The sequence below is a fragment of the Mytilus californianus genome, unplaced genomic scaffold (assembly GCF_021869535.1).
Source record: "Mytilus californianus isolate M0D057914Y unplaced genomic scaffold, xbMytCali1.0.p SCAF_19, whole genome shotgun sequence".
In the NCBI taxonomy this organism is placed as follows: domain Eukaryota; kingdom Metazoa; phylum Mollusca; class Bivalvia; order Mytilida; family Mytilidae; genus Mytilus; species Mytilus californianus.
This window is the reverse complement of record NW_026262667.1, coordinates 7,094,364-7,238,542: the sequence shown is the minus strand read 5'-3', so window position 1 is coordinate 7,238,542 and position 144,179 is coordinate 7,094,364. Positions and strand designations below refer to the sequence as shown.

At 32.8% G+C, this 144,179-nt stretch overlaps 1 protein-coding gene and 3 long non-coding RNA genes across 6 annotated transcripts; 1 reads left to right on the top strand and 3 right to left on the bottom strand.

Annotated features, from left to right (window-relative positions):
• Window positions 1–5,650: 5,650 nt before the first annotated feature.
• LOC127727189 (uncharacterized) lies at window positions 5,651–14,681 on the bottom strand. Its single transcript, XR_007993822.1, has 2 exons — window positions 14,498–14,681; window positions 5,651–7,054 (listed from the first exon to the last, which is right to left on the bottom strand). It is a non-coding gene; the product is annotated as an uncharacterized LOC127727189 (long non-coding RNA).
• Window position 14,682: 1 nt separating this feature from the next.
• Window positions 14,683–19,218, bottom strand: LOC127727188 (uncharacterized). The gene is made up of 4 exons (XR_007993821.1): window positions 19,122–19,218; window positions 18,663–18,938; window positions 15,662–15,809; window positions 14,683–14,764 (listed from the first exon to the last, which is right to left on the bottom strand). It is a non-coding gene; the product is annotated as an uncharacterized LOC127727188 (long non-coding RNA).
• Window positions 19,219–75,689: 56,471 nt separating this feature from the next.
• On the bottom strand, window positions 75,690–91,634 carry LOC127727187 (GATA-binding factor 2-like). Of its 3 annotated transcripts, none has more exons than XM_052234634.1 (7): window positions 91,548–91,634; window positions 88,794–89,152; window positions 85,873–86,334; window positions 84,524–84,589; window positions 83,472–83,617; window positions 80,512–80,637; window positions 75,690–77,299 (listed from the first exon to the last, which is right to left on the bottom strand). In XM_052234634.1, the coding sequence occupies exons 2-7, from the start codon at window positions 89,008–89,010 to the stop codon at window positions 76,922–76,924; spliced, it is 1,395 nt and encodes a 464-aa protein (XP_052090594.1). In that variant the 5' UTR covers window positions 89,011–89,152; window positions 91,548–91,634; the 3' UTR covers window positions 75,690–76,921. The 3 variants fall into 3 exon arrangements, with proteins under 3 accessions (XP_052090594.1, XP_052090593.1, XP_052090595.1); XM_052234633.1 differs by lacking the exon at window positions 91,548–91,634 and adding an exon at window positions 89,480–89,662; XM_052234635.1 differs by lacking the exons at window positions 84,524–84,589; window positions 91,548–91,634 and adding an exon at window positions 89,480–89,662.
• Window positions 91,635–123,390: 31,756 nt separating this feature from the next.
• On the top strand, window positions 123,391–128,642 carry LOC127726962 (uncharacterized). The gene is made up of 2 exons (XR_007993733.1): window positions 123,391–123,980; window positions 127,767–128,642. It is a non-coding gene; the product is annotated as an uncharacterized LOC127726962 (long non-coding RNA).
• The last annotated feature ends 15,537 nt before the right edge of the window (window positions 128,643–144,179 follow it).

Genomic DNA, 144,179 nt, shown 5'->3' with positions numbered 1-144,179 from the left:
GTCCTAAGTCAGGAACCTGATGTTCAGTGGTTGTCGTTTGTTGATGTGGTTCATCAGTGTTTCTCGTTTCTCGTTTTTTTATATAGATTAGACCTCTGGTTTTCCTGTGTGAATGGTTTTAAACTAGTCAATTTAGGGACCCTTTATAGCTAGCTGTTCGGTGTGAGCCAAGGCTCCGTATTGAAGGCCGTATTTTGACCTATAATGATTTACTTTTACAAATTGTGAACTGGATGGAGAGTTGTCTCATTTGCACTCATACCACATCTTATATCTATCAATAAATATTTCGAATAACATATATCCTTCATCAGTATGATATAAAATTAATCTTATCAATCTATGCAGATTTTTCTAAAACATTTTTAAACGCAATACAATTTGAAATCCGAAACACACTTGTATAATTCTAAAATTTTTCTATGAAATAACCCAGTTATAACATGTTCATAAATTGTACAACTTCTAAATCATACAATTTAAAAAAAAATATATACCGCTCGCTTCACTTGTAAAGCACTCGCCTAAAAAAAAACTCATTTTCAAGAAATATATAAAAGCAAAAAAAAATTCGCTCGCTTGGAGCTTTTGTCCGAGGAACTATTAATCAAATTGGTGTGGCTTGATCACTGTGCATGCATCACGACGTAGCAACTGGATTTGATATGATTACAGTGCACACAACACGGAGTAACTAAAGGATATGATATGATTACCGTGCCCGCAACACGGAGTAACAAGTTCAACTTAAATATCATCGAGATCCTATGATTGTAGAAATATCTTGTTCCCTGAAGTTAATGGATGTTAGAACAGCTATAGATTCAACTGATTTACTCATGCACTTAATCAGAAAAAATACATGCATATGCTAACATTAAATGAAACTGTTTTTAAAAGTTGTTCAACCATTTTAAGCTTTATTCAAAGTTTGTTACAATATCTCTCCTCATTGTTTTGATGTATGTTATAAAGTCCAGCCGCTGAATGTAACGAATAGTGTTTCATCCACTGAGTCAACTCATATCGTAAAATACATTGGAATAATTTGATCGACTGAATCATTGTTCTATTAATTGGTCAAATATGCAGTATGGCTTTGTGTGGTCTTCTTTCCTTGATAAAAATGTTGAAATTAATGAAAAATGAGGCACTGTCATAACAACTACACCATTACCAGACATACACTGGTCAGATTTCTCGTGGTAATATGTGCTTCAGTAGGGTAACATGGTACCTTTATTTTGTTGTGGTTAGACATTACTATTTGTCTAAACACTTACGACTCTTATTCCGTAATCAAACTTAACTTAACTTAACTAAACTTAACACGGAGTAAGAAAGGATATGATATGATTACCGTTCGCACAACATCGAGATAAAAGGATATGATATGATTACCGTGCACACAACACGGGGTATTAAAATGATATGATATGATAACCGTTTGCACAACATCGAGATAAAAGGATATGATATGATTACCGTTCGCACAACGTCGAGTATCAAAAGGATATGATATGATTACCGTTCGCACAACGTCAAGTTTTAAAAGGATATGATATGATAATCGTTCGCACAACATCGAGATAAAAGGATACGGTATGATTACCGTGCAAACAACACGGAGTATTAAAAGAATATGATATGATTACCGTTCGCACAACTTCGTGTAACAAAAGGATATGATATGATTACCGTTCGCACAACATCAAGATAAAAGGATATGGAATGAATATCGTGCACACAACACGGAGTATTAAAATGATATGATATGATTACCGTTCGCACAACATCGAGTAACAAAAGGATATGGAATGAATATCGTGCACACAACACGGAGTATTAAAATGATATGATATGATTACCGTTCGCACAACATCGAGTAACAAAAGGATATGATATGATTACTGTGTCCACAACACGTAATAACAAAAGATATGATATGGTTACAGTGCACACAAAATGTTTTTTTTTCCAATTTGGTACTCTAAAGACCAAATGTTTTGAAGTCTAAAATTTGAAAACATTTAAACAAAACGGATTTATAAACAGAATGTTAAGAATTCAACATGTTAGCAGCTCAGAAAAAAGTAAATAAATAAGCTTCAGTACAATTACTTACTTTTATTAACATACAATTTACATTGAAATCATTTCAATACCTATGCACTGTGTACTAGTCAGATGCTATCAGATGGTATCCTCAGGAACCCTCCAGGATTAATATTCCACCACAGCATTACCCACCGAGTGGTAGTAAAAACATATTGGATGTCTGTGCTTTTAGTAAAATATAAATGCTTCAACAAATATCAAATAGACACTGACCTTTATTAAATTTATGCAAATATTGATAAGACAGACAAATTAATTCATACATTAACATGAAATTTACAAAATCAAATCAACAATTTTAGCATTATCAGTACATTTTTTTTTCTGGAATTATGAATGCAGCTTAAATGTAAACAAAGAGGTTTTCAATAAATTGTGTTCTCCTTACCTGAAGTTCAACTTACATAGACTTCGTAAAATACATAGGAAGGTTGATTGATTGACTGTTGGTAGGTTTTTTGTCATTCATTTACAAATATTTCATCATGAAAATTAGAAATGTGGTATGATTGATAAAGAGACAAATATGAACCATATAGACGAAGACAAGGATGTAAAAAAGGGGGAAGATATCAATGGGGTAACTGAAACCATTAGTTTATAGTTATAACACACCATGGTAAAAGAATTGACGAAAAATCAAACAAAAGCCCACTATATACTACACAGACATCTTTATTGATCGAGAAACACGAATCTCATACAAAAAAAACGGATTTGAACTAAGATGCTCTGGAAAGGTCAACCGTTTCTTCTCCACCAGTGACACTCGTTGTGTTACCATTGTTGAAATCCGCTGATAAGTCATATTAATAATAAGAAATCACACAATAGCGTATTGGTAAATTTCTCTTTTCTCAACAGTAGATATAATCAAAGTGCATATACCATCGGCCCTGTAAACTATCTAACCAGAAAATTTTGATTGAATGTGAAAGTTTTTGCTGAAATGATTCTCAAGGACAAAGAATACAAAACACTTGTACCAGAAGAACCAAAACAGGCATTGAAAAAAACTGACAAAATACTAGTAAACCACTTTAAACGAAGCACATGAAACATGAACCCCTTATAACAAAACTAGAATGAGTCAGGTGCTCCGGAAGGGTAAACAACTCCTGCTTCTCAAACATTCAAACAATTCAATGCTACAGAGGACGAGAAAAATGTAAACAATAAATCAGTAAGGCAGTTTCTGTATTATGGGTTTCCGGGATGAAGAACAGTCAGCCTTGACTGCAACTTGAAGAGAGATACTGGGCAAAACATTTCCATTGAAAGCGGTCACTTACGGACATGAAAAAGAGTTGTTACAGGGGAGTTTTAACTTGCAGACAGCGTGACATTCTCTTAACAAGAGGCATCGTCTCCTGTTGTATAATCGTGTGATTTTTTGTTTGTTTGTTGAGCTTTATAATCTTCAATTTTATGGTGTCTCATCTAATTATACCAGTAGAGAATCTAATTATACATTTGAATATATAGAGAAAGATTAAGATACAAGTTTGGTCCAGTTAAAGAATGAAACAACTAAAACACTAATTAAACAATCGTCTGTTATTCTATAGTGCAACATTGTTATATTTATTCATCAAATGTAACTCATATTTAATATTCAATCGGCTCCGGGTAACATTTTAGAGAATTCTACTAATGACGAAATACATCTTGAGGTCAAAAGGAAGTTTGGCTCCGTGTGGTCATCCGTCCTGTATAAACAATGTTAAAATTTATGAAACATGAGGAACTGTCATAACAACTACACCATTACCAGACATACATTGGTCAGTTTTCTCCTGGTAATATGTGCCCCAGTAGGGTAACATGGTACCTTTACTTTGTTGTGGTTAGACATTACTATTTGTATAAACACTTACGACTTTAAGTCTATCAAAATCACTTCACTGTTGTATGTACAATACAGACACATGACTCTGGATACAGTTCACATCAAAAACAAGAAATGTAATTGATAATGGGATAATGGTTTTTTATTTCAACTTTCTATCAATCACTTTTTCTAAGTACTGTTTTTGAACATTACTCGTGTTTATAGTGTGAATCTTTATAGTAAAAATGTGTATCAAATCAAATAAAGGGGGTTTTACAACACACACACATATATATATATATAAATTGGTAGAGATGGAAGTTAGCTATTGCTTACTGATTCTGCTTTTGAATATATTTCAATTCAGAGGATTAATTGTTTGTAAGACTTTCCATTAAACTATATTTTGATTAACCCGTGTCAAAGAGGAAGAACTGCATCTTCTTTCACTGTATTTGATACCTAAATAATACAATTCTATATGACTGTCATACAAGTGAGAGGTTTAGCTAGCTATAAAACCATAATTTTATCAACAATCAAAGCCTACTCTAGAGGTGGCGTGAATCAGATGTTGATACTAAAAAATTCCAAAGATCTGTTAAGAGTACATACAATCTGCGAGAGGCGAAAGATACCAAAGGGATATCCAAACTCATAAGTCGAAAATAAGCTGACAACGCCATGCATGGCCAAAAAGAAAAAGACCAACAGACAAACAACTGTGCACAACACACAACATAGAAAACTAAAGACTGAGCAACATGAACCCCACCAAAACCGAGAGTGATCTCAGGTGCTCCGAAAAGGTAAGCATACCCTGCTCCTAAGACATAGTATTAAAACATTTGACTTTTCTACCCTTTTCACAAGTATTCTCCGTTACAAACTAAAAGACAAATTAAAAGAATTGATCCTGTTTTTTCCATAAAACAAATGGCCAACGTAGATACAAATATTTTGTTTTAGGGAGGGATTTTTATATCAAATAGATTCGCGCTATGTTTGAACATTTGTAAACTACTGTTGCCTCTTATTTCCATCAGAGATTGCCAGAGTTGGTCTAATCAGAGATTGCCAGAGTGCGTCTCATCAGAGATTGCCAGAGTTGGTCTCATCGGAGATTGCCAGAGTGGTTCTCATCGGAGATTGCCAGAGTGGTTCTCATCGGAGATTGCCAGAGTGGTTCTCATCAGAGACAGCCAGAGTGGCTCTCATCAGAGATTGCCAGAGTGGTTCTCATTAGAGATTGCCAGAGTGGCTCTCATCAGAGATTGCAAAAGTGAATCTCAAAACAATATCCACCAATGCTATGTGAAGAGATAACAAAGTGCCGGTTTGATCATAAGTTGATATTGATGAAAGTACTAAATATTGAATAAAATCAGTGCATGAAATAATGTACTTATTGAGGACTAATAGTGCATCAGCTGCTAGATGGCTTTTGAATGATACGTATCTTAATTGCATTGTACCATCGGGAAGATACATTTTGTTTATTCGATGTTTATTCCTCAATTTGTTTAGTACATATAGGTTATGCAGTTTGTGCAAACTTCTTGTTCAACATATGACATTTCGAGTCTTCAAAATTATCTTTTGTACTTTGCAAGGCTTTCCTTTAAAATATTTGCTTTACATTTACTACCATAAGTTCTTACTTTGTTGTGCTCAAAGTTATAAATGCACAAATACTGAATATAGACGAATGACTAGCTTTATTCTCATTGACAAACAGTGCATAGTAGTGAGAACTTCATTCTCGAGTGTGTTTAATCTATCCGTATTTGGCACAACTTGGATTTTTCGGTTTTTTAATGCTCTGCAACTTTGTTTTTCGGTTGACCTTCCAACTTCGAGGGCTAATGAGTCTTATATAGAAGAAAGACGCGTATGGCGTACCAAATTATATGTTTGGTTTAAAATGAATAATTATGTTTTGATTCAGAATATAGGGAGAAACAAATGTATTCTAATTCAATTCATTCCATATATTTGTATTAGCTTTTTATGGGGGAGGGGGGACTATACAAAAACAATGCACATTATAAGACGTTATGGGTTTTACGGTCCTTTGTAAAGAAAATTTTGTAAGATACCAGGACATGTGTTGAACTATAGATTTTTTGATGGGCAGAACAAATTTTTTGATGGGCAGAACAAATAGATTTACAAAACAAATAGAGGAAAATTTACCAGTGATATTTTGGCAATTGCTACAAGCCCCCTTTAATCAAATAGTTTTTAATAAAACATATCTAACTTTCAAAAGTTTTGGTTATAACTTTTTCTCGACGAAAGTTAGTCCAGAACAGGTCGTCATACTGCAATAAATATGGTTTCTTTGATATTAAACGGTTAGCATACACACAAGAAAAATATCTCAAACTGATCGTTGTTAACAGCTAGGTTTTTCGTTATCGTTTTTATCATTATTTTCTTTATTACATTTATTTTTTAAACAATTTTAAGAAAAAAACATTTAAACGTCTAAAATCTCATGCAACTGAAGAGATGTTAGCGTTGATCTTTTCGGTAGGAAATTGCTACATCTATAAAATAATTATCTTTAAGACAATCAGTGTAAATCTATTTTAAATTGCAGTATAAAATGTCAAATCATCATTTAAAAAACACTAAAATATCATGTAAAATATGCGATTTTGTATATAATTATATAATTACTGTGCGTAATAAAATTAATTATGCGCATAAAATACTGGCATACATACGATACTATGAAAGTCAGATCGGAAATAGCTAATACTACGTTAAAGGGGGACTATTCTTTGTATAAACACAATTGTTGATATAGCGATGGTGACGTTTAGTGTCGTTTTCTACAGACTTGCTGCCGACGAAACTGTTTGTTAAACATTTTACATCTGTCTCGGATGTCTTTATTCTTTTGTATTATTCAAAATAACAAAATGAAGGCAGTTCACGTATTTCCCTAGTACTTTGTTTCCATGCAATTTCTGTCACTTTAAACACATCCAACAGGACCACCTTCAAGTAAGCTGCTTTTTCTTTTCATTCTTGAATTGAGAATCTGTCTTGGTCGATTTAGTGCGTCTATCATCACACAAATACTTTTTACAACTACTGAAATTAGAAGCAAATTCTCTTGATTTGGCTAAAGTGAAAACTGTCGTTTCAAATTTCGAATAATTTTTCACACTTGGTGTATCATTAACAATCGTCACAACTCCACTTCTTTACAACAACTTGAAAAATGACATCGTAAATTAAATTAATATAAAAGAATTTTCATAGCGGTTTCATAAATTGTAGTTTTTATGGGTAAAAATTATAATTTCGAATTCAAAGAGAATATCTCTGTTAGCGCGTGCGCACATTGAGCACATTAAAATGGTGATTTTAAATTTAACTATAGTGAACACAAATTAGGTAGTACTCGAGACGTAAAGAATCAATGAAAAAAAATTGATACATAAACAATAATATGAATGAAATCGTCTTTCAATATGACAAGGCATTATTTTCTGGTTGACAACCGGAGAGTTAGTACATTGTTCGGTCTTATACCTTACCAGTCGCTTTTTAACTTTTGTCGTATAATTACAGTTCACAAATGAGGAAATAATTATGATTATAATAAAAAAATGTTTAACGGACTGTCTCCAATAATTTATTTGGTAAGTAGATGTTATTTTTTCCAGCAAAGCTTAATTGAAAAATAGCTCTCATTAAGTCACTTGTGTTTGCTTGCAACAGCATCAAGCCCTCACGGGTATTCAATGGAAAGATCGAATGTGTACTTAGGAAATTATCCCAGGTAAGCGTAATTGTCTGTATTTATCGTAAAGGGTTATATTTCAGCTCAATAAATTGAAGTAACGTTTTAAAACGGGAAAAGAAAGCAATCTATGATTCGACTAAACACGGAAATGTGGATCATTAAAGATGCCTCTGCTGTTTAAACTCTAGTCAACAATCCACCGTGCTAAAATAATGCATTCACTTTTGAATATTGAAAATTGACAAACTTCATTTAAATTGTTTATTTCTATATCATTGTTTGAGTATCTTAAGCTATAAACGGAACCTCCTGGTCAAAGGTCGTTAATAGTTAATTTTAGTGGGTTGTTGTTCTAAAGCTACCTCCAGGTCAAAGAGCTTTGATGATGAAAACATAATGACTTTTGAACCATTTCAACTTTCACTAAGTCCCATTAATGTTAAACTAAACGGTAGGGTTTCAGTAAGGTTTGACCGACCCCATAAATGAATTTTATAATGAAGGACGGTCCATTTAATATTAGAAAAAAAAAGTCTGTAAATTATTTAAAAAATATTTTATTACTTCACAACTTCATTGTATAATATATTTTAGTTGATAATATTTGTTAAGTATTACTTGAAACAAAATTTCACTGAGAACAAGGTACAGAGAAAATCCTAAGATTTTTTAAAATTAATTTAAAGAATTAGGACTTTTCATAGAAAATATTCACTATCGAGGTAAAGATAAATTAACATATTTTCAAACTTTTCTTATAAAGAAAACAAACATCCACAATATTCAAATTTCTTCGATTTTACAACAAAATAATCAACAACAAAATAAAACCATACACTTAAATCTTAAGACTGAAAAAAATAGTATCAAATAATTAAAGAAGCACAAGATTTTATCTGCCTTGTAGAAAGACATGTTTAAGTAGTTAAAATGATAAGTTAGTAACAGAAAGCACGAGTCTGTTCATCACTTCCTTTATTTTACTGATGATAATCAAACTACTTAATATTTGATATAAAACCAATGCAAACGGATTACCACAGGTTTACTTCACATTTTTCAAAATTTTATGACTAGAATGAAAAGTTTTCTCTTGATGAATGTCAAGATAAAAGATTAGTATATGATACAAACTTGAAATATCTTGGTGATCTTAATCACATTAATGTGTATACCTATCCTTTTATACCGTTATTCCTCCTACATTCAAAATAGAAGACAAAATGTCCGAAAAACATGTTGATATTTATATATAAAACATGTTGATATATAAAATATAATTTTTATATTCCTGAACTCATTTTGTTTTGATTTTAATATTCAATGTTCAGTTTTTTTAATGTTTCCCATGTGAGTTTGATATAAATTTTAGCTTTGAAAATATGTTTTTTAATCCGTTTAATGTATAGTGTTGGTTCTAATGTCGTACGGTGTAGACACTGCATACTAAAACTGTCTTCATTATTCACGTGACATCGATTCGTGTAGAATTTACTTCGACCTTCACGTAAAATGATAATGGATGTACTTTTTAATAAATATAATATTTTTTCAATGATGCGTTTTATGTATATTTTCAGGTGAAAACTCGTACTGGGTACAGTGAAGCTGAACAGTAATAAACATCGTTCGTATCCTGTTGTCAACAATCGAAATAAAAAAATAATTAAAAAAAAATAATAATCATTACTTCCATTTAAATAAATTATCTAAATATTTCACAAGAAGTAGGACGCATTTTGTATTTTGTACTTTCCTATCTGTTGAAAGAAATTACATCCACATACATGTATATATCATTTTTTATATTTCAATATAAATTTATACAATATGCAGTCACAATACTGGCAATATAGTTCCTTACTGTATTATTCCATGGCATTATTTTTTCAGTATTATTTTTATTCTGATTCCCTATGATTAGTTCTGTAAGTCATTCTGTAAGCATATGGACTTCGTCTATCATAATGAATTGGTATGGTGTATACTGAATGGAATATTTGATAACATGATTGTGACCCATTCATCTTGAAACGCTTTATAAAAGGCATACTTTCGGTCTGTCAATCACATTTTATTTGTTATAATCTTTGGATTATCTAGATCCATCAAGAGTCAAGGAAAATGATTTAAACCACGAAAAATCATCAGTTTAAAAGATAAATATTTAATTGAACCTGTGATTTATTAAAGGTTGAATATATATATATATACACGTTGTTGGAATCTTATCTAATCGAGTCTGATTGAAAACCTTGTTTTTAAAACTCCGAGCAAATCGTCTCATTGATGAATGTGTGTTTTGTTTTTATTATTCTCGACAAGCGAAGATATTATCTGGTTTAAAGTCATTTAGTGAATGTTACTGTATGTTAATGGTGTCTTGTGCTACTGTGCCCTAGGATGAAATCTGACTTTTGATGTGGTCCATTAGAGCAAACGTTCTATGCATGAACTACTATAGAGAGTTAAAATATACCCGGTAGCAAATACACAGAATATCTAACAAAACACAGGTGACAGACGTACAGTTAATTGACAACTACTATAACTTACTACTTTTTTCTCATATTGACTGTCTATCATAGAACAAATTATTTTTAACAAGTGGAAAATGTTAATCAACATGTTTTCACATACATTTTTCAAATGCAAATAATCCCATTACATTGCCGCTTATGATAGCAATTGTCCATGTACCTGTATACATGTTGGTACTTCACAATCCTAGCTATTTGTCCATGTACCTGTATACATGTTGGTACTTCACAATCCTAGCTATTTGTCCATGTACCTGTATACATGTTGGTACTTCACAATCCTAGCTATTTGTGATTCTTCTTTTTCTGATATCTTATTATTCATATATAGATAGAACATACAGAGTTGCGAAAGGCCAATCAGAAAGGTATAATACTCAGGTTCTCAGGAAGGGCATGCAGTTCGAGTGTGAAAAGTACATGTGCTAATATTCAACCGTGCATCTTGACGGGTTTATTTTTTTCTTTCTATTTGTATTCCATAACTGAAAGCTGCATCTTTTTTGATGCATCAGGACATTTGAATTTTTCTAACATACTTTATCGAAAATAAACTTTCACTCAGTCAATCTTAAAATAACGAGTTAGAAATAACGAAACAGTATTAACACTATAAAAAATATTTGTATTTGTATGACTATATTTTATACATTTCCTTTAAAGTCATGTCGTCACATAATATATAATGACAAATGAATACGAAATTCAGTTTAATGTAGAATATAGTCTTTGCAAAACCAAATTTTGAATATTTTTCATATTCTTATGATCTCTCTAATGTTAATTTGAAGTTCATTTCGAAATTATATGAAAACAATAATGCAATCAGATATAGGCCGCCATATGTAAACCTTCTAGGTGTACTAACAATGTACGACAAGCGTGATGAATTGAGTTTTAAAGTATTCAAATTCCCATTTCTTGGATTATAATTATTTATAAATTTCGTATTCGTTTCCCTATTTTACTGCATATACCTTCCTGGATAGACATGGAATGGTGTCTTAGCAGCTTCTCCGTCAGGATTATATTCAGACTATCGGGTGCTGGTCCACCATAAAGTTTTAAATAAAATCTCTAATAAGTTGGTTCATCTTTAATGTGGAATATATAATTGCCTTTACGAAACATAAATTTGATTATTTTTCCTATTCTCATATAAATGTAAAAGCAGAAAATCCAAATATATAAAGGACATAATTGGAAATTCAACTGTCATTATAATTTGTATGAAAAATTAAAAAAAAAATATAATGTTGTCTTTCTTTTCAGAAGCCGTGCTTTGTTTGATTGTAAATAGATGCCTTCACAGTGTCTTTTATGTTTTTATACTGCGCTTTCGATAACCGTTTTGATATTCCCTTTAATAATCTTCCAGTCAGACTGGTTTAGTTCTGCGTAAGTTGAATAACAAGTTTACACAATGCGTTTAAATACATTAACGGGTTAACGAAATTTAGTGTGCAATCACAATTGCTAGAATTTTACTAGAACACGTATATAATCACAGTAAATTCTTGAGAAAAAAAATTAAAAAAACAATAACATTGTATTTATAATTGATTCTGTCAATGTCATATAAAGCATATACCATAATATGATATTTTCTGTTTTTTGTTAAGAACTATTGTTGATATCAGATAGTCAGCTATTCATATTATTAATCTGATACTTTTCTTACCATCTGATACAACACTTGATTACATAACTCTTTGTGTATTTTTAAGCTGCAGAACATATTATAACAGTAAAATGATACGAGGTTCACAACCACAGGGAAAGTCAAGGAGACACAACCACGGGGTAAACGTCAGGGAGACACAACCACGGGATAAACGTCAAGGAGACACGACCACGCGGCAAAACTCTGGGAGACACAACCACGGGATAAACGTCAAGGAGACACGTACAACAACGGGATAAACGTTAAGGAGACACAACCAAGTGGTAAAAGTCGGGGGGACACAACCAGGAGGGAAAGTCAAGGAGACAAAGCAGCAAGGTAAACGTTAAGAGACACAACCACGAGGGAAACGTCAAGAAGACAAAACAGCAAGATAAACATCAAGGAGAAAACACCATGAGGAAAACATCAAGGAGACACAACCCTGAGGTAAAAGTCGGGATTCAAAAACACGAGGTAAACGCCAAGGATAAAAAAAGCAAGAACAATCAATCAGTTTATCATATAGACCTTGACTTTATCAAGAACTTAATATACTAGAAGACACTGTCGTGTAATATTTTTACCTGATCTACTGACATTTTAAAAGAAAAATACTATGCAAATAATTTACAAAAGAGATCCATGCAATAGAACATTGATATGTTGAAGAGAAACTGACCAAGCCATGACAAAAACGACGAAAAGACAAACAAGTCTCCAAAACCATACATAAAAAAAAACTGCATGAGCAAAACAAACCCCACCAAAACCATACATAAAAAAACACTGCATGAGCAAAACAAACCCCACCAAAACCATACATAAAAAACACTGCATGAGCAAAACAAACCCCACCAAAACCATACATAAAAAACACTGCATGAGCAAAACAAACCCCACCAAAACCATACATAAAAAACACTGCATGAGCAAAATTTACAAACCCCACCAAAATCAAAGGGTGATATCATGTGCTCTGAATTGGGTACTCCCTTTTTCTGTAAAGAGCCTACCACCAGATTTAGTTTTTTTTTGTATATTACATCCCAGGCTATAGGTATTCAAGGCCTCAAATACTTCGTTTTTCATATTGCATTTTGTGAATTTTATGGCACAGCTTATTTCATTTTACCGGTTCTCTAACAGCTTTAAAGGGGCAAATAAGCAGAGACATGTTTGCTTATTCACTAGCAAGTGAAGCTTAAGAAATTAGTTAAATTATATCCTAAATTTGAACAGAAACTAAGGATCAGTGAACTAAAAATCAAATAAATATCAGGTCTATTATTATATATAGAAGTAACATGTCTATTATAATATATAGACGTAACATGTCTGCTATTATATATAGAAGCAACATGTCTTTTATAATATATAGAAGCAAGTCTTATTCAGCATAAAACCAAAGGAATTTGTTATATTGCTTTATTTCCATTACAACTTGTTTGAAACACAGAGAGGTCAGAGAGTCCAAATTAAGATATTGTGGTTACATTAATGAACAAAGTAAAATATACATGAAAAAGAATACGTTTTTGCGATAATTAGTTGGTACAAATCAATTCATCAACTTTCTATTCTCGCGAGAGTTTCTACAACATATTTGATCGACAAATATTATTCTCATTGTTCTAAGAGACTGTAAAACTGTTTTGCGCTAGCGTTTTACTCAAATATTAATGATATAAACATAATTTTGAAATGTAAAATAAAAACTTAATCATTGATAATAGTTTGAAGCTGTTAAGTAATTGCAATTAAAAACGTCAGATCTATTATTTTTCGTATGCAAAGCTGAATGTTCCATTTGGACATTAATACATATAAAAAAAGTGAAACAAAACATGAAAACATGAAAACATGAAAATATGAAAATATGAATAATGAAGAGACAATATGAATCATGTATGGCAAAACAAAGGTTTTAAGAGTCATATTGAGTATAAAGACCTACAGTAAAATAGAAATACAAAAACTATAGAGCATGAATAAAATGTAAGCTTTCATCACGCATAAAGATGTTCTATCACTGATCAACGTTCGATGATTAGGTTGAGTGTATATATCCCATCGAACTTGAAACAAAGGATGCTGCAGATATATAGTAAGATCTTATTCGATACCTTAACTTAATCCAAAAAATTGACACTGAGGGTTGGAAAAACTAACCTTCACGATAGAAGATATATTATTTCCCCGTTAATGATTTGCCTTTTTTTATGTAGCAACGTTCCACTAGCACCTGCAAATGGAACATATATATCCCAGTTGATACAATATTCAAGGGCTTATCTTTCATATCAGGATTTCCTTGATAGAGGATTGCTTCGAAGAAGGATGTTGAACCAAGTGTACTCAATGGTTAAATTGAAGTTTTGTTTTTGAAAGTTATTTTATATGGAAGCCATCATGAATTGGTTGGTCGTTATTAAATATATGTGTTACAAAAGACAACAGATTTATTCCATTTTTCATATCAATAATTCCATCCTCATTTCCTCATTAATCATAAACTAATGCGACTTATCAGTGAGCATCAAGTCAGGTGAACAGAATCTGAAAGAATGATTTCTACTCACCTGCAAGGTCATAAGATAGAGGTCAAAGGTCCATCTTATGTTGAAATGTACATATAAAATATATCGCACTTCTTAAAAGTTACCATCCAAAATTTTCATTTTTAAATGAGTATGCGTCAACAAGGAATTCCTTTGAAGACAAAACACACTTAGTAACAGCGACAACCACTGAAGGAGCTCCTGGTTGTGTTAACACATAAACATTCAAAACGGTTTAACTACTTTTTAGTATTCAACCATTCCCTGTTATCTCGATTGGTGGGAAATCTAAAAAAAAAGATAAATACAAGAGAACACCCACAACACGAATAAATCCAGAGGCTGTCCAGCGAGGAAAATATCATAAATATATAATTAATAGGGATCCCTTGCTTAGAGAGTAAGGAGACAGTCTCTTTTGTGAATTTTGATTGTTTGAAATATTGTTAACAGACTTGAAAGCTATAATCTTAAACAAATAAAAATTAAAGAACAGTTTTAGCAATTATTTTCGCATAAATACACCATGCAACACTATTGTTCTTGGTGATCCAGAAAAGCACTTCGAATGCAGAAAATTTGATTTGTATCTCACCATTCTTCCTCATTATAAAACAAGTACTTCACATTAGAAAAAGTCTTCCTCATTATAAAACAAGTACTACACATTAGAAAAAGTCTTCCTCATTATAAAACAAGTACTACACATTAGAAAAAGTCTTCCTCATTATAAAACAAGTACTACACATTAGAAAAAGAGCTACTGAATATATAACAAAATGTTATCATATAAAGGGCCAAATAGGGGAACATATTACAAGTAAAACACAAGCAGGATAAAGAAAACATTATGTATAATAGTACACAGACAGCCAGTTGCCATTTGACATGCTTGTAATTGACATACCGTATTGTCCATAATACAACTTAGACTGCGTTTTCAAATAAAATCTTTCGTCAAACATTTTCTGTTGTCACATGAAACTAATCAAAATACATTTAGTTTTTAATGTGGAATTATCTTTGCTACCGAGCAGACAAATCAAAACATCTAAAAACCCATAATTTATATTTTATAAAAATCAATGTTAAAATGCTTTAAAACAGCGATGACGTAGTTTGTAATGGAGACGTGGTCTGTTCAATATCACAAAAATACAAGCCATAATGATAAATGTAATATACCAAAGTTATGTCAACTGCCATGGCTTTCTGTCAGTAGCTGAAGACTGTCAAAAATGTTTTACACAATGATAAGGATCTGCAGGAGATTATCTAACGTCGTGAGAACCAGGAACCACTATCTCGCCTTATCTTTACTGCTAAAGTGCACCTGAAAAATGATTTAAAATGAAATATTTTGACGATCTGTTTAAGATTCTACTTTGGCATTATGTATTTATGAATAATAATATATGTTTATTGAGATATACAATATCATTAGTAGTAATAAAAAATGAAATCACATGTACTGCTGAATCAGAATAAACTTTGGCTCATACTTATATTCAATCCAGAATTATTAATACTGATGAGTATAAAACCGAAAATGTCAAATAATTGCTGGTATCGTCATTTCTAAATTTGACCAGCATGGACATACATTTCTGTTTTTTATCGGAGTTTTGATAAGGTAAATTCTTAGGATAGCAAGACTAAATATTAACTGGCATTGATGTTGGCAATAAAAAGAAGTGTCTACCACTTAAAATTTAATCGTTTTCATACTAAAGCTACACCGACCTGGTAAAATACTATACTGCACGTTCGATATCACGTGATGTGATATTGCTTAATCCAATTAATGGTCAAATGTAGGAGTGATAACACCAGAAACATTTATAGTCTCGGGTTTAGAGATAGTTCCACGACAAGATTTTTGTAAAACTACCACATGCCTATGATTCTTCATCAAGTAAAACACGTCTATTACTCATACGAAGACTTCAAACAGAATGGTGCACCTGTTTTCAATGACCAGAGAAGTGCCATCCTTAAATTAATAGTATTTTTTCTCACTTCAGACCCAAACATATCAAAATATATACATTAAATATCATAAATATTAATATTATCATAAAATAAAGTATATATTAGAAACATCAGATTTATCTGCACTGTAATTTCAAGTTGAATTGGGCCCTTGAGGCACACGCTGATCATATGTAAAGATATCTTTACGACAAAGAGAGAGGGAACTAGTTATATTTTGTTATATTTGTTTTTTCATGGCGGTAATTAAAACGATTTGCATAAAAAGGACGACAAACGGACAATATATATGCAGTTATTATTTTTTTTTGTGTGTTGTAATTTGAGATAAAATCTCAAAGCAGTTATCCGACGATAATCTTAACTTTTCACGATATTTCATATATTTTCATACATTTGACGTAACGTTAGCATTGCAAATTTTGTACAGTTCTGTCATATATAATTTCAAAACATCTGAGAGTTACCAGCATAAAAAGGCTTTTTTATAGTCTATATATAGAGAGAGAGAGAGAATAGTCAATAGTCTAGAAGTTTATCAGTGTTCTTTTTATTTTTTATTTTGTTATATTTCAATAATATATTTTGGCCAAAGGTTGTAAAAAGTATTTGGGGTGGGGAAAACACTTTTGAAAATATGGGACATTGCATTACCCGATTCCTACGCCCCAACATGAACAATAATTCTGCAACTATTCTGTTAAAAAAAAAAATTCTTTTTTTCAAAACAAAATCTTTTAAAAATTCATTCTAATCAAAGGATTTTTTTCTTGGTAAATTCAGCAATCATCTTTCAGTAGTTGAAATTTGTTAAACTATAACAAAACATGTTGCATAACTTTTCACGGTGGTCGGTGGTTTATTTTGATGGATTATTAATCATATATATGCGATTCGCTTATTTTTATTGATTTCTTCGTCGAATTACATGAAATATATATATGAAATTGTCTACATATAAAGATATTTACACAACGATGCAGTTGAACAAACTTCAAATGGCTTCTCTATCAAAAGACGATATCATTGGATAGGGGTCATTCATTTCTGTATTCTTCAAATTTTATACCGTTTTTTCTCTATTCTTTATTTATTTTGATCATTATTCTTTATTCTTTATGTTTAGCATCACATTATTCTCTATTCTTTATCTTTTTGGTCCATTTTTCTTTATTTTTTATTTTTTGCCCTTTATTCTGCACAATTTGCCCATTATTCTCTACTCAGTAAACCATATCCAGACCCTCCCCTATCTCAGCTGCAGTCAGTTTTAAATAAGTATGGGCAGTAGTGTAACAAGTTCTAATCTGGGGTCTTCGCCATATATTACAAGTATATATATACTTATTTTTGTGTGCACACCATTAGTTTTTATATGTATCTTACAGAGTGGTGAATATACATTAAAACCATGCATACAGGAGAGTTGTCTCATTTGCAATCATACCACATCTTCTTTTCATATATAAAATTACCAAAACTGTATAAAACCCTTGATACTGTCGAACATTGCCACTTAAGTTGGCTGTTGTCATCTTCATGTAAAGTAAGGATTCTCCGTTCCTTTTATTCTATTGTGAAAGGTGTACTTATAGTGGCAATATTTATAACATTTTCTTTTTCAGTAAAAAATATCCCGTTAACATCGAAAATGAATAGGCCCAGAGTGTATTGCTACTTATTTCATGCATAATTATAAACATTACCATCTTATACAGATATATATATAACTGTGAAATGGTCGATATTGCTATAGTTCAGTATATTGCTATATGACTAAAGTGCCATCTTGTGCATGTATTTATTCTAACTGCTTTGATCTTCACAAGTTGTTACCAGCAACACCGTATCGATATGTATATGAACAAGCTGCTTTATTTATCTTTAGAGTAGGACATCCTACTATGTATTCAGCATCTCTATGTAATATCATGATCTAAATTTTAACTTAGTTCCTAGAGAAGGATTCGGTTCTAAAGGTCCTTGAAAGTTTATCATGGTCTTGAACCGATCTGCCTTCAGCTTAATAATTTCGTTTCGATCGAAAATTATTCAAACGTTTATATCGTCTGTCAGCACATTCATACATGGTTTCTATCTTTCATATCTTAAAATGAAAACTCCATTAAGCAGGATTAAGTAATGCACACATTTAATAACCGAATAAATTATATTGTTACTTATAAAGATATACCTTAGATAAGATGATGCGGCATGATATAGGTGATGTATCGTAGGAATTAGCGGATAAATACAACAATTATAGCTTATCTAGATCATTCGTCTTCATAATCATCAGGCTTTGTCCATCTCATTTCCATTTCTTGCCCTTTTTGATAATGCACCATCAATATCACATTTTGATGACAATATCCATGTGCAGAATAAACTGGTGTTTATATCAACAACAGATAACATGCTGACAGGAAAAGGAACAAAGTTTGTTCTAACCAACTGACAGTTTTATATTCTGCAAAAAGTAGTAAAAAAAATCAAAAACAAAACAAAATGAAAACTCGAGAAAAAACGCAACTATTGAAAAAGAATTCAGGGGACTTGAAATAAAACTATGTAACTTTGTATATTGCAATGAGTTAATTTATGACCGTCTATGATATATCGTCAACACATATGAAACAAACTTCTTGCTTACCTTTTCAAGTAAAATATGATAATTTAACATTAAAACTTGCACTTTTTACATCGTTTAGCCGAGAAAAAAGCACCAGTAAAACTATTGAAACCATATAGTATATCTAATATTGAAATAGTGCGAAAACATATACACAAAAGCTCTTATTATAGTATATAGTTTTATTGCTTTAGATTTATTCATCGAAGAAGCAAACGGAACTGTTAAAATGACATATATGAACCTTAAAACTCATTTAAGAGTTTAAATGAAATGTTAATAAGTGTTTCTTTGGTGTCTATTTCACTTTTAATATTTATAGTACCTTTGTATATTAAAGGGCCTTTTTTATTTTTTTGATTAAATATGATCTGGGCGTTCGGGAACCTGACGCCGAGTTGATGTATATTGGTCTACTAAGGGATTCATCATGTTTATGGACTGAGATGTTTATATGTCATAATGCTTCTCGGACAATAACATCTTCGATGAAGTATAGGAAACGCATTGCCAACCACCCGGAACAACTGGCGCCCGACCACCACTTTACTTAAAATAGTCTGCGTTTAACAACTAGGGAACAACTTAAATTACCATTTTATTAACTCCAAAATTTCCCTAAATGCACATAAATTAAGCAAAACCTCGGCACGGAAAATAAATTGCTTATATTACCATATTAAAATTGATCCTTATATTGTTATAGGACAATGTAACTGACTCAATCGGTCGTAAGAACTCTGCTCTAGTAGAAATCATTATGATAATTATTTTAGATCATAATTCACTTTCTGTACAAAAACATCATTATAGGAGCGTAAAGCTAAATAACAATGTGTTTACTCTATTTTTGATATTTTACTGTATATTTACTATATATTTATTTCGTGGCAGGTGCTTAAAATACTATCATGTCGCCATTTTGTCGTCATTACCAATTCATTCCAATAAAATATTTCATTCATAAATTAGTGCCGTTTATTTTCCGTCCTTTATACATTCAGAAACGTTTACAACAGATCGGAAAAAAAATATGCTTAAAAATGTTTAATTTGCATGATTGAGTTGTACGTTAAATGCCATATGTGGTCAAATATTTCCATTTCTACATGTTTATCATATCAAAGTGATAAGTGATCTTTCTGCACTAAGTGTCCAGTATATATAAACCTGTTCATTTTAGCAATAAAATTAACATAATTATGAATGTTTTAGGGGTTAAATAAAGGCTCTCGTTATACTTCTTCCACATGTGAACAGTGCAATCTTATGATTTGCCATAAATATCTTTATGACGGCTACCCAACAACTCAGTATTGAATGCCAATTTCAAACATCTATGAACAAGCTGCATACTTATATATGTATTATTGTTATACGGCTATTTTTTTAATATTGCATTTCGAGTATGTATAAAGTGTAATAATGATATCGAAATCATTCTTTGACAATGTTTTCAATTTAATATATACTATTACAAATGTTTTGCATTTTGTATATACACACTTTGAGTATTGGAGTGCTATTTGTTCTGTTCTGTTCTGTTCTGTTTTGTTTTGTTTGTTTGTTATTGGTTTTTGGTTGATATGTTCGGGGGGGTTTTTTCGAGGGTAAGGGTGGTCTGATGTTTTTGTTTTCAGCGTATTCATGATAAAATTTTATTTTGGTTAAAACACGTCCTCCGACGCAAAGTACGAAAAATTTGCAATATTTAGTATTCAACAGTAATATGTAGCCCTGAAAAACATTTTTAGTTTATGGAAGTTGTTAAAAAATGTTCATAATGTGTTTAAAGTGTATATTATAGACTCTTTAAATTTCAAATTCCAGGCAACCACGTGAGTGAAACAAATACAGGAGAAATTAATTGGACCTACTACCCCCTTTGATGTATTTTATCACATAATGAAATGTACCTTATTTTTTATGTTGTTATATAACGATGCCTTTAAAATAAACCATTTAAAAAATTAACTTCTAGCACACACACACAGACCGAATTGTTTGAAGAGAAAGAGAAATGTCAAACATGTCTCCACCATATGTTTCTAGACTTTCACGCATCCGAGTACACTCAATTTAATCATTTTAATTTATCAATATCATTGAATCAACAAATATCGACAAAAACAATAGAAGTTAAGGTTGTGATTTGATCAAGATAACTTTTGAACATAATAGAAGACAGGTCAAGGTTCACATCTGCTAAGGTTACATTCTCTTTACACTACCGTCCATATTTGTCAATGGCCGCCAATATTTCACACGTCATAAGTTGACGATAAATACTAACTATTACTGATCGAATCCTTTATTATGATTGATGTCGTATTGGCGATAGATAAGTTTAATAGCTGTATAATTATTTCAATACCAATCAGTAATGGAATAATAATAAAGCGATATTGGTATGACCATAAACTCGGCATCTCTGCTGCTAGTCTGACGTTTATGGATCTTTTGATTAAGTTATGTTAACTCTGGCTTTTAGTTTAACTCTGGAGAAGTTTGCATATACTCTTTGGCCTGAAGATATTGTTTGTAAATTTTGAGATGCATCCAAAATAACTTTACGTAAAACCAACCAAAAGGTTGATTGAATTGATTTCTCCCTATGAACTGACCGTCAATTTCGTTTCTTCGATGACAAAATATGAGAGATTTAGATTATTCCATTATACTAAAACTATAGATAGAACAATGAAGACTTTAACACATAAAGAATTTACAGTTAGAAGAACACGAAGCATTTTTATTTTAGCATACAAAATGCTGACAATTTACATTAACAATGTTGAGTTAGTCAGTTTAACGTTACCGTTTTATGTTATAAAAAGGTGTTGAACATAAAACAAACAAAAACCTGCAAATCAATTGTGTGCATATAAATATTTCATGAGCTTTGATGCACATACTAAAAGCATTCTTCGCCACCTAGTTTCTGTCGCAGCCGTTCACCAGCAATGACATTTATACGATATTTAGTGAGCATGCATGGAGGTGAAATTCAAGAAAACTGTATGCAAAAGATATAAAATTGGAATAAAACATGAATATTGTTTTCAAATGTCAATAAACCGTGGGTCAGTTGTTCACACATTTCAAGAATGTTGGGTAATCTCATCGCATCTGGTAGCGTTATTTTAATCCGCGATTATAACGAGAAAGATATCTCTCTTCAGTATGTACTAAATGGATTTAAAGATAAAAGTTAAAACATTTTTTGCAAATTGAAGAAGCAAAAATATATGTAGAGGAGGTTGTAATTGTCAGGGCGGACAGTGTTGGGTATACTAAACTGAAGATAAGGATCAGAATTGATTGGAACGGTGATAAGCTGATGTAATGTTGATACAAATTCGTGGTGTGTGTCAAAATTTGATATGTTTATCATTCTTAAAAGCACACGGTGGGGTACTGCTTTCTGTTCCTGGTCTGAGAAAACATAATTTATGTAAGAACTTCATTATCAACAAGCATTTGACTTTTTTTAGCAAGATTATATTATGACTTCAGTAAATATTGTGTGCCATTCACCTCACATTGATTATTGTTGCTGTTTTATGTTAGAAATTGTGAAAGCTTTAAGACAACAAAAACAAAACACAATACTAACAAGGGTCGGTATTCTATCGGTACAACGCCGTCATCCAACATTCAACAGATAAGCTTTTTATAAATTAACACGAGAAATAGTGGTTTAAACTTTGATATATAATAAGAACAAAAGTTTCACATTCGTCAATGAGGCAGCAACCAAACGACACAAAACAATAAAAGACAACTTGAGGCCATTTTGTGCAATTTATCTGTTAAAAATCAAAGCTAAATCTGTAAAAAAATATTCACTTGTTTGCACTTTTTATGTTTTGAATAACAAAAATATGTAGAGGCATAATTCTCCAAACTTCATAAATTTCCAATATTAATATTTCATATAAAGGACACATACAGTACAGTTACTTTACGAATTCGGTTAATAAAGGAACCATGTACCATGTAATATTATAAAGACAACTTTTACAACTGTATTTAACTTTTAATCTGATTTTCAAATCTTTTATTCTCGAATACTTGAGAAAGTGGTCACATCTTTTATATCACATTATTTTCAAGATTATTATATTTTTTTTATCAAATGTATTAACTTAATTAACTTATAACTACTCAATATATGTTATAATATTACATTTTCTAATCAGTACATCTCAGATTTTCCATATTAGTAAAGATTTGTTAGATCATATCAGAAAGATCGCTCCGCTTGTTGAAAATATATCTTGATCTTTTATATGTTTTTGTCAAGGTTTATTCAGTAAATCATAGCAAGCTTTTAAACACCTTGCTTTATATCATAACTTAACTATCTTCTCTAGATATCACTGATTTGATGCATACAAGCACACTGAATAAGAAAGGCCTCATTTACTTTCTAATGTGTGTACTTTTGTATACGTAAAATAAATTAGCTAAGTGTAAACCTTGACGATTGATACATACCATAATCTTTGCCGCTATAAAGACCTTGTTCTTTACAAACGCGATAACATGCTTCGTTATATTCTACTCTCCATAGCTGATATATTGGTTAAAAAACCTTAAACCTTTCTACATAGTACTCACTATCGCATCTGTGATACTATTCTAAAATGACGTCATTTACACACAAAAAATGATAAAAATAATAAATCGTGATAATAATAAAAAAAAAATGATGTCAACAACTGTATTAATACCATGGATTCACAAATTCAATATCTTTAAAGTTTTTAAACCATTAAAAACTATTGAAGATGCATTAAAAAAATGTCTAAGCAAATCAGTTTATTTCTCCCTGTTCATAAATCCATAAAACTCATTTACAACTTTTCTTGATTGTACTTTCTTACCTTGAGCAAAACCTTTTGGTGAGGTTCGTGTTGCTCAGTCTTTAGTGTTGCTCAGTCTTTAGTGTTGCTCAGTCATTAGTGTTGCTCAGTCTTTAGTGTTGCTCAGTCTTGTTGCTCAGTCATTAGTGTTGCTCAGTCTTTAGTGTTGCTCAGTCTTTAATGTTACTCTGTCTTTAGTGTTACTCAGTCTATAGTGTTGCTCAGTCTTTAGTGTTGCTCAGTCTTTAGTGTTACTCAGTCTTTAGTGTTACTCGGTCTTTAGTGTTACTCAGTCTTTAGTTTTCTATATACTAAGTGTTTTGTGGACTTGTTTTTCTATTTGTTGTCTTTCGTTTTTTGCCATTGCGTTGTCAGTTTCTCTTCGACTTATCGGTATCTTCCGCCCTTTTTTGAATAACAAGAATGATAATAATAATTTTTTTATTTAAAGTTGGTAACTCAATTAAAACTTATTTTCATTGGAGCCTTAAACAAGATACTTGCATACAGTACACATCCAACAGCAAAAATAAAACATACCTTTAAAATCAATCCATACATTAAAACACAACATACATAGATATAAATCATTCATACATACAAACATACATACATAACAATAGCAATTATAATTAAAGTTTGCATGTCATATAAAACAAAAGTGATATCATTTGATATTATTAAACTCATATTGTATTTCCAAGAAAACGATTGTAAGCCTTGTTGTCACTGTCAAAATTTTCCATCAAAAACTCTGTCAAAGAGAAATTTAAACAAGAAAACTTGGTCAAAGTCATCTGTTGTTGCAATCAATTAGTACACATTCAATGGATTTATTGTAATGACGTCATAAACAGTCTGAGAAACGCATGACCTTGTGCAATGCCAAAATATAAGTACAATTTGGAGTTTAGTATGGCGTTCATTATCACTAAACTAGTATATATATTTGTTTAGGGGCCAGCTGAAGGACGCCTCCGGGTGCGGCCCCGGGAATTTCTCGCTGCATTGAAGACCTGTTGGTGACCTTCTGCTGTTGTCTGTTCTATGGTCGGGTTGTTGTCTCTTTGACACATTCCCCATTTCCATTCTCAATTTTATATAGAATGTATAAGATAATGAGTACTCGTACAGGCAAACTTCCTATCCAAATCTTAGTACGTATATACGAAATAAATTACTTAAAAGCTTTATTTAATTTGTCGTAACGAAAATCCTGACCTAATAATTTACCAGTTATATATAAAATAAGTTCATTGAAATCTAAAACACAGACGCGGCGAACAAGTTGTAAAATATGAACAGCGTAGGAAGGGGCCAAAGGAATATCACCGTCCAAAAAGGGAAAATTAACAATAGATGACAAAAATCGTCTCTTTGTTTGCTAAGGTCAAGTGTTAAATATATCATACATATTTATGAAGACAATGTTAAATATATCATACATATTTGTGAAGACAGTGTTAAATATATCATACATATTTATGAAGACAATATTATATATATATCATACATATTTATGAAGACAAAACATAAGAAAACACTTAAGATAGGTTTAACAAAAGCCTGGATAAAAGTTACTTGTATAAAGACCTAGTTATGAAAATTAACTCGTTACATTTTTTGTGTTAAGATCTGCACACCTGGAATTGCGGTGGCCTATTTAAACATCCAGCATAGCCAAACGGTCTCCACAAGCACATCACGGGACTTACTGACGATCGTGAATAAAAAGTCATGCCACAAAAACCTAAAGAAGGGGGCTGTATAGAAAACCGGATATTTGACTTTTCTTGCGATTATCTGAAAATAATTTGTTGTTGCTGCAAAAAAAGTGGAATGATAGCAATATCTGGTCAAATATCTTGAGAACTCAACGACCTAAGCACTTTTTGACAAACAGCAAATTAGAAGCAAATTAAAAACATGAACCATAATTAAAAATGAAACACTTATAAATGATATATGCTGTGCAGCTGAGAAAAATAAAAGGAAATCTTTCTGAATGTTGTCGAAATTTAAGATTGATTTTACAAAGAATTGAACATCTATCATCGGAACAAACGAAAGTCTCGTAGAGAATTTGGCAAAGAAGCGTGCATAGCATGTCTAAATGATTGATCTCTGGCGAGATTGTGCGAGACTTCGTGTGAAGTCGCGACGGTAGAAATGACAGACACTCCACGTGATATCAAGCCAAGCATTTGAATGGCGTTCACATGTGTCCATAATAACTTTAATGTTAATATTTGATAAATAGCAATTGAAAAATGGAATTGTACATGGTTGTCAACCAAGAAAAACAAACATGTCATTTATAAATTTGTTTTATATCAGAAGCATTTTTACCAGATGTAGTCAAGACTCTCCTCACTGACATACTGAACTTTTTTAAGGCCATACTGAAATAAATTCATAGATATATATAATCAGCGGTACTACACTACGTCGGTAAATTCGGTTATTATGCTTTTCTTCGTTAATTTTTTGATTGAATACTATTATCATTGGTCATGTAGCTATTCAACCGTTTTGGTTTTTATACATCCTTGGCTTTCAAATATTCGGTTTTAAGCGTTCCTGATGAAGAAAAATCTAGAAAAGCGCCTCGGACGCATGACATTGATAATGTGTTGTTTTCATTTTTTACTAATAAATGACATAATTTGCACTCTTGACTGTAAATAGTCATTATATGCAGTGTTCATCTAAATGAGATATGAGTAACACATTTAAATCACATTAACGTCTTCGGAAAAAAAAACTGACATCATATAACACTATATCTTCATGTTGTTGCTTACAGCTAAATATTAAGCAGCCGCCAATTCATCTAAACGATACAACATTTTTTTTAGATTCGCAATTTTTCCGTAAATAGTCAAAGTGTGAGGACCAAAGAAAATATGTTTGAATGCTGTGGTGAAGTTGTGATTATATCCGAGTACCTATATAAGTGGGAGATAGTAATATTTAGCTTTGAAAGGCAATCAGTGAAAAGTTGCTTGTATTCCTTTTGCTTCTTGAGTCGGAGGAAATAAGTACAGTCATATATTTCGTTATCTGGATTGCACCAAATGCCACCAAAAAAAAATCTGTATATTTTCCATATACACATTTTTCTCACCACTGCATGCAAACCGAATACACACCAGTCTATTAATCACTTTCTCAAAGTTTTTTTCCTATAATATATCACGAGTTATCAACAGGTGACATACATTTGATTTACACCATTTTTACTAAGTGACAAGGACATACGATGTCTGTTTCTAAGTAAAAATCTGAATTTTAAGGTGTAAGCAACCCGTGTTTTAAAGATTTGAAAACGATTCAGAGACAACATGATTTAAACAAAGTTATGTTAATAAAAACTGAAACAATGGAAACAAAATTTCCATTAGAATTCTAACACCATTTATATTGTCCATTTAGAAATTTAGAAATTATCAAGAAACTAAGGTTTCAATTCACACAGGCAAAGTTGACCTTAGATAGATTTGGCTATTATTTTTATGTCCTTTTTGGTCATATAGATCCCCAACTGTTTCGGTCTTATAAATCCTTTGCTTTTAAATATTTGGCTTTGAGCTTTCTTGATGAAGGTAAATCCAGAGAAGCGCTTTGATTTCTGTTATGACAATAAATTCTGTAAAATTTTCATTTCCTCCAATTGCTGTTAAAGTCGACATTTACTTCATAATGTTTTAAACACAGAGGCATGCAATTGTGAAATTTTATATAACTCGCTACGCTCAGCGATTTTTCTACCAATATGGACAATTATTCCCCTTTTCTCAAACCCTGGATCCACCCTTGCTGATAGGGTATTGTTAAATATCCTTATAATATGTATACATACTCATGAGCATATTTCTTAGTTTCGCGATTCCACCATGAGATACAGTTTTACACCTAAAATGATACCAGCTGTAATAAAACAGGCATTAATTACAAAAAGCATAATCTGTTCGATTGAAGCCGACTGTTATTAATTTTGTGTAATTTGTAACTAACAATTATGCGTGTTTTCTTTAAACGTTTCGGTTGTTCACTTGATTTTCAAGTAGGAAAGGGCAAAAGAGGTAAAGTATACGTGGATGATGATTTGAAAGCTTTTAAGTTTCCTATTAACAAGATGTTGATTTAAGACGTTATCAGTTTTTCTGCAAGGCATTCTACATTTGTAAAACTCTCAAATACAATTAGCATAAAATAACACATTAATAGTGCGACTTTTTACTACTTCAACGGCCTGCGACGACAGTTTACTGTCATAATTAACACAAGTAATAACATTTGTCAACTATACCCTTTATTACGGAAATTTAATAGAGCATATATTTTTTGTCAAAAAAGGCTAAAAAAGCATTAATATATACCCGTACCATGCGACTATTTATGAATGAAAACCATGATAAAAATCAGCTATATATATTTATACCCTTCTCCTATATAATGCAATTTATTTGATGAAGTGTATCATAGCTCTGATTTTATTAAAATGTCACATGAATATTTATAATAGTATACCAGATAGTCTGATAGTATATACTTTACATTTCAACAGTCAATTAGCATTCTTAATGAAACATTTATAGATATAGGGGTGGGGGTTATACATATGTTTAGAAATATAAGCCATGCACTAAATGGAGAAAAGTAAACAAAATAAACTTAATAAATACAGTATTGTGGGGAGGGGTGTTGTCCATAATATCACTGCTATAAGGAGACAGACAATAACCCCGTTAATATTGAAATCTGTAGTGCGTCGTGTATTCATTTCATTTCTCGTTTTTACCAATAAAGTAAGAGCAATACTATATACTTCATCAAATAAATTGCATAAGGAGAAGTGTATAAATTTAGCCGAATTTTATTCCTGTCCGTAATATATAAACTGATATAATTATAAAGAGAGAGAGAGACAGACATACTATTTTTTTTAATAATTTTAAATGTTTATATTGCATTATAAAAATTGTAAATGTCTAGTAGTTCTGTTCTGGGACAAATCTGAGATTCAGATTTCTCTGTAGCATAGAGAAATCGCTAAAAGAAAAAAGAAAAAACAATATTAATAAATATTATTTCTTTTTTTTTTTTTGGGGGGGGGGGGGGGGGGGATATTTTGTTCATATAATTTATCTATTAGAATATAGAGACCATAACCATTGCAAACTATCACGTGTATATCAAACAATACAGTTCTCTGGCTATGTGTTAATTCTGAGTTACATTTATTGTTGTCACTCAAGTGAATTGTTAATTTTCGAATATACATTGTTTTGCATGAAAACGCTGAGAAGATATTAATCCTGAAATTTGTAGTCTTAGTACCAAAGTACTTTCTGGAAAGAAAAAACAAAAAAGTTGGTATCGTGACAAGATAATTCAAAGGCATTAGGTCATGCATATATATTGACATACAATCATACAAAGTGCATTTATTATCAAACTAGCATAGTTTCTTGAATCTGATTCAAATCTTTCCAAGAGAAAACTTTTCTATTTGCATTTCTGTTTAAATATTTACAACATTATAACTATCGTTAACCAATTAACAAGAATTGATTGATATAAGGTTATTTTCACCACGGATTTTGTTTAATGCATTGGAAGTTATATAGCGTAGTTAAGTGAATCGTTCATAACGACCCATTTCTGTGAATTAAAGCACATAAAACCAGCAATGAGGAACGTTTTAAAGGATTACATATACAGAATTATAAGATTTTTTCCCTTTAAAAACATTAACTTGATTAAGAAGAACTCAATTATTCATATGAGAAAACCCCCAAGATATTTTGCACTATACACGTCTTGTCGTTTAATAGCAAGTCTCTAAAACTCTGTAAAAGATATCTTAAAATCAAACTAGTATCATATAAACATTATAATATAAGGAGATGTTGTATGATTTCCAATGAGAAGTATCATATAAACATTATAATATAATGAGATGTTGTATGATTTCCAATGAGAAGTATCATATAAACATTATAATATAATGAGATGTTGTATGATTTCCAATGAGAAGTATCATATAAACATTATAATATAAGGAGATTTTGTATGATTTCCAATGAGAAGTATCATATAAACATTATAATATAATGAGATGTTGTATGATTTCCAATGAGAAGTATCATATAAACATTATAATATAAGGAGATGTTGTATGATTTCCAATGAGAAGTATCATATAAACATTATAATATAATGAGATGTTGTATGATTTCCAATGAGAAGTATCATATAAACATTATAATATAAGGAGATTTTGTATGATTTCCAATGAGAAGTATCATATAAACATTATAATATAAGGAGATGTTGTATGATTTCCAATGAGAAGTATCATATAAACATTATAATATAAGGAGATGTTGTATGATTTCCAATGAGAAGTATCATATAAACATTATAATATAATGAGATGTTGTATGATTTCCAATGAGAAAACTACCAATAAAGACAGGGATATATCAGTTAGTGCCAAAAATGCGTCCTTTTGCGCAAAAGATACATTTGAGCCAAAAATCGGTCCTTTTGCACCAAAGCTACATTTGCGCCAATGCTAGATTTGCGCCACTATAGTTTTCAAAATACTTAGTATCATTTGCGTCAAAAATAAGGTATACGATTGGGCCAATTAAGTCATTTAAAGTGCTTATATGAATCTATTTTTAAGTATACAAACAAAATTTAAAACTATTTACAATCAGACAACATAATTATAAAAGATTAAATGATTTTTTGTTGGTTACTTAACGTCCAGTGGTAATAAATATATAAGACTGAAATTTGTAGACACATACGATATATCTACGGCTCTTCCTGTATAATTCTGATATTTTTCAACTGCAAATGTTTCATTTTCTGCGTTATGTCTCCTCTAACTGCTGCTGCATTAGTACTGCACAATTTAATGTAGGTAGTGGCTTGCAGTTGCACGATATTGTACAAACATATATTGACGCGATTAATAAACGAAACAGTTCCTGGTCTCTGGTCCATTATAAGTACGTCATTGGTGGAAAGTTTCTGGTCTCTGGTTCATTACTAGTACGTCATTGGTGGACACACAGTTCCTGGTCTCTGGTCCGTTATTAGTACGTCATTAGTGGAAAGTTTCTGGTCGCTGGTCAATTATTAGTACGTCATTGGTGGAAAGTTTCTGGTCTCTGGTCCATTATTAGAACGTCATTGGTGGACAGTTTCTGGTCTCTGGACCATTATTAGTACGTCATTGGTGGAAAGTTTCTGGTCTGTTGTCCATTTTTAGTACGTCATTGGTGGAAAGTTTCTAGGCTCTGGTCCATTACTAGTACGTCATTGGTGGACACACAGTTCCTGGTCTCTGGTCCATTATAAGTACGTCATTGGTGGAAAGTTTCTGGTCTCTGTTCTATTATTAGTACGTCATTGGTGGACACACAGTTCCTGGTCTCTGGTCCGTTATTAGTACGTCATTAGTGGAGAGTTTCTGGTCGCTGGTCCATTATTAGTACGTCATTGGTGGAAAGTTTCTGGTCTCTGGTCTATTACTAGTACGTCATTGGTGGACAGTTTCTGGTCGCTGGTCCATTATTAGTACGTCATTGGTGGAAAGTTTCTAGTCTCTGGTCCATTATTAGTACGTCATTGGTGGAAAGTTTCTGGTCTCTGTTCCATTATTAGAACGTCATTGGTGGACAGTTTCTGGTCTCTGGTCTATTATTAGTACGTCATTGGTGGAAAGTTTCTGGTCTCTTGTCCATTATTAGGACGACATTTGTGGAAAGTTTCTGGGCTCTGGTCCTTTATTAGTACATCATTGGTGGACACACGGTTCCTGGTCTCTGGTCCATTATAAGTACGCCATTGGTGGAAAGTTTCTGGTCTCGGGTCCATTACTAGTACGTCATTGGTGGACACACAGTTCCTGGTCTCTGGTCCATTATAAGTACGTCATTGGTGGAAAGTTTCTGGTCTCGGGTCCATTTTTAGTACGTCATTCGTGGAAAGTTTCTGGTCTCTGGTCCATTACTAGTACGTCATTGGTGGACACACAGTTCCTGGTCTCTGGTCCATTATAAGTACGTCATTGGTGGTAAGTTTCTGGTCTCTGATCCATTATTAGTACGTCATTGGTGGACAGTTTCTGGTCTCTGGTCCATTATTAGTACGTCATTGGTGGATAGTTTCTGGTCTCTGATCCATTATTAGTACGTCTTTGGTGGAATGTTTCTGGTCTCTGGTCCATTATTAGTACGTCATTGCTGGAAAGTTTCTGGTCTCTGATCCATTATTAGTACGTCATTGGTGGACAGTTTCTGGTCTCTGGTCCATTTCTAGTACGTCATTGGTGGAAAGTTTCTGGTCTCTGTTCCATTATTAGTACGTCATTGGTGGAAAGTTTCTGGTCTCTTGTCCATTATTAGTACGTCATTGGTGGAAAGTTTCTGGGCTCTGGTCCATTACTAGTACGTCATTGGTGGACACACAGTTCCTGGTCTCTGGTCCATTATAAGTACGTCATTGGTGGAAAGTTTCTGGTCTCTGTTCTATTATTAGTACGTCATTGGTGGACACACAGTTTCTGGTCTCTGGTCCGTTATTAGTACGTCATTAGTGGAGAGTTTCTGGTCTCTGGTCCATTACTAGCACGTCATTGGTGGAAAGTTTCTGGTCGCTGGTCCATAACTAGAACGTCATTGTCGGACACACAGTTCCTGGTCTCTAGTCCATTATTAGTACGTCATTGGTGGAACGTTTCTGGTCTCTGGTCCATTACTAGTACGTCATTGGTGGACAGTTTCTGGTCTCTTGTCCATTATTAGTACGTCATTGGTGGAAAGTTTCTGGGCTCTGGTCCATTACTAGTACGTCATTGGTGGACACACAGTTCCTGGTCTCTGGTCCATTATAAGTACGTCATTGGTGGAAAGTTTCTCGTCTCTGGTCCATTATTAGTACGTCATTGGTGGACAGTTTCTGGTCTCTGGTCCATTATTAGTACGTCATTGGTTGACAGTTTATGGTCTCTGATCCATTATTAGTACGTCTTTGGTGGAAAGTTTCTGGTCTCTGGTCAATTATTAGTACGTCATTGGTGGAAAGTTTCTGGTCGCTGGTCCATTATTAGTACGTCATTGTTGGACAGTTTCTGGTCTCTGGTCCATTTCTAGTACGTCATTGGTGGAAAGTTTCTGGTCTCTGTTCTATTATTAGTACGTCATTGGTGGAGAGTTTCTGGTCTCTGGTCCATTACTAGCACGTCATTGGTGGAAAATTTCTGGTCTCTGGTCCATTACTAGTACGTCATTGGTGGACAGTTTCTGGTCTCTGGTCCATTATTAGTACGTCATTGGTGGACAGTTTCTGGTCTCTGGTCCATTATTAGTACGTCATTTGTGGACAGTTTATGGTCTCTGATCCATTATTAGTACGTCTTTGGTGGAAAGTTTCTGGTCTCTGGTCAATTATTAGTACGTCATTGGTGGAAAGTTTCTGGTCGCTGGTCCATTATTAGTACGTCATTGGTGGACAGTTTCTGGTCTCTGGTCCATTTCTAGTACGTCATTGGTGGAAAGTTTCTGGTCTCTGTTCTATTATTAGTACGTCATTGGTGGAAAGTTTCTGGTCTCTGGTCCATTACTAGCACGTCATTGGTGGAAAATTTCTGGTCTCTGGTCCATTACTAGTACGTCATTGGTGGACACACAGTTCCTGGTCTCCGGTCCATTATTAGAACGTCATTGGTGGAAAGTTTCTGGTCTCTGGTCCATTACTAGTACGTCATTGGTGGACACACAGTTCCTGGTCTCTGGTCCATTATAAGTACGTCATTGGTGGAAAGATTCTGATCGCTGGTCCATTATTAGTACGTCATTGGTGGACAGTTTCTGGTCTCTGGTCCATTTCTAGTACGTCATTGGTGGACAGTTTCTGGTCGCTGGTCCATTATCAGTACGTCATTGGTGGAAAGTTTTTGGTCTCTGGTCCATTATTAGTACGTCATTGGTGGAAAGTTTCTGGTCTCTGTTCCATTATTAGAACGTCATTGGTGGACAGTGTTTGGTCTCTTGTCTTTTATTAGTACGTTATCTGTGGACAGTTTCTGGTCTACGATCCATTATAAGTACGTCATTGGTGAACAGTTTCTGGTCTCTGATCCATTATTAGTACGTCATTGGTGGACAGTTTCTGGTCGCTGGTCCATTATTAGTACGTCAGTGGTTGAAAGTTTCTGGTATCTGTTCTATTATTAGAACGTCATTGGTGGACAGTTTCTGGTCTCTGGTCCATTATTAGTACGTCATTGGTGGACAGTTTCTGGTCTCTGGTCCATTATTAGTACGTCATTGGTGGACAGTTTATGGTCTCTGATCCATTATTAGTACGTCTTTGGTGGAAAGTTTCTGGTCTCTGGTCAATTATTAGTACGTCATTGGTGGAAAGTTTCTGGTCGCTGGTCCATTATTAGTACGTCATTGTTGGACAGTTTCTGGTCTCTGGTCCATTTCTAGTACGTCATTGGTGGAAAGTTTCTGGTCTCTGTTCTATTATTAGTACGTCATTGGTGGAGAGTTTCTGGTCTCTGGTCCATTACTAGCACGTCATTGGTGGAAAATTTCTGGTCTCTGGTCCATTACTAGTACGTCATTGGTGGACAGTTTCTGGTCTCTGGTCCATTATTAGTACGTCATTGGTGGACAGTTTCTGGTCTCTGGTCCATTATTAGTACGTCATTTGTGGACAGTTTATGGTCTCTGATCCATTATTAGTACGTCTTTGGTGGAAAGTTTCTGGTCTCTGGTCAATTATTAGTACGTCATTGGTGGAAAGTTTCTGGTCGCTGGTCCATTATTAGTACGTCATTGGTGGACAGTTTCTGGTCTCTGGTCCATTTCTAGTACGTCATTGGTGGAAAGTTTCTGGTCTCTGTTCTATTATTAGTACGTCATTGGTGGAAAGTTTCTGGTCTCTGGTCCATTACTAGCACGTCATTGGTGGAAAATTTCTGGTCTCTGGTCCATTACTAGTACGTCATTGGTGGACACACAGTTCCTGGTCTCCGGTCCATTATTAGAACGTCATTGGTGGAAAGTTTCTGGTCTCTGGTCCATTACTAGTACGTCATTGGTGGACACACAGTTCCTGGTCTCTGGTCCATTATAAGTACGTCATTGGTGGAAAGATTCTGATCGCTGGTCCATTATTAGTACGTCATTGGTGGACAGTTTCTGGTCTCTGGTCCATTTCTAGTACGTCATTGGTGGACAGTTTCTGGTCGCTGGTCCATTATCAGTACGTCATTGGTGGAAAGTTTTTGGTCTCTGGTCCATTATTAGTACGTCATTGGTGGAGAGTTTCTGGTCTCTGTTCCATTATTAGAACGTCATTGGTGGACAGTGTTTGGTCTCTTGTCTTTTATTAGTACGTTATCTGTGGACAGTTTCTGGTCTACGATCCATTATAAGTACGTCATTGGTGAACAGTTTCTGGTCTCTGATCCATTATTAGTACGTCATTGGTGGACAGTTTCTGGTCGCTGGTCCATTATTAGTACGTCAGTGGTTGAAAGTTTCTGGTATCTGTACTATTATTAGAACGTCATTGGTGGACAGTTTCTGGTCTCTGGTCCATTATTAGTACGTCATTGGTGGACAGTTTCTGGTCTCTGGTCCATTATTAGTACGTCATTGGTGGACAGTTTCTGGTCTCTGGTCCATTAGTAGTACGTCATTGGTGGAAAGTTTCTGATCTCTGGTCCATTATGAGTACGTCATTGGTGGAAAGACGGCATTGTCATCAACATATGTGGATAAAATATAATCAGTAAAGGGTTCTATACTTTCTTATAATGTTGGCATATTTTAATTGCAACAAAAGTCCCATTTGTTCCATATTTTTTTTTCTATGGTACCGTAATTTATAAAGGATTATTATGTGCGCTAAATATAGTTTAGTACATGTAAACTGGGGCAAATGATTTCCGTAAATTGGCACAAAAGGACTGCAGCCTAAAGACAAAGGGACATAGATGTGACATAGTCTTTTCGCTTATATTGAACAACTTTACAATATTCTAAATTCTTCGCTGGTTTTTACCTTTCCCGAAAGCTGTTTATTATTATTATCATTATCATTAATTAACAAACTTCTGGATTCTCATTGGTGGAATTCAATTATGAAGACAAAAGATGAGGATCAAATTCAGTACTTTACATTTTATAGATTAAATCGACAGAAATCATTTAATTTTACAATTGTATTACCAAAATAAGTTAAATTTTCTATTTGAGAAATTCAACGCATCTTTCAACTGGTAAAATAGTTTAGCCATAAAATGTCATGAACAAGTGATATCGTGACGTCATGGATATTGCGATATGAACAAGGCGACTTTTATATTTTTGTGGAGAAAAATTGTTTCTTTATGAAATGTTTACACTTTCACGATTTTATCGTTAAATTGGTTTTGCAATTTTTCATCTGCAATCAAAAACAATCTTTAGAATTACTATAAACCTACCCACTCAACTGAGATTGTGTGAATCATCTATGGATTCTAATTATATTAAAGATCTATTATACATTCAACTAAGGTCCCCCTCCTCTTGCAATAGTATTACAACATTCGACTTCTTCGCCCTTTTATATATTCATTTTAAAGTTAGAGACAGCTAGATTAAAAGAATTGGTCCAACTCTGAAAAATTAAAAAAAGAGAATGTCAAGCATATATATACAAATATAAATATATTACGAAAGGACAGAGGAACTCATTCATTGTAAAATATTACCTTATTGTAGTAAATATACGATGCATTGTATTTGGTTTGTTTTCTGACGAGCTTTTCGATAGACATATAGGTCTTAATCCTATAAGGCATTCCTATGGGACTCCGTTCCTCTATTCCCAAATAGTTTCCTTTATTCGTATGATGCAGACTGCTGAAGAAGAATGAAAAGAATTTTTTTTTCAACATAACATGTTCTATACAATAAAGATAGGCCTTTCAATAAATTCAACATGACATGTTCTATACAATAAAGATAGGCCTTTCATTCAAATGTTTGTGACTACGTTAACTAATTGATGGCATCTATTTCTATGAACTTGAAATTAAAAACACGACAGACGAACAGAAAGGATTTAGTCATGGTATATGTTACAGCTTAGTATTCAGTAGTATAAGTATACTATACGTCTACGTCATCTGGTCTCTGGTGGAGAGTTGTCTCATTGATAATCATATACATGTACAGTTTTGACTTTTCTACTCTTTACACTACACTTCCACACAATCTTATCAAACAAAAACTTGACTATTTAATTAAATGGTCGTTTGATAAATCTGAATGCAGATATATTTGCTGCAACTCATTTAAAGCCTTCTTCTCTAATGAGAAAGGTAAATATGCTAGATATTCTTACTGGAGGTGTGATGAGATGATTGAAGCTGTTAATTTTCTCCTTGATAATACTTATGTACGTTTCGGCAGCAAAGTTTATCGACAGCTTGTAGGTATTCCTATGGGCACTAATTGCGCCCTTTTAATAGCAGACTTGTTTTTGTACTGTTATGAATCACAGTTTATGACCAAACTCAGTAAAGACCCGTCTAAATTGCATTTAATTGATAAATTCAACAACACTTACCGTTATCTTGATGATATTTTTTCGTTAAATAATCAAGAATTTTCTCAATATACTGCCGAAATTTACCCAAAGGAACTTACTTTAAATAAATCAAATTTAAACGGTAACAACTGTCCTTTCCTAGATTTAGATATTTCGGTTTTACAGGGGAAATCAACACTAAAATTTACGACAAAAGGGACGATTTTTCGTTCCCTATTGTTAATTTTCCCTTTTTGGATGGTGATGTTCCTTTGGCACCATCTTACGGTGTTTATAGTTCACAACTCGTTCGCTATGCCCGTGTCTGTTGTGACGTTTTTTATTTTAACGAACGTAATCTATGTATTACTGGTAAATTATTAAGCCAGGGAATTCGTTACCACAAATTACTTAAAACCTTTACTATATTCTTCCACAGATATAAAGATTTGGTTTTGAATAAAATTGAGAATGGAAATGGGGAATGTGTCAAAGAGACAACAACCCGACCATAGAGCAGACAACAGCCGAAGGCCACCAATGGGTCTGCAATGCAGCGAGAAACTCCCGCACCCGGAGGCGTCCTTCAGCTGGCCCCTAAACAAATATGTATACTAGTTCAGTGATAATGGACGTCATACTAAACTCCAAATTATACACAAGAAACTAAAATTAAAAATGATACAAGACTAACAAAGGCCAGAGGCTCCTGACTTGGGACAGGCGCAAAAATGCGGCGGGGTTAAACATGTTTTTTGAGATCTCAACCCTCCCCCTATACCTCTAGCCAATGTAGAAAAAACAAACGTACAACAGTACGCACATTAAAACTCAGTTTAAAAGAAGTCCTAGTCCGATGTCAGAATAGGAAACAAAAGAAAATAAACAAAATGACAATAATACATAAATAACAACAGACTACTAGCAGTTACTGACATGCCAGCTCCAGACCTCAATTAAACTGATTGAAAGATTATGCCTTCATCATATGAATATCAGGCACAATCCCTCCTGTTAGGGGTTTAGTATTATACCGTCATAAAATATATGAGAAGAACATAACCCGTGTCATGCCAACAACTGGTTTTAGAATAAATATGTTTAATTCCGATGCAAAGACCCTATAAGTGAATCAATATTAAAGCCAAAATATGCAATCTTTAAAGACCTGACAACAGTATCGTAACTATATTCCTTCTTAATAAGTCTGTTTACAGGTTTTGTTAGCTTTTGAGGTGAATACTGACATTTTTGTGCTTTGTAAAGAATATTACCATAAAAGATTGGATGTGAAATACCCGAACGTATAAGATGTCTGCATGTTGAGTTATATTTACGAATGATGTCCTTATACCGATGATAAAATTTAGTAAATGTTTTGACTAGTTTATGATATCGAAAACCCTGGTATAATAATTTTTCAGTAATATATAAATTTCTCTCGCTAAAATCTAATACGTTGTTACATACACGAGCGAATCGTACAAGTTGAGATATAAATACACCAGAAGATGGTGACAAGGGAACGTCACCATCTAAAAATGGATAATTAACGATAGGAAATGAAAAATCATCTCTTTTATCATAAATTTTTGTATTAAGCTTTCCGTTAATGATATAGATATCAAGATCGAGGAAAGGACAGTGGTCATTGTTAGTATTAGCTTTATTTAAAGTAAGTTCAACAGGATAAATTTCTTTAGTATACATACTGAAGTTGTCATTATTTAGAGCCAATATATCATCCAAATATCTAAAAGTATTGTTAAATTTTTGTATCAGATGTTGTTTCGATGGGTCTTTGCTGATTTTAGTCATAAATTGTAACTCATAACAATACAAAAACAGGTCCGCAATAAGTGGTGCACAGTTAGTCCCCATTGGAATTCCGATAACTTGACGATATACGGAATCTCCAAAGCGAACAAAAATGTTATCAAGTAAAATTCTAGGGCAGATATAGTATCAAAGCATGTCCAATTGACATAGCTCTTTTGTTTGTTGCTACTAAAAAATGACCTAAAAGAGTTTGAACATATGTATTCGCATTCCGACTTTTTAAATGCCCATTTAAGTAGGTGTGTGAATTTTTTCTTAATAAGAATATGAGGTAAAGTGGTATATAGGGTAGAAAAATCAAAACTTTGAACAGATTCAAAATCACCAATATATGCATGCAATTTATCAAGTACTTCCAACGAGTTTTTGACACTCCAAAAGTAGTTAATTCCACTATTTTCAAAGGCCTTATTTGAACAATTTATTATCAGGTTTTTGATTGTACCAAGTGTACTAGTAAGTAGAATAGACAATTTAGTAGTGGAACAATGACTTGAAGACGAAATAAATCTATATTTGTAAGGTGATTTGTGTAGCTTCGGAAGCCAGTACATAGTTGGGACTTTCATTGTATTTCGTTCTGCTTGTAAAGAAGTAGCTAATAGTTTATGTTTGTTACAGATATCGTTTTCTGAAAATGAAGTCAGTTGGAATGTTGGTGAATTCGTGATTTCCTTTTGCAGAACCTCAATGTAAAATTTACGTCAAACTATAATGATATTATTAGCAGCTTTATCAGCCGGGACAAAAACAAATTCCTTGGCTAGTTCTTTTAGTTTATGTTTGATACGAAAGATAGAATTTTTATGGTTGTTGTTAAGAGTAAAATGTTCTTTAAAATGTTGTATACGTATATCAACTATCTTCATTACTGAATTAAAAAAAGAGTCCAAAGATTTTTTGTCAGCTTTTTGCCGTTTTATCCATTTCAAACAGTAAGAACGAAGTGAGTCGTGGATGATATTACGACACTCATTCCAATTAATAATTGACGGGGGACGATATTTAGGTCCTTTACTGAGGAATGATTTTAACTCTCGGTCGCGAACGATGTTAAGGTCTCCTGTTATAACATGGGAAATGGGGCCATAAGTGTATTCGGAATTACTACAATTACATGACGGAGGTGTATTTTCACTGATATTTACATCTTTACAGACTTGGCTATAATTAAACACAAATTTTCGGGTAGATTTCTTGTAAATATAACAAATAAGAGGGAGTTCAGTATTATCAAAATATCCAAGAATTTGTTCTTTAACAGAATGGTCGTTAAAAATACCGGCAATATTTACAAAATATTGAAGTTTGATTTTGTTATCAGTAAATTAAAAGCAAACTAAATATTATTGTTATATACATATACACATTCATGGATCTACAATCTGTCGATACCTGTATCTTGGCATTGCACAAGGTCATGTTTTTCTCTGACTGTTTATGACGTCTTTACACTAAATCCATTGGATGTTGGATGTGTACGGATTGATAATTTAGTCTTAGATGCATGATTTTTTTTTATTAGTTGTTAGTGGCTTTGAACTAGCTTTCAGTAACTGCGAGTACTCTCAGATCTGTACTTAGTGTCTTTTTGTTGTTTGGATGTACAAGTACCCGGCCACGTCCACTTGTATTTGTAGTATTTGTATTTTTATCCATCTGATGAGTTAAGACTCTTTCAACTGATTTTTATAGTTCGTTCCTATGTTGTACTGTTACACCACTGTCCCAGGTTAGGGGGAGAGTTGGGATCCCGCTAACATGTTTAACCCCGCCACATTCTGTATGTATGTGCCTGTCCAAAGTCAGGAGCCTGTAATTCAGTGGTTGTCGTTTGTTTATGTGTTACATATTTGTTTTTCGTTCATTTTCTGTACATAAATTAGGCCGTTAGTTTTCTCGTTTGAATTGTTTTACATTGTCATTTCGGGACCTTTTATAGCTGACTGTGCGGTATGGGCTTTGCTCATTGTTGAAGGCCGTACGGTGACCTATAGTTGTTAATTTCTGTGTCATTTGGTCTCTTGTGGAGAGTTGTCTCATTGGCAATCATACCACATCTTCTTTTTTATATGTACAACTGATTTGTTGTGGTGCTGTAACAGTAAAGTATATCATAAATCTCTTTGTTTATATCTTCACGTCCAGACATTAATTTTATGATTAATTCCTGCATTGGTTTCAGATTTGTTTTTCTTTTTGTTGGTTTTGTTTGTTGTTGGGTTAATGTTTCATTGATGTACTGCCAACATCTTTAATTTATTCAAATTACAACACATGCAGACAAGAGAACTATCCATGGCAACACTGTGACTACTGTAGAATTTATACCTACTAGTAGTTATATAGCTGAAAAATTCTGCCTACTTCCAAAAAGAAATGCTATGACTTATTTTCGTCCATGTAGACACAGACACGCTTCAGTTTTCGGACTTCTGTGATTTTTTCTCGTATAGATCTTATTTCTAGATTCAAAAGATATCATTACCGTTATGCGGTAATTCTAGCACTCAAAATATATTGCTGCTTCCGTCTTCAAAAGGATTATTATATTTTTATTTGTATAATCTTTCAATCCGTATATATTGTAGATTTTCTATCTTATATCACAGGAAAATATGATATCGTCGATATATTGATGATACTTTTTAGTGTATAAAATTTCAAAATAAAAACAAAAAAGTCTACCTGGAATTGAAGATGTTTTCACTCGTCTATTCAAAGCTTAAATATAATTTTTTGCTAGTGATTTTTTCAGTGCTCATTCTATGTTCTCACATTAATTTCTTTGTGGACAAAAACAGTATTTTTAGATTATTACATCTGTTCAATATTTCATTTACGTCTCATCGTATGCTTACAAACATACAATAAAATCATAATATCAGATTTTTCATATAAGATTTATCATCAACCCTAGGTCCAGATATCAGCCCTATCGACCAAGGGCAGATAATACAGGCCCTGTTATCATAATATTATTGTTATTGACTGAAGCATATGCTAAATCAATGTACGTCACTCTCCAAAGCGTTATCCCATATCACCACTTTATGACGTCATTTGCAGTTGACCTGGATTAATAATTCGGTAAACTTAGAAATCATCGGACACAGAAATATTGAGTATTTATTTATATATTCAATTCTAAAGATTGGTGCAACGATACAGATAAGAGATATTCGAAAAAAGATGAAATAGTTTTGTATAGAAATTATTACATATAACATATTTCGGAACAACGAATGGCCTTCTTCAGTATCGGTCTTTTTTCACATGAAAGATATAAGTAGAAATGAGAAAAGAACTTGAATTCAGTACTGTTTGTACTGTTGGTGAAGAATATATAGTTCCTTTATCCAGAATCTTTTCCGACCTACCCGTTGATAGTGTAATAACGACTGCCAAACTAAATTTATAAATGTAAATTCGTGAAATTTATAGGAGTAACTATAACTGATTATCTTCTTCAAAGTCACGTGATAACATCAAAACATAAAAAAACTGCTATAGTTTATATTGCAAATTACAACAGTACATAAATAGATAACTAATTCATACTCAAATGTTGAAAGTACCAGAAAGTTTTATTATTTAGCTTGATGTTGTTTTTATAATATTTTTTGGGAAATTCGTTGGATAGCATTACATCATGTGTGAATTCCTTTCATTTCAGTTGCAAATTTTTGGCTCAAGAAAAATACAAGAATTGAAAATTGAATACACTAAGAAATTATAATAACATGCATTCAAATTTTATTCCTTGAGATGCAGATTGCTGATCCGAGGGAAAAAGACATAGTAAAAAATACATAGCAAAAATCACTGGGGTAAAACCAAATTTACATTAGGGCACATCAACGTCCAATTTAATGGTTAGTGAACGAGATGATGTTTTGTTGTGGTTTATATTTACAGCATAGATTCCTTTTGATCAAACAGCAGTTATGTTCTCTTGGTGGCAACACATTTCGGTGGGTGACGGTCGAAACGGAGATAAGATCAACTTGGCTAGGCAGGAAAATGATATTAGTTTGCTTATGAATATTTTCTACTGACAGCCGATGTTTAGCAATCGTATGATAGTAGTCGCTTAATGACAAATCGCATATTTATATACTATTAATGATGCGGTCTTTTCACTTTGCTGGACGCCATGTCTACATTTTGGAAAGAGATTAATTAAAAAGGTATCATTTTATGTTGTGTACGACACAAGACATCAATGGCAATGATTATAGACCGTGTATCAAAGTAAAAATGTTAACTGGCTTTTTATTGGGAGTGAAAACTTTTAGATTTCTTAATTACAGACCGATTGTCATTCCGATGGGGTATAAACGTCCGACAGTATACCCATGATTTCTTCCTTTATTGCTGACCGCTCTTTTGTATTTTAGTCAACAAAATGCAATTAAGGTAACAACTTCATAAAGTAAACAATTTATAGAAAGTGTAATATTAAAACAAAAAAGTCTTCTTCATGTAAATCCATGGTGCAATTGCACGTAAATATCTAATTTTTTAAAAAAATAGTTATGATTCTTGAAACATGATAATTTATGTTTTTTTAGAAAGTATATATAGTAGGGACAACGTGTCTTATATCATTATCTATTGAAAATTTTCAGTACAGATTGAAAGCCACTATACTTTCAAATTTTATATTTTTTTCTTAATAAATATTGGGACTTCGGTCTGTTACTTTGAATTGGCCTAACAACATCAGTAGGTATATATGCATGCATGTTAAGGCATGCAAGTATCAACGTATTTTTTCTAGGATTTATAAAATCTAAGTTTATTGAACAGCTGGAGTGACTTTTCTATATATGCAATTTGACAATTTTATAAACAGAAAGGAATACTATAGGATATGCATGAAAGAATGCAAACGAGAGAATGACACAATAAATTTGTTCAAAGGTTTTGCATTTTTGGCTTTCCAAACTATTGGTCTCGAGCTTACCTAATGTCAATACGTGTTGTGTGTACTTGAATCCATCATCCTTAAAATGCTACAATATCCAAGTAATATACAATTTAGAATCATAGATTGATATGGAATAGATAAGTCATGAACATCCTTTATATACAAAAAAAAATAAAGACTTTTATTTCTACAAAAGCATAAAAATGAACACGATGTTATTGTTATATTTATTTTATTCATTTCGTTGCGAAGTAAATAGAACTTTCTACTTTTAAAATTTGTGAAAATCACGTTTGGTGTATAAATTAATTTTACGTACAAATCAAACTAATGCATACGATTGACAAATTTTAACTAGGTCTTATGCGTGACAAGATATCATTTACATATCTAAATCAAAATAGAATACGTTATAATGTAATAATTTGTTTTCTTGATATCCTATTAAAAGATTTAAATGTTACTAACTTTTTAAAACTAAGCTATATGATTCCCTGATAACATTGTGAATTGAAATAGCCCTATAGATTGCAAAATATGGACACCCTCCAATCCATCTTTATCCGTCGGGTTGTTCTTTTTCAGTCAGTATCGTTGAGTTTTGAATTTTGTCTGAGTAAACATGTTTGAAATGATCGGTTTGAAATTTAATTGAAGTTAACAGGGTAACAATCGCAGGTAAACATGTCACACTATATTCTTGAATGCATTATTTTGACTCCAAGCCGACCAGTCTTTGTTCTCATTCTATCAGATACCAATTTTCAATTAAGTCTTTGGTTTGACCCGGCTTCTGCCCAATAAAGTTTTCGTACATAAAAAGTGAAACGTTTAAAATTTGTTTGCAAAAATGCATCGTATATTGAATATATATAAATTCACTGCCGTTATCAACGAAGTAGCAATAACTGCAGATTAACACAATATAACTATGCATGCCCAATCTTAATAATATTTCCAGAATATTGGGCACTTGCAGCTTTCGGAAAATTATAAAAGTTGTAGAAAATAAGTTTGCTCTAGTATATTATAGAAAAGATTTTCTTAATCTAGGTTAACAGCGTCAGTTAGACCAATAATTGACTGGACCAATTCACTATTATTTTATCAAAAGTTCCATACTATTTTTTGTAATGTACTTTTCACTGTTTGCCTAAAACATGTAGAAAGTAATAAAACAAAGATGATACCTATTAAGGGTACCAAAACATATGTCGAAGAGAGACAGAACGAACGTTTTTAATTTTTATTTTACACATATCAGTCAATATGCGAAAATTTTGTCATGCGTCATATTTAGGATTATTTGATAAATACAGCGTCTCCAATCATTGTCATTTGTATGCCCCCGCTACTCACATCCGTCCTTCTAAAATCAAAAAAAGTTTTTCCGGATTTTTCCATTATATCTGTAGATTGATCTGATTGATAACTTTTTGTATAATGATGACTTACAGTTCGAGAATGCGTTTCGTTCTATATAGTTGGCAGACTTTTCGTGGTGTTACGGCCCTTTGACTTTCACAAAAATTATACTTGTCTTGACGATGTTGTAATGCTTATTTAGAAAGGACAGGATATGGGGTATCCATCCATGATACAAATTCAGTACATGCACAGCAAAAAACACAAAAAGCAAAGGAACAGCGCTTTTATTGTTGTTTTCTTAGCTGCATATCTACTGCTGCTTTTGATTCATTAATATATTTAATGATGATTTACAGATCGGGTGTGCTTTTCGTTAAGGTTGACTGACATTTCGCAGTATTTAAGTTTAAATTTTATATTTCTGTTATTTCAACATATAAAACTCTTGACCGTCATTTTTTTTCTCTCAATAATTCATATGTAATTGTCCAGACTTAAAAACAAATGAAAAACAGCAATATACATGAAAAACTTCTTAGTTTAACAAATGTTGTCCTTGGAGCAACACTATAAACCAATGAACACAGTGTTGCCAGTGTATGCTCCTATTATAGTTATCACTTACCCGGCCTTATACATACGTTATTTCCTGACAAGTTATCTAACATATATCTGGATGTGCCCCGTGGTTGTCTAAATGTTTGTATTGTTTTTAGCACGCTTCAGTGTGATTGTCGGGCTAAATTATGAAAGTAAATGTTTGATTTCTTTGCCAGATTTATTTTATTGATATTACTCCATGGCTTTGTTCTTCAATTCACTGTTGAGGCGTGATCGTTAGTTTGCCACCGGTGTTTGGGGCCGTCTTAAACTTGCAGTGAGGTAGGAGATTTGCCTCCGTGTTGAAGGCCTCACTGTGACATTGAAATCGAGAACACAAATAAAAGCACTTTTCCTTTGCTTTTTGTGTTATTTGCTGTGCATGTACTGATTTTGTGTCATCGATGGTTATATCCCATATCCTTTCTTTTCTATAATAGAGACGTGTAGTGCTTTTTTTGTCAGATTTGCTTAGACAAATTGAATGAAGGTCTAAAAAGTATCGTCCATTGAATACCAGCATAGGAATAGATCTTTATAGCAGCCGCCATAAATTCAATGCTATAGTTCCCCAACATTGAACTTCCTAGACAATATTACTTTCAGAGAACTATATTTGTGATTCCTTTATAATCAAATCCTGTGTGATAGAGAAGTCCACTTAATGTTATAAATGTTTTGAAGGAGAAGCGGAAGTAACCAAAGGGATAGTCAAACTCATAAGTCGAAAAGCAACTGACAATGTCATGACAAAAAAAAAACGAAACACGACCTAAAGACGAACAACAGCATACAAAATACAACACAGAAATATGAAGACTGAGCAACACAAATCTTTTCATTCGATCAGTTCCAACTATTTTCAGACAATAGACTGTATGTTCAATTTAACAGAAAGGGGAAATTAAGAGAAAGAAGGGGATATTAATCACTTGGCTGATCCATGCAAGAAAACGCTTCGTTATCAAGCCGCAGATTCTACATTTAATTTGCAGATAAAGAAAAAACCTTGAAAGCAAATTTCTATTTGTCCTAAAATCAAATAATAAAGAATAATGTTATTTTTTTATAGAAGATATTGATCGAAAACGAAGCGAGGTATTTTATTTCAAAACTGATGATTTGAAGGATAAATAAATAATGATTTTTGAAATGATACCTGAAATGATATCAGATTTGAGGAATCTGTGATCAGTCCATATGGATTATTATCTGATCCGTATGTTCATATCTGTCACCATGTAAACTTCTGAAATATGAAACTGATTGCTCATCAATTTCACGTTTGGTCAACGTAAAGTATAGGTGTCGCTCTAAGTGTTTTATTGTTTGATTCAATGTAGAAATTATGATTTAGATGATGCTACAAAGATAGTTTTAACATTTTCTTACAGCTCCCACCGGTTCCATGAAATGACGGAAGTTGTTCTTAATTAAATTCTAATGAAGGAAAATGTTTTACTTTACAGCGTATTAGGAAAAGTTCATAAAAAGAAATGTTATACTTCTGTACATCACTTCATACAATAGAAACCAGACAAGGTAAAGCATATCTCGATCTCAGATACACATGACAAGGTAAAGCATATCTCTATCTCAGATACACACGACAAGGTAAAGCATATCTCTATCTCAGATACACACGACAAGGTAAAGCATATCTCTATCTCAGATACACACGACAAGGTAAGGCATATCTCTATCTCAGATACACACGACAAGGTAAAGCATATCTCTATCTCAGGTACACACGACAAGGTAAAACTTATCTCTATCTCAGATACACAAGACAAGGAGTATAAGATGCATTTTACAAAGACGTCAGCGCTTTGAGACTGGCATGACGATTGCTTGTTTTTGATAATTCTACCGAGTAATATTTTCAGGTACTTAGGATAATGTAATTTTACTCCTTCAAATTATCTTTGAATCGCAAAAATAAACCATTGCCAATATATCTTTGCTAAACCTTTAAAAACGCATACAGGCCGAATTAAGCATATGATCTGTAAATGAGATTGGGTATCTCTAACCACTCAGATATTTCACATAAAGTTTCGTTATTATGATTGTTTGCATTTGTTTTACAAGTGTCAAAATGAATGTATGGTAAGATTCGTAAATAACAAAATACACGACATCGTGCATACACATAATTTTTAGTCTTCAGTTTAGATTTGAAGAATCAGTGATCAGACTATATTGATTACTGATCCGTTATGGTTTGAAGAATCAGTGATCAGTCGATATTGATTACTGATCCGTTATGGTTTGAAGAATCAGTGATCAGTCGATATTGATTACTGATCCGTTATGGTTTGTAGAATCAGCGATCTGTCGATATTGATTACTGATCAGTTACGGTCATATGTCACCATATAAATTTCTATAATATGAAACTGATTGCTCATCAATGTTATGTTGGATCAACATAAAAGTTCAAAGCTATGTTTAGGTATCAATCGATTAAATAAAGATGAGCTAATACAAGTTAACATACACGAAAAGAAAGGCGAAAATTACCAAAAGGATACTCAAACTCTGAAGACGAAAACAAACTGGAAATGTCATAACAAAAAACGAAAAGCGACAAACAACAGTAAACAAAACACATCATAGAAAACTTAAGACTGAACAACATGAACAGTTTCTATACAGTGTAATCTTAAATGTATATCATAGATCTTACTACTGGGCTGGTGATATCCTCGGGGAGGAACCTCCACCAGTAGTTGTATCGACTCAGTGGTTGTAAATAAACTCATCATAGGTACCAAAAGCAGCAGAGGACGAATATTTTGAAAATGAATATATGCAGCTGAATGATTTAGACTATGAGTGCATTGTGTTTTATTGTAAAAAAACGATTTATTATGAAGCAAAAGGAATTCTTTAATAAATATTGTTATTCTGTATATTCTGACAGTACATTCATTCGAAACATGGACATATTATATATATGAAGCACAAAAATAAATTCCTTTTTTTTATACGAGAAAAAAACAACGAAATTTATGTTTTATAAAACAAAACAAGAAATCTCGATTCAATAAATCTGAGAAACATTTAAATGTTATAAATTTTAATCCTGGTATATATAATGAGTTTATTTACAACCAATGGGTCGATGCCATTGTTGGTGGAGGTTTCTGCTCCGAGGATATCACCGGCCCAGTAGTCAGCACTTCTGTGTTTACATGAATTATCATTGAACTGATACTAATTATAAATTAACTGTTTACAAAACTTTTAACTCTTCTAAATACTAAGGATTTTCTACCCCAGGAATAGATTACCTTAGCTGTATAAGGCAAAACCTTTCGAAATTTTGGGTCATCAATGCTCTTCAACTTAGACTTTATTTGGCCTTTTTAACTTTATTAATTCACGCGTCACTAATGAGTTTCTGTAGACGAAACGCGTGTCTGGCGTACAAAATTTTGATCCTGGTATCGATGATGAGTTTATTCCACGGATTTTACAGAAGCGGCTTTTATTAGGATAATGTTGTTCGCCTGCATAAAAACATGAAGGGTTTACTGCTTAGGGTACAAAAATATGGTCACCTGCACGGAATGTCCCCACCTGGCAGTAAAACCCAGTCTTAAGAGGGGCGGGGCATTCATTTTACTTTGGGGATATTTAAATCAGCAGACACGTTCGATCGGAATGGGGACGTTACATATAGTGAAGAAAGAGTTCTACGCTCTTTGCACGTTATAAACACAAACTCACAACAACTCTCAGATGTGGACTGGCAAAATCTATGTCCCTATCCAACATACCCTCATTTTGAAATGACAGTCCAACTTTCCCGCCAATCACCTCGGTCGAGTAATACCTTGCAGATCTGACCTATTGATTGCTTTGTTTATAAGTTCTCGTCCTGAACATACATGCAATATTTACCACTGGTCGTTAAACAAACAAAAATCAATCAGTCATCAACCACAACCATATTTAACAGAAAATTAAGTTTTCTTTTTTTTTTCCTTCTTTTTTTGTGTTTGTTAGTTTGAGCAGCAACGACATTGCATTTTAAAGGAACATTGCCGGTTTCAGACACCTTAACCACAATCCCGTCCACTTTTCTTCAAATGTGACCTACCGAATAAGACTTATAACCTGGTTTGTATTAACATGAGCAAGACGACGGGTGTCACATGCGAAGCAGGATCTGCTTACCCTTCCGGATCACCTGAAACTACCCCCTTTGTTTGTGGGGTTGTTGTTGCTCAGTCTTTAGTTTTCTATGTTGAGTTTTGTGTACCGTTTTTTGTCTTTTCGTCGCTTTTTCTTCTTTTTTTGCCATGGTATTGTCAGTTTGATTTCAATATATAAGTTTGAATATCCCTTTATTATCTTTTGCCTCTCTTAAAAACATTAGATATCTTTTTTTAAGAAAAAATTAAACATGCACCATTGAGAAACAATCATATGATTCAAACAAATGTTCCAAATGAAACAATAATTTTCATCCAAATATTAAAATCAAATCGGGGTTCTTAGTAACTCTCCTTCGTAAATAAAAACTAAATGGCTCGCATAATTGACAAGACGGACTATGTCTTTTTTTATTATTTTGGTGATGTATTATATAATGTGTTATTTTGTTTTCATGTATGCCATCAACACCATTGGGGTATGATAGTGCATTATTTTCAATAAAATAAATAAATTAAATATCAAACAATTTGATTTGGCGCAGTCTTACGGGACTACAATGTATTTACGTCAAATTTGTATAAAAATTACATTGAAAATCGTTTAAATAATTTAGAAAATATTATTCCAGCATGTAAAATGATTGTAAACACTGTTTCATCTGCAGATGATGTTGCACTTATGAGTTATAATCAACGCAACCTATCTTTGTTGTCACTATGTTTACTACAAGCACAAAAGAGCACAGTCATCACAGTCGACACCAACTAATATAAAAATAGAGAATAGAGAAATATAAGTTACTGCAAAAGCTCCCTTGTCGACATGCTTACAAAAACTGGCAAGTTAAGTTGTGGACTACACAGAACCGAGATCCTTGGTAATAGAAAAGGATGTTATTAACTGCCAACTGTTTAGTCCATTTTTGGTAATATCCTTTTGGCGTGGCTCGGTACTTATGCATCCCGCCATTGTGTTATTGTGCTGTTGTCATTTTTTGTATTTTGTCTTTCATTTTTGCTTATGTGCTTTGTCTATATGCCATTTTGTTTTTCTATGTTGACACATTTGTTTGTTTGTTTTTATAGTGATTAAGATTATAACACTGTAGACTGCTGTACCCCTATTTTTGACATATTCATCTATTATGTCTGTTTGTTTTGTTCACACATTGTTGTCAATATAATGGAATTTTATGCGACTGGAATACAAGTGAGAGGTTTAGCTAGCTATAAAACCAGGTTTACTCCACCATTTTCTATATTAAGGAAATGCCTGTTCCAAGTCAGCAATATGACAGTTGTTTTCAATTCGTTTGAGCTTTTGATTTTGCCATTTGATAAGGGACTTTCCGATTTGAATTTTCCTTGGTGTTTGGTATTTTTGTTATTTTACTTTATTCTAAAAGATTATTTCATTTGCTTTCTTGGAAATGCAGAGGCTGTCGAAATAACTTGAGTCGGCGGACGAATATTTACCAATAATGTATATGATTTATTTAATACCGCTAAGTATGCAATAATAGTGTTTTATAGCAGAAATGTTGTATTTGCATTTTTCTTCTTCTAATTAAAGTTTGACACTTATTTGAAGATAGGGAAAAACATTCTAGAATGTATTTTTTTCTGTACTAATGCATTTTTTTTCTATTTTTAAAACTTAATAATGACGTGGTATTTGTTTTGATGACGTAATTTAGTCAAATTATTTACTATTTAATTTGTAAGATGTACTTAAAATACACAAACTATTTTTTATTTTGCTTCTCTAACTTTTGGTCTCGAGTGTACCGGATCAGATTTATTTCATGCAGAAACATGTTTCTACAAAGTGAGTCAACTCTGTTGGGGCAGGGTAATATAAGAAACTACCTTTGGGCCTCTCATATATAGGGAGTTGTTGCAAGGGTTCTTTTACGTGTAGTAAGCCGGACACTCCCCACATGAGGCTTCGGAGTTAACTTGCGTCAAAGATATGTTGATTAATAACATAGAATCCAGTCATCTTCACTTCTATTCTATAAAATTATTCCTGATGAAAATTTAATGATTATGCTATCATCTAATGATTGCAGTTTCTATCAGCAAAAAGGACATGTATATAGGACAAAACCCAAAGGACTAAAAAGTAAAAATTAGTCACCTGGAATTCTCAAATTCAGAGTAAAACCCATGGTAAAGAGGGGGTTCAATTGGCTGTATAGAATGTATAAATACTCATCCACGTTCTGTCATCAATCGAAATTTTTCTTTCAACTAGACTATAACTGTTTGAGTGTCTGGAATGCCTCAGATCATGTGACGCTCGAGACCAAAGCCGGAAGACCAAAAGTTAAGAAAAGCAAAGCTAAATATATAAAACAGAAACTAGCTATAAAGATAGCAACGAAACAAGATTTTTTCATACTGCCTCCAGACAGTCCTTTGGATTTCGTCAAGTGCATCTTATTTTTTGTTGCTTGATAGTGCAGATATTAAATTTTCATTAAGAATGGTTTTAAAATGAACTCTAAAATTAATAGGAAATAAGAAGACAAGATGTTTTGATTGTAGCCAAATTTTAAAATAAATACTTCTGATTAGCAAGGATGCAATCATGTCATGATATCCGCCTTATATAAGTGGGGGCTATGTTACATTCACCTTGTCCGTCTGCCATTCGTGGCCATATTTTATGTTGATGTCTCTTACCTTTGGTGGCCGGTTAAGGCTATTTCGCGTTTTCGCCTTTTCGCCTTTCATATTCTACAGGGTGAAGACGCGAAATGGTTTTGCTTCTCGTTTTCGCGTTTTCGACCTCGCGTTTTAGCAATTTCACCTTTTCGCCTTTTCGCGATTTCGCCTTTTCGTGATTTCGCGATTACGCCTTTTCGCGATTTCGTGTTTTCGCGATTTCATCTCGGAAGTAATCTGCTCGAGCATGCGTATGTTTTTTGATTTGTTCATTTAATATCAGGTAATTATACTTTTAATTTTAAGTATATGAATGTGATGAATTTGAAATATGGTATCAATAATGCAAGACCCAGGAGATAAAGAAATAACTAATGAAAGAAAGAAAGAAAGAAAGAAAGAAAGAAAGAAAGAAAGAAAGAAAGAAAATTCTTTATTTAGAGAGAGTAACTCATTCCGAGTACACCAAATTTTCATAAGAATACAACTTCCCACAGTATCATATCATAGCATACATTCATATTATACTCATGTATTGAGCTGAAAACACTAAGAGCGATAAAATATAAAAGTAATTATCTAGAAGTAAAATATAATACTGTTTGAATTCAACTACAGCTTTAGATTTCGCGTTTTCGCCCTATAGAATATGAAGGCGAAAACGCGAAATGGCCTTAACCGGAAACCATATATACCTGAGAAAGCTTATTGCAAAATTAAAATGATTACAGTGCAGTATTTCTTCTAAAATGAAAAAGAGGGTTTGCTATTTTGCGATATTTATGAAATTGGCATTTGTAATAAGTCTATGCTCAATATAAGAAACGGGAAAAGATCGCGATATTGAAGGTAAAACATTTCAAAACAAAAATAAAATTATTACTTATAGTCTGCATACTATCACATTCGTGAACAGATTTCCCTAATCGAAAGTTTTATATGATTTTTCATAATATTTGTTCACAGGGTTTTAAAAACAATTGGAATTCTTTCCCATCAGTATATTTCTGGCAACTCGAGACTAGGCTGATTATAAAACAGAAATTCTCAAGGCAGTAATTTTAGCTGTAATTGACAAATACATATCTTCTGACAGAATTCCTAATTAAATAATCTACAACAGTCATTAAACTTATAACTTTACAAATCTTTCTCCCCGCCTCACTTGGGAAAGTAGTTAATATCCTATAACAACTGCTGGTTCGCCAAAGAGACGCAGTTGCTATGCCAGGAGAAATTAACATTTCACTTTGACATCAAACTGTAAACGACACGGTGAGAAATACAACAAACATGTGTTCTGTAAACATGGAAATATGTCCGCTAGAATCAAGTCATGTTTTACACGTCAAATAAAAAATATGTGGGTGATTATTAGGGTAAATAAATGTATTGAAGGTGGTTTCTTAAATTCTCAGCATTAGAATCAAAAGTTCAAAGGGTATGAATGTATGTTAAAAAATGGTTCAGAAGGTTTAGCCTTTCCTTTCAACAGTCTTTGTTTGTATCATGGGCGGGCTAGAACATTTGAACTTTAATGTGTGTAACACTAAAAAAAGACATAATTATTCCCCACTCCTTACCTGCTATGGTCATGCCATTAATTTTACGTCATCTATTCAGTAAAACCGACTCCCCTCAAGGTATTGTAGATCAAAGAAACAAAACCAGAGGAAAAAGGTTGCTAACGAATGATCTATCGTTCCATATATTTATTTGCAACTGACAAAAAATTAACCACCTGTTGTAAGGAATTTTTATTCGCAAAATTAGGACCCCAGGAGGGCATATATATGATAGAACATAAAAAATATGATTTGAAACATTTGCATAGCAATATTTATACGAATATATAGATATGCATGCATAACAATATTTTGTAGATATTGATTCAAGACATCTAAAACATTATATATATATATATATATATATAGTCATTGCCGTATACATTCCGTTTTCTTAAAAAACTAACATTAACGTTTCAAATTAACTTTAGCTTAAAGAGGGGCGAAATATACCAGAGGGGTATTCAAACTGACAAGTCGAAAACAAACTGACAATGCCATGGCAAACAACGAAAAACAACAAAAAGACATACAACAGAACACAAAATAGAACATAGAAAACTAAAGACTGAGCAGCACGAACCCCACCAAAAAACTCGGGGTGATCTCAAGCGCTACTGAAGTTAAGTAGATCCTGCTTAATATGTGGCACTCGTCGGGCTGCTCATGTAAGTACAAACCCGGTGATAATCTTATTAGTTAGGTTACATTCGAGGAAAAGAGTACGGGATTTTGGTTACGACAATTGGAACATATCCGTCGTCATCTGTGAAACAGATATTCCATAACGGACAACCAACTAGTGATGGCATCCGTGAAAGTATCGATGGGATGATGTCAACTTCACCACTTGGTATTCTCGATTTAAAAGCTTCCCTGTAAGCATCAACACTCTATCAAGGAAATCATGATGGGAAATGCAAGCTACTCTGTATGCATGCAGGCAGTGCTGGAATGTTGTTACATAGAAATGGGAAGTTCACAATTGGGAAGCTGACTTTTGTCGTAAATTTTTGTTCTCAATCCACCCTTATTGTCAATTTTTAATTGTTAGTCAAGATATGGGGTGACTTAACTCTATCTGGTGTATCCTTTATTTTAAGTTCGATAAAGTAGATGCGTTCAACGTAGTCACCAGTAAAGTGTACTAATTGCAACTAATATATATGCATGCAGATGGCACCAACGGTTGTTCACTACAAGGAAAATCCCTTCTTATATAAGTAATACAGATACAAGTCAGTTGAAGGCTGTATGTTTACCTCTTGATGTCTTTTAGGTATCCGGGGCAACGTATATTAAACCTTAATAGGATAACAGAAATTATCACACATAGTGGACTGGACAACATACCAACCACAAACTCCCCCGAAACAATGAAAATATCTGAACTTATATTATAGTCCGGTGTAATTCATCGTTTGAATTTTTGCTAACATGTGTTAGACTATTTCAACTTTAGAATAAAGGAATAAGTCGACAATTAGAAGGGATGAAGTCGTTTCCGATAGGAATGCCGTTTGTCTTTAGAAAAAGGGATCAAGTCGTTTCCGATAGGAATGCCGTTTGTCTTTAGAAAAAGGGATGAAGTCGTTTCCGATAGGAATGCCGTTTGTCTTTAGAAAAAACATGTCCTCCAAACGTAAAAAAATGTTGTTAATAAAAACAAAATCAAGAATCTCGATGATGTCAGTTTCAGAGAATTTTTTTTTTAATCATAGTGGGTTTTTTTACAAAGCATAATTCATTCCTTCTTAGCACAGGATATTTGTATCCACGTTGGCAATTCTTTATTGGATTAATTATTTCAATGCGTCTTTAAGATGAGAATGAGGAATACTTGTGTAAAGGGTATAAAGAATTCATATTTTTTTTTATAATATTGCAAGAGGAAAGATAATTGATTGTTTGTATTCTAACAGATCTTTGTAATTTTTTAGTATCATATTCTAGTTCTAGATTCACACCGCCTCTAGAGAAGGTAGTTTCATAATAGCTCTGGAGCCCGACTTTGATTGCTGATAAAAAGTAGATGTTAGTAATTTATTTGGAAAGAGGTTTTATGGAGCATTTGGCAGACCCAGCAAAATAAAGTTTTTTTGTATGTAAACTTATGTATGTTTATGCCCCCGCCACTAAAAGTTGGGGGCATATTGTTTTACCCCTGTCCGTCCGTCCGTCCCATTACGGGTATATAGTTATTCCAGATAACTCCTCCTATAGTTTGAATGCTAGGAAGTTTTCACTTTGCTGGCTGTTTGTACATATATTGAAGGTATGGATGTGTTATTTGCTCTTTTGGAAGTTAGTTTAACTTCGTCATTTTTGATGTATATACTTGCATAAGAGGTGCATAGCGTTTCCGGATATCTCCCCCTACAGTGAACCATAGACCTTTGTGCTTCTATGCTCACCTTTGTGTATTTTAAAATAACACTTTACATCTGGGGGGGCATCATTTGTATCTCAAAGAAAGTCCTACATTAACTTTGTTATAATACAGTTACTTCAGAGTGGAGTGAGGCGGCATCACTTTGTCTAGTTTTGTATCTGTAGTACAGTAAAGCAAGATTCAGTTTTTTCATTGGTTCAAATGGAACATATATCAGACCTATGATTGTTAATTTTTCATAGGTTCAATTGGAACATATATCAGACCTATGATTGTTAATAATTTCCTCTGGTAAGCGTCGTGTATAAATTGACTTTTAAAGAAAACTGTCAATTAACCTTATTTCTTTATCATGTAGTCTATGTCATGTGGGTATGACAAGTTTTAGCAACATTTTGTTTTTTTTGGAGATAGATTGAGCATGAGTATTGATAGACCCATTCAGATTTTAATTATAATTGAAAGCAACGATTTCACAGCCTTAACCTTCGGTATCTACGTCTTCTTTTTCACGTTTAGCCCATTGCCTGGAATAATCCTGGACTCGGACATATTTGTATTATTATTTTAAGTTGTGTTTCCAATTTATGGATTTGAACTCATAGTATTTAGGCCCTTTGTTAAACACATTTCGCAGAAGTATTGTGAACAAGGTTAAGGTCACCAGTAATAACGTTCCCAGCCGGATTATATATGAAAAGCGAAACAGAAGGTGTAAATTGAAGTTACATGCCAATAATGAGATCCTGCAATACACGTTTGTCGCAATATAGGTTTGGCATATAGGTATTTAACCTATACCTTTAACTTATACAAATCAGTTGGAAGAAGCATGTTTTTTTTTTACTTCGTATACTAGTGCTTCATCAATTTATTAATAAAAAAGGATTGCAAAACTGGTGTTTATAATAAGAAATTTTTTAAAAGCTTGCATATATGAACAAATGCTCCTTATATAATGTTTACATTGACATAGTACACAGACTGACTTCTTTTCCCTCGCCAAAATTGCTAAAAATTGACAACTAATATCGACCTTTACCTGATATAACACAAAAGTTTACACAACAACAACACATGCAATAACTAGATAAACTATAAGATGGGCACGAAAAGATAAAAACATGTCAACAAAATATGACAAAAGCAAAACATACTTACAAAGTCTTGAAAAACAATGATCTGCAACACGACAAACACTGTACAAGCCATAATTTTAAGCCTCAATGTGTGAAAAAAAAAAATGCATTTAAACAAAACAAGCATTCATAATCACAAATATACAGAAAGGGGAAAACACCTAATATTAAACAAAAACGAAAAGTAACGTACTGCAGAATAAAAAAAAAGTGGCAAGTTATAAATAGTGTGAAAATCTTCAGTGGGGGTCACGATGCAACAGTACATCAACATAATATATAGAAACTTAAGTCGAATAGTAGTGCATTCCACGTCATACATACGCAAGCCAATTAACTAAAAGTCAGTGAAAAGAGGGCTGAACTCATGATAAATGGTTTATAACTCATGATAACAGATAAAATAGTGGCGGACAGGAAGATGTAAAACAAGCAAAAGATTAGATAGAAATGTTCTGGATATAAATAAAAAATCTAAAATTTATGATATTTTTTTCGATATTTTCATTTTTCATTTATATGTAAAGGAAGTTATGTGGTATAAACGAATGAGACAGCTACGCAATGACAAAATAAAAAAAAAACATATAGAAATTATTTAAATGTATCCAGTGAGCGCAATTATACAGCAGCAGCAGAAACAACAAATAAGGAACAACACAAGGTTTCCCATGACAACAATGACACAACAGAAACAACAAATAGTGAACAACACAAGTTCTCCAATAACAACAATTACACAACAGAAACCACAAATGCAGAACATCATAAGATCTCCAATGACAGCAATATCATAACGGAAACAACTAACAGAGAACAACATAAGGTATTCAATGACACAACAAAACAACAAATAAAAAACAACACAAGGTCTCCAATGACAATAATAACACAAAAGAAACAACAAATACAGAACAACATAAGGTCTCCAATGACAGTAATATCACAACGGAAACAACAAATACAGAACAACACAAGGTCTCCAATGACAATAATAACACAAAAGAAACAACAAATACAGAACAACATAAGGTCTCCAATGACAGTAATATCACAACGGAAACAACAAATAAAGAACAACATAAGGTCTCTATAATGGCAGCAATAAAACAACAGAAACAACAAATATAGAACAATATAAGGTCTTCAATAACAGCAATAACACAACAGAAACAACAAATAGAGCACAACATAAGGTCTCAAATGATAGAAATAACATGACAGAAACAACAAATAGAGAATATAAGGTCTCCAATAACAGCAATATCATAACGGGAACAACAAATAGAGAACAACATAAGGTATTCAATGATAACAATGACACAACAAAACAACAAAACAACAAATAAAGAACAACACAAGGTCTCCAATGACAATAATAACACAAAAGAAACAACAAATACAGAACACCAAATGGTCTCCAGTGACACCAATAACACGACAGAAATGACTGAGATTAACATAGGTCTCCAATGACACCAATTACACAACACTAAGTATCAAATACAGATTATCATAAGGTCTCCAATGATAGACAAGTTTCCCTAACAATTAATCGTTTATTTCCTTGCAATGAAACAAGAAGTTTCAATATAAGACTTACATAACCTTCACTCCTCCCAAACGAAGTTAAACTTGTGTGTAGGCTTTTGCCTTCAGTCTTGAACTCTAACAAATGACAAATGAACGGACAAACAAAAAGACTGGACTGTAAGCAACCATAAGAGAGAGCACAATAATAGCATTTGTACAGTGAATATTTATAAAAGAGTTAGGGAAATTGGCCCTACCTCTTTTAAGTACACGACTCAGCCACATCATACCAGACATCTGAGGTTGGCTTAATATAACTTGAGTCACTTGAAAATTATAAACAATTAAGCATTCCAAAAAGTGCGAGTCGAGTAATTTTTGAAAACACATTTTATTTTCGAAATCAAATGAAGTAAAGTTTACTTTTACATAACATAGAAGAAAAAAATTGATGATATATATGCATGATTAATAGTTTAGTCCAATAAATAATAAGAATATCTTAATTGAATGCCAGTATGAAAATACGAAAAAAGTACATTTTGTTTTACATTATTCTTTGAAAAAAAAGCGAATTAAGGAGATAAATCAACACAACATAAAGAAACAGAAGAGTCTGCGCATCACACGAAAGTGCACGTGACTCCAACTAATATCTTATCCTCATTAAAGGTGATCTATTACATTGACCGTCATGCAATATCGTCTGCTGAATAAATAATAAATAAAACGTGGTGATAATTTTATGAAATTTAATAGCATTTGAAATAATTATATTTTACTTCGTCAATCTATTTGTTTTTTTATCAAATGAAAGAATATAAATGTTAAGCCACACGTTACAAAACACATTTCTTTTTTTTTTAACTATCCATCACAGTTTATTGAGCAATTTATCTAATCATTATTAGCATTTTAGAGAGATCACAGTGCTACAGGTCACTTAAACATCTTTATAAAAAGCAAATGCATTCGTATATTGACTTCGAGACGGTTTTTTCTGGTTTGTTGTGTTTTTGGGTTGCTGTTAAAACTTATATGTAATGGACGTATGCCACACATCTCATTTTACTCAAATATTCTTCGTGGGTTTGTGTACCTTGTAAACTATACTAGCCATGGAAGAAGTACCTTGTAAACTATACTAGCCATGGAAGAAGTACCTTGTTAACTATACTATCAATGGAAGAAGTACCTTGTAAACTATACTAGCCATGGAAGAAGTACCTTGTAAACTATACTAGCCATGGAAGAAGTACCTTGTAAACTATACTAGCCATGGAAGAAAGAAACCCAATGTTAACTTCATGAAATAACAAAATGCACGGAATTTACGACAGAAATGTTCTCATTATGATTTTATCTATGTCAATACTAAATTAAAATGGTGCTCGCCTGTTGTGTCAGAGGTCTTTGGTTCGATCCATGACCGGATCAAGCCATGGAAGTATACTTTATTCTCAATACAGTACTTCCATGATCAAAACAAAACATTAAAATTTGTTAAAATTCATCAGGCACGCAGCAGTTATGGGAGTACGATCATGTCCGTCGAATGGGGACGTTAAATCCGAGGTCCCGTGTTCAGGAAGTACCAAGCTCTTTGCACGTTAAAGATCCTCCTGAACAAGCTCCTTTTGAGTGGTCCATAAGTGACCGGTTGTTTGGCAAAATTATTTCATACTGGTTTTGGCTTTGATATATTTTTCTGTCCTTTTATGTCGTGTTGTTACACCACTGTCTCAGGTTAGGGCGAAGGTTGGTGCCAGATAAAACGTTCAAACCCACTGCATTTGTTTGCACCTGTCCTAGGTCAGGAACCTTATGTTCAGTGGTTGTCGTTTGTTGATGTGGTTCATAAGTGTTTCTCATTTCTCGTTTTTTATATAGATTAGACCTTTGGTTTTCCTGTTTGAATGGTTTTACACTAGTCATTTTGTGGCCCTTTATAGCTTGCTGTTTGGTGTGAGCCAAGGTTCCGTGTTGAAGGCCGTACTTTAACCTAAAATGGTTTACTTTTGCAGATTGTGACTTGGATGGAGAGTTGTCTCATTGGCACTGATACCACATCTACTTATATCTACAGACTGCATATTTGGTTGGAAGTTGAAATACTGTTGCGGTGTAGGTGGAAATGTACTTCTACGGACTGCATTTACCATGCGAGCTAGCACATAACAGATCCGGGTGTAGTTCTACGGACTGCATTTACCATGCGAACTAGCACATAACAGATCCGGGTGTAGTTCTACGGACTGCATTTTCCATGCGAGCTAGCACATAACAGATCCGGGTGTAGTTCTGGTATAAAGCAGGTTGTTTACAAAAATCGCTAAATCGTCCTGAATATATTCAAGTAATATTTGCCGCTGAGCGTAAAGCGTCTAACCATCTATCCATCCATTTTTTTTTCGAGAAACGTAATAATTATTCGAGGAGACTAAATAAATCGCACGCATGCAAGCAAAATATAACTTCGATGTATTTCTTAAGAAATATATTCTGCTGGAACAAAAATATTTCAACAGCTTCGAATATTTACAGCGTTTTTTAAACACAAAAACAGATTGTATAGAATATCATTAACCATAATAGCAGATAATGATTTATACCGATATTTGTACAAGTAAGCTATCACGAGGAATTGTACTTATTGTACTTATTTCTCAAATATTTTGTACATGTGAATTTTAGAAAAAGGTAACCTAATTACTGTGACAAGTATGAGATTAAACGGAAACCTGGATACTTCAAGGATTTCCCTGACGTAAACTAAATAGGAAGCGTCACCCATTTTTAGTGGATATATTTCATTCTGAATAACAGAATTACAATTTCATATATTAAATTTGGCGATGTTTGTTACATAAGCAACCACCAAGATCAAAAGGACGAGAAAGTGAACGCATTTCCCTTCCCCTAGCTTAAACCAAATGCAAAAATCTGTAAAATATTGACTTTCGGTGACTATTACACATTTTGCAATATTTAAAATAAACGAGATCCTTATTTTTTTTTACATAAACTACCAATTTGGCTCAATTTTACAAGACGCTGGATAGAAAGATAGAAAAAAAAATAACATCTTATTATTTATTTTTCTAAACAAAGAATCATTAAAATACTGATTGACGCTATAAAATTGCAATAGAATGGTTTCATACTATATTTATATTATTGGTCATCTTCATTAAGACGAATTGGCTTTGGTGAATATATATAGAATCATCAAATTCCAATGACGACAGTGAATAAATAGTAAAGGAATGTAAAGCTGCGAATATAGAAACCTATTTATGTCGTATCTTCAAAAGAGGTTTACGTCCATCGATAATATATCTTGTTAGAAATGAAAGTTTTATAATATGACCGTTCCAAAATAAATTATGCACAATTAATGCGCAACGTATTATCTTCGCTGGCAAGGGACCGGGTCGTAACCCTTGGCGAGCGAAGATGTTTACATACACTATACAAGTCTTCGGATCATATTTACTACATATATAATATCATGAAGAAGTACACTCAAAGACCTTTACCATGTCCTTATGCAGAGGTGATATTAAAATAACTTGGATGGATTGTATAAAGCTAAGTATACACGTGCCAGTTAAAACCAATGGATAAATTTCCATTTACAAACTAGATAACAAGAAATAGAAAAAAATAATGTATATGGCTACAAAATGCACTCACAAATGATAACACACCTTTCAAGAAACTAAACACCCAGAAATATACAAAGACTTGACGAGATAGTCTTACTTTGTTTAGTATGTAATATTTATGTAACGTTGATAGTGTTGAAGAAAATTAGTATCTAATATTGTTTTCCAAACTGCACGGTTAAATTCATCTAATCAGTATAATTTAAGATCATTTAAGTTTTTGAAATGTATAGTCCATGGGATAATAACCATCAACTAATCGGATAAAAATAATCGAATCATCACTTTTATGTACAATTTCGTAATAAGTTCTTAATTTTGAGTCTAAAGTAATGTCAAAAATAAGCAATGTTGGTGGAATTTTTTCGTCTGTATTTCATAAATTAAATAATTTATCTGCACCGAACTCGACGATTAGGAAGAGGAGTGAGTATACAGAAGCGAAACATGTCCTACTTTGAAAATATAAATGATAATGTGGACGTGTGATGCAGCTGTTGACTTCTGTATTTATCATATTACAAGGCAATTCAAGGATATTTTATTATAAAAACAAATAATTCATCAGCAACCTGTCTCCAGTAACCAACTTACAATTACCCTTAACATATGTCACTTATCTCATTTGTATATACTTATCAAAAGTCTTTTTGATTTTGCAGCAATTTCACATTTAACTTTTTTATTAATTGCTAGGTTATGATACCATTAACGTCCTCATATGTAACAGCCTTCTTCTAATTAACATATGTATTTACTGAAAGGCATTTTTTTGTGATTTTTATATTGAATCCAATAACGATATAATTGTCAAGCGGTTTATTGATTGACTCTATATATCATATGTGTTATAACGTCTAAGTTCTTGTCAATTTTAATATAAAGATCAATGAACGATTGCTCACAACGTTATGTTTAAATGAAATATTATACATTATTAAAAAATATATACGTAGCACAAGATGCTTTTTAATATATCATTTTTCTACTTTAAATAAAACATTTCTTAGAAGAGTTGTCGGTAAAACGTCAACGAGACAGCACCAGAACAACACTATATAAATAACACATAGCTGAGAGGGTGATAGATAGACAATAATAGTGCATTGACTTGACATATCAACGATATAAGGATGAGGCTTAGAAACGGGGAAATGCGAGGCTCTGCCGAGCTTTTTTCCCGTTTCGGGCCAAATCCTTATATCGTTGATATGTCAAGTCAATGCACTATTATTGTCTTTATACTGCAATCTAAAAAAAAACTTTTTCAATTGTTGTTTAATGTGTTGATGTTATTATTTGATTTAAATATTGGGAAACTTCCCCCTTTTATAAAAAGGCCCCATATCATGCAGGCGGAGAAATATACAACACAATGAAATGTACATTACCTGTTGAAACCCGCAATCGATGGTGAACGAATTTGTTTGAGAATGAACTAAAATATTAACAATAAGCATAAAACATAATGATTTATAGTTTGCAAACCAAAAGTATTAACAAGTGAAATATGTTTTTTTTTCTAGAAATTGCAATAGAAATAAGTTTGAGTAGTTGAAGACATTGGAAACACGAACAGGTTGAATAGGTCTTATGAATAATCAATTATAATTTCGGCAATTTCTATTTAAATATTCATGAGGAAAAGTGATATCAGGTCAGTAACTGTATATGACATAGAAATATACGGTCAACGCATTTTGACTGCTCAAATAGAACGAGTGCAGTATAAAGCAGATTATTACCCCGAGAAAACATTGTCAACCGCGGAGAAGCCAAGGTTGACAATGTCTTTTCGAGGGGTAGCAATCTGCTCTTTGGTATGTATATTGATCAGGCAGGTTTCTGTTGAGTCTTGATCAGTTACAGAGAAACACGCACACACACAAAGTCAAGAATTTGATATTTGTATTACAAATGAACATCGGTTTTGTACATGAACATTAGTATTTCAGGTGAACAACGGTATTACAGGTGAATATTGATATAACAGGTGAACAACGGTATTACAGGTGAATATTGGTATAAAAGGTGAACAACGGTATTACAGGTGAAGATTGATATAATAGGTGAACATAGTTAAAACATACAGGTGAACATAGTTAAACATACAGGTGAACATAGTTAAACATACAGGTGAACATAGTTAAACATACAGGTGAACATATGTACTACATGCAGGTGAACATCGGTACTACAGATAACATTGGTTTAATGAATTGGTAAAGTCACTACTTATAATGTATTATAGATGACAAAAACATTTAGCATTTAACAGTACCAGGACATTTGGTCGCAAAACAATATAGATCAGAAACACATTCAAGAACAGTTAGGAAAAATAACAATCTTTACTTAATCAGATAATCTTGGTATTACAGGTGAACATTGGTAGTGCAGGTGAACATTTATATTACAGGTAAACGTCGGTACTACAGGTGAACATCTGCATTAAACATACAGTTGAACATCGGTATTACAGGTGAACGTCGGTATTACACGTGAGCATCGTCACTAAAGGTGAACATCTGTACTATACATATAGTGGTCAACATCGGTATTAATTGCAGCCAGGTTACCATCGGTTATGCAGTAGGACATTGGTATTACAGATGAACATTGGTATTTCAGGTTAACATCATTATTACAGTGAATATCTGTAATATATTGATATACTTACTACCACTATTTATAGATAACCAAAGCCCTTAACCAAGAACTGTACCAAACAACTAAAGTATCAAACATAATGTGTATGGTGACATACCCACCGCTCCATCGTATGGAGTTAACATAACTAAATTGATACGTTCCGCTCGTGCATGTTAATGCTATAAGGACTTCATTAGTAGGGGTATGCTCCTTACACAAAATCTTCTCCAACAGAGTTTTGAGGAAGAAAGACTGTAATCGACACTACATAAGTTTTATGACCACCGTCACGAATTAGCGTACCGATACTATGCATCTATAGATTGGGACATCGGTAAACTATTTGAGTAAGCACGTTGAAAGCACTTTATGAATGGAAATCTGCTGATCTGGAAATCGTGCCATTTCACAATGTGTTAGCAACTGATGTACTGCAAATATAATTCGTGCAGTACAACACATTGTTTTGCAGTAATAATAGAACAGTTGTGTGCAAAATTGAAATGATAGAAAGCACATAGATCGAGAACAGACAAATTGTTTGCTTTCAAACCTTTATTGAAAAGTAACCACTTCTATACAGATTGTTGGATAAATTGGAAGAATTTTTATAAAACTCCTAGTTAACACCAATCTTTTTATAAATATGCCATTAGTATAGCGAACAAATCCAACAGTTGTCCATCGGAACTTTAAGTCTTTCTGGCTTCATGAACTATTTACGCTTTTTATGTTTAAATACATCTTACAATTTTAAGAACAACATCAATGTTCGAAGTTTTCATTTTAAAACAAGAATAAAGTATTTCATTATTTTTCACATGATATATATAAGTTTTTGCTGTTCTATAATTTTCCAAACAAATCTGTCATTGTATGTCCAAACAAAAGACTTTATATTCGAACAATTATAAAAACGTGACAATTATGGGATATCATTTAGAAAACTATATGTGAAAATTTGATAAGAAAAGAAATGTTGAAAGGGGGGTGGTCAGGTTTGATAAAATAGGGGGAAAGTAGATTTGAAAAATCATGAATTTTGTATGATTTTAGACTGTTATAATCAATTTTCATTCATATTAAGACGAATTTATATATCTTTTTGCACTGTTTTTAATTTGTCACTTTCAAGGAAATATATGTATAAGTTTTTAAGTCCTATCGACTTTATAACTTATGTTAACATGAGTGATGCGACGGATTACACTATATAATTGGGCAATAACTTCTAACAAGGGTTCATTCGCATTTTTGTATGTGTTTGAGAAGGGGAATCGTGTTCCTCAATCTTTAAACTGATTTGTGTAATATTTTTAGACGTTTGCTTGACTTTTCGTAATTTTATCACGGTTGAAAGCCAAAGATTCAACTTATGTCAACATCGCTTAAGGGAGTTGAAACCTTAGTTTTTTAATGATTTCTCAATTCATCAACGGTGAATTTACGAAAAGTTTGCCATAAATTATGTCAGTACCGTAGCACTGACTACTCAGCTGATGATACACTCCGAAAATAGCATTCCACCAGCAGTCGTATCAACCCAGTCATTAAAAATGAAAAAAACACTTTATACATCTCGTACTTCCGATTCGCTTTTCCAGATTCATTTTCACAAGAAACAAAAATATTTGAAAGCCAGGGATGAAAATTTTGAAGAAACTGTATGACCAAAACGGACCTTAACGGAATAGCCAAATTAATATCAGATCAACTTTGCCTGAGGGAGATGGAATCTTATAACTTAATGATTTCTTAATTTATCAACAGGGAAAGATATGTTAAAAATCATTTCAGTACCGAAGCGCTGACTACTGAGCTGGTGATACCCTCGACAACTATAGCAATCCACCAGCATTAGTATCGACCAAGTGCTATTGAACTATAAATCTTTAAAAAGGTTCGTGCGTCCGAAACACTTCTTTGGATTTACCCTCATAGACAAGGCCCAAACATAAACATTAAAGCCAGGGATGCATATAAAACATAGAAACATAAGGAGATATATAAGAACAAATTCATCCAAGGTCACCTTTTCCTGAAGGATTTGTAATCTTAGTTTCATTATTCTCACGAGGAATTTTAGGAAAGTATGTTATAAATTATGTCAGTTCCCAAGCACTGACTACTAAGCATCCGATATTATCTGGGACTAACAGTCCAACAGCAGATGTATCAACCCAGTGCTAGTGAGTGAAGATAACATTTTATTAAATTTCGTACGTTCAAAGCGATTTCTTGGACTAAACTTCATCAAGAACGATCTAACCAAAATTAGGTAAATCTATAAACACTATTGATTTTGATGACTACAACAATACTATGCATTCATCTTTGTTTTAATTGCATATTTTAACCTGATACCATGTGATTTGTTTTGGGGTAGTTGCAATGATCATTTAGTCCTTTGTTGTGCAATTATCGATAAACGTTGCAAGAAGTCCTAAACAGTTTTATATTTGATTTGTTGATAACTGTTGAATAAATTCCTTCGAAAGCACATGCTAAATATTCAACAGTTTGCATTTGTTGACACTACGGGCTGTATGGACCTTCAAGACCTTCCAACCTTCAAGATAAATAGCGAAAACAAACGCGCTGTCCTTTGATATATTGGTAATCCGTTTGTATTTCATGAGGTCTCGTGTGCATCCATCCCGTACTCTTTCTCATGTGCATCGATCACGTATCCTTTCTCGTATGCATCCATCACGTATATTCTTCCTCATGTGCATCCATCACGTATATTCTTCATCGTATGCATCCATCACGTATATCCTTTCTCGTATGCATCCATCACGTATATTCTTCCTCGTGTGCATCCATCACGTATATTCTTCCTCGTGTGCATCCATCACGTATATTCTTCATCGTCTGCATCCATCACGTATATCCTTTCTCTTGTGCATCCATCGCGTATATTCTTCCTTGTGTGCATCCGTCACATTTATTCTTCCTCGTGTGCATCCATCACGTATATTCTTCATCGTATGCATCCATCACGTATATCCTTTCTCGTATGCATCCATCACGTATATTCTTCCTCGTATGCATCCATCACGTATATCCTTTCTCGTATGCATCCATCACGTATATTCTTCATCGTGTGCATCCATCACGTATTTTCTTCCTCGTGTGCATCCATCACGTATATTCTTCCTCGTGTGCATCCATCACGTATATTCTTCATCGTATGCATCCATCACGTATATCCTTTCTCGTATGCATCCATCACGTATATCCTTTCTCGTGTGCATCCATCACGTATATTCTTCCTCGTGTGCATCCATCACGTATAGTCTTCCTCGTGTGCATCCATCACGTATATTCTTCCTCGTGTGCATCCATCACGTATATTCTTCCTCGTGTGCATCCATCACGTATATTCTTCATCGTATGCATCCATCACGTATATCCTTTCTCGTATGCATCCATCGCGTATATTCTTCCTCGTATGCATCCATCACGTATATTCTTCCTCGTGTGCATCCATCACGTATATTCTTCCTCGTGTGCATCCATCACGTATATTCTTTCTCGTATGCATTCATCACGGATCCTTTCCTTTGCTTTTTAATGGTAAAATTACTGCACTTAGATTCGTGAATTACAAGTTTAAAGACCAAAACTTAACATGAACTTCTACAAAAACAAATTGTAATAGCAACATAAAATTTCAATACTTATTAATTATGCATTTGATTACAATGTTGAATGTCATTACTATTTCATGTTAACAGAAGTTAATTGCTAGACTAATGATCTCCCTTGAGATGCTTCTCGTTTTGGTTTTCACCTGTAATGGAAATATTTATTCAAGTTCTGTGCATAACCACCAACATTTGAACAATATATTATTATAACCAAAACTACCCTTTATTTAATAAAAATCCTTGGTATTCATCAATTCAAGCAATATAATTCTAAACTGTTCACCACAGTGGAATGAAAGTTTGATAAATAATAGATTATTTCATTGAACTTTTCGGTAAGTACTGTCTTAATCTAGACATAAGAGTTATCAAAATGAATTGTGTATTCAAAAGTAACAGTTTAATTGCGGTTTCTCAAACGTAATAATAGTAACAATAGCTCTACAGACCTGTTCATTCATTTGCACCAGACTGTTCCCCACTGAAATGAAGCGTGTGAATAGTATATGGATGAACATGTCAGGGCTTACGGTATCCGCTAAACTATAATGTATTTTCTGTTTTGAAGATATATAACATTCATGTATGCTAAAATGAAGCATGTTCGTAGTCAGCATAATTGCTGCCTATTTATATGAGGTATATATCTAAACCATAAAATATAAAAAAGGAGATGTGGTATGATTCCAACTATCCACCAGAGACCAAATGACGTAGATGTTTATACCTATATAGGTCACAGTGACGCCTAAAACAATGAGAAAAACCCATACTACATATCAAACTATATAAGGCTACGACATGACAAAATGTAAAACAATCTAAACAAAATCCAACGGCCTGATGTAAGTACAAAACAACAAACGAAAAACAACAACATGTATAATATACAAAAACCACTGAATTACAAGCTTCTGACTTCGGACAGACACAGGTGGCGTGTTAAACATGTTTTCGGACGCCCACCACTCCCCTAATCTGAGACAGTGGTGTATGTAATATCACAACATAAGAACAACGCGCATCACTCCCATAACCTGAGACAGTGGTGTATGTAATATCACAACATAAGAACAACGCCCACCACTCCCCTAACAGTGGTGTATGTAATATCACAACATAAGAACAACGCCCACCACTCCCCTAACAGTGGTGTATGTAATATCACAACATAAGAACAAACTATAATAACCAGTCAAGTAAGTGTGTTCAATAGATCAATAAGCCTAAAATAGAACTGGGGAATGTGTCAAAGAGACAACAACTCGACCAAAGAGCAGAAAACAGCTCAAGGCCACCAATGGGTCTTCAACACAGCGACAAAATCCCGCATCCGTAGGCGTGCTTTAGCTGGTCCCTAAACAAAAATGTATACTAGTTCAGAGAAAATGGACGTCACACTAAACTTCGAAACATATAAATGAACCAAAATAAAAAAAAAAACATACAAGACTATCAAAGGCCAGAGGTTCCTGGCTTGGGATAGGCGCAAAAATGTGGCGGGGTTAAACATGTTTTGTGAAATCTTAACCCTGCCCTTATACCTCTAGCTAATGTAGAATAAACAAACACACAGCAATACGCACAGTAAAAATCAGTTTAAAAGAAGTCCGATTCCGATGGATTGTCTCTAAATTTACGGGCTTTCAAAAACATCATCACCGTGAAAATTAGGATGTGATATCCCGGTAGTAATAAGTAATGTAAAGCTAAATTTCCAAACCAAATGTTTGTATCTATAAAAGAAATTAGTAAAGGTTTTTAATTGTGGTAGCAAAATCTCGGACTGAATAATTTACCAGTAATACATAAATTACGTTCATGGACATATATAACGTCACTACAGACAAGGACAAAGCGAACGAGTTTTGGATATACAAACACCTTAAGATGGGGCCAAAGGAACATCATCGTCCAAAAAAAAGTAAATTTACAATAAGGGAACGCAAAAACGTCCCTTTTGTCGTAAATTAAAGTATTGAGTTTCCTGTGTGAAACTGTAATATCAAGGGCAGTTATTGATGTTTATATTAGATTTATTCAAAGTAAGTTCCCTAGAGTAAATTTTGGCAGTACATTTAAAGAATTCTTGAGTATTTAACGAAAAATATCATCACGGTAAAGGTAGGCTTTGTTGAATTTTTCACTTAGATAAATTTGAGACTGATATTTACTAAGTTTAGCCATAGATTGTGATTCATTACATAACAGGAACACGTTTGTTATTAAAAGAGTGCAATTGGTGCCCATGGGAATACATAAAACTGTCGATAACTTTATTGTCGAAAGGTATATATATATATATATATATAATCCATATTATTTTTGATTCTGAAATTATGCCAGAAAATGTTGTAGCAATATATATCAAAGTGACGACAGTGTTTTAGGTGCTTATGATCCAATTAACATTGCTATGAACATGTCAACATATATACCATTCTTGTAACGGTTACAAAAATATTTTAACAATGTCTGAGATAAATCTGTTATATTTTTTACTGTTTTACTTTTGACACAATGTCAGAACAAATATTGTCATATATTTATTTCTAGTACTGTGAATAGATTTTTTTTTGCATTGAAAATAAACCTAATTTATAAGCAGTATTGCACTCCACTAACTCGGGTTTGTTGAAAATCACTTCATACGCTTATTTTTCGAAATACTTAATTCTTACCCCAGAAATAGATTACCGTAGTTGTATTTGGCCCTTTTAACTTTTTCGATTAGAGTGCTACTGATCATGCAGTCGTTTATAGACAAAAACGCGTGTCTGGCGTACACAATTTTAAACCTAGTATCAATGATGAGTTTATTAGTAATAATTATCACCAATGTGCATGGTATGCAAAAACTGTAGTAGCCAGATTGTAATTTCATGCTTAAGAATCCTATCTTATGGTTACTCTGTTGTCAGTATTCCTCCGGAATCTCCAGCTATATTATGTCCTTTGTGTTCTATTAAACTATAACTGTAACTTTGATGAAGAACAGCAATAAAAGCACTATTCCTTTCCTTTTTTGTGTGTTTTTTGCTGTGCATGTACTGAATTGTGTCATAAATGGATACCCCATATCCTTTGTTTTTCTATTCTATTAACGATGTAATTATGTAGAACGTCTTCATCATTCAATCCCGTTGTATAACACTGATATAAAATGCCAAGTTGAAGGCTATGTTACTTTGAAAATAATGGTTTTTGCCATTTGAATATTACCTCAACAAAGAGCTATCATTTTATTCTCGATGCGTATATTATTGAACAAGACAGAAAACACTATTTTTTTGTGTTCGACGCTTGTTTATGTTTAAAATACAAAGAATACCAACAAAAAATATGTGTCATCAACGTGTACACAGTAACCATGGTAAAATCTGGAGATATTCAATTATGAGCTGGACCATGATATTTTACTCGAGACATTCGAATAGTTAACATTCATTTGGCATGAAATTTAAATAAAAAAATTTCGGATTTCTCAAAATACCCCATACATGGAAAACTAAAGACTGGAAACACGAACCCCACCAAAATATATGGGTTATCTGGAAGTTGTGTACAAGTTCCATTAACTGAGAAAAAAATGAAAGTCTAAAAATAACATCTCGCAAGCCCAAATCAGGTGAGTACTTTACAGCCTGTATAAATCTATGAAAACATCATAGCTGGGATATAAGTTACACCTCCGCAGCCAATCATCCAAATAAACAATTTACTTCCGAGTCCATATTACCGTCTATAAATTCATCAAACAATTGTTTAATGCTTGAAAAACAATTATAAGTCAATTAAAATAATAGATGATACTTAGTGTGTAACAAACGTAGCACTGGTTTCCTTCAATGATGACTTGCAATACCTGAAACATTGTAGATGCGTCATCTCTCTTACAAATCTAAAAGAGTAAAATCGACAACAAACGAGGAACTAGAGAGGTGAACTAGAATTCATAAGTACCCTCGTCCGTAGCAACTGAGAGATCATGATTTTGACTAGCGGTCCAAAACACTCCATTAACATTTCAATCAATTTCAAAAGGATGTTCTCCATTTATTTACAGGAAACGATTTTTTTCCAACAATCAAGTACCATAACTCTGGAACGGTAAAAGTGAAACGACGAAACAATTAATTTTGAAAAAGCTTTTATCCATTTATCATCTGAAAACTAAAAGTGTGACGGACGGACAGACGGACATGATGATTCCTGTATGCCACAAACTCTATCGAACGGGGGTATAAAAGGCATGGAAAGCAAAACACAAAACCACGATATTGGCCGACAAATTCTTAAAACCTCACAACAAATAAACATCGAGAGTAACTTAGGACATATTACATACAGTATTACACCCCAGTTTATGCATCGAGAATAACTGATGGAATATTACAGCTCATTTTACACGAGAGTAACTGATGGAATATTACACCTCAATTTATACACCGTCTGTGTAATATGTGCTTAAAATCTTGTAGAAGATAAATGCATAATAGCGGACAACATATTTTATTGACGATGAATCTTCATGAATGGTATTTGTTGTAGTATTGTTTTGTTGTATTTTTGTCTAACAATTACTAAAATTAAATTCTATGGACAGCAAATTGTTCGTTCAATAACTAATAATTCTATATTTTCTTTTCACAATATAAATGTAAAAGGCATGGAAAGCAAAACACAAAACCACGATATTGGCCGGACAAATTCTTAAAACCTCACAACAAATAAACATCGAGAGTAACTTAGGACATATTACATACAGTATTACACCCCAGTTTATGCATCGAGAATAACTGATGGAATATTACAGCTCATTTTACACGAGAGTAACTGATGGAATATTACACCTCAATTTATACACCGTCTGTGTAATATGTGCTTAAAACCTTGAAGAAGATAAATGCATAATAGCGGACAACATATTTTATTGACGATGAATCTTCATGAATGGTATTTGTTGTAGTATTGTTTTGTTGTATTTTTGTCTAACAATTACTAAAATTAAATTCTATGGACAGCAAATTGTTCGTTCAATAACTAATAATTCTATATTTTCTTTTCACAATATAAATGTAAAAAACAAATTTTATTGTTCATCATTTCATGGTTCAGAAACTGTAAATATCTAGGTCGATTCACAGCTTTAATATGTATCTTTGTAATATTTGAGTTGTTTCTAGTTGTTGATTATTACTGTTTGAATATATGTATAACAGAAAATTTCATGCGTCTCATTGATGCTTGGTCCTAATGTCCCGGTTGAAATTCCAAATCCAACACAGCAATCAATAAAATACTCTTCAAACTAGTTATATACCAAGTGTTTATTTTGTAGGGAACATTAATGAGTTGATAGATTATTGATGAATTTTCACTGGAGTTGGAACATTGAAAAAAGTTATTGTGAACACAACTAAATACGCATAAAATGTTCCTAGATCAAAATTTTAAAATTATAGCATTGAATCAATGTAGAGTTACTTCTGTATAGACAGGTGTGCGTTTATTGTTTAAGGTTTAGTTTTGAGTGTTTGTAGTAGAAGTAGTTTAACTGTATCCATCTTTCTTTTCTAATCAATCTTTAAGTTATCCAAATCATATATTCCTGTCCCAGGTTAGGGAGAGGGTTGGTGCGTTCAGACAAGTTTAACCCCGTCACATTCTGTATGTGCCTGTCCCAAGTCAGGAGCCTGTAATTCAGTGGTTGTCGTTTATTGCTGTGTAACATATTTGTTTTTCGTTCATTATTTTGTACATAAATTAGGCCGTAAGTTTTCTCGTTTGAATTGTTTTACATTTGTCATTTCGGGGCCTTTTATAGCTGACTATGCGGTATGGGCTTTGCTCATTGTTGAAGAGTTGTCTCATTGGCAATCATACCACATCTTCTTTTTATATTTGCATATATAACAATACAACATTTCAAGTTTGAGACACTTTTATTGAACATTTCTTTCAAATCTTCATTACAATATTATATCTCTGTACACAGCATGAACGGCAAAATAACAAGATGAAAATCTGTACAATTTCTATTAATAACACTGCATCTAGTTAAAGAGCACTCTGAAACACAATTACACTGGAATGTTGTCCGAAGACAAAAACCTAACTCACTACATAATGGATTTCTGTTGATCCGTGACGAGCACGTGACTCTTAAATGTCCGGATATAACGTACCGGAAGTCATGAAATGAAAAAAATGGCATAGCACTCGTAGAAACCTATAACGGTTTACAACAAATTGAACATCAAAGTCATGTTTCCATAAGTTTTGGGACTAGAATCAAATGTTTTCTCTCATACAAAACAAATGTCATGAACTTAGCTCAAAAATATTTGAGTCAATCGGCAATAAATTAATATGTACACATTAAACAATGTAATAAAACAACAGTATATCTTTGTTAATTTACTTTGAGCAAACACATATAAACTGTTTTTGTGTTACAGTACGTCTCACGCTCTAGACGGCTAATTTTGACCACTGACAAGTACTGTGGGATACCTGAAAAAAGAGATCAACATTCACAGGGTCTGGTTTCCTTTGAAGTTTAAATGCCTACAGCACAGTTAATACTGTAAATGACACTAAGTGAATTTAGAGGGTGATACGCGAGCCGGATAGAATGTATTTTTGTAGTCACCCTGGGTCATTCCACTCGAACTCCTCTCCTCATGGTTACGCGTCGTGGCTCTCGGTTTTCATAAATTATGTAGTTTTGCGTAGAGGTTTCAATGAATGTAGAAAATTGATACCCGGAATACTATGATCAGGTATTGTCAATCTCCGTGACAAATGGAATATTAATAAAATGTTGTTTTAGGTGACAAATATACTTTTCAGTTATGATGTCTCTGCACGCAAACGAACACCTTCACTGGCTCTGTTATAGTCTGATGCATTGTAAAAGTTTTATCGTTTTGTGTCTTTTCTTTACAGAGACGTTAGTTGTGTCATTGTCGTGGTATTAGCCATCGTCGGTTAATTCAGTCACTGCCCATAACATTGACACATTTTCCAAGATGTCGGCCAACACTGCCTTTTCCCGGAAAATATCAGTACATTTATACCGGAAGCACCATTTGAACGCACTGTGCGCCGAAGTGGATGTAAAACCAACATTAAAAAGACTTTTATTGTAAAGTTTTATGCCATTGCTCCTACCATTGATGACGTTGACAAGTTAAGTCCTGAAGAGAACCCGGATGATGAAATGTTCGGGATGCTAGAAAATGATGATGCGTAGCTTGATGGCGCGAAATAATTGGAACCACCTGAAAATCCTCCATGACTTAGTCCTGCTGCATTTTGCATGTGTCCTGATCCCATCGAAGGATATCCACCCATATATGTTGGCATTGGAGCGTGCATGCCTTGCATTGCAGGAAATCCTCCGAAAGATTTTTCTAATGGTTTCAGAAAGTCTGACATCATCATTCCTTTTTTGTTTTTCTTGCTCTTTGTTGACATTTTCCTGTTACGAGTTTGTATGCCATCTTTCTTCATTGTAAGAGGTCGGCTAACCTGCAAAGACAAGAAATAATTTATTGCAACATTTCATTAAAATCTGACACAAACAGGAATGTTGGCCAATTATCTCAGATCAAGGTTGTGAACGGGTAATTGGTATACAAGACAAATAATTTCAGAAGTTTATTGTCTGACAATAGATATTCTGCTATTCATTGCTCATTCGCCGTGCACTTGCATATTCTGATTGTAAATATTATACTTGACTACTACTGTGCATCATAAATAAATAGGCAATAAATATAGTTAGTTAATGATATATATAATTTACATGAGGAACGTTTACGCAAACATTAATCACTGAAATCGTTTTCTATTTGGAAATGTCGCCTTGTAGAGTCAGTAATAACAGAAGATTATAATTGATTTTAACTATCAGTGTGTTTAACGGTCCATTGGCACAAGGTATAACAGCGAAACCAGCCATGCAAAAGCTGATTACAACGTCATTGTATGGAGTTTCAACGAACACAAATTCGACTTGTCAGTGCCTTTTTACTTCAAATTATCCAAACTATTATTTCTTTGAATTACCTTGTCACTCAAACGTGTGGTCAGGGGGAAAAGCGACGTGATCGCCGTCGATGTGATGGTCCCATAGAGGGTTAATCGGCGGTAATATACTATTACAGAAGTCAGAGACATTGATTTAACTTTATTTACCTGAATGTTTATCAATACTTAGATTGGTCATTTTCAGGTATGATTTGTCAAGGGACAACCAGAGGACTTTTCTGCTAAAGTCATTTGCAGAAACGAAGTATGAAGACTAGTTCTCAGGGCGTCTTTTGAAGTGAATAATTATAGATAACCCATTATCATGATTGCATCAGAGATTTGTCATAGACGTTAGAAATATAGTAACAATTCGCGAATTGAATTTTTCATATCATTCATATTTTATTGTTCAAAATTCATTATCTTTATTGAAACAATTATCTATATTAACTGAGAAGTTCTAAACTTTGAAATTTTATAGATTAATTTATTAGTACTGTCTATTCTAATAGCGTGGTCTGGTCCACCGATTAACCGTTGTTTCACGGCGGTGCTTTTTAAGGACAGCAGACACCTTTGGGTCTGCACAATTACCACAGCAAGAGGTTAGGTTTATCTACTTCATCAGGTACAAATCGACAAAATTAACTAAAAATGGACAAAATTTTGTAATTATCGAGTATTAACGCTTCCTACCGACAAAGAATTTTCACACTATTCAATTCTCATTTGATTAAATGTGACAATATGAAATTATTTTATTGGAAAGAAATTATAGCAATAAAGAAATTTCAGGGTTTTTACTTTTGAACCAAGATGACAGTAATGGGCAGAATTCATGGGTATAGACGTTATTACGAAATAGAGGTCGAATGCGAAAGAATGCAAGATATTTGAAGTTGTCGCCAGAGGTACGACATAACCAAGATAACTTTATTATCCTTACATGTTGAAAAGTGTGGAATCGGTGGCATTCAATACATATATGTATCCATGAAATGAGGGGGCGTGACCCAAACATCACGGGTATTATCGAGAAGAATAAATGGAAGTCAATACCCTGTCCCTAAGTATTGTGGTATAATTATGTCAAAAATAAACACAAACGATAGTTAATCAAGCATGGTCTTAACTACAGCTCTTCAGCGGAGGAGGTTTAAAGAACAGATACACCCAAGGTTAAACGGAAAGCGAGTTGCAATGAAGAGTAATTGGGTGAAATTTAATCACCCGTAGTTCGTCTTGATGTTGTCTCCATAAAGTCTGAAACCTTATATATCCTTGCTTTACACATCGTCCTTTGATCTCTCATAGTGTATCAAATTCTAATAAATAATATATATTAAGTCCGTAACGTTATTCAATTAATCATTATAATAGATTTAAATGAAGAAAAAGAAATTGGGGGTGCGTGTCTGTACAATTCTTTTTTTTTTCTTAAAATCAAATTGTTTTCTGGAGTTCATTTTTAAATTTCTTTTAATAACTTGCTATGTAAAAATATTTAGTTTTTCTTTAAATTAAAGTGCACGAATTTAACTTTTATGATTTTTTTTTAAACAACTTGAGGATATTTTGGTATGAATGATTTACAGTCAATCAACATTTTCCTTTTTGAAAAGAATTTTTAAATAATGTTACATTACCCTTGCAATTGAATGAAAATTATGCCACACCGCTTAATCCAAATAATGGATGAAAATTATAAAAAAAAACATTGACAAGTTAGGGTTAATCAATAACAAAATAACAGTAAAATGAGTCACGGAAATGAAGGAACGAAAATAACGAAATATTAATTGTTGGCCGTGAATTCGAGGCCGTCTAGTTATGCCGATCAATAGAAATCTTTATGGGTAATTTGACTGGAAGTTTTTCAACTCTCTCCCCAGACATAATCACCCCAACAAAAACCAATATACTGCAATATTTAAATAGAATGACTTGGCTCCTGTATTGTAACAATTTGACAAGAAAATTATTCCTATATGCATTAGGAAATCCATAACTATATTGACGAGACACGATAGAGCTTTGGTCCGAGTGTTTCTAACTTATACGACGATCGTATATTAAGTCGTACCACAATGTACCAAAAACACCACTGCAAAACGTCCATTTTTATTGGTAGAAAAGTTATATGAATTGAGAAAAGCATTTACACAAAAATTTTATTACAGCACGGGTTGTCATTTTAATGTTAAATATTAATAATAGAATAGTTTTACAACAGATGAGATATATAAACTTAACTGTCGCCATTGTTTGTAATTAAGGAAGAATTTTAAGACCGGTTTTCATTAAGTTGTTAAAGAAAAATATTTTAAAAGCAATTATGCAATTAAAAGATTGAACTATTGAAAAGGGTATATGACTCACAGACAATTACAGCAAAAAACTTGTTCGGTCACACTAACCGACAAAGGAGGGGACACTGGCCAGAGATTTTGATTTCTGATAATTCAGATGACCAGATAGCGGTCTTGTCCACCAGTAATAAAATCTCCATACTGATAAAATCATCAAGTTTTGTCCGTAGGTCAGTTACATGTCGATGGAATTTCGTTTGTTTAACAGCTTTATTCTTGTGTAAAACATGCCAAATGTCTTAATTTTGCCAACGGTCATTTAAAAACATGCATTGTTATTGTCCTGTTTAATGTCAGTCTAAAATTTAAATATTTCACTGAAAATATTTTTAAACTTACATTATGAAGTTTGTAGTAAAGGCCGCAAGCATTGCAGACTGGATCTCCATTTTGATTCCGTCTCCATAATGTCGTGGTTGACGTTCCACAGTTGGCACAACTTGTTCCTGCTCGCCTTGCAGCAGACTGAAAAAAAAATTAAATTTGTAAAAAAAAATGAGTACAAAATTGCTTATTTTGAAAAACATAAGATTTCATATTTTCACTTATATGACATAGTACTAATGGGTGTGTACGTAAATACATAGTTCTTCATTCATCGGTTTAAATAATACGTTAATGCATGCTTTGAGATGTTGTTATTTTGTTTTCATGTTGTTTATTGTTAGAAGAAACTATTTCTGTTAATATTTATAAACCAAGCTGCGGGATAAGTCACTTTACTTATTCACTATGTAAACAAATAAATGGGATATGTTTGCCTCACGGCACTGATTTCAAATGTATCTTTAACTACTGATCGGCCATGCATTTATGCCAAACGAAACATAGATAAGGAAAGGAAAGAGAAAACTGAATTTTCCTTCCAGCCACTTGACCCACCCAACTGGAGCAAATGGCGCCGTACCTACTGACGCAGGAGTCGAATTTTCCGTAGGCGAAGCAAATTTGTATTAATTGTTTGACGAAAACGTATGTCATCAAATATTTGTGAATTGCGCGTTGTGATTGATGAATAAGGACAAAACCGCACACAGAGAAGGAAACTAAATATATGCAGAAATAGAAACTGACATTCTTCTTTTATATAATTTTGAAAATTAAAACTCATGTGCCTTTGCTGCTCAATACTGTAAAAGCAGAAACATGATATATATCATAGCGTGCTAGGTGCATTCGAATGTGTTGTACACAAAGCACAATTGTGTTAATGAAAATATTGAATTAGGATTAACAAAAGCTCAAACGAAATTTGTATCCCTAAATTTGTATATTCCCACAGAGATATTCAAACAAAATGTTTTAGGCAAAAATACAACCTTTCACGCCCAATGTGCCCGATATCACCACTTATTACAAATACATTTTATCATTTTTTTTTCTACAGAAAATGGATAGTTCATTTTTTTAAAAGCTCCATTGTTGTCTAAAGAAAATTTCATGTATTAATTTTTCATCCTGTATTAAATGTACAATGGTATCTTATTTCTAGGCTTTTATAGAAAATTTCGGTCCGGTAATTTAAGTGTTTAAAATTATGAGAACTATTATTTATTAGCCAAATCAAAATAATTTAGCCAGTTAAAATAAACTATGCTTGTGCTTTGTAATTCATTTTAATGTAAAAATAAACGTAAAACATACCATAGACCTTACATATTTGATTTATTTTTCCTTATTCAAATGAAATTAGATGCCCAATGCAAAAAAGTTGTTTTACCAGAAGGAGGTCAAAAAGCATTAACAATTATTTATTTATTTTACAGGAAATATTTTTTTAAGAAAAAAAAACTTACACTGTTTATTGATCATTAGAATGTGTGTGTATGTGTGTGTATGTGTCGATGATAGGACTCTGACCGATAAGATGCCTATCCACTGCATACAGGGCAGATCATTTTATATCAAGCCTTACGCACTTCACCAAGGTTTAATCTTGCATCGAGAAACATCATCGTCACGGCTTATCGTGACGAGGACTATGATCGTTTTAATTGATACATTTATTTTGGCATTAAGACATCTACCTCGCCAATTTATATTCCTTCAATCACTCAAGTTACACGATCAGTGTCGGATCCCGTATCTGATCAATAACTAGAAACAAACAAATCAATCGAATCAATCTTTTAGTATTGATCTATAGTTTCTATAAGTATTAAAGATTTGCTTCAGCTTGTGCTGATAAACATCTTAAGTATTTCTATTCCAAAACATATATGTCATGACAAATTGGAAACAAACAAATACATGAAAACTTATTGTTAAATCCAAAGCAACGCGACACTGCAGCTCATATTTTGGGCGACACACACGACCCCGTATCTTGGTTTCGATGAATGAGATCAGAGCATTCGCCTGAAATTATCTGATATTACACAGCTCATGAATCTCGGTCCGTTTACCCATCAATAGTTCTTCATTTGTCTTTGTGGAATATCAGATAGATCTTACACCTCTTATCACAATATCTATAACATTGTATATATTTGTGAGATGGGTGATTTAGTTTTGAATAATACCCTTCAATTCAAAAGAGTTATTTCCTCCATTTGCCTTTTTGTATCAATATAACCGCTGTATTTATGACATTTATTTACCAATGGACTTTAAATTCTTGTAGTAATAATTAGGAATGTTGGTTAAACAAAAGAGTGCTGATCTATCTGATAAGTACTGGATTTTATTGGGTAAAAATAATTTTTGACCACCCTATGTTTTTTTAACAAAATGTAATTAGTTTTAGAAAAAAATAAAAGTACGTATATTTTCAAAACCTACGAAAGATTTACCCTAGGAATTATAAGCACATAAGTATTAATTACATTCTTTTTTATTTTAGTGTCAGATAATTTGACCACCCACAAAAAATTTGCTGATTCAATTATGTGCCGTCTATCCTTTTTTCGCCATTTAAACAACTGACATGTACTCGCAAAATAACTTCTAACATTTATTAGTTTTACCCTAGAAAATTTATATAATTTCTATAAGTTTCGCCCTAAAATTACGAATATGCATTTTTGTTGTGCAATTGACACGTCTTTCCTGATGAGAAATGTCAAAAATAGTACGCTTGAATTGTAAACGTAGAATGATTCATTACCTAGAAAGCAGCAGTCGTTATGGACATTTCTTAAGACGAAGAAATATTAGTGTAAAGAAAATAAACATATTGCTGATGTTAACTTGACAGGCTGTTAAAAGCTGAGTACAAATCGTGTTTCGTAACACCCATAAAATCCCGTTTTTTATTCTACTAGGTTACCCCAAATTGCCACACAAGTAACATGACTTACCAGGCGTCTTTTAGGTTTGATGAGTGGCCGGTTTTGACCGTTCATTTTGTGGTACAGTCCACAGGCATTACAGAGATAATGACCAGTGCCATCTCGTCTCCATAAGGGCGTTGACGTAGCTCCACAGTTTACACATTCTCTTCCTTCTACAAAATAAAAACACACATTGTGAAATTTTGTATCCGTTTCCGTTCATTTTTATTTATTAAATACATTTTCGTGATATTAAAATATTTGAAATATTATTCTATTAAAGTTAATTTCACCAGATCTGTAGACTTTTGAGGATTTACATATGGCGCCAAACTCAGCTACATGTAGGAGTTGTTTTTATGAATGCAAATCTTCTGTCTGGATTTGTTCATGGGAAAATTTCTAATTGTTATGATATTATATACAAACTAAGTGTCCTTCTATTGAACATAAGAACAATTGCAATGCATAAAAAATAATTTTGAAGTTATCAAAAATTAGAATTTGATACAAGTTGTAGAGTTCCGGACGTTATAACACTCGAGCTAAAAGTGTATCTCGTCTTACGGCCACAGAGTTAACAATGTCGCAACACGATTTACTATTACGGTAGTAACGATGAAGAATTCTGTCGTCAGGTCCACTTACGCGGTACTGTATGGTTTTTTTTAATTTCCAAGTCCACCCCGGGCTAGAACTATATCCGCCAATTAACGCGTAATTTAGATTTATATAATAAGTTAAATGTTATAATTGTCGCCAATACTATACTAGAAAATACCTTAGCTTGAAATGTCTCGTAAACATAAGGAAGAGATTAACAAATATTTAGTTTTAAAATATTTTGATTTTATTTGCTGCGCGTAAATTTACTTATCCCTGGCGCGACCGCAGTTGGACTGTATTTCGGAACGTTCACAATTTATGTGTCAATGATAATCCGTTAAACGGACACAGCGTCGTAAAGTTTATAATGACTATCTGAATGAAAACTATTACAATTAAAGCGATTGTTTTATTTACATTTGAGGATAATTTTAGGTTTAGATTTTATAAAAATAAAGGGAGTTAATTCTGACCTGGGATATTATGTCTTTGGCTTCCTGGTAAAATCATGGAATACATCTCATCGGCAGAACATCGTCCTAAAACATTGGAAAATTGGTTTTCATTTATTTTTTTATTTCTAAACTTTTTCCAATCTATGCTAAACCATCACTACACACGGTGAATTTGAAAACTAAATTTGTGCACGGTGCTCGGTGAAAATGCAGTGAAATCACGACGAAATGCTTGGAGAACGCGATAATTGCATCTAGCGTCAATTTTAATCCAGTGGAAATAATTTATCGATTGTAATCCACCGATATCCCATGTTATCAATAATATATACCATGATTTGTAAAAATGCTCAAAAGATTGATAGTTTCTTTATCAACTGGTGCGTTCACAATTATGTACTTTTATGTTCGAGTTAAAAAAAATTTAAATCATCAAATTTTTTTGCACTTCTTCTATTAAAGATATGACTACAAATTTTTAATTGAATTAAAAAAATAAAATACTTCAAGTATCGCGAAAAAAATCTTTGCACTTATCCGGAACTCTCTTCTCTACAGTAAATTTAATAGCACATAATTTTCACTGTTTTAATTTTATTTTGCTGTTTTCGATTTAAAAAAAAAGGAAGATAGAAGATGTTGTTTAAGGACTGCACACTGATTTGATAGTATTATAAACTGTGCATAAAAAACATCCACCACCTCTTACAGTAACTATTGACAAAAAAGCTTAAACATGTGTAAACTAATTAACAAACACTTAAATGTAAGAGTGCTTGTTATATATCATTTTTAACAGCATCAATTGCTCTCTAATTAAAACCATACCATATGGTAGCACCACGCATGTTAATAAGCTAATAAAAACATATATATCTAGTAAAGTTAAATAAACTAGAACATTAATAATCAGCCATTATGTGCATACTTTTTCATTGAGTCTTTATATCAATTTAAAATTTCTCAGAAAAAACTGAAATAATATTTCCTATTCTGTTTAAGGGAAATGAGGCCAGCGAACTTTCAAAGTTAGAGAAGTGTCTGTTTGTTGACGTTATAAAGTTAAAATTAAGTGCAGCTACTGACGACTTGAACTGGTGTTTCCGGATTTATCGGATCGCTCAAGTGTTTGTATCCGTGACTTATACTAGAAACTCTAACTTTGCTAAAAATACGGAAGTGTGTTAAAAATATATCTAAGATAAAAATCAAAAATAAAATTCACCATATATCAAAATAAGTCTTCAATAATTGTAAATTGAATATACTTTTTGTTGACGTCGATATTCAATAATTCAGATAAATCAAATAACGTGTCAAACAGATTCACCGCAAATTTAAAAAAGAGGTTAGATGGAAGAACATACCAGCACTTGATCTTGTTTTTGTTCTCGGTCGAGGAATTGTTGACTTGAACATGCTACCAGGGTGGAATCCCAGACTTCCGGCATAGTCAGAACCTGGTGTGACATAAGATGGATATGTCGGCATGGGATGAGCTGTGTGGCTGTATGATGGCGACTGATTGTCGTGTATGTCTGTTTTGACTGGTTTTGATTCTGGTGTGTATTCTGTGGATGCGTTGACATTCTCTGGAGTTCCATCTTTGGGTGGTGTTGGTGGAAAATTGAATGAACTTGATGTTGGTATGGATGACGATGAACCAGACAGTTGACCCGCTGAATTTGAAACATGACTAAGACCTTTGCTGTTGAAGGGACTCATCGGCCAACCGGAATGTGCATGTGGTACCATGGATTTTGCATCTGTTATCCACGAGTGGAGGGGTGTGGGGAAGTGTGGACGACAAACTTGGCTAGATGCGGACACTGAAATAGAAAATCGCTAATTCAAATCTTACTATTCCTGCTACACTTAAATTATTGGGAGAAAACAAATCTTCATAATCGATCAAGGAAAAATTAAATTATTAAGCATTAAATTCTACTCATAATTTTCCGGCAAAAATATTTCGTTCACTTTAGAAAGAAATGTTTACTTCCAATCTTATTTTCTATATAGATTCTATTAGAAGATAATATTTTGCATCCATATTAAATTAAAGCACTGATATTATTACTAGTATTTATATATATATATATATGTATTATGTATTATATACTGTCGAGTAACAGAAATATTAGCAACTTGTTGCTTTGACCCCAGGCTTCCAGATTTCACATCTTTGATTCGATAAAATCATAACTATAAAAACAAGATTATTCAGTAATATTTTTGCAGCGTGAGAATTTTATACTAAAATATAATGTCAAATCCGTGTGATAAGAAACTTTCTCTTTTTCCCATACTTTTTGTAATATTTGCAAATTAATTGGTATAGCAGTTCCAATTCCTTCTCAGCAGTCACTTAATCAGTTAATTTGTTGGAATGATGATCTGGTGTAGAAGCAAAAATAGTTCACGTAAAATTACACCCTAAAAAACTCCCATTTTTACTTCTTTCATTTATCTTCAATTTATGAAACTAGATCAAATTGATCTTATAATTCGAACTGCATTTTCAGACTTTTTCACATGCTTGAACATATTTTCACATAATTTCTTTGTATAAAAATGTTACCGAGAAATGCAGTTCGATTTATAAATATCGTAAAATAATACATAATTTCATAAATATTTTACCTTTCAAAAATCAGTGAAAAGCAAAATGTTATAGAAAAATAAATTCGCATTTTGTAAGATTTTATTTTGAATGTACATTTCAGTTTAGGGAATCCCACGGTTCTTTTTTTATACTGGTAGATTTGTTTCCCAGTTATATGCCTGGTTTATTTTCTGCGGCAGAAAATGTACCGGTAAATACCACATTTTGAAGTGGAATTTTATTAAATAAATTGAAACAATTTGTCTATGAATTAAAGTCAATCAGTGAGTAATTGATTACAGAGCTGTATATTTCAGTGCAGTGGTGGTCAGTCGCCAGAAGTGTCGGGGTTCATTACATTGACATAAGCGGCTTAAATCAGTTGGGGGTTAGGACCTGGTAGGAATCAAACCAGCAGGGTTTCCACTTAAGACATTACGAACCGTCATTTTTACAATGTAGAAAATTATACATTATTAAGTACTAGAACACTTGAGTAACCCAGTAGAATATTTGGCATTGAAAACATCTGGAAGAAAGTAAGAGTGTTAAACGGATGATTTCATCGCACAGTGGATAACATGACAAGTGTCATTTTATGAACTCTGTCTTTTATCATCAACAAATAAATACTCCATATTAAATAAATATTTAGGTTGATAAAGGGAAAGTCTCATCTAATTTTATTAGAATAACATTTGAATAAAACGTTTTAGAAATGTAATTTAACTGGTAGAAATTGACCCTCGTAATTTTGAACATGTGGCGCCGCTCTTATGCAAGGTAATACTATAATTACAATTCATTCAAAATATTGAATCAAATAATTCTATTTCGTTAAGAATGTCAAACAAAAAATATTCGAGTATTAGTTAAACTTTTAAGCGAACTGGACAATCCGTAGAAATATTCAGCCTTAAAACTACAGCTAGAGAATCAGAAACTAAAAACACTTTGTTTATGTTACATCAGTACAGAATAATATTCTTAATAGCCCATTATTTCAATTTCATGCAATTTTAAAAGTGAAACACGAGAGCGAGCCGAGTCTGGTTGACGCCGTGACGGGGATTAGCCAGTATAATTGTGGAGATTCGTTTTCATTGTATTAAACTGTCTCTGTATAGTTTAAAAACTTAAAATATTTTTTGAACTTGTGGGATCGGATATATTTAATACATTGTTATAACGGCGCGTTTCCTTTGCTAGACTATATATAGGTTGTAGTGGTTTCCTATGTGTTAAAGATTTAGATAAACAGCACATTTTCCGTTGAACGGACATTCTTACAAGACATGATAACATCTCTTAAGTATTATTTGATATTTACATGTTTTGTTATTGTTTATAAATTTTACGAAAATCTTATATAAAAATCTTACATGATACATTTATTTAAAATAATAATTTTAAGGGGAACATTTATGACATGAGAACTAATATATAACAAAAATATCTAAATAAAAATAACTCATAATAATTCCGAAAAATTAAACGAGATATTTCTTAGGATAAAAATAAATAAAACAGTAACCAAACAGCACAACGACAGCTAAAAAGATATCTATTCGCTTAAATTACAATATTTACAATTACTAGAGTAATCATTTTATTTTAAATGTCAAAAAGCAAATATCTAGATTTATTTAAAAATGAATATATAAGTGAAAATATGATTCTTACCATGAGATGACCTGTAACTGCCCATTGCCCTTGCAGCTTGGTTGTAGTATCCTGCTGCAGCATTCATATGAGAACTCTGATCTAAGAAATGAGGGGTGAACATTTCCCCAATATCTTCAGACGGCAGCATTCCTGGTGTTGGTTCGTAGCTCCCTACTCGTGGGGCTTCGGCTCTTAGCCAGCTTGATGCATGTTGTTGCTCAGCGCTCACATCCATAGTTGTTTTTATTGATTGTAAATATTTATTTTAAGAGTAAATATTCCGAATTCGTGTTAATCCACAAACAGTAAGAAACGAAATATTTTAAGCAAACTGTTTTCAAATACGCACAGTTCCAACTTGCAATAACTCAAATTATCTGCAAAAAATAAAATTGGAATTATTCAAATTCATTTGCTTACAACGATTCAGATGAAATAACCTTAACAGTAACCAAATGATGATATCGGTAAAACATTAGTATAAATATGTAAATATTTTGTTAAAGTGATGAAAAATTATAATAAATTTAAAAGATCTTTCGATAATCATAGATTATCAGATAACCAACCCCTTCAAATATCCTACATGAATGTAAACATACGACACGTGCATATATACTTAATGCTCTTTAAAGATTTAATATAAGTATCTCAAAACCTAAATCAAAACAATAGTAGCAAAAAGTATTAGAATTAAAACACACATTTTTGCCTTCATTGAAATCCTTGAAATCTGCATCTGTTCAAACACAATATATATTTAAGTAGGTAAATACAAAGTTAAGAACACTTGAATCGCTCCCAACAGTAACCATCAATATGAATCGAAAAAACAACACCGCATTTGTTTCATTCTACAATTGGCAGCACTGGGTATCCTCAGCGGGTATAGCAACAAAAACAAATAGACCAATCAAATATCTTATTCTTTATATCTAATTTCTTTCTGCCAATGACTCCTCCTCCTGTATTTCAATATTTCATTTTCTTTTGTCAATCAGATAATAATATCAGACAAAAATCAATCGTACATGCCTCCAGCTCCTGTTTAATGGGCGTGTTTAAGATCACTATCAGATCTGCGAGATAAGTGCCAATTGTCTTGTACGTGAACAGGATAAGCCCCGCCCAGGAAAAAAAGATGCGGATTTTTTCTTCTTGTGGTGATAATTATTTGGGAATAGTAATAAATTTAAGGATGGCAAATGGAGCACATTACTAGAGTCCACCCTTGGTTGCTTTTTAATAAAAGATGTTTGCGTTACCCTTATGAATTTAAGGTAGAGATGGTGGATTAAGTGACTTGTACATAATTATATACACATTTCGCTGGTGTTACAACGTTACACTTTTATGGAATTAAAGGGCAAGATCTCGATTTAATGTGATGAATTTAATGTAGACTTGTAACGTAAAATTGGATAGCTAAAGCCGTATCCGTCGCCATACTGACTCAAATTTTAGATTGTTAAGAATTACTCCTTATTATTTTATGAAAATAGTTTCCGTTTTACATTAAAAAACCAATTTATTTTAAAATGTAACAAATTTACACTTACTGAATAGTTTTATATCGTATTAAAGTTATGTATTAGACTTCTAAGCAAAATTAGGTTTGTTTAATTACCAATAGTAAAATCATATTCCAAAGTATTAGGTTAATAATTGTGCAAAACATTTGTATTTCATACCTCTTTAACAGTTTTGGTTGATGTGAAAAGATTTGATCATTAACTTTCAAACAAATGATATAAATACCAGATTATGTATTCATACTTATATCCTCGTGAAATATGATTGGTTAAGTGTTAATAGTTGATATCCTGATTATCACCTGTAATTATCTCACCTGTTCTTATTGTTTATCAAATTATCTCGCCTTTTCCCATTGTTTATCTAATTATCTCACCTTTCCAATATCCTATTTATCTAATTATCACACATTTTTTTACAGTAGGTATTGTCTACAGAGGATATTCATAATTATTTATGATTGGTTTTCCCTTCAGCAAAAAATATATATCATATTGTGAAATAAAGGTGAAAAACAGAAATTTTCTGACTGAAAATATTGCATTTAAGAATTATCAAATAATTACAGAAATGAACAAAAGTTTAAATTTCGGTGATTTTTGTATTTCTTTTGTAAATCATTAATTATCTACTAGCACATAATCTTGCTACTTTATACTTATCTCAGAGATGAACACTGTAGGAAACTAGTGTTTAAAATCAAGATGTATTTCTGATTTTCTTTGTCTCCTTTGTTTTTATAAAATTATTCAAGTTGTAATTTTTAAAATTTATTTTTCATTTCCATTTATAAAGATATTTCTTCTCTAGAAGTATCACTAATTTAAAATGTTAATTACTTAAAAAGAAAAGAAATACTAGTTTAGTTTAGTATAAACATATTTTATTGTTCAAAAAGTACAAACGGAAGACACAAGTTTTTTCAACTTAGTAACGTCTTCTCCAAAAGAAAAACTACACTTTTTATAGTAATTTACTTCACTTAAAAATGGAATATATTTATGCATATTTTTTATAATACAACACTCGATGAAATGTAAAATTTCACTTCAGTATTTATAACCTTTTATAATACAGAATTATTATAAATGAGACATTAGAAAAGATCTCTATATATAGATATCAAAGCCGAACATATATTCAGGTACATGTATAAACCAATCTTTTGTTTTTAAATATTGATTGTTTTCCAACAATTTTTAGAATAACTTTACATTTTTATATCAGTAAATCACCTACCTCAAAAGGACACAGATATAATGATATCATACAAACATCTAATTTCCACAAATTCAGAAGTGTTTATCTTATAAATGATTATCAGGATTCGATTAGAGAAGCAATGATCACAAAGTATTTATCTACGTCTTATATACTTGCCTCTTTATGATTGGTGAATGCTTCTTTCTGATTGCCAGTTGGCGGATATAACACCTTTACTAAATGAATAATTGTCAATTATCTAATTATCACACCTATTTACTAATTGTTAATATTTGCCTATCGTATTTTTTAACAATATTTGAAGGAAAAGAATAATTATATGATTAAAAACAATCATATTTTTAAAAATATTTAAATAGAGCCTATCGGCATTGTACAGTATTGTAAAAATATGTCATTTCAGTTTCAGTTATAGGGAGTTATACAGTTTCCTTTTTTATATAATGAAATAAAACAAACAGATTTTCAAAAGAATGAAAGGAGTAATTTATATTGTATTTCATTACTTTGTTCCTGAAAAAAAGTAAGGCTATGTTTTGAAACACAATAAATGTGAGTATAAAATAACATAATATTATAATAATTCTACAGATAATTCTCTGATAATTTCCCGTATAAAGAAAATATTTACAATTTTGTCGTTTTATTTACAGTGATGTTTATTTAATTCATCAACTGCATTGTCACGTGGTGTATTTATTTCCACAAACTTACCTTATATTTATCTGCAAAAGAGTTAGTGTAAACCATTCATGTAAAAAGAATATTACAATTACAAACATCTATATATGTACAAACTTCAGATTGAAAAAAAAAATCAATGAAAATAGTATATTGGAGTGAAAAAGTCAAGAATAAATAAGACAAACTATATATATTTTAAGATTATTTATTGTCTGCAAATTACTTCGTGAAAAAAAAAGAAATACATTCTATAGATGACACGGTAAGTGAAGTGACGGTAGTTATCATTATTTCAAAATAATAAAAACAAATGACTTGGTGTTTCTTATTCTAACAAGGTTACTTGATTATTTTACATATTTGTCTAATTTTGTTTCTCCGTGTCCAGATAGTAATCATGTTGATACTCAGTATAGAAAGTCATGCTTATCTGATCTGAGGTTGTCTTTAGAGGATGAGTATAGACTCGTGTTGATAGAGGAGAATCATTAATGTTCACAAAAGAAAAAAGTAGATCTAAAGATTATCATAAAAAAATCATGACACGGAAATACACAAAGAAGAAGGTGAGAGAAAATGTATATATCCTGATTAACATTACATACATTAACTCATCTGTCTTTTGTGTGAGACGAAGAACATAAGACTATATAAATCATTGTTACAACAAAATCCAACATAAGAAATAGAATTGTTTAATCTACATATCTTACATATACCATGACAGATTTGTATAATTTTCACCAATATGATGATGATTTTAATCTCCCAATGTATAGTATATTATGTCAATGCTTTACGTAGGATTTTAATCCCGATAACAATTAAGTTACATGGAAGAAATAAAGTATCTGATGAGATGGAACATTAGTTGTTAATTTTGCGAGAAATTGTTCCTCTTTACGAATATAAATAAACTTTGTTTTTGTTTATGTTTTGCAGAGTAATTGTATTACACAAAATAAAACTGTGTTCTGTAATGCCAAACAAGCACAGCCAAAATATTAACAAAATCCATTTAAAAAAGACTGAAAGCTTCATAGATGCATATAAACTCAACAATTTCCGAAAAGGTGTGCCAAATACGACTAAGGCCATGGATAGATCTGATCATCGGACAAGTATAATATATGGAATTCTGTTTGGGCTAGATCAGAAATATATCTCCATGTTGGCACAAGTATTATTCTTTATGTAATAATATACATATTTACTTTTGTCACATAAATTGTGGAACATTTAAGTTAGAAAGAAAGAAATATTTACCGAAATACTGTTGGTCAAACCCTAATATCTATAAATTTGATCAACTGTTTAACTCATCAAATATTGTAATATTAGAAAAACTATGTAAATTTATCAAAGTTATAAATGTGAAAGTCAGTCCTCCAAGTTAATTTCATTGTATTGTTCACACATGCATGTAATAATTGTACCTTATAGTTATATTTATGTATGCTCTCTATAACTATTTAATTGTAGTTGTATTCGTCACAATGCTAGTGATAGAAACGCATAAAAAGATGCTGAATTAACATGTGAACTGGATCCTTTTTTAAATGGTGATATATATATGTGACTGAAACAGAGAGAAATAAATCGAGAACAACCGAAAAGTTTGTTACTCATGTACATTTGAGCAAAGATGCATTAGATTTTCACTTCCCATCATGTAGGCTCCTGAAATGAAAAAAAAATATCCGGTTATACCCTTGAAAATAGAGGAATGTATGATATAATTTCGTTACGGTGACGGTTGCGATTTTTGAAACCGGGGAAAATTTATCCGAGAACCACCAAAAAATGTCAGTCTTTTTCAGGGTGTAATGCTGGCATCAAGACATAGGGACTTTTTATTATTTCGTTTCTGTGCAAAATTAGAATATTTCTTTATTAACTCATTTTGATTTCCAACATTTTGCATTTTTGCTCCCTTTAAAATTGACGTGCCCTTACTGAATGCAAAGCCATTAAAAAAAATAATATAGCAATATAATAACATTTTTTTTTAAAGTCAACACTGTGGCCAGGCCAAATCAATACCTCGATATATACTCCATGTGAAATTTACATTTTGTTAAAAGGCCGAACTTCATTGGCTACACAATCTTTTTATACATGTAGATTAATACTATGTAGATCTTTTTTTTTTTTTTGATAACCAGAAATATTCATGAAAAATGGGGGAAAATCGGACGTCAACACGAACTTGTTAATACAAATACCACGACAGGAAAACGTGTCCATTCTTTATTAACAGACATTTTTCCTGCACATTTTTACAAATGTTATATGCGGAAATTTTTTATTTTCTAGTACTCAAATTATGCAGCAAAGCAGGTCGGTCGAGTCGTCTGTCCACAGGAGCTCGTATCATAGATGGTTTTTTTCGGGTTGGAAATAAGCACAATAAACATCTCTGATATAAGCCTTGTAATCCGATGTGTATTATGTAATATCCTGGAAAAACCTCCACTTGGCGTAAGTCTTCTTTTCCCGGCTTATTTTGTAATATAACACTTCGGATGTTTCCGTTCTTGCTCGGATACGTAATCAGAACAAAGTCTCCCTCTGCGATCGAATCTGAACTAATTAACACCCACTCACCGAAAAGGTGGTATCATTTTATGTGTAATGATCATCTTTCGTGCAATTTCCTTCTCATACAGCCTTCTTGACTTAGGTGACCTTTGTATGGAAATGTGGAAAAATATTTCCCCGTCCTACATAAAAGTAAAATGTTGTCACATGTTGGTATAAATACTATTGCATATTATGTCGCCATCAAAGAAATAGACCCCGATATTCTAGGTCCTCGACATTTAAGAACTATCTTAACTAAATTTTCACGTATTGATCAGTGGGTTACATTTGCTTTCTAGTATATAAATTTGCGCGCAAAATAATTCATAATATTTTTGCGCATATTTTCGGGAATTAAGTATTACGTGAAACAAGGGTAAAATACACATGAAATTCAAATGTAATATATACATGCTAAATGCCTTAAAATCTAAAATGATATACAACAAAATAAAAAGTTCATGTTCCGTTAGTTACCTGCTCAACAGTCTTTCTCTATGTGTGTGTTTGTGTGTGTGTGTGTAGGACTCGGAGTTGCGATGGGGCGATGGGGGTGATGAGGTCACGCTGAAGTGCGATAGCCCGTTCGCTGATGTGCGAAGGCCTATATTACGTATGATGGCTGTTTAAAATCTACAAATGTTCAATTATTAGGCATTTGAGAAGTAGATTTGTTTAATAGTTAGTATATAGATTTGCATTCGTTATTGTCCATGTGTGTCCTTGGCTACAGTTGTATACCTAATGAGAGATTGTCCTCTTTCATTTTCTGTATGTGAACATAATTCTGCGTTAACATTTTATCTCTACTTGGTTCCTTGTTTATCGTATTATTTATTATATGGAGAGGAGAGTCTGTCTGCGGACCCGTTTGTATTTAGAGAATGCCACGTTGCATCGTACTTGAACAAGAAAAATTTTGTAAATTTCGAAAAAAATCCGCTACAGAAGTTTAACTTTCCCCTCTCACTCTCCGTTTAGTATTTAAAGTTTATCTACCAGACCCTTATTAATTTAAAACCCAAAAAAACTGCTTCTAGCAAACAAATTGACTTCTAAATCGACATAAAAAGCTTTGAAAATAATCGCACTTCAGCATTACCGCCATTGCATTTCGACGTATATATAGCTATCAACAATATAGCATCACAATCACACCATCGCACTTCAGCGTGACCAAAAACGCACTTCAGCGTCAAATCATCTCACTTCAGAGTCCTACACATTTACCGCAAACTGCCAAGCAATATATGTACACTATAAAATAGCGACCACCATTATTTAATTTAGTATTTGGATGTTAAAATCTCATCAACTTTTGTGCGTCGGAAACAAGGTTAATTGAAACCGATGAAAGAATGGTGTTCTTATTGTATATTATCAAAAAATTATGGTATCTTAATTCAGTATGTACATTGCTATACACTTGAGACTCTTCAAAAAAAACCATTGACATTGATGTAAAATACAAATTAATGTATATGACAACGAACTGCTGTTGGATTAAAGCAGTTTCCCGGGGATGTCTTTAGCCAAGTCGTCAGTGCAGTAGTCCACGAGGATATATATTGACAAGTCGTTAGTGTAGCAGTCCTCCGATGTATCTATAGCCACGTCATCAGTGCAGCAGTCCAACGAGAATATTTACAATCAAATCGTAAGTGTAGCAACCATCATGGATATCTATAGCCATGTCGTCAGTGTAGCAGTCTACCGAGGATATCTACAGCCAAGTCGCCAGTGAAGCTGTCCACCAAGGATATCTATAGCCAAGTCGTCAGTGTAGCAATCCACCGAAGATATCTATAGTCACATTGTCAGTATAGCAGTCCAGCGAGGATATCTATATAGCCAAGTGGTCAGTATAGCAATCCACCGATGATATATACATCCAAGTTGTCAGTGCAGTAGTCCACCGAGGATACCTACAGCCAAGTCGTCAGTGTAGCAGTCCACTGAGGATATCTACAACCAAGTTGTCAGTGTAGAAGTCCACGAGGATATATTTAGTCAAGTCGTCAGTGTAGTACTCTACAGGGGATATCTATAGAAAAGTCGTCAGTGTAACAGCCATCGAAGATATTTATAGCCACGTCGTCAGTATACCAGTCTACCACCAAAGATTTCAACAGGTAAGTCGTCAGTGAAGCAGTCCACTGAGAATATCTATAGCCAAGTTGGAAGTGTAGCAGTCCACCGAGGATATCAGTCTAGCAGTCTATCGAGGCTATCTACAGCCAAGTCGTCAGTGAAGCAGTCCATAAAGAATACTCTATTACCAAGTTGTCAGTGAATCAGTCCATCGAAGATATCTACAGCCAAGTCGTAAGAGAAGCAGATCACAGAAGATATATTTAGCCAAGTCGTCTGTGTAGTAGTCTACCGAAAATATCTACAGCCAAGTCGTCAGTGAAGCAGTCCATCGAGAATATCGTTATCCAAGTCGTCTTTTTAGCAATATACCTTGGATATCTACAGCCATGTCGTCAGTGAAGCAGTCCACCGAAGATATATTTAGCCAAGTAGTCTGTGTAGTTGTCTACCGAGGATATCTACAGCCAAGTCGTCAGTGAAGCAGTCCACCGAGAATATCGTTAACCAAGTCGTCAGTGTAGCAGTCTACCTAGGATATCTACCGCCACGTCGTCAGAGTAGCAGTCCAAATATTTTTAGCAAGTCGTCTGTGAGGCAGTCCACCGAGGATATATATAGCCAAGTCGTCAGTGTAGCGATGGCCGAGGATATCTACAGCCAAGCCGTCAGTGAAGAAGATCATCGGGGATATCTTTAGAGAAGTCGTTAGTGTAGCAGTCTACAGATGATATCTTCAGCCAAGTCGTTAGTGAAGCAGTCCACCGAGGATATCTACAGCCAAGTCATCAGATAAGCAGATCACAGAAGATATATTTAGCCAAGTCGTCTGTGTAGTAGTCTACCGAAAATATCTACAGCCAAGTCATCAGAGAAGCAGTCCACGAGTATATCTTTAGTCAAGTAGTCATGTAGCAGTCCACCGGGCATTTCTACAGCCAATTCGTCAGTGAAGCAGTCCCGATATCTATAGCCAAGTCGTCAGTGTAGCAATCCACTGAGGAAATCCATAGCCACGTGGTCAGTGTAGCAATCCATTAAGGATATATGTAACCAAGTCATCAGTGTAGCAATCCACTAAAAATATATGTAGCCAAGTAGTCAGTGTAGCAGTCCACTAAAGATATCTGTAGCCAAGTAGTCAGTGTAGCAGTCCATTAAGGATATCTGTAGCCAAGTAGTTAGTGTAACAATCCACTAAAGATATATGTAACCAAGTCTTCGGTGTAGCAATCTACTAAGGATATATACAGCCAAGGCGTCAGTGTACCACTAAGGATATCTGTAGCCAAATAGTCAGTATAGCAATCCACTAAGGATGTCTATAACCAAGTCGTCAATGTAATAATCCACTAAGGATATATGTAGCCAAGTAGTCAGTGTAGCAATCCATTAAGAATATCTGTAGCCAAGTCGTCAGTGTATCAATTCATTAAGGATATATGTAACCTTGTCATCAGTGTAGCAATCCACTAAGAATATTTGTAGCCTAGTAGTCAGTGTAGCAGTCCACTAATGATATCTGTAGCCAAGTCGGCAGTGTAGCAATCCACTCAGGATATCTATAACCAAGTCGTCAATGTAGCAATTCACTAAGGATATCTGTAATCAAGTCGTCAATGTAGAAATCCACTAAGGATATCTATAACCAAGTCGTCAATGTAGTAATCCACTAAGGATATATGTAGCCAAGTCGTCAGTGTAGCAATCCGCTGAGGATATCTTTAGCCAAGTCGTCAATGTAGCAATCCACTAAGGATATCTATAACCAAGTCAACAATGTAGCAATCCACTATGGATATCTGTAGCCAATCGTCAATGTAGCAATCCACTAAGGATATCTTCAGCCACGTCGTCAGTGTAGCAGTCCCAATATCTTTAGCCAAGTCGTCAATGTAGCAGTACACCGAGATATCTTTAGCCAATCGTTAGTGTAGCAATGTCCGAGGATATATATATATATACAGGTCTAAATTGAAAACAACGTTCAAACCTATGATTGCGTTGGATAAAAACCGCAATTTTTATACGTGTGCATGCAAAACAAATTTCTTAGTAGAGGGGTCTAAATACAGCACAAACAACATTTTCCAAAAGACCAAAAAAGTAAAAAAGTATATTTTAACAAAACGCATTTGACTAGCAGGTCGAACAACTGATGTTCTTAAACCCTGCTGACTGCCATTGACGATTGCCAAATAAACGGATCACAAGATGTAACAAAATGGATTTTATAATTAATTAATATATATATATATATAAAGTGCCTAGAAAATCAACCTAACCATTTTAGAGTAGATTTGATTCTTTACTTCCTCCCCGGCCGGGGCTGGAATATATATATATATATTCGGTTTTAATTGTATAAATTTCAAGATTGTTATAGTTAAATCAGAAAAGATTGATATGATTCATTCTACATCATAATCATACTGATGAAGGATATCTGTTATCCGAAATATTTATAGATAATTACATTTATTGTTTCCTTTTTTTAGTATTGGTGTTGTTTTGTACACTTTTTAGGAGTTTATAATATATATATATATGGCCAATGGCCAAGTTGTCTTTATTATCTAAATATTTTCGACAGCAGTATATTATATACTCGGAGATATCATCCCCGAGAATAATACCAACCGTCCCAGTCATCATTGCTTCGATTGTACGCTCTTGGTTTTCTTAAAAATACAAACATCCTAAAGTGACGACATCACACTTTCTGTTCACTCCAATCTTGACATCTATACAAGAGAGAAACAAGTTGGACATTGCATCTTTTTAAATACCTATTGACGGTTATATATAAATATAAAAGCCTGGTATGGGGGGAGCTGATTTAGCATGGACATTTCTCTATTCTTATCCACGTACCACTCGCTTCTTCCTAACTAGTCGTAAAAATTAGTTTAGTGTAAATTTCATGATTTTTAAACTCAATAGTATTGCGCACCACATGTTTCTTAAAACGGAACTATAAACAACTGTCATATAAGTGAGAGGTTTAGCTAGCTATAAAACCAGGTTTAACCCACCATTTTCTTTGGGAAATGCCTGTACCAAGTCAGGAATAGGCCAGTTGTTTTTTCACTCGTTCCGTTGGTTGATAACGTTTGATTTTGTCAGTTTTATGGACTTCCCCTTTTTGAATTTATCTTGGAGTTCGGTGTTTTTGGTAAACTTTTTTAGTAATATTATCTCCAGTAACATTGGAAATTGATAACTGCAGTGTGTGGGCGTTTTTTTTTTTTGAGAAAAGGGGGGGGGGGTAGACTCCCTAGCTCTAATCACTCCACAAAACACTAATATAATGTATACCATATGTCATTTTCTTTGAAAATAATTTATTTATTTAATTTCTCCAATCAAAACACGGAAATTACTTATTTATATAATTGGAAATCTACTAAACATAGATGAACGTTAAAGAGCAGGGACAACCATAAGAAATGCCATACAAGGCTTAGGAATAAGAATATAAGTTACATGATTATCTTGACTTAAAATTTAGATGATTAAATTAGTCCATTAGTATGCTCATCAAAAATTCCAGATGACCGATATAGAACAGTACAGGGATTAACATTTGATTAACTAAGGAAATGCAAGTAATAAAAATATTTCAAAATTTGAACTAAAATTTCTCACGTCCAATGATGCTTTTGACTTTAAAAAATATTCAGTCTGAAACCTAAACATATAAGAGTTAGTCGGAGTTGGGACGTTAAATCCGAAGCATCGTGTGAGAGCGTCATACTATCTGCACGTTAAAGAACCCTTGCAACAACTATGTGAGGGGTCTGTTAGTGGTCTGATGTAAGGGTTCTGTCCCTATAACCAACGTGAACTCAGCTGCAGTCGAAATTCTAGCCCTTAATCCTTTTCAGAACCTTCTATACCTATATTGATATATTGAAAATATGTTTTCGTCCTGAATATGCATGAAATATTTGCGATGGAACGTTAAGCAATCGACAACCATTGTAAATGTAATCAAATGTTTATCGTTGGTCAATTAAGTTTTGATAAACCCACATTGAAACAATCAATTCCAATTCCATTTAATGACTTACAGAATTAAAGACATTTACTACATACTACTTGGCGAATATTATATCGCTATATATGTATGTCGTTTGTTGCTGTGTTACATATTTGTTTTTCGTTCATTATTTTGTACATAAATCAGGCCGTTAGTTTTCTCGTTTGAATTGTTTTACATATGTCATTTCGGGGCCTTTTATAGCTTACAATATATGCGGTATAGGTTTTGCTTATTGTTGAAGGCCGTACGGTGACCTATAGTTGTTGATTTCTGTGTCATTTGGTCTTGTGGAGAGTTGTCTCATTGGCAATCATACCATATCTTCTTCAGGATTTATATATATATATATATATATATATATATATATATATATATATATATGTGTGTGTGTTAACTTTTTAACATTTCTTAAACTCCTTTTGTTGTTTTGAAATATGACACTTATCAATTTTGCTCTACTTGAATTTTTTGCATGAAACAAATGGAAATTAGTTGAGACTTTATCATAAAAAAAATTGAGGTATAGAAATATATTAAATCATTTTATACAATTTCTACACACGTGCTTCAAATTTTTGGTATTTTTTTTCCCTTAAGCATCATATGAGTATGTACTCGTAATTTTTTTTCAATTCCGAAAATGACGATCGGCGATTAAGTTATATCTTATATTTTAAATTGTTAAATGTTTATTAACATAATATATTAAAGCTTGTATTGTTATAGGATATGCATTCATCCCAATAATCCAGGAATCTTGTTCCAGCTGAATCACTTTTGTACTATGGCATGGAAACTCCATATAAGGTTCTTAAGTTGCTATCATTTCGTCAGAGGTATGAAAAATCCAAACTCATTATTAGTTTAAATTATTATATTTATTTTTGTTGGAAACATGATTGCCCTAATCATTGTGCCATATACACTCAACAGACTGTTTAGCACTATGCGATCAAACAGGACTACAACTATACAAAACTAATCCCCCGTTAAACTTCTATGAGTTCAAGGTGTTGTGTCGTATTTTACAAAAAAAAACATGTATTTCAATTATAGAATATATTGTTACACAAATAAGAAATGGTGAATTGGATAGAGAAAAATAGTTTCTGATGAAATAAAAAATATGGTAGACTTTTTTTCCTATATCTTGTTTTTGGGTTTCAAGATTACACCAAACCATGATATCGAAGTAAAGTCACAAAAACAATGCATGTCAAATATACATTTACTGAATTTCAATCTTATTCGCAATACCGATAAACTTCATTAAATATGCGAAAACACATTAAAAATGTAAATGATGACCGATCGAATTTAAAAGATTAAGGCAAAAACAAACATAAAATGCCAAACTGCATGCTGCCTATGGACATACAAGCATGCAATCTCAAAGACTTCTAAGCAGGTTATATATCTATATACACACTGATAATAGTAAAAAAAGCCTTTAACTGCTTAGATAAAGCAAAATTAAGAAAAAAATGTAATGAAATCTTCCTGATTTTCTTTTGTTTTTAGTGATCATTTTCCATAAATTATAAATTCCAGGACCAAGGGAAATGCTGTGGTTTTTATTGAGCACTGAATCCGTTTTATATCATTGTTAAAACAAAAACCGGAAGCGTTGGTTAACAGATGTTAAGTAAGATAATGTAAGAACGGGAAATATGGCTACTTGTGTACAATAAATTTCATCCTCTTTGTTTTTGTCTTTATTTCCGTAAACTTTCAGTATATAAAAGGACGGAGGTTGATAATTTCCTTGTTTTGATGTTTTCATTGTATAGTACGTAGAATTAAGCGAGTACTGAAGCACACCAACAACCTTTCTAGCGCTTTCGTTTCATTATCAAATTAACATCTGACAAACAGCAAAACAATTATTTTTATCTAACAGAGGGTATTTAGTATAAGTGTGAAAATGGCTTGTATTAATTATTTGACCTCATATCTATTCAGTGCATTATGACTAAAATCTTCCATAATCTATTCATTAATTTAGATGCTATAGAGGATTTGGGGTCCCTCATTTCTGTTGTCTTTAATTTTTTAAGCCATTTACTCCATTCTTTATATTTTTACCCATTATTCTCTATTCTTTAATTTTAACACCCCGTTATTCTCTATTCTTTATATTTTAACATCCCATTATTCTCTATTCTTTTTTTGTCTGTTCGTCTTTTGTTTTTTTTTATTTTTTGGGGCCATTATTAGTCCATTATATATGAACGCTTCATTTTTAAGATAGCACTGCTAAGCCCTCCAAAAATATTAGCTTTACCAAATTTAGTGTGTATTTAATATCAAAAGTTCGCCTTTCAAATATCGATTGCCTTTTGGAATCTTTTAGCTTACTGTATTTAATAATAAATAATTCGTGCAAATATTTATTTAAATTATCGAGTTACACTTTAGTATAAAATTAATATCCGATTTATCACTTGTACCACGCCCCCTTGACAGATTAAAAACTCATTGATCCGCTAATCGTATAACTGTAATGCTGTAATAATATAACTCTTAATTTACACATTAAACAAATGAATTGAATACAGAGAAACCATATAATCGAGTAGAAGGGCGGAGCTCATTAAACCAAAATGACCATATGGGCAAGGGTATACTTTTCTCATTATAAAATCATTAATGTGACTAAATTAAATTTACAATGATATGTGAATCTGTTGACAGTTTTATTCCGCCTGGTGCCCGTGTCAGAATAGATGCAAATTGACGGAGTAATTGTTTTATTTCTGTATCGTTTCTTAATTGTTTTCTAGTCACAACTTGCGATTTTAATTAAGAGTTCAATGATGGACTCTTCAAGATTTGAAGAAAGTAGTTTAATATCAGTTTTTGAGAAAAAATCTAAATTGACGTTGTGATCATTTCATATGGTTGGTACAGAAATTCAACCAAAAGATATAAACAATGTAAATGTTTTCGCTGTACAATCTGTGTCTTTGTATTTAAACCATCCACATGTGTCCATTCATCCAAAATCTTTAATGTACACTGCGCTGTGTCTCTTACTGATCCAAAATCAATCTGGTGCCAATATGATTTCCACGTTAACACGGGAAACAGAGGTTCTTACATCCTTCAACAGTACGGACTAAAGCGTGATACACTAACTAATTCAGTTAAAATGGTTCTATCTTCCGATGGTCTGACGATTTTAAACACTAACTGGCATCTCAGAAACACCGCATGCCGATTTCAAGTAAACTTTATTGGTGAAATGCAGGTATATTGGTGAACGTTTTGAAAACAAAATCACGTTTCGCCATCAATTCTCGTCTATACTCATCTGAAATGTATTACTTGCAAACAAAATCTGTATGTCCAACAGCAACGCCTTTAAATTGAACACCTTATATACATAGTCTATACAATGTATTAACTGGTGAACCACACATTGCTCTACCACGTAACTGGCAAACCACACACTCGAATGTGTATATGTATTCTATAATGTAAAAACGCATTTATTTGTTATAAGTCATAACAGTCATTTCACAAACGTATGAATGGCCATCTTAGTGGCTAAAACAAAATCCCTATAACGTCATACCAATTACAAAAAAAAGAGAAGAAAAAAGACACAAAAAATTCAAACATATACACATCCAAAGACATTACATGCATTAAACATTATCAAATGATTTGTATACAAATTGTGCTAGGAGAGCCAGTGACTATGCATGACTAAGGGAGATCTTTCGTCCAGTATAGATACAAATATCATTTAATAATGTTTAATGCATGTAATGTCTGTGGATGTGCATATGTTTGATTTTTTGGTGTCTTTTTTCTTCGCTTTTTGTAATTGGTATGACGTTAAGGGCATACCTGCATTTCACCAACATATACATGAACATGGATTGATAAGTCATTGAACTTCTATATCGCATCCTCCACCATAATGGCAACACCCCAGAAAACTGCTTTAGAATTCTAGTGCATGCATGTTCTCAAAAGGAAGCAGTTCGTCTCCTCTCCACGTGTTGCTAATGAGAAGTTAAATTCCGTTGATATAAGTTGGTGTTATAAACGAAGAAGGGGGAACGGGATTGTGGCTACAAAATACGGCACTTATATCCGGGGACTTCTGTGGCGCAAAAATTTCATATGGTCAAGCAAATCTACTTCGTCCATCAAATGCTCGAAGGAATGACTTCAACTAAAAAACCTCTTAATTGTTCACTATAGCTTCCTTGTAAGTAGAAAATCATTCAAGATATAATATATGAAGCAGACCTTACTGAATATTTTTTGGGTATCCTCTATTTTAATTCCATTGAGGAGTATGAGATCAATGTTGTCACCAAACTTTCTACCTTCTTATTCTATGAGAAGACAGTATCGTTATTATGGTGGAACGTTAAGTTCAGAAAAAATTCGAGCGTCTTTTCAGTCCAAAAATCTTAATTTTTACAGGAGAAATTGACCATTTACCAGGAATATCAAATATATATACCTCAGTATTATTTAAAGGGCTAAGTATATGACTGTCGCCATCACAAATTTGTCATTTAATATAACAAAACCCAACCTGCATTTATTTTTGATCGGTCATTGCCAATATATACATCAGATATACAGGCGATATATCAAGATCACGTATATTCACTGTTTATGTGATACACATCAACCCATAAGTGTATGAAGGACAGATACCCATCAACCTTTAAGTGTATGAAAGACGGGCGCATTGCATTTGCACCAATTTTTCATTTGCGCCACAAGGTTATATTTCATTTGCGCCATTTTACAGGTAACATATAACGGAAAAGTTTAAATATTCATTGCTACATCGTGAATAAGATTTTTTTTTAGAGTATTCCCCCTGGGTAACTAAGTAAGTTCATACTCATTTCTAATATAAAACTGAGTCACTTAGGTTTAAAACTATATAGTGTTCTCATGTTTGAGCTAGGTGTCAAGATGGACAATGTCAATTCTGAGACAAACAGGCCGTTAGTTTTCTCAATTGAAATGTTTCATATTTTTCATGTCGGAGCTGTTTCTAGCCAACTATACGGTATGGGTTTTCCTCATTTTTGAAGCCGTACGTTTGCCTTTAATTGCTTTCATCCACTTCATTTGAACTTTGGTGGACAGTTGTCTCATTGCCAACCATGCCACATCTCCTTATTTTTATATAGAGGAAATAAGTCTGTATTTTTTTATTACCATACATATAGGTTATCCAGTGTACATTAGTATACATCTGAGCCGTTGCTTACACGTTTTGTGTCAGAACAAACTTTTGGTTTTACTCCAGTGTATAGTGCTTTCTTTTAGGTTTTATGATCTCGTTAATTTATAACAGAACTGTGTTTTAACATTATTATGAAAAGTCTTTTATAAAGAACGTATCAGTGTATAGTGCTTTCATTATGGTTACGATGACTTATTTTTGAGGAATATGTTTTATTATACAATCGAAAACTGTGTTTTAAAGTTATTATTAAAAGTCTATTTTGAATAAAACTATTTTTATACTATTTACCTGTATTATTGACGCAAATGAAATGTTTTATTTTTGGCACAAATGAAATATAGTTTGTGGCGCAAATGAAAGATTATTTTGGCGCAAATGAAATGCCAATTGGCGCAAAAGCAAAGCACCGATGAAAGACAGACACCCATCAACTCTTAAGTGTATGAAAGACAGGCAACACTAAAGACAAAAAAAAAAGTCAAAAAGACAACAGTCCTCACTAAATAAAACTACACAGAAAACGAAGTTCTAGCAACACGAACAACCACACAAGAGCCATGCAGGTTTATTTAAGATGATCCGAAAGGGCAAGTATTTAAATCTACTTGAAACCGTCTTTTTTAATACTCTTTTCCGTTCATATTTTCAAACTTTTCATGTATACTATATATAATGAGGTATAGAATAGTAAATAAAAGAACGCTATATTGTTTGTTTTTTTTTTGCGTTTTTTGTATACTTATGTTGTTTTCTTTCTTCATTTTTATCATGTTTGTATTTGGTCTTCTTTAAAATCACAAAATTATCTTGTACTAAAACAACAAAATGTGCGTTGTCTGGTACAGATACTTTGAACAAATATTTTTTCAACAATCTTTTCAATTCATTGTAAACTACATTAACCTTTGCAGAATATCTTACAAAAATCCAATGCAATTTGTTAACCCTTTCTTTGAGTTAAGATCTCATTAAAATTCAATTTCATAACATACCCGGGGTGCGTAAATTTATCCTTTTACAGTGGCTCGACAATGAAACGTGTAAATCAACAGGAGCGATCACTCAGTTAAAACCAATCTGATGGTAACGTTGGACTATTACAGCAGATCTAATTCTCATCTACTTTTTATGCGATTAAAAAACTATTTATTTCGATCAGTTAAGCTGTCAATGTCACGTGTTTCTGATGTCGCACCGAACTGTCTAATTTTCGACTCGAATTCGGACTCGATGACGTCGAAGCACACCGCTTTTCACTCCGGTGTCACCAGCGGGTACGGAGAAACAAATTAACACAGCACACTTTAGGTTTACTAAAGCAATGTTACACAACACGGGGATGACATCTGTACTTGATTTACATGGTTAATTCTACCATTGGTTTTAAATGATAAAAAATAATAATAATTAGCATCTCGACTTGGAATTTTTTAATTATTATTTAATTTATATTTTTAATTGATTCTCCAAAGATAAACATGAACTGTGAAATTTCCTTATCATATTCTATTAAGAAGTTTAGTGTTAGCAGTCTCGATAACAAAACTTGAAAATCACATTGCATTGAATGTACTGAGTTTGGGGATTGTAAGATTATTTAAGTAGAATATTGGCTGCTGATTGTTAAAATTATTTTACTTCAGGTTTCGTACTGATTTTCAGAATATACGGAGCTACCATCTATCGTATATTGGACACTTAAATCATGCGTATAATAAGAAAATGTCACTTTGTAGGTATGAGATTCTATAGATATATGTTGTAGTTCAGAATATTATAAGCGCCGATGCAAATCATATATATCTGCCATAGGCGGATCCAGGGGGGCCCGGCCCCCCCCCTTTCGTGGGAAAAATTTGGTTGATTATATAGGGAATCACTGAAGCATGACTGGAGCGGATCCCCCCTTAGGTCAGTCAGCGCCCCCCCCCTTATGAAAAGTTCTGGATCCGCCCCTGTCTGCATTCCCCTCAATTCAACAGCTTTTCGATGTTTTTTTTTATAATTGTCCGATCTAACAATTATATGATATACCTGTCCATCAACCAAATAAATTCACTGTGAAATAATGTGCCATACTGTGTCTGTTAACACAGCATAAAAATCCTACTTAATTCTATTTATAAATAAGTGCACGAAAAGGAATTTTATCCGGTATCTTGTCAGAAAAAAATTGGATCTTAACGTCCAGAAGCAAATTTTTCATATATATGCGTGGCGAAAATAAATTCACAATAAATCCAATATGACTAGATTCTGCAATGCTGGTCAACCACGATTTGGGAATATAAGACTGCCACTGCATGGAATAATTGATTGATTATTGCTTTCATAACGCACAGACCAGATTGAAGGATGGCAGAAAATTAGGATTGACACTGAAAACGAGGATATTTTGGATAAGCAGACATTTTGCCTTTCAACAGATCAACTATACGGAGCCGACAAAGAGTTGTTGCAAGGTTTCTTCAACGAATAGAGAGCATGGCACACTCTCTACACGAGACATCGGATTTGATGTTCCCATTTCGATCGGACGTGGCTGTGTATTTATACATCCCGCTCAGCTAAACAAACGCCCAAATTGATCAAGGGTTTTACTGTCGGAACGAAAGAAATCTATATGTGACTATATTTCTATATACCCAGTCAACCCTTGGGGTTATTGCCACTTGAAATAGGGTATATGTAAGATAGGGACAAACTCTTCCAACATACCACCTAAGAACCCTCATAGAGTTGTTGCTAGGGTTCTTTCACGTGCAGATAGTATGGCAATCTCCATACACGATAAAAGAGAGGCGAAAGATATCGAAGGGACATTCAAACTCGCAAGTCGAAAATAAACTAACAACGCCATGACTAAAGACGAAAAAAACATTATAGACAAACAACAGTATACAAAACACAACATAGAAAACGAAAAAAGGAGCAACACAAACCCCACTAAAAATTGGGGTGATCTCAGGTGCTTCTGAAGGGTAAGCAGATCCTGCTCTACATGTGGCACAAGTCGTGTTGCTCATGTTAGTACAAACTCGATGATAAGTCTAATTCGGTAGGTCACATTAGGGGAAAAGGGGACGGGATTGTAGTTACTACAATTGGAACATACCCGTTGTCATCTGTGAAACGGATATTCCATAACGGTCAGCCAACTTGTGATGGCGTCCGTAAAATTTACGAAGTGATGCTTTCAAATTCATCACTTGAAACTCTTGGTTTAATAGCTTCCTTGTGAGCAGCAACCCTCTATCAAGGAATTATAAGCCCTGGAATATCGTATCAACTGGGAGATATATACACCGTATGCAGGCGCTGATGGAATATTGCTACATAGAAATGGAATGTTCACAATTGGGAAGCTGAAATCATCTCTTTTGTCGTAAAGTTTTGTTTCCAACCGACCCTCATTGTCAATTTCTAGATGTAAGTCAAGATATGAGACAGACTTATCTGTATCTATTGTATCCTTTATCTCAAGTTCGATGGGATAAATACGTTCAACATACTAGTAGTCACCAAATTTTGAATTATTTAGTGAGAGAACATAATCTATATAGCGGAAAGTGAAGTTAAAGGATAATGCTAACTTATTTTCCTTCTTCCTAAGAAGTTCCTGTATGAAATCAGCCTCATATAAATAAAGGAACAATCGGCAAGAAGAGGAGCACAGTTGGTTTCCATGGGAATGCCGATTGTTTGTTGAAAAAATGTAACAAATATGTTGTCAATCAAGAAATCAAGCATCTTCATAATGTCAGTTTTAGAGAATTTGATTCAGAGACCTTTTTTACAAAGTACGATTTATCCCTCTCTAAAACAAGATACTTGTATCTACGTTGGCCTTTCTTTTTTATGAAACAAAGCAGGACCAACTCTTTCAATTTGTCTTTTAGTTTGGAAAGTGTAAAAAAGTCAAATGTTTTTAATACTATTGCAAGATGAAAGATAAAACGGATTCAACCCCATTTCGAAAGGACGTGGCTGCGTATTTATACATCCTACACAACCAAACGGACGCCCCTATATTAGGTAGATGCATAGATTTGCCACTTAATGGGAGAAATAAAGGTGACCATATTTCTACACTTGGGGCTGTTAGGGGTATCTGTTTCCTTGAACAAATTTTTTAGTCAATTTAAAAAATGTATTAAAATATTTATACAGGATACAATTTATTTGACTTTAACTGCAACAGATTATTATACTTCTCTTCAAAATTGGGATTGTCCCACTTTATAATGTTTCAGAATGCGTGACTTCGGCTTTTGTATCTTATAGTGTGACTTATTTCTAAATTACGCAGGCCGGTATCTCAATAGCTTTATGGGATTAAAAGGAATTTGTCAATTTTGAAAAAAAAAATCACTCTGTTAAATATTTTTTTAAAGGTTATAAAACTGCCGTTATTTAATTATATATAAATCACTAGCTACATTGTGATGATTTTCTTAAATAAAACGTTGTTTCGAGCCGTTTGAATTGAGTTATGAAATGTTATCAGTTACGGGCACCAAAATTGTCAGTACGGACATCAATGAATATTTGTCATTTACGAATTTTTGAATATTTCTTCACTAAACGGAAACCTCTGCACGTGATATGGTCTAGTTTTTCTTCCTTTCGAGATACACGCGTATAAAAATATGTCCTAAGAATAATTTCTTACCGTTGCGAATTTTAAGAAAATTATTTTCATTTATCCTCCATCTGCGATCTTGGGATGTATACGGTTTGAATACGGACATCAGTTTAACACCAATGAGATTGTTGAAGACTGTGTTACCCTCTATATGTCTTTGGTTATTTCTCTCATTGACAATACCCCTGCATCCCCTTTAATCAAATTAATAAACACACAAAAACGCATGAATGAAAACTAATTGTACGTTAAGATTTAGAATATATGATGGGGGAATTGATGAAGTGTGTCACTCCTTTAATTATTTATGGATAGAAATTCTAGTAACTGTAGTCACTCTTACATGGTTTAATAAGAATGTTTTCCGACAAAAGAAAGACTATAATTACATGCACTTGTTTAGTCTCTGAAACTGACATCAATTAAGATGCTTAATTCTATAATGCCAATATATTTTGTGGATTATTTTCCAGCAGACAAGGCGGCATTCCGATGGGAACCAATTATTTTACTCTTTCGCCGCCTTGTATGTTTATAAATCGCATTAGGCAGAATTCATGCATTGCCTTTTCAAGAAGAAAGAAAACAAATTAGCATTACCCATTAACTTGATGTTCTGCTATATATAAAGATGGTGTAGTGATACTTAATAAGTCCATGTTTGGTAGCTACTTTTCAATTGATTTTAGAATAAAGGTTGCCACATATACAGCTTTATATGCGTCTTACGTTCACTTACACATAGGAATCGACAATGAGAATTGATTAAGAACTACACTATACAACAAAAGGAATGACTCCATGCAATTTTCTCTATTTTAGTTCACATGAAACCTCGTCTTCGTCCGTTTACTTTTACAAAAATCTTTTCTGAAACTTCTTGGCCAATTGGAACCAAATTTGGCCACAATCGTCATTTGGATATCTAGTATTAAAAATGTGTCCGATGGATGATCCCGCTTGCCAACCAACATGACCGACATATGGCTAAAAGTAGAACATAGGGGTAAAATGCAAGTGTTGTTTATTAGCGTCAAAACTGCTCTATAGATAGGGAAAATCTGAGAGGGGCAAAAATGTTAAGAATGATAAAATCTATACCTTTATCGTCCATTTTTAAAAGACTCATAGGAGTTATTGCCATTAATTTTCGATTATTTTTTTGCATATCTATACATCCCGCACAGCCAAACGGACACCCCTCTGTAGCAAGGATTTACAAACGAATCGGAGAAATCCGTGTGACCATATTTCTCTACACCATTAACCTTTAGGTTGGGAGAGGTATCTGTTCCCTGTACATATGGCTCTTGGTCTTCTTCCGACTGGCAGTAAAACCCATGCTTACAGAGGATGGTTGTTTGACTGTTCGGGATGTATAAATTCGCAGCCACGTCCGGTCAGAATGGAAACGTTAAATCTGATGCCTCGTGTAGAGAGAGTGTTCTCTGAATGTTAAGAATCCTTGCAACAACTCTTTTAGGGCTAAGGCTAAATTTCTGTCCCTAACCATTACTCCTCCATTTTTGGCATTCCAAATTTCCCGCCCTTCGTCCTGGTACACCCCATATCACAGGACCTACTTGTTTTATTATTCGTTTATTTTAGTTATCGTCCTGAACAATCATGAAATGATTGCCATTAGATGTTAAGCAAACTCTACTCAATCAATCAACATAAAAAAAATCTATCGGATTTAACGTCCCCATTTCAGCGTCTATCGACAAAACAATACGATACAAATTAAATACGTGCATGAAACCCAGCACAGTACAAAAATATTAAAATAAAATAGATAAATCTCATATCATTTTTACAGTTCTAATGAGTGAATCAATATTTATCCCATAAATAACAAGACGTATATGTTTTATATATTTATTTAAACCGTAGACCGCTTTACGATCGCCATAAGGAATTTTTGGATAGATGATTACGGATATGTCGTAGCCACAACTTCTTCCTATGTAACTCGATTACAACATCACAAGGCGACTGATGTTTAATTGCCATGGACAACCCTACAGTTAATGTTGCCACTAGTGGAGCAGGAAGGTGACTGATGTTTACTCGCCATAAACAACCCTACAGTTAATGTTGCCAATAGTGGAGTAGGAAGGCGACTGATGTTTACTTGCCATGGACAACCCTTCAGTTAATGTTGCCATTAGTGGAGCAGGAAGGCGACTGATGTTTACTTGCCATGAACAACACTACAGTTAATGGTGCCACTAGTGGAGAAGGAAGGCGACTGATGTTTACTTGCCATGAGCAACCCTATAGTTAATGTTGCCACTAGTGGAGCAGGAAAGCGACTGATGTTTATACTTGCCATGAGCAACCCTACAGTTAATGTTGCCACTAGGTGAGCAGGAAGGCGACTGATGTTTACTTGCCATGGACAACCCTACAGTTAATGTTGCCACTTGTGGAGCAGGAAGGCGACTGATGTTTACTTGCCATGAACAACCCTACAGTTAATGTTACCAATAATGGAGTAGGAAGGCGACTGATGTTTACTTGCCATGGACACCCCTTCAGTTAATGTTGCCACTAGTGGAGCAGGAAGGCGACTGATGTTTACTGTGCATGAACAACCCTACAGTTAATGTTGCCACTAGGTGAGCAGGAAGGCGACTGATGTTTACTTGCCATGGACAATCATACAGTTAATGTTGCCACTAGTGGAGCAGGAAGGCGACAGATGTTTACTTGCCATGGACAACCCTACAGTTAATGTTGCCACTAGTGGAGCAGGAAGGCGACAGATGTTTACTTGCCATGGACAACCCTACAGTTAATGTTGCCACTAGTGGAGCAGGAACTGCTTTACCTTCCGGAGTACCGAGGTTCACCCCCGGTTTTTAATGGGGTTCCAGTTGCTTAATATATTTTTTTGTATACTTTAAAAGTATTTGTTTTATGAACTGTTGTGTATTCGTCTTCTTCCATTTGGTGATGGTGTTGTCTGTTTTCTTCTATACTTATTATGATTTTGTTTGCCTGTGTGATATCGTCCCTTTCTTAAGGAGTATATCACGTCCTCCTTTCCTCGTGTATCCTAGGCTTTCAAATATGCGGAATTTAGTGTTCCTGGTGAAGGTAAATCCAGAAAAGAACTTTAAACGCACGAACTTTATCAAGTGTTGTTTTCACTTACTATATATAGCACTGTGTCGATACCACTGCTGCTGGACTTAAAGTCCCCGAAGGTATCATTAACTCAATGAGTCATGCCGTGCTTTTATTTTGACATGATTTTAAACAAACTTTTCTTAAATTCTCGGTTGATAAATTTGGAAATTATTAAGAAACTAAGATTCCAACTCCCCTAAGCAAAGTTAACCTTAGAATAATTTTGCTATTTGTATGTCTCTTTTGGTTATATTGCTCTTCACGTCTTTAGGTCTTATACATCCTTGGTTTTCAAATGTTTGCTTTCGAGCGTTTCTGATGACGGTAAATCCAGAAATTTATCAACTGCTTATTTTATTTATAACCGGATTTTAACTTTGTCATGAGCAAACTAACACGTTTTACTTTAAGGAGCAGGAATTACTTTCCATCCGGAGCACCTTACTTCATCTTAGTTTTTTTGTGGGGTTCGGGTAGCATAAGCTTTTGTTTTCTGTGTTTTAATTCTATATATGTTTTAATGTCGGTTGTATACGATCTGGATGGATGTGATTCAGGTATACTTCTATATACGCAATGGTGTTGATTCAGGTATACTTCTACGCAATGGAGTTGATTCAGGTATAATGCTACTCAATGGAGGTGATTCAGGTACACTGCTACTCGATGGAGGTGTTTCAGGTATACTTCTACGCGATGGGGGTAATTCAGGTATACTGCTACTCGATGGAGGTGATTCAGGTATACTACTTCTCGATGGAGGTGATTCAGGTATACTGCTACTCGAGAAGTAAATTTACCATTCAAAAAGTTCTAATTTCATCACGTTTTTCATGAAGAACATTGTTAAAAAAAAGTAATAGAAGATATCAAATGGAGAATCAAATCTCATAATACGAAGAGAAATCGGCTAAACCATGACATAAACGACGAAAAATCGGCTAAACCATGGCATAAACGACGAAAAATCGGCTAAACCATGGCATAAACGACTAAAAATCGGCTAAATCATGGCATAAACGACGAGAAATCGGCTAAACCATAGCATATACGACGAAAAATAAAATAATCATATCACTTCAAAAGGGGGGAATAGTTTTGTATATTGGTTTGAACATTGTTTTTTTTTTCAACACATGGATGCATTTTTATTTTTTTACAACTAAAATCAAACCAAATTATTTTTTTCTTACGGAGACGAAACAGAATAAATTTTTGTCAATGCTGACATGCAGAAAGTAAAATGTGTGTATAATCCTATGAAATCACTGGCAGTAACTAAAGCTGGTATATACCATACTTTGTTTTAATAAAACATTTAACAGAACTTACAGAAATTATTTCTAAAATAGGTGGACATTCTTGAGACAGCAATCCCTTGTTTTTAATATATTTTCAGCATAGACTTTGCAAGGCGAAGCGAGGCGAAGCGAGGCGAAATTGTTTGAACGATTTTAAGCATAAAAAAAATCCGATTAAAATTGGGGCGTACAAAGTTTACAAAAGTATCTGCAATGTGAGTAGACGGACATCGGTGGATGTACATGCAGATGCATTATGAATGTTTAATATAACAATGCTTTGATTGTTGCTCTCCGTCTTAATGGTTAATCACTGAAAAATCAAGTACGGACAGAAAAACCAAAGAAACTCATTTAAGTTCAAAATTGATCAAGTCAGGTATGTTAATATGGTCTAACGATTTCTTGTAATGCTTGAGATTTTTAGGGAACTCTTGGATTCAATTCTTTTAAAGACACCTAAACCAGAATAATTTGTTTCTTCGTTTTGTTAAAAAAAAGAATATTGTTATGGTCAATGCTGCGACGGATAATCTATTTTCTTCACTTTGGAATCAGAATATTTTTTTCTTACAAAAAAAAAAAAACATAACCCCTCCCCTCTTTTAAGTTAAATGCTTGTTCCTTTACCTACTCTGTGGTAAGACATTCTGGTACTCAGATAAGTTAGAGCAAGTGAAAAAAAAGTTCAAAACTGTTTTCCGATGATTTAGTCGTATAGAAAACATCGATTGTTGAAGCATACATGAATAAATTTATCTTCAATCATCAAGCTTATAATACCGTCGTGACACGATACCTTCATATGTTGATATTTCTCCTTATTACTCAACAAAAAAAAGCGGAAAAACATAGCACAAAGGACAACACTGTTCTAGACTGGTTCCCTGTCTTTTGTCTGTTGGCTCTAACAGTTATAAGCTTGGCATGGGTAACTCAGATACCCGTATGTTGCTAAGAAAAGATCAAGCTAAAACGAGGTCAAATCTTAAGGGAAATAACTCTTATCATAACATTATTATAAAATTATAAAATCCAAATTAAAGTCGGTAATATGAAAAATTGGTAAGCTAAATCTATTTTGTTGTAGTCTTTGTTCTCAACCGACCCTCATTGTTGATTTTTAGATGCAAGTCAATATATGAGGCAGACTTAACTGTATATATCAAACGTCCATCGTATCTATTTATACGTGAAAGTCTCCGTTGTTACAATAGACTCTGTTGTTTCAGTAACCTCCGTGATGTCTAGCTCATTGGGATAGATGAGATGTAGATTATTATTTAATCTGTTATCAACAAAAGCAATCACATCGTTCATGATTAAATGCTAACATCTTTTCGTGTTGTTTTTCGCAGTAAACCATGCATAATTCTTCTTCATACGATTTAAGAAATGAATTCGCAATGAGCAATGTGCATTTGGTGCCCAACGAAGTACAAATCATTTGTTTGAAATCGATCTACCGAGTTTAACAAAATATTTTCTATTAAAAACTCAAGCCACCTCTTTCTCCATTGTTTTTTTTTTAATTCGTCTTTATTTGACAACGGACATGATTCTTTGATTTTCCATAAAGCAGGTATGCTTTTCATCTTCCTTCTATTACTTTGGAGAAACAATGACATATAAGAGAAGTTTTGATACGATCGTTCATTTTCATCATGAGGATATCTGAAAAGTTTTAACAAAAGAACCTTAGTTTAAACAAGATTTCAATAGTGGTAATGATCTGTTTCTGATTCTAGTGAAGGTAGGCATTGCCACAGTTCTTCAAAACTTCTTTTTTTATATTGCTGTTGAGATAGATGATTTTAGACTAGATTTATTAAGAGATTTGAAAAAGGTTTAATGAATACTTGGAAGATTCTTCGATGCAACTTTGTATACAGAGACTTGTTCAGTTTTGGTATCCAATAAAGAAACGAATGGAGGACACTATTTTCGTCATTGGTGGAAATAAATGTTAATGGGAGACGATTCATGCGATCCAACACCCTCGTAAGAATGATTGTTGACTACTATCTAGACGTTCTATAAATATATATATATATATACAGTGCTTAGAAAATCAACCTAACAATGTTAGAGTAAATCTGATTCTAGCAACCTAAGGGATTTATAATTTCGAAGCCTAGATAGTAGTTTTCGCAATATTGACAAAGTTAATGATCTCACAAACTTGATCTCATCAAAATATGTTTATATATACGTTTTCTCTCTCTTTTTGTTGATTCTCTGGCGCAGGCACCAATTGCATGCAATCCTCCATCTGCAATGTTTCCAATTGACTAGCTCGTGTTGTTGGCGTAGATGCGATCTTACCGACAATTTCTAATTGTTCAGTTGAAATAATTGATAAGTGTCGTTAGTCGTTGTCCCTATCTCTTAATGTTTATGACTATATGTAATGTATACTAGGATAATTCTGTAAGGATATAATATGTGGGGGTTGTTTATCTTTAGAACTTGTTTATGAGCTTTTGACTTCAAGCAACGACACACTGCACTGTTTAAAAAGCGTACCAAATTTTAGCTTTTTTCAGCGCAGTAAGTTTCTCATCAGATTGAAGAAATGAGTCGTACTTAGTTTATTTTTTGACGAGGTTGCACGTCTTTTGCGGTTTGGTCATCGATTAACGGTATCTTACAAAAGTAGATATACGTTACCACATATATATATATCCATATATCACTCGTAAAATTAGCAAGGCAATGCCACATATATATATCCATATATCTCTCGTAAAATTAGCAAGGCAATGCCACATATATATATATCCATATATCTCTCGTAAAATTAGAAATATGTTTGGTCACTATAACTATATTCTGTACAGTCAGTTTTATACTGATTTCTGCAATGCAAACATATGAATAAAGGAAAACAGATTGTGAAAAAAGCTATATGTTCTGATTTAAGCATCACAAGTAGAGGTGAACGCCGGAAGAAATAAAGTTAAGATGAAAACCTTAAAGACTATCCTGTTATAAATTCCAATCTGATTGAAATCTTTCATATCGGTTGGAGATAGCGATAAGGAACAATCTTGATAGGTTTAACTTGCTGAAGTACAGGAAAAAACTTAATGCGTTTATCTAAAATATAATTAAAGGATTGATCAATTCTGGAGAAACCATCCATCTTTGAGCTGATAGTCATCGGCTTTATCTTCTAGGTCATATTTGATACATGACAAGCATCGAATACACAACACTGCCTCTGTTAATTCTTCTTATCTCTCAGAAACAGTCATATTTTTATTAATGAATTTACGCAGATTGCTTTCTACATAGAAGCACACATTTAATTTTTGTCAAAGCAGTGATTATATTTTATAAAACAAAAGTCGTTTTAATGACAGGAAATTGATAAGATTCCTTCGCATATTTATTTGAAATTACCATAACACTGACGATTTCTAAACATGTCTAAGCGTCAGTTTTGTTTACTAATATAGAATTCGTGTTTGGATGGTTCCAGAAATATAAACTGTGAATGAAAGATTTTAAGGCTGAACAAAATTGAAAGTTTGTTTTTGTGTATCGGTTTCCAGCAGGCAGATCGACCTTGTATGGATTTGGCTATTCTTTATAGTTTCTTTTTTTGGTCATATAGCTCGGGTATTTAAGTATTTATACATCCTTTGGTTAGCATTTCGGACGCACCAAATTTACAAAATGTTGTTCTCATTTTCAAGAATTGTTTCGTTTTTCTGGTGTTTATGATAAATATCGCCACTTTAACATTAGAGGATACAAGAAATCATTCAAATTCATTAGTCGAAAACAAACTGAAAATACCCTGGCAAAAAACTGAAAACGATCAAAAGACAAACAACAGGCAGTATACAAGACACAACATAGAAAACAATAGATTGAGCATCACGAAGCCCATCAAAACACAACATAGAAAACAATAGATTGAGCAACACGAAGCCCATCAAAACACAACATAGAAAACAATAGATTGAGCAACACGAAGCCCATCAAAACACAACATAGAAAACAATAGATTGAGCAACACGAAGCCCATCAAAACACAACATAGAAAACAATAGATTGAGCAACACGAAGCCAACCAAAAACCAGGGGGGATCTCAGGTGCTCCGGAAGTGTAAGCAGATAGTGGTCTACATAAAGGTATTGAGACTCAAGATTTAACAATCACGACAAATGACACGAAATAAAACCTCCGTAAAAGGCAACCAAACACAAACTACAGGGAAAACGAAGATAAGGCATTGAAAAAATGGTTGAGATAAATCGATGGAGCGTCTAAGAATATATGCGTTTTGCATGTGCTCACATAATGGTCGTATCAGTGGCACCGTGAGTATCTATGGTTTATTGTCGCTGTAGAATAGTATAGTAGTATTTTCTCACCGATAAAAGTAGAAAACCCGTAGTACTAGATATACTATAGTTTCAGTATAGTCGTAGAAGTAGAACATCCGTAGTAGTAGTTATACCATAGTTTCAGTATAGTCGTAGAAGTAGAACATCCGTAGTACTAGATATACTATAGTTTCAGTATAGTCGTAGAAGTAGAACATCCGTAGTAGTAGATATACTATAGTTTCAGTATAGTCGTAGACGTAGAACATCCGTAGTAGTAGTTATACTATAGTTTCAGTATAGTCGTAGAAGTAGAACATCCGTAGTAGAAGTTATACTATAGTTTCAGTATAGTCATAGACGTAGAACATCCGTATAGTAGTTATACTATAGTTTCAGTATAGTCGTAGAAGTAGAACATCCGTAGTAGTAGTTATACTATAGTTTCAGTATAGTCGTAGAAGTAGAACATCCGTAGTAGTAGTTGTACTATAGTTTCAGTATAGTCGTAGAAGTAGAACATCCGTAGTAGTAGTTATACTATAGTTTCAGTATAGTCGTAGAAGTAGAACATCCGTAGTAGTAGTTGTACTATAGTTTCAGTATAGTCATAGACGTAGAACATCCGTATAGTAGTTATACTATAGTTTCAGTATAGTCGTAGAAGTAGAACATCCGTAGTAGTAGTTATACTATAGTTTCAGTATAGTCGTAGAAGTAGAACATCCGTAGTAGTAGTTGTACTATAGTTTCAGTATAGTCGTAGAAGTAGAACATCCGTATTACTAGATATACTATAGTTTCAGTATAGTCATAGACGTAGAACACCCGTAGTAGTAGTTATACTATAGTTTCAGTATAGTCGTAGAAGTAGAACATCCGTAGTAGTAGTTGTACTATAGTTTCAGTATAGTCGTAGAAGTAGAACATCCGTAGTACTAGATATACTATAGTTTCAGTATAGTCATAGACGTAGAACACCCGTAGTAGTAGTTATACTATAGTTTCAGTATAGTCGTAGAAGTAGAACATCCGTAGTAGTAGTTGTACTATAGTTTCAGTATAGTCGTAGAAGTAGAACATCCGTAGTACTAGATATACTATAGTTTCAGTATAGTCATAGACGTAGAACATCCGTAGTAGTAGTTATACTATAGTTTCAGTATAGTCGTAGAAGTAGAACATCCGTAGTAGTAGTTGTACTATAGTTTCAGTATAGTCGTAGAAGTAGAACATCCGTAGTAGTAGTTATACCATAGTTTCAGTATAGTCGTAGAAGTAGAACATCCGTAGTAGTAGTTATACTATAGTTTCAGTATAGTCGTAGACGTAGTAGACGTATCATCATTGGTATAGTGGCAACAAAAAAAGTAATAGTCGTAGGAGTTTAGTATTTTGTGTCATATCATGTATATAATACTTTAACTAAATGGCAATTTTGCAGAAAAAAAATAATATATTTTCTAATGCAATCATTGTTGGTTTAACCCTATACTTCACACAAATTAAACTGTTTTTCCTCTATCATGATAAAAATCAAATGCCATGGCATCTATATTTTACGGCAATTTGTTCTGCTTGTAATTTTCCCCTTAGTTTTTGATCAAATTCTAAATCGCCATTCAACCTTTTCCAAATACAAATTGAAGTAACCTTTAATTAAAGTGTTGTCATTTACATGTAATATTTTGAAAAATAGATTTAATGTTTTCTCCTGTTTCATGCAAAATATATAAGATTAAAATCCACATCTCTGAAACGGTCCATTACATGGAGATTGGATGGGATGTAAAATGAAATAAAATGGTTAATCGAATTGACCTTCTTACAAGTGGAAGTAAAGTGAACAGATGAAAAAGTTCACTGTCTGTGTTAGCGACCATCAGAACTGATATTCATTTGCATATAAATCACCCCGCCAATCTCACGATTGCGATGTTATCTTCCAAATATGGGTATCATTGTAATTGTTTATGTGCAAATTGTCCGCTATCAGATGATTGATTCGATATTTTTTATCTATCAAAATCTAAATCTATTTAAGAATACAAAATAAAAACCTGATATAAAACATTGCTGAAGTCATTTTCTGGATTTCTGGTCGGAATATTTATACGAATCAATCAGAAAGGAATCGACGTTTCCTTGGTAACAATCTATGATCTCTATCCTATTTCTCTCTTTAGAATATCATAATTTTTCCGAGTGACAACATTATTTCCTTGGTGGTAACTCTTTTAGGGCTCATTGTGTCTCACTACATTGGTTTCTATTTCATCTAAGCACTTCAAATTTTAATCCAGCAGATAAATATTATCACTTTTCACGTTCAGAGTTATGAGCAAAACTGACTTTAAAATGAAATTGCATGTTATCAATTTAAAATGTTAAATTATCATATTTAGGATATTCCATTTAATTTCTATCAAAATATGTATATTATATAAAATGATGTTTTAAGTTGGGATATTTCAACTACTATTTCTTAGTTATATGGGCACCATTTAGTAACCAGTTTACGCCGTTTCTCGAAACAATGGTGGAATTATATAGAACCCGATGTATATATCTAAGATTTTTCGGCTTTAAAAACATTTTGTCTACGGGCGTTCCCGCAGAAGATTAACACAGAAAAGCGATTACAGCACAGGAAATTGAGTATTTGACTATGATGCACTTTAAGACAACTATGTTCCCATGTACTTTTATTTCTCCGTCATTACTACAACTTATCATGCTTATGTTGATCATGTGATATAGTCAGGATATAAGAAATAATACCTATACTTCCCTGTGTCAGATCTACAACCAAATGGCAACATAAATGAATTGACGTCCTTTGGCAGAGTGCAAACTTGTTCCTCAACAATGGCCATTTTTTATTCTAATATTTCATTTTGAAATTATTGACAGTTCTCGAAAAATTTTTCAATATATATATATCAGTAAAATATCGCAGCCTATATGTCAAATACAGTTTACCGTTCTTTCGAGATAGAATGCATGTATGTGTATCTATCTTAAGTCTTAAATAATCGTCATCGATATTGATAAGTTGGGGGAAATCGTGCAATTCTTATCATATACAAAGGCTTTATTGCACGATAAAGTTTAGGTTGATATAGATTATCGACATTCCATCATGTGAAAATTACAAAGGTAAAAAAGTCAGTTATTTTCGGTTTTTTTTTATATATATATACAATTAAGAATAATTACAAAAATTAACATTAAAGATAAGGCAATACAATACTCAATTCGTAGACCTTGCTTTATTTGCTTATTCTCCATATTCGCAAAATTTTTTGCAAGAAAATAATTATGATCTTGACATTGTAACTTACGCTTGTGGATGAAATACAGGTAAAGAGATAATTCAATAAATAACAGCAACAAGGATTATCATTATATATACACAATATTTTATAGTTTATTCTTTTACTTAAAAGTCATAACGTTAAAATATTGATAAAGTTCGATAACGAAAGGGCCCTCTAACCAAACACTTCATGTCCTAGTAAATCAGTTAAACTCGAAGTCAACCTGTTTATCCAAAAAATATAAAATACTTTTTCCAATGACGGATTATTATTCTCATTTTCAGGAAACACAGCAGAAAGATCTCTGACACAAGTAAAGTATCAAATGATAAATGATTAATCTGTAAATCATTGTAGACTCTTATTAATGCAACAACACGAATTTTCGTAATCGATGCAAACCGAGAAGTCATCTATCGTTGCTATCAATCATATCATAGCATTCAAATTTGAAAAAAGATACCTCCAAAATACGAGAAAAAAAGTTGACACCTAGGGAAACGTGTCCCATATGCAATTCTTCATTTACCTTGAGATGTTATTTTTATTTTTTTGTCTATATCTATATACTTCTTCCTTGCGCAAAAGGTAAATGCCTTTTTTAAAGACGTCAAATGTTGGTTTGTTTAAATGCAGATATGTTTATAAAAATATCACACACTGCTTTGCGTGCTATATATTGCTGAATAATTGAGATATTTCCTGGATCGAAGTGAACGTGTCCCTATTGATCGTTCCATTATATTATGTGCTAGTATTTACATCAGCGATAAGATGGACAGCCTGCCTTTAAATCGGATCAGAAGCCCAACATCTTACAATCCTTTTATCAGCAAAAATTCAAACTAGTCCTTCTCTGCACCGCTCAATAATGTTTTATCTTCTCATATATAAATGACAAACGCTTCACTTTTGTCGTTATTTCTTCAACGTTAGTTCAAGTTATTTTTTGTTGCTTTTACTATATATTTTGATATTTTGGTGGATTTTTCCGATCTTTTTTTTAAGGATTACAGTTTTGAGTAATTGTGAGAATTTTTGATGGATGCGTTTTAGGATTATAAGAAAATTATAAGGTTTGTAGCTGAATGTTTGAGAATGCTTTGCTTCTTTAATCTTGTTTAGGATATTTCTAGGAATACATAAAAATATATAATCTTGTCAATGGGTAAAGCATTCAAGAATTAAGTAAAAGTGATTCAAAATGTAAGTTTTCAAGACTTCCGAAAGTCAGCAGTTTATGGTATCTGAGTGTCGTTAATTATTTTTTTAATGTAATCCGTCACAACACAGGAACACTTTTTTTTAAGAAAAAAAAACAATAAAAGTTTTGAAAATTCACTCAGTGACATAAGAAAAAGAGGCTTTTTCCAGTTAAATAGTTACGTGTAAACAGCACACCATATATAAAATGGTTTACCTGAAGGGTGGCCGTTAACTATATATCGGACACCACCAACACTTTTATCAACCACGTTGAGCTGTAAACTTGTACCAAAATATGTCGAGTTAGTGTCGTTCGTTTGATTGTTTGTTTGTTTGGTATTTATTGTTTTCTATAACCGCGGACAGTTAACTTGTTTAATTATAACAAAATTAATTTTATTTGAATTATATTTATGCCAGTCTAATCGCTTCCCATGCTAAATAATACATGTTTGCAAAACACACACACACACACATTGTAGCACAATAGAAATGAGAAGTAAGAATATACTTTATCTTGGGAGAATGAGAACATGAATGTCCATACGTCTATGTATACTCGAATGAACACATAGTTTGACATTTTTTCCAATGTGCAGTTTCAGTCACCGTCTATATCACAAATTTTCCAAAGGTTCATTTTATTTTTTCCCATATATAAAGCACTTGACATAAAAAAAAAGCAATCTTCTTCACACCGATCCAATTTGTGACAAATCCTTTGCTAAAATTAATTAAAGATTCAAAATTATGTGACGAGCTGCATGATTAAACAAGAAAAAGTCTAAGAACAAAAATATGCGACGACCCCGTTGCAGCCAAACTTAATGGAAATTATTTATTTAAGATCATCTCTGAGAGTTATGACAGAAAACATATAGCGCCAACAGTATACACTGCCATTCATTTTGCCTGAAAATAGAAAATACAACAAATACTTATAAAAATGTTTTAAAAAAAATCATGTAATGAATTGGCAGCTTTAATCGTATCAACCATATAGAAACTACTTTTACTACCAATAGAAAAAACAAATAATTTGATAAAAAAAACAAAACAAAAACAAAAAACAAATTATAATTCGATGGCCCTATGATAATCAATAGAAAAACAAAGTATATGGGAATGAAGCCCATTGAACTTGATAAAACTACTACATTTGTAATTCAGAATTAATTAAAGATTCACGCAATTCATAAATTTATTTGAACTTAATGTGCATCTTAAAAACATTACTTTTGTGATGATTTTCAAAGACATTAAAACTTGAATCCTAGCTGCTAGAGAAAATAACAGTATTTAAAAAAAAATGACTTGTGGAATCCCTGAGCTAATTACAACCAACTTGATAAGAATTGACCTGGGTCCTCCACCAAATACATATGTATATATCCCATGAACCCTTCAAATGTACAAGAAGGTTATGGCCCCTAACTGGCTGATCCAATATTAACATTTCATCAGAAACTACCTATATACTTTGCTGATTTGACTTGGATGATATAATTAACGGTATGGATATGAGGGGGAATGTAAATAACCTTTCCGGCTTTTGTTTTCTCGCATGTAAAGTTACAGATTTTAAACACATTTCGTTTTTAAAATCTAAAATTGCCTACTTTAAATCTATAATCATGTATATGAATAGTAGGGTATATGTAAAGGAGACAGCAACCTAATGGCACATACAAACAAAAAGATATATAGAGGTCATCGTATGGCCTTCAACAGTAGGCAGGTGTCTTTACAATATCTAAATCGTCCAGTCTATTTAAGTTACGAATGAAGTGTTGAGTATACAGAGAGTTAAGATTAAAGTTTTAACATTCACAACGCACTTTTGTAATTGGCAATATTTGAAAATTACGTAATCTTAAATTATGAAATAAAAAATATGTATTAAGCTGTAAATACATCATAAGAGTGTGAAAGTTAAAGTATGTAAGTGAATTTAAAGTGTTTTACAAATTGCTTAAATCGCTATTCCACAGCATGTAAATGATAATAAAAGTTCGTAATTTCTTTACATGCTTTGTCAGATTCAAGTATTACATATTTTATTATTAACATAGTCTTTTGATTTAAGCACGTTAGAAAATAGTGCATTAAATTGATAAAAGGAGAGTTGAATGATAAATATTTTGATTCATATTTTCTGAAATCATTGTTTAATTATCAATATAACAATTCTTCTGTTTTACTAGTATGAAGATTACTTTAAATATTAAAATGATGGCTGATAAAACGATTTTTTTTACAAAGCCCTACTTTTCCCTACCATGTTCGTATATATATTCCCACGGTAGACTTTCATATATTGCTTTTGTGCTTTTTTCTGAAATATTTGAAAAAATAAGTACATTCAGTAAAATAAATATAGAAAATGGATATCAATTTCAATGGTGTAAAGTTAATTTCTCTTACTTGGTTATAACATGGAAGTATAATGAAGTTATGATAAAAAATTTGGTTTTCAGAGGAATTTCTCTCTCTTTTTGTGTATGAATCTGTGTGTGTTGTTTAATCTATCTGTATTAAGTTTTAACAAATATATGCTTTGTGAATAGTTTTTTTTTTATTCCAACTTAAGGAAGTGTAAGTCTCCTCTCCTTTAAAAAAGAAACTTTTGTTGAACATGTTTTTTTTAACATTTGAAAATACATAATGTAGCTTGTCTTGCCAGAATCGTGATTGCAGAATCAGAATGCAACACGAAATAGAATATTTTAAATTTTAGTTCGACATGAAGAACACCATTTGCCTTGTGTTTTCTTTCATCAAATTTTGCACTTTGTTAGCCTGTTTAAACGAAATTCCCTTGGTGGAATGGCTCAGCATTTTAACGATCTTGCAGATTGGGACTGATAAGAAATTCAAGGATTTAATGATGTAGTCTATTATTCAAATCTTATCATAATCGCATAAACAGAAATAATTTTGATAAAATACAAGATATACTTATAAAACGACTAATAAACGAAGTGTTTACACGGGCTTTGAACGTTTTTGATGTATACGATATCATCTTAACATGCAATTTATTCAAAATAAAATATCTTGTACGATTCTTTGATCTGCTATCACAGATGTTTATTTACATTTTTAATCTTAATTCTTAATAAACCCCATGATGAAATTTGTAAGTGATAGGTTTTTTTGGTTAAATTCCTATGAGTTTAATTCAGAACCCCAACAGAAATTACACATCTTTTCACTAAATACTAATTCCCATTGATTCAACGCTGTATGTATTGTTCATATTTAAATAATTTCTAACTTTATTTTCAAATACACCTCACCGTTGTTATCTCAAATGTTTTTTGCAAATCTTATTATTCATTTGAAATTCAAATAAAAAAAGAACAAACCATTCTTTTTGTGAGAAAAGGCCACACAAGTATTTTAGGCAGCTAATTCCTTTTTAACTGTACGTTTACGAAATTGAATGTAATATTCATTATAAACATTAAACATACTGAAACAAAAAGAATCTGTTTAGTATGGAGCATAAGAAAATCAGGAAATACAAACAAAACAATGTAAAAAGACGAGAAATTATATATATAATTGCATGTATTTTATTTATCCCAGCCAAAATTTTCAATGATCTTTAAATTGATTTTTTTAACTGAAGAATTTCGTTTTTATTTTTTTAGGACATATACATGTCGCAAATAACAGTTCTAAACAAGAAAGAAGTTAGAATATGACTGTACAATCGTACATCTTATTTAAATTACCCGAGCCACAGACACGTCTTAGCGCAGTTCTAAGGAAGAAAGAAAGCGAGGAATATATTCATACCGTAATAGTGGTTTTAATTACCCGAGCCACAGACACGTCTTAGCGCAGTTCTAAGGAAGAAAGCGAGGAATATATTCCTACTGTAATAGTGGTTTTTAGGACCGTTATCTCATCGAAACATAAATCCACATTATCATACAGTTATTGGCCATAGGAATTAAACTTCTATCGATCAACTCTTATCAGTAGAACCAGAAGACCTTCACCAAAACATACGCAGCCTCGTTCAAAGTGAATTAATATCATAATACATTTAATGCCATACGATTAATTTTGCGTTATCTCAGTTTTTAAGACTGTGTTGTTTTTTAACGATTCTTTATTTGGCGTTACAAATTGTTAATTAGTTTTAACTACGGAAGATAACGTTGCTGATTTTTAACTAGGAAATTATTCTGTACACCTGAACAGGTTAATTGTTTTGTTGAACAAAAGAGGGATGTTTACTTTCTTGCATCACAAGCTAGATGAAGTGTATAATTAAATCAGCACCATCACAATTTTGAATATAATGACAATCATTTAGATAAGAGAAAAACCTAATTCATCATCTAACTCGGAATTATTCCTACAACAATTTACACAACGGTAGCGAGGCTGGTAAAACTAATTTACCATGAACTAATATCAAGGTGTCATCAATTGAAATATATGTGCTTTTGTAATGTTTATTTTTTTTTATTTCCTTGTGACTTTTGACTTTTTTTCTAATTAAATGTAAAAATTGAGACGAAGTTTTACGACAATTGATGTTGAATAAAATCATTTTATTTTTTGCATGTTTACGCGTTTGCACTTTCTGACTAAATCCTAATACAAGGAACCTACAGCAGAAAGTTGTGTTAGAATGCTGTACATAAAAGTATACGGTTATATACATAACATCGGCACAGGATAAGCCATGTATATTTATTACATGGACGAACCACCTTACGTGACAAGATAACGGCTAGCCTGGGATCCTGGCTCAATGCTACTGACGCGAAAAGGAGGTCTGGCTAGGATGCCAGGCTAGATAACACCTATATCGAATACATTATATTTTATGAGGGGTCAGAATTACTGACTGATTACAGTATCAATAAATTGACTTCTCAACGGTATCCGTTCATATCCTGTTAAAGATAGAGCATAATTTGTCTGTTCCAAAATTAACTTTTTACTTAATACATTTAAACTTTCAAACGCAAACACACACATACAAACAAATTATCATTAAACAAAAAGACAGTAAATCATGTTTGTTACAAGAAGTGGCTCTTTCAAAAATATATAGTTACGCTTTGGTAGTAACAACAAGGCATACACATCGGTCATTGAGATGGTCTGCTGCAGTTCAATTTGTTAGGCAGTCGGACGGACCTTTCTAGATGACCTTTTGCCATTTTTTGTGATTTGAAGTTAACCACTGCAGAAACTGGTCAGAATAATGAAGTTGACCCCATAAAAAGATAATGAAAAGTTCACTTGTAAATTAACATATAATCCGGAAGCACGTTCGCCATAATGTTTCTCTGCACGCGATCAGCACGAGACTTGATAAAAATGTTAAAGGGATTTGACGAGATGTTAAGACAAGTTGTCATCTTGATTAAACAATATGTCAAACTTATCTCGTTCCTTAAACTCTTAACTTTCTATATTAACCACAAAGTTGTCAAATAAAAGTAATGCCTCTTTGTATTTCTTTAATAATATCAGTGCTAAGGATTAATTCTATGTTATATTGTCTTTTGATAGCCAACAAATTTCGTTCAATGCCAGAAAATCACTTTGGCGTTATTTCTAAATTTATATAATATTCACTTTCGTATTGGATTTTGTGAAGTCCTGCATGAGTTACAATTGATACAAAACGTCTTCATTATACAAATTATACAATAAATAAATTCACATCAAAACATCCTTAACTGGATTTATTGGTCTCATTGTATCCACAGAATGGCGACTTAGCTCTAAAGTGTTTTCCTTTCAGAAATAACAACGAATCTCTTGGGAAAACCTACAGATCGTCCAAATTCACAAACTTGCATCAAAAAGAAATTGAAGAACGATCAGCTTATCATAGAAAATTGAACGTCACCTTATCTTGATCAGATCACGAAGAAAACTGCACAAAAATGTCCGTCAATACCAGCTAACTGCTTTCTAAGTGCTTGGCCGACTACTGCCTCTGTCAGTGGGAAAAGAGCTATAATAATTGATGACTCTTATCTATCTCGTCTATCAGAAGAAAAATGGCATAAAGATCACAGAGCTGACTCGAGGATGAGTCTAAGCGATCTAGGCAACATTTGCCAGTTTTCAATGTAACAATTAGCTTTATTTTTGTCATTTTCCAAAGCGAAAATGAATCAGGAACATATAAATCTTTGTCAAATGAATAAATTAATGTGTATCGATATCTTTAGTCTTTTTTGTCTTGAAGACTCAATTAACATACGAAGGTAAATATTTATTTAATGAGGACAATTTACATCATTGTTCATTTAATTTAAATATAGTTAACTCAGATGCCGTTACATTGCTTTGACAATTGATTTTTTTAATGGTGATACATCTGTTTCAAATCTCAAAAATCAAATTTTACAAAAGAAAATGATGATGACTTTTGTTTTTCTTTCAGAAACATACCTGTGTAAGGATGTTAGAAATGTAATGTCCACAATTTACTATAAGTTGTGACTCCCAAAATAAACAATTGGTTAAAAAATCAATGTTTTGAATTTAATACTGATATCATAGGAAAATTTATTTTTACCTAAATAAATTCGTTCATTCAAGTTAAATTGCATAATTTTAATATGACAGAATTGTTAAAATTGAAGTAAGTCACTCTACCACGCTATTTAATTGCGATTTCAAAATGTTTAAAGTGACCATTTTATTGGTTATATTGTTGTTCAAGTCATAAATTAATCATCAAAATTAAACCGTAACCTTGAAACCACAATAATGTTAAAATGATTGACTCATGAACATTTAAATTACAAAATGATATTTTTACTGGTTATTGAACTAATTAGACGATTGGCGATTTATGAAAATTCCAAAGTAATGACGGTCTCTGCGGCAAGACAGTAAGAGATGTTCTGTGTTTTGATGGGGTCCTGATAAAACCATATTCTCTTTCAGGATATGGCATACAGTTACATAAGATGCCTTACAATTATTTTTGTTGAAAAAGACTTTATCATTTTTAAAACAACTCCCGTCTGTTTTTTGGGTTCTTGTTTATTCTTATCAATATAAAATTCTGTTCGTTGCTTTTAAATGTCATTTAAGACGTGCTAGCTTTGGATCAAATCGTTAAAAATGTTTTTTGACATGAGTTGTCACAGACTGCTTGGCGGCACCTTTAAAATTTGTATACTGCTGCAATGATAAAATATATAGAAGAATCTTATTAGTCAAATAAATTTACATGTTATTCCTTGGGGTGTAGATGGAAATAATTGATCAATGTTGAAGACAGTTCATCCTTACAGCAATCTGGACATTGCAACTTGGTTTTACCATTATAATATATGTAGGGCATACAGAGACTTTCTTGATATTAAAACTGACATGAGTGAAAATAATAATCATCAAATCTTGACAAAATTGTAATTGATTAATTTCATGCACGTATAGGTAATGTTTAACTTCCACAAGTCAACGCTTACCAAAATGTCTTATAAAATTAAAACAAAACTAAAGACTATTGATACCCCTTTCCCCCTAAAAGTTACTCATAGTGTGCTTGATCAGGCCTGAATACATAGATTTTACTCATAGGGTGCTTGGTCTGGCCTGCATACATAGATTTTACTCATAGGGTGCTTGGTCAGGCCTGCATACATATATTTTACATATAGGGTGCTTGGTCAGGCCTGCATACATAGGTTTTACTCATAGGGTGCTTGGTCAGGCCTGCATACATAGATTTTACAATTCTCAGTAAAAATGTAGCCTTTAATTTTTTTACAGAAACTTTTTTCATTTTCTGTTGTTTCGAATAAATGTGCATGGTCTTTCATCTTTTCAACGTTTATATGGCACTGAAACAAACAAAATTCTTTAAACATTCATATATTTATTGTGTCTGGTTTTGAATGCAATGATTTAATAGAAATTTTACTTGAGTGTTGTTATATATGACTAGTGTTTATAAAGGGGATATAAATTGTATAGAATGCATTCAGTTAAGGAAATTGTCGTAAATTCCATTAAGAATTTGTAGTCACTGAATGTCAATTATTTTTCCTGTCCAGACAATATCTTCCTTTCCTGTCCAGACAATATCTTCCTTTCCTGTCCAGATCACGTGGTCCAGACAATATCTTATATCATGGTTTATTAGTTGCCTCTTTACATACCACAATTTAAGGTTGAAAAAAATATGTTCCTTTTTTGAGATGATAATATATATATATATGGTATTCAAACATACAAGATTATTATGTGGACTGCTACTTATGGAAGATTTTAAATACAGACCAGCATGAACTACTACTTATAGAAGACTTTAGATACATACCAGCATGGACTGCTGCTTATGGAAGACCTAAACTACAGACCAATATACAGGGGGTCGTCATCAATCAATGTATAAAACATCAGATAGCACACCTCCTGTCCAAACAAATATCTCTTATTCCTTACGTGATGAACAGAATATTCATATACGTGAAAGATCGACCCTGCTCCTTTTAACCCCCAATTCTTTACGCTTGTCAACATAACGGTTTGCACACACTTTCTGTAGAAAAAACAAAAGAAAACCTACATGGTATATCTTAAGATCATCAACTGATTTCCAATGAAGTTTACACCTTGGCAGAAAAAGCAAAGATTGGAGATTTTATCAAATCTTGAGAAACGTGAAAATATTGAATAGAAGGCTTTTATCAAGCGGTGGGGAAAATTGGCCGATAAAATCAGAAAATTGTTCGCTACTCAAAACTGCTCATTATAACAGTAAATTTACTACCTGTCAATCAGACCTGGTCGTGATTTTTTAACCGAGTTTATCTTATGTGTTGTAATTTTCTGATAGTTCGAGTAGGACTTAGGTTTTTAGTTTTTCATTCATGCTTTAGTATCATAATAAAACGAAGACAAAAGTAGATAAATCTTGACTAAAAATTAATCAGACGAAAAATATGATAAGCCTGAAAGTCACTGTAGACAGTTTAAAAATTACATAATCTGTACATATTATATTATTAAACTTAGTTGTCCTGAAGAACTTCGATTGTGCCATCCGGCACCACCCAAACAAGTACAATGACAAATTCAGTGCGTTCAAACTCTGTATACTGAAAAACCTTTGAAATTGTTAAAATCAGACAACTAACACATGTTACTGTCCAATTACAACATAAGTATAATATGAAAAACCATAATAATGATACTTATCATATAGGGCAAAGTTATATTTATTACCTCTTTACTTATATGAAAAAAATTGCGAACAGTCTTAAGATAATCTAGCAAACGACAGTTCGAACAATGCAATCGGAATCTTAATCCGATCTACATGCTTGTTTGTTTTTCGCACAGATGCTCCTTTTATTTTTATCAATAAAAAAATGTCTGCTCGCACAAAGATAAAGTTCCCTAATTAATCCGCACAAAATTATCTTTTAATAGAAATATAAAATGTGTAGTACATATATCATATACTTGAAAGCAAAGAGCAAGATAATTTATTTCATAAGATTTTTGTAGTATTTTCAAAACTAACATATTAGTTATTTGTTCCATAGATTTAACCTGCAACACTGACCTATCGATATTTCACATCTTTTGAATTACATTTCAGTAATTGCTAATGCTGTATTCACAGCCCCTATACAGTTCAGACACCTTTGATGTATACAAGTATGAAGCGTCCGTTTTAGACCAATGATTGAAAGAAAGGAAGAACAGATGCTCAGATGTTGTGAGTACTCAGGTTGAACATAAACTAAAGTCTATAACATGTATCATAAAACAGTCATTTCATTAAATTTATATCATTTAATCGGATTTGTGTCGACAAAAGGAACATATTTCAAAATCTGATATATAAACCATCAAAATTAACTAATATCAGCGTCTTGCGAAAACTAAAAAAACAAAAAAAAAACACGGAGATCAAACGCTTGTAAATTAGAGAAATGTATAAAATATAAAAATTATAAAAATACCGATCTTTACATTCGACTGACCACATGATTTTATCCATTTTTATTACAATTTTCACGGGTCAGGCAAAAGATATCAGTTGTCAGTTTTGACCCTTTTATTCCTTATTTCTGATATTCTAACAATTCCACAAAGAAATAGAGTGAGGACTGTTAATTAACGTGACTTTAGTTATGTTAGGGGATCTTTCAACTTGACTAAACAACAGATATTATCTTGCAAAGATTTGATGAAAATCGAAATGATTTTTACAGATGAACAATTTACTCTTTTTGCAGTGGGTCGAATTAAAGCAAAAAACATAAATTTGTCTGAAGAGCTAAATGTTTATGAAAGAATAAAATTTATAATCATACTTTTTTAAACAAAGAAATTTTAAACAGAAGGCAAAAGATTGCAATCCCACACACATTATCGCAAACAGTTATTTCATTATACTTATAAAATTAACAGAAAAACATTTTTTTTCAACAAGACTAAAAACTTTAAAACATAAAAATAGATAATTTTCTTTTGAAGTTGTATAAACCTCATTACATAATTAGTTTAATTTGAACATGTGGAAACATTTGAGTATAGCACTTGAATGATAACAGATATAATACTGTCTTATAAGTGTCAAAGTACTAAGTCAAACGTCAGGTGCTCGTGACTTAACGCGCGCGACGCAAGTCTTATCTTCTTCTACAATTCAAATTACAATTTGAGATAAGGTTCTGAAAAGATAAGACATCACTTTTATCATAGTGATTCGGTTTCTTTCTGTAGTAATTTAGAAAACCATTAAAGCCTTAGAAGAGTACTTGTGATTCCAACAGCCTTGTAAAATCAAACGAGCTTAAGCTTTTCTAAACTATACAGCACATTATTTGTATTCTGGCCATTGTCTGTCGCCAAAGAGTAATGGCTTCTAATAACTAAAATACGTACTAGAATAATGAATCCTGGATATATCATTGTCATAGTGATTTATACTGAGTGCGATAATACCAACGTAAATGTACATTCTAATTAAATATAAACGTATTACCATATAAACAAATCAGTAAATATCGACGTTAAGTTCATGTCTCAATGCCGTTATATATTAAGTAATATCACATTTGTCGTTATTTATTAAGTAATATCACATTTACAGATGAAAAGAGGTGTCTTTGTCTTTTCGTTTTCCTATACTACAATTCAAATTAATATTCAAGAATTGATACATTGGTCAATAATTTAATTTTGGATGTAACGCGTCTTCTGATTGGCTGACGTTGTTTTGTTTATCAGCTCTTAGACATAATTTTGTCATGTGACCGTGATGTCATCAACGTTTTTTGATGGTTTACTACGGTTTAAAATGGAATTTAGAATTAAATTATAAGAAATGACTGTCATATTTTTTCTGTCTATTCGAAATAACATAAAAAATGTGGTGCACACTTTAAAATAACCCGCCAAGCGGGTTATTCAGTGTACACCACATTTTTGATGTTATTTCTTCATAGACAGAAAAAATATTACAGTCATTCCTTAAATAAATCAAATAAAATGCATAAAATTCAAAGTTGGAATCCTGATCCGTGTTTTGGTCAGTTTTTTTTATGGCTTAAATACCGGTCGTTTTAAAAAAAATCTGTTTGTATCATATTCAAACTGCCTAAAAGTACAAAACTGTGTCTGACAATTATGCCTTGAACTGAACTACCAACTAGTGATTACTATGTATTGCAAAGTATATGATTATTTGATTATACCCTCCCATCGGGGGTATATGGAATAATTTAACAAAAATGTGTGATTATGTGATTATTATGGCATATATGCGTGATTATGTGATTCCTATGGCACACATGTGTGATAATGTGAATAATCTGACAAAATGTGTGATTATGTGATAACTATTGCACATATATGTGATTATGAAATTGATATGGCACAAATGTGTGATTGATACGTCACACACGTGTGATTATGTGATTGCTATTGCACATATGGGTGATTATGTGATTGAAACATGAGACATGTGTAATTATATTATTGATACGTCAAAAATGTGTAATCATGTGATTACTATTGCACATATAAGAGATTATGTGATTAATGGTATACATCTGCGATTATACAATTACTATGCAAAACTATGGGGTTGCCTTATTTCGATTGCAAAGTATATTATTATTTGATTATACCCTCCCATGGGAGGTATCACTTTTATACCGTGATGCACTGTTAATCCTTTATTAAGACAGTCTGGTTCGGCGCTCTGCAAAAATATAAAATCTTCAACCACAAATTATTACATGTATAGCCCTTATATCAGTTAACTGGTTCCTTTACCACAAATAACCTTTATCAGTTTATGTAAGATTATATGCAATTCTGTAAAATAGATCTTGAACGATGTTTTTCTCTTAACTTATTATCTTAAATAAAAGAACATGGCGTCCTCAGGATTAAAAAAGAACATTAATTGGGTATTAATTTCTATATTATGATAATCAAATCAAGACGCTTATGGCGTTACACTTATTCTTTCCTCGAGCTTTTGTATTGCAATATCCGCACTTTTTTCTAATAATTTGTCACACACGTGACTTGCACTATAGAAAAACGTTTGTTTCCGGTTTGCTGAATAGATGAAATATGGAAAACTACAAACTGTTGACGATTTTATATTGATGCGATGAAATATCTTTTCCATTCAGATGATTACATGGCACGTGAACGAATTTATTTTGTCGTATTTCATTTCTATTTCACAAATTGTATTCATACACGTGCCAAGAAACAAAATAAATAATACAGTTCGAGAGTAATGCACATTTTGCACACATAAAAACAATAATAAGTGATTAAAACATTTCTGAAAAATGAAAGCCCGTTCGAATATTGAAATAATTACAATTACTCGTGCATTGTAATCATAATAAAAAAGGAGATTCTGTTGTATTGTCGTATTACGTAGAACTATTTCCGTGCGATGAATCAATTCCAAGACTAAATCAGTAAATTCAACTTAATGAATTACGCAAGAGATCCGTCTTACTTAAGAAGAAGAATAACGTCCTTGCTCAACTTTTATTAAAAAAAAATATATATACCATCTGATACTAGTACACGACTCTTTCAGTGAAATTCAAATTGCCTTCTTCAAGAATAAGCATAATTCACTGAGAGGGGACAGTTTTGAAAGGTAACATCTATTTAAAAATACAATTTATACCCAAATTACTCAATATATTCGATAATAGTTTCATACGTAGTCTTCAGAATTAACACAGATTAAGCTAAACTAACGAGATACCACCAGAACCTGAGGAATAAGGCCTTAAATGTTTTTAATTTTGTTCTTTGAATATGGTAAGAAAAACACCTGGTAAAAAGCAGGACCTTTAAAAAAAACATGGTAGCGATTACAAGGAACAAGACAAGAATTCTGAAATAACCTTCGCTCGAGTAAAATTAACCTCGAATGCACAAAGAACCCAAAAGGGCCTTAATATAACAGCCAGTACCTTTTAATGTAAACATTGACGGAGAGAACTTTAACATATATATCATTCACATATGTGTTTATGGTTTGAAAATGTATATAGGCTTATGATGTTTATGTCACGTAATTTCTGAAATATATTTCATCCTGTTCGATCGAGACCCAAACTTTTGGAAGTCAAATTAGTGAAATATTTGGGAGAAAAAAAAATATGTAAAAGAAACACTATAAACCGTCTTATGTCATTTGTATTGATTTTATAGTTTTCGTATAAAAACTTAATGTATAAATGATGAGTCATGTATAATTGAAACATAAAGGCGGTTTGGTGGATGGTACATATGAGGAATAACCAGTCTACCAAATTGGAGAAGGAAAGACGACATTCCTCAAAGAAATTAGGGCAGAAGGACATCCTGACACGACCACAAGATGACAATTATATGAACGTTGGAAAGTTGTTAATGAAAATAAACTGTTGACTGAGTATTGTGCTTTACATTTGGTGCGTCAGAAATAAACTGTTGACTGCGTATTGTGCTTTACATTTGGTGCGTCAGAAATAAACTGTTGACTGAGTATTGTGCTTTACATGTGGTGCGTCAGAAGCGCTTTTCTGGATTAACCAAGAACACTCAAACTAAACAAAATGAACACCAAGGATGAGTAAGAGGAGCTATATATGACAAAAGGACCATAAAAAATGGGCCAAATTCATCTAAGCCAAAATTTGCTTGAGGGGTTGTTTGGTGGACTCCATACTTAGTTTTCTCGTTTGAATTGTTTTACATTTGTCATTTTGTGGCCTTTTATAGCCGACTATATCTACGGTATGGTTTTTGCTCATGATTGAAGGCCGTACGGTTACCTATAGCTGCGAACTTCTATGTCGTTTAGTCTCTGGTGGAGAGTTGTCTCATTGGCAATCATACCACATCTTCTTTAGTTTTATATCCTTAATAAAAAAAAACTAAATATACTACAGAAATTTACACAAAGGAACTTACTTTAAATAAATCTAACATAAACAGCAGTAGTTGTCCTTTTCTAGATTTAGACATTTCAATTTCTAAAGGGAAACTCCATACTAAAATTTACGACAAAAAAGACGATTTTTCATTCCCTATTGTTAATTTTCCTTTTTTAGACGGCGATGTTCCTTTTGCTCCATCATACGGTGTTTATATATCCCAACTCGTTCGTTATGCCCGTGTGTGTAGTGGTGTCATAGATTTTAACGAACGTAATCAATGCATCACTCAGGGTAAATTATTAAGTGAGGGATTTCGTTACCATAGAATACTTAAAAAATTTACTAAAGTCTTTCATAGATACAAATATTTGATTACTAGTAGTAAATTTGGCTGTACCTGTAGAAAACTTATCAAAAACGGTATTTCACATCCCAAATTTTACGGTAATATTGTAATAAAGGCGCGGAAATCACTATGTGATCCGTGTAAACTCATCGACCCTTTAAACACACTTATTAGTAAAGGTTATCTTATTAATGAAATAATAAGATCTTTCAATATTGTTTACATTGGCACTAACATCGATTTTGTCATCAACAAATTAAAACATAACTAAATTTGTATTCTTTTCGAATGGTTTTTGGGATGTATAAATACACATCCACGTTAATTTTCTATTTAGAGATTGCTTTATCTATATATAACATGATACATATTTATTTTAAGTCGATACTTTTATTAGTCATGTCTTCTTTGACTGTCCATGGCGTTAAAACACTAAATCCCTGGGATGTGTTTTAATTGATTTTAGTCTCTGATGCTTGGTTTTTTTTTTTATTGTTAATGGTTTTTTGGCTTTTAACTAGCTTTCAGTAACTGCGAGTACTCTCAAATCGTACTTTCGTGTTAATTTGACCTGTTGACACAATTTGTAATGCATTTCTGTAATTCAATATTTACCTATTTTGTGTTATATCTCGTCTCATTATTTTTAATATGTACCACCTTTGATAAGTATTTAGTATGACGATAAATTTTCACTTCTGTACTCGTACTCTGAACAACTAATTCATTAATTTTGTAAAAAATGTTTACTTCCGTACTCCTAACAACAAAATTATTATATTTAAATTACCTGTGTACGTTGTTTTATGTAACGCCATTTTGTCCTAGACAAGAGTTGTCTTATTGACACTCTTCCTACATCTTTTTTATTACTACTCATAAGTCTATGTTATATAGGCACATACGTTCTAATATTGTATTTATATTATGCCATAGATCAAACTTATTCGTTCAGTGTATGTTTACTTGTTTTTGTTTAAATGTCTTTTTGATCGAGTTAAGCCATTTCAATTGATATTTTATAGTGTGTCTTTTTATGTTGTAATGCTACACTACTGTCTCAGGTTAGGGTGAAGTTTGGCGCCTGTTAAAACGTTTAAACCCGCTGCATTTTTATGCACCTGTCCTAAGTCAGGAGCCTGTTGTTCAGTGGTTGTCGTTTGTTGGTGTGTTTCATAGGTGTTTCTCGTTTCTCATTTTTTTATATAGATTAGACCGTTGGTTTTCCTGTTTGAACTGTTTTACGCTAGTCATTTTGGGGCCCTTCATAACTTGCTGTTCGGTGTGAGCCAAGGCTCCGTGTTGAAGGCCGTACTTTGACCTATAATTGTTAACTTTTTATACATTGTGACTTGGATGGAGAGTTGTCTCATTGGCACTCATACCACATCTTCTTATATATATATATATATATATATATATATATATATATATATATATATATATATATATATATATATAGTTTTGAACGTTGTTTTCAATTTAGACTTGTTTATATTTTTTCGTTTGGGATTGTATTATATTTGCCTTCGGGTTTATATGATCCGTTCATCCTATTTTGACTCCTCAAAATTCAAGAGTCTATCCTAAATTGAGGTAAATTGTATGGCTTTCCAAATACCGTTTCGATTCATAACATCACTGAAGAGACATTAATTGTCGAAATCCGGATATGGTGTACAAAAATCTTTGCACCTTTTGTTTGCGGTATACCATCTTTTCCGCAAGTTTATTGTTTTCTGTTTAGTATTTAATTTATAATTAAGATCCATTTATTACATCGGTGATCCGTTTATTTGGCAATCGCCAATGGCAGTCAGCAGGGTTTAAGAACATTTGTTGTTCGACCTGTTAGTCAAATGCGTTTTGTTAAAATATACTTTTTCACTTTTTTGGTCTTTTGGAAATGTTGTTTGTGCTGTATTTAGACCCCTCTAACAAGAAATTTGTTTTGCATGCACACGTATAAAAATTGCGGTTTTTATCCAACGCAATCTTAGGTTTGAACGTTGTTTTCAATTTAGACTTGGTTGTATATATATATAGGTTTTGAAATTTGATTTAATTTTCCTTGTGAAAGTGCGTTATACAGGTACCTTTAGCCAACTTGGAAAAAAATATTAAGATGAAAACTCAACAAAGATATATATCCGGTATATTATTTAGTAAGTGTGTTTCCTCTGCATACAATATAAACAAGTTGAATGAAAAATATAAATAGTACCATTTTAACTTAAAATGTTCGACTCACTGACTGTTTATAAGTGTAGAAAGTGTAAAAGCTATTACTAATCCGAATTACAAATACAAGTAGAAATAAAAAAAATTGCAGAGTAAACTGCATAAAAACTTTATCAATAATATACGGAGACTGAAATCCCGTAAATTTAAGGTCAATCAAGTCATAATAGATACCGTATATATCTTTCGAATTAATGATTTAACTTCGCTATCATCAACCGTTGGTTTAGCAAATTTCTTGTCAGAAGAAACCTTTCCTTGTGGATTCCCCAGTAGAACTAGAAGCTCTTGAATCTTGTATCCACTATGAGAATTGTAAACACTATATAAGTGTATTTCTCTTAATTCTGCGTCAATTTATCCCTTTCTGCACCCATTGTATAAAAAAAATTTAATCAACGTGTGGTTCGTTTGATCTCAGTTCTTCATTGGTTAAAATCCGATTATGACGTCGAATTTTCTTGCTTTCCTCTGAATTTCCTATTGTGACGGCATGAAAAAAGGCGACCATGCCTGATGACGTCACATAGAAAGAACACATCTTTTTGGAGATCATTCGAAAAGAAGGAATAAATTTGCCTGCGTATTGTTTGAAAATCATTAGAAAAACAGATTCCACCACCAAATCTCGTGTAATACGATATTTATCCACTCTCGACTGTTAAATTTTAAATATTTAAAACGCTCGGCGAGCCTCGCGTTTTAAATTTGAAAATTTAACTGTCTCGAGTGGATAAATATCGTATCACACTCGATGAAGTGGTAGAATCTATATGTGTATGTATATGTATAATTGCTGGTTGAATATCTTTTTTTATAAAAATGGAAAGTTCATAATGAGAAAATTGCAGTCACCTCTTTTATCGGAAATAAAGGGTCTAAATCGATGTTAAGAGTTCTTTCCTCTTTGACCTTTTATATATCGAATAAGATGTGATACATCCTTTTTTTATTTTCTATATCAAAACGAATACAAGTAAAAAAATGTCGTGTGATGTTTTTTTAGACTTCTTCAAACATATAAAATTGATTGATTGATTGTTGTTTGCTTAACGTCCAATTTCAAATATGTCATGCATGTTCAAGACGAGAACAAGTTAACAATAAATACAATAGGTAGGTACTGCAAGTTAGGGTTCAACTGGGATGTAGGGCTGGAAAATGAGGTTATGTTGGATAGGAACAGAAATTTTGTCTTGCAACAGGCCACCTTAGGACCCCTAAGAGAGTTGTGGTAAAGAGTCTTTATCGCGTGAAGAGCCCGACACTCTGTCTCTACTGGGAGCTATCAGATTTAACGGTTCTTTCCGACCAGACGTGGTTGCGTATTTATACATCCCGCATAGCCAAACAAACGTATGACCGTATGTCTATATGTACCCCAGTAAACGGCTTGAGGTCCAAAGTTATGACAGCAACACAACATAAAATCAAGTAGAACTGTGAGCTCACTAATTATACCCCCTCTTAAAATATTCGTTAAACAGGAAGTTGGAGAAATTATCCTGAAAACCTTTTACATGGTAAAGCATGCGTAATATTTCATATTTTTAAAATTGGAAATTTCAAAATAATATGTCATAAATATATTTTGAAATTTCCAATTTACAAAATCGGAAATATAACACATGTTCACATGAAGCCGGGTAAAAAATTTCAGGATGGTCTTATTTGTAGTTCCCTGGAAAATGTGACAAAAATTTCATAGGGGCCCGTATGTATTAGTATACTATTTAAGTATTCGGTAAACAGAAAGTTGATAAGCTATAGGATGCTGACATGACAGCCATGTAACAAATTTCAGGGAGCTCTAATTTGCAGTTCCCTAGAAAAATGTGACGAAAATGTCATACATGTGTTTTATGTATATAATGTAAAAGATTTTTGAAAACACGAATTGCTGAGTGATAATTCTGAAACCACGCCACACAGTAAAAAAGAGAAAACCCGACGAAAATTTCATAAATGGCTATTATGTTTAGAATATAGTATTCGGTGAACAGGAAGTTGATGAGTGATACATCTGACGATATTGCATGCTGACATGAAGCCAAATGACAAATTTCAGGAAGCTCTTTTGTGTAGTTTTTGACAAAAATTCGACGGAATTTTCATGGGACGGACGGACAGACAGGGGTAAAACATTATATTCCCACCCTTCCTTCGGAGCGGGGGTATAATTAACAGATATCGTGTGACAACTTGAAAAGAACAAAACAACAAAAAATGAACGAACAAGGTGATATCCTGTGAAACAAGTAAATAAGATAAAATGAACGAATAAGGCGAAATATTGTGTGACGTCTATAAGATAACTACACGAAATAAACTTACTGAATAAAGAGATGTGTGACGTGCATAAGACAACTAAGAAAAACACAACATAAAACAAATAAACAAATAGATATCGTTTGTCGTCTATAAGACTATAGACAGAATAAACTGAACGAATAAGGTGAGACATCATGTGACGTCTATTGGATACTAGTAACTACAGAACATTAAATGAATGAATAGAGACAGCTACAAGACAATTATACTACATGGAATGAGGATCAAGGTGGTTATAAACATGCACCGAGTGTACACAAATTGTTGGAAATTAAAGCGCGAAAAATTTGATAAGAAAATTGAAAGCAAACTTAATTTCTACGATGTAGAACAACGGATTGAACAAACCAATAATGACAGCCTATGTTCTAACAGTATAATTCGAACAACTGAGGGATAGATGTTTCTAAAGGGGTGTCATCTGACTGTTAATATTGGTCATGAAAAATCGCTTGTAACTTATCTTTCTAGTGAAATCAATACCATACGTTATCATTTCCATTTTTCCTTTTGAAAGTCATTTAAGAAACCTGCTTCATATAAATAAAGAAACCAAATCAAAAAGAACGGTTGATAAGTTGTACCAACTAGAATGCGAGTCGTCTGTTGGAAATACCTCTACCAGTATCAACAAATATGTTCTAAATAGAGTGATTAGGCATTTTGATAGTATGTTTTGTGAGAATCAAATACGGTAAATTGTGGACATAAGTCCGAAATTT

Coding starts and splice junctions, on each gene's coding strand:
- LOC127727187 (XM_052234634.1), bottom strand. CDS start 89,010: ATGGATGTGAGCGCTGAGCAACAACATGCATCAAGCTGGCTAAGAGCC. Junction 84,590..85,872: donor AAAAACAAGATCAAGTGCTG/GTATGTTCTTCC, acceptor CCAATGTTTTAG/GACGATGTTCTGCCGATGAG. Junction 80,638..83,471: donor TCAAACCTAAAAGACGCCTG/GTAAGTCATGTT, acceptor TTTTTTTTTCAG/TCTGCTGCAAGGCGAGCAGG.